The 129,589-nt window shown below is 38.7% G+C and overlaps 8 protein-coding genes across 9 annotated transcripts; 4 read left to right on the forward strand and 4 right to left on the reverse strand.

Moving 5' to 3' along the window:
• The first annotated feature begins 9,894 nt into the window (after nucleotides 1–9,894).
• LOC136674762 (zinc finger protein 703-like) lies at nucleotides 9,895–13,606 on the forward strand. Its single transcript, XM_066650952.1, has 2 exons — nucleotides 9,895–10,617; nucleotides 11,413–13,606. Exons 1-2 carry the CDS (start codon nucleotides 10,351–10,353, stop codon nucleotides 12,925–12,927), a joined length of 1,782 nt encoding a protein of 593 aa, XP_066507049.1. The 5' UTR covers nucleotides 9,895–10,350; the 3' UTR covers nucleotides 12,928–13,606.
• A 14,422-nt stretch (nucleotides 13,607–28,028) lies between these two features.
• Nucleotides 28,029–37,003, forward strand: LOC136674982 (GRAM domain-containing protein 2B-like). Its single transcript, XM_066651343.1, has 14 exons — nucleotides 28,029–28,346; nucleotides 30,073–30,228; nucleotides 32,231–32,318; nucleotides 32,485–32,554; nucleotides 32,767–32,870; nucleotides 32,966–33,061; nucleotides 33,231–33,302; nucleotides 33,401–33,481; nucleotides 34,536–34,647; nucleotides 35,038–35,142; nucleotides 35,233–35,323; nucleotides 35,487–35,591; nucleotides 36,122–36,206; nucleotides 36,635–37,003. Exons 1-14 carry the CDS (start codon nucleotides 28,240–28,242, stop codon nucleotides 36,671–36,673), a joined length of 1,311 nt encoding a protein of 436 aa, XP_066507440.1. The 5' UTR covers nucleotides 28,029–28,239; the 3' UTR covers nucleotides 36,674–37,003.
• A 1,267-nt stretch (nucleotides 37,004–38,270) lies between these two features.
• Nucleotides 38,271–45,719, reverse strand: aldh7a1 (aldehyde dehydrogenase 7 family, member A1). The gene is made up of 18 exons (XM_066650889.1): nucleotides 45,445–45,719; nucleotides 44,707–44,760; nucleotides 44,354–44,419; nucleotides 44,032–44,112; nucleotides 43,792–43,915; nucleotides 43,240–43,372; nucleotides 42,539–42,583; nucleotides 42,331–42,408; nucleotides 41,858–41,955; nucleotides 41,590–41,631; nucleotides 41,113–41,207; nucleotides 40,712–40,796; nucleotides 40,453–40,559; nucleotides 40,180–40,296; nucleotides 39,978–40,075; nucleotides 39,676–39,749; nucleotides 39,435–39,510; nucleotides 38,271–38,670 (listed from the first exon to the last, which is right to left on the reverse strand). The coding sequence occupies exons 1-18, from the start codon at nucleotides 45,646–45,648 to the stop codon at nucleotides 38,616–38,618; spliced, it is 1,632 nt and encodes a 543-aa protein (XP_066506986.1). The 5' UTR covers nucleotides 45,649–45,719; the 3' UTR covers nucleotides 38,271–38,615.
• A 1,060-nt stretch (nucleotides 45,720–46,779) lies between these two features.
• On the forward strand, nucleotides 46,780–51,379 carry phax (phosphorylated adaptor for RNA export). Its single transcript, XM_066651203.1, has 5 exons — nucleotides 46,780–46,908; nucleotides 47,746–48,362; nucleotides 48,747–48,867; nucleotides 49,197–49,280; nucleotides 50,149–51,379. The coding sequence occupies exons 1-5, from the start codon at nucleotides 46,807–46,809 to the stop codon at nucleotides 50,416–50,418; spliced, it is 1,194 nt and encodes a 397-aa protein (XP_066507300.1). The 5' UTR covers nucleotides 46,780–46,806; the 3' UTR covers nucleotides 50,419–51,379.
• Nucleotides 51,380–52,930: 1,551 nt separating this feature from the next.
• Nucleotides 52,931–54,683, reverse strand: LOC136674259 (la-related protein 6-like). Its single transcript, XM_066650164.1, has 3 exons — nucleotides 54,661–54,683; nucleotides 54,362–54,569; nucleotides 52,931–53,935 (listed from the first exon to the last, which is right to left on the reverse strand). Exons 1-3 carry the CDS (start codon nucleotides 54,681–54,683, stop codon nucleotides 52,931–52,933), a joined length of 1,236 nt encoding a protein of 411 aa, XP_066506261.1.
• A 5,848-nt stretch (nucleotides 54,684–60,531) lies between these two features.
• lmnb1 (lamin B1) lies at nucleotides 60,532–76,655 on the forward strand. The gene is made up of 11 exons (XM_066651183.1): nucleotides 60,532–61,196; nucleotides 67,970–68,126; nucleotides 68,233–68,358; nucleotides 70,463–70,633; nucleotides 71,843–71,968; nucleotides 72,936–73,156; nucleotides 73,508–73,733; nucleotides 73,900–74,004; nucleotides 74,175–74,294; nucleotides 74,489–74,593; nucleotides 74,943–76,655. Exons 1-11 carry the CDS (start codon nucleotides 60,850–60,852, stop codon nucleotides 74,982–74,984), a joined length of 1,746 nt encoding a protein of 581 aa, XP_066507280.1. The 5' UTR covers nucleotides 60,532–60,849; the 3' UTR covers nucleotides 74,985–76,655.
• A 1,800-nt stretch (nucleotides 76,656–78,455) lies between these two features.
• Nucleotides 78,456–109,381, reverse strand: LOC136674971 (E3 ubiquitin-protein ligase MARCHF3-like). The gene is made up of 5 exons (XM_066651317.1): nucleotides 109,282–109,381; nucleotides 91,050–91,331; nucleotides 88,218–88,422; nucleotides 85,355–85,564; nucleotides 78,456–80,535 (listed from the first exon to the last, which is right to left on the reverse strand). Exons 2-5 carry the CDS (start codon nucleotides 91,322–91,324, stop codon nucleotides 80,377–80,379), a joined length of 849 nt encoding a protein of 282 aa, XP_066507414.1. The 5' UTR covers nucleotides 91,325–91,331; nucleotides 109,282–109,381; the 3' UTR covers nucleotides 78,456–80,376.
• Nucleotides 109,382–119,226: 9,845 nt separating this feature from the next.
• On the reverse strand, nucleotides 119,227–121,035 carry c18h5orf63 (chromosome 18 C5orf63 homolog). 2 transcript variants are annotated; one of them, XM_066651631.1, is made up of 4 exons: nucleotides 120,657–121,035; nucleotides 120,009–120,115; nucleotides 119,672–119,728; nucleotides 119,227–119,589 (listed from the first exon to the last, which is right to left on the reverse strand). In XM_066651631.1, exons 2-4 carry the CDS (start codon nucleotides 120,111–120,113, stop codon nucleotides 119,425–119,427), a joined length of 327 nt encoding a protein of 108 aa, XP_066507728.1. In that variant the 5' UTR covers nucleotides 120,114–120,115; nucleotides 120,657–121,035; the 3' UTR covers nucleotides 119,227–119,424. The 2 variants fall into 2 exon arrangements, with proteins under 2 accessions (XP_066507728.1, XP_066507729.1); XM_066651632.1 differs by lacking the exon at nucleotides 120,657–121,035 and adding an exon at nucleotides 120,508–120,650.
• Nucleotides 121,036–129,589: the final 8,554 nt, after the last annotated feature.

Here is a 129,589-nt window from a genome sequence, read left to right on the forward strand (position 1 = left end):
TTCAGTTCATTTTGGCATTAATAGTTATATTATTAAATTAAATCCATTTTTAAATAAGTCCAGCAACAATGAGTTTGGCGTAAGTGTGTGAATGGTGATATTTCTTGTTAGAAGTTGGCATAACAGAACCAGGGGAGCACGGTAGTGTCACTGCTACAGCCAGAGGATCCAGGGATTGTGGGTTCAATCCCAGCCTTGTTCAATGTCTGTGAAGAGTTTAGCGTGTTTTCCCTGGGTATGTGTGGGTTTCCTCCCGGTGATCTAATTTCCTCCCACAGTCCAAAAACACATGTTGGTAAGTGGATTAGCTGTGTAATATAAGTGGCCATAAATATGAGTGTGAGAATGATTGTGTGAGTGTGTGGTGCCCTGTGATGGATAGGCACCCTTTCCAGGGTGTGTTCCTGCTTTGCATTCATGGATTCTGAGTAGGCTCTGAATGCACCATAGCCATAAAATGAATAAAGCAGTCACAGAAGATGAATGAATGAATATCAGAATCAGCATTACAGCCAGTATTAGCATATTTTATCATATATTTTATGGATAAAGTGATTAACCATATCCAGTCCTGTAACAAACTTAACATGAATTTATTATCATAAGAATAGGGCGGTACAGTGGCACAACAGGTAGTGTCGTTGTCACAGAGCTCCAGGGTCCTGGGGTGGTGGGTTTGAGCCCTGCTCTGTGTGACTCTCTATGAGGAGTTGGCGTGTTCTCCCTGTATCCGCGTGGGTTTCCTCCAGGTTCTCTCCCACAGTCCAAAAACACGGTAGGTGGATTGGCGACTCAAAAGTGTCCATAGGTGTAAGTGTGTGAGTGAATGTGTGAGTGTGTATCTTCCTACGAAAGACTGGTGATACTCTGGATAAGTGGTTACAGACAATGAATGAATGAATTAATTATAAAAATAGGGCATGGTGTCATGCCTAACTTTTACACATTTCAGTACATTTTGCATGCAAGTCTAACAGCCAGAGCCAAATGTTTCTTTATCAGCAAACAAATATGTCCAGGCAAACACAACTTTAGCCTAACCATGCGCCATCTGTTACTGAGGCAGGGCCTCCTTCACTGACTTTGAGGGATGTGAGTGATCAAAGTGACAGCTATGACAAATGACTGCCATTAAAGTTTTGCTTTCTCGGTTATACTGTGTGCTGTTGGGCTAAAACAAACACAGCACACACGTATCCACATTACTTTGGCGTGTGTGAGTGTCTGCGTAGGTGTGTATGTATGAGTGTGTGCTCGGCTGTTTTCTCTCCGAGCCTCCGCTGCAGGGACGGCCTGTCAGTGAGGAATTCCCTCCAGCTGCTGGCCTGAAATGGATGGCCGTCACCCAAGCACGGTTTTGGTTTTAATAGCAGTAAGCACAAACACTATAAATTTACGGCGGAGAGAGAGAGGGTTTTTTTGAATAGACGCTGGACGTGGCCAGCGCTGTAATTTGTCTCTCTCTCTCGTCTCTATGCCGGGGCAGCTGGTTGTACTCAGTGGCGCAGGCTGACATGCTACTTTGAAACAGCAATCACTGCGTTTATACAGCAGGGAGGACTCATAAATGTGTCTCACGGTGGAATATACAACGCTGTATTTCACCCCTTTTTTTCCCCCGTTTAAGCCTGCTGAGTTATGGCCGGTGAGATGTGGAGCCATTAAAGGTGATATGATGTATGCCCTGCCTTGTTCTGAGGGCCATTCGTCAAGCCAGACAATAACGAAAATGGCTTCTGCTTCTGGCCTTTCACTTTTGCGGCACCAGCTCCTTCCAAGCCATTGCCCGCCATGTCAGGGTTATTAATGACGGCTCGATGCTTTAACCTTCCAAAAGAAAATAACACAGGAAAGGCCCGTGTTCATCCGCTGCATAGCTTATATAACTTCATCCAAATTTAGGCCATGATTAGCTCTGAATAAAAATGCCTACAGTTCTCTTCTAGCTGTCAGGTAAAGTCATTTTCAGAAACTTTTTTTTTTTGTGTGAGAATGTAACGCTAGCTTAGCAGTGACAAGATAGTATATCAAAAGCAAGAGAGTGAGAGAGAGAGAGAGAGAGAGAGAGAGAGAGAAGGGGAGAGAAAATGGAGGAATAATCTAAGGGAGTAATTTACTATTTCCATGAGTCCTCATGCTACGCTAGCTTCTGTACTACAGAGCAGGACACATTCAGTGGGGGAATGATTGTCCTAGTTCAGCAGAATCCGAGGTCAGTAGGGGAAATATTTCATAGGTGTTGGAGCAGTCCAAAGACTTTGAATAATGCTCAACATGACAAAGTAATGCTTGTTCAGGTGAAAAACGACTTCTCCTGGCTTTCTGGGGCAAGCATAATCACATTCTGGGAACCCGCGTCGAAGGCATTTTCTAAAATATGGCACTGGTTCATATTCATATATTCATTGGGAGGAAATAAATTAAGGCCCCGACAGTTCAATCTAACTTTTCAAGTACAGTGGTGCGTCCTTACAAATGAGAGAGAGGATTTAAGAGGAGCTAGAGGAAGTCAGATTATTACAACGAACACTCACGTTCTTCAGTCTATAACACTTACTGTGTGACAGCCTGACATTACCTGTCAGTCCAAAAGACTCTACTGTCAAGATTTGTTTAATATGGACTATATGGTCAATGCAAATAATACACATTATACCTATATTCCTAAACCCTCATAAATTACATTGTGAAAAGGAGTCAATGAGGTTGAACTAAAATCATTGCAATCAATCCAAAAAGAAATTGCATGAATGCAGGCCATATTGAGCTCATGCCATTCCGTGTTGTAAAAACTCCAGCCCAAGCTTTGTGTTGTGCAGTCAGCCAACCTGGAGTTGTCAGATGTCAAGCCTGAGCTGAATCATGTAGGCGGAACCTCATAATAATGATTTGTTTGATGTGACAGGGCTGATAGGCATTGATTTACTTACACAATGATAGGCTTTTAATTGAAAGCCCGCAGCCGTCCTGACTTCAAAGCCCGTCAACTGACACCCGCCCTTTTCACTCATTCGCTAACTGACAGGTCCAGAGTGTCGCAATCTTTTCCCTTACAGTCTTTCCCTTGCAATATCTGTCCTTGGTCATTCTGCACCATAGGGAGAGTATAAACACTACTATATAGTCATAAATCCTTACAACCGACAACTTGTTACACAGGACTAAAACAACACCTGTTGAAAGGCACCCGTTGTAACAGATGGTTTTGCTTTCTGCCCACTTTTAGTGCTAGAATGTACACAGTCGTACACAAAGCGATATATTCCTCTGGCCCTGTTTACCACAGGCTCTTTGTGTGGAGCCCTTAAGGAACTCACCCATGTTCCTTGTCAGCAAAACCCATATGGTGTGCCATGCAGAGGTTAAAATTGTGCTCAGTGCTAACAGACTGATCACAGAATGTGATGGCACCCCTGCTGTGTCACCCTGTTCTCCTTTACAGCATGTTCAGAACAACAAATGTCCATAGCACGTGAATATTATACAACAGACACTAGTCAAAGAAACAGGGAAGAGAAGCATTTTACTATTGCATTCCTTTTAATGAACAACTACTGTTTATTGGCTGAATTTAAAATATCGGGTAAATTTGTTTAAAGGTTATACTTTGTTTTGAATTCTATATCCTATGTCAAATATTTCATATAAAAATGTATTGAATATATTTGCATTAAAATTGGCAGGAAAAGGAAATATTAAAGTTAGTTCCTGGTAGAGGATATTTTAATTATTTTATTTAATTTTTTTTACAAATCATGGCTTTATATCGCTTTAAAACCTACAAGTCAAATGCTTTTGAAATATAAAGTGATTGCCTCTAGAATTACATTCACATTTTAATGATAAAACGCACTCTGCCACAAAATGAGAGCAAATGGAAAAGAATTATGCATTAATAGTGGCCATGATCTCCAGTTCAGGGGCTTTTATTGGATGGAAGGACTCAATTTCACACTTCACTCTCTGGAAAGTAATTCAGCACTAATCAGAATACATAACTGAGGTTATCTAATTGTTTAGATTACATTTCCAGTGAATAATCCATAACACTGCATATTAAAATTAATCTTCCTGCTGCGGGTGCTTATGTGGGTTGTAGCGTAATTTTTACTTTTCCTTTGTTCGTGTGTGTAGGGACAGAACATTGCGTAGTGGTTTTACGTTAGCTTCCCTTAATTACGTATTGATTTCACTATAAAAACAGCTAATTCACTCAGATTGATAAATGACGAGCAGTGATTGAGTTTTAAGGCGCTGTGAAGGTCAAGTGAGATTATTTGGCTTAATGGATCTGTTTGGTATTAACGAGGCTTACAAAACCATAGATAACGTCATTTTCATTTTATTCATGCTTTAAACCTCCAGTGTTTTCATGAGTATTGTTCATACAGTTGTCCACCCTGCACCTACAATAGAGTCAGAAATTATGTTTCATGCTGTGTTCTGCACACAGGAGCTTAATCCAGAAGCTACATAAACTGTTTTGCAAATCATGAAACTTGGCATCTAACCAGCCTCTTAGCTCTGAGCATGATGGTTCAATGTGTTCAGTGGGTGTTCCTTCAGAGAGATTTGGAAAGCACTATTCCACTGCATGTGGCCTTGTTTTCTCCTCACAGTCTCATAAGCATCAATAGTAATAGATTGCTCCAGCACCGCCACCACACTGGCGACTAAGCGAGTCAGAGACATTTGTTTCTGGCCCCAGGGTCCTGCGGTTGCCATCAATTTTCTTGTACCTTAACCGTTCTTAAAGAACTACTATGGATCCCTCAATCACCATAATGGGAGCAGTGCTCCTACACCAGAGCAAGACTGAAAGCGGATATCAATCTGGCTGATGGATGATCATTCAGGTTGATTTCTGCTTGTGGGTCTTGGACCAGCTGAGGCAACCCTGACTTGTAAATGATTTCAATATAAACACAGTTTCCACAACAGTGGACCCAGAGCTAGACAGCTAGCAAAGCAGCATAAGTGTCCAATACCATTAGCCAATATCTTTTTGTGCCAACAGATCTGAATTCCTTTTTTTTTCTTGTAAGTGAAGAGGTGGAGAACTAGTTGCCATTACTGAGTTAGTGTACTTATGTAAACTTAAAAAGGATGTGTGTTGCCCTGAGAATTTTAAATAGAGATATTGGTACTTACACTCAAGTATATTTTTGAGTCAAGTAGGCTAATCAACATTTTACTTAGTTAGCCGTTTTGATTGATTTACATATTCTCTGTGTTTATTTAGTTTTGTTCCAAATGTGACAAAATGTGTTGTGTTACTACTCACACCTCACACTATAATTTACTATTAGCATTTTACGTTACAACAGGGAATCAAAAATAGAAGAAAAGTGGCTAGCAAAATTTCAGTTATCATGCTGTACTCAAAAATTGCAGTGAAGTTCTACATGAAGCTGCTTCTTTGATACTTTTACACTTAGACAAGCTGTTGTTTTGCTAGGCAAATTCTGTACTTCTAAGTTCAGTAACAACAGCTTGACTATGGTTTTAGGCTACATTAGTCATGGTACCTGCTGTCAAATCTGACATTTCCCTGGCTGGCTGTTAGAGTCAATGACACAGATACCTAAGCTCCAGCTATGAAAGAGATAAGATTGAGTGATAACCCCTAAACAGAAAAGCATCACTTGCCCCTGAGACAAAGACTGTGTTTAGTAAGACGTGCAGAAGTGAAGCTAAGCTAAATGTTGTGCGGGACGCCATAGTGGCTCCCTCACAGAGCAGCTACAGGCTGAGTAGATAAACACCTTTGATGTGAGATGAAATTTCACACAACAGTGCTCAGCAATCAGATTTATGCCCTGATGGCTGGCTGGTTCTGACCAAATATGTACCCCACCCTTATTTCGATGATAACTTCTACACGAGGGACACAGTGCTTGCTTTTGTATGTGTATATCTGTATGTGCTTACATATGTGTGAGTGCGCATTTGTTTGTATCCCTTAGCACAAAATGTATCAGAATAAGAAAAGGAAACACTTTTATTGATCCCATTAAGAAAATTCCTTCTCTGTGGTTTTATGATGCATGTTTAATATAGCTGCTTCTCTTCTGACACACTTCTTGTACCCTCAATGTATATATGCAGACTTGAGGTAATGTAAGGTGAACATGTGGATGTATTATTTATTAATTTATTTATTTTGACATTACAAAAATCTAAATTCTGTTAAAGTTTAGTTTCCATAAACAAACAGTATGGACCGAAGGTTGAGCAATATGTAATATTTCCTCAAACTCTTTCTTTATAAACCTACAATACTTTTTCTCATAACATATGTCCTTTAAGTGTCTGGCACCAAGTGTTTTAGACACTGTTTGGGAAATGTGTGTTTACATGTGTTACCTAATCTATTAGTCACTGTAAGCACAAAGTGAGAAGTCAGAGACATCTTGAGCGGCTCTGATTTTAAATATTTAAGTGTGAACGCGATGGCAGAGATGATAGATGAATGTGTGGAGGGAAGGTTGACAGAAGTGGAGACTGAGCTGTGGGACTAAGAGCAGATAAGTCTAATACTCGCCCCAGCTGACTGACACCACAGGAAGATAAAGCTCAGGTAGGTGTGGGAATATGTAAATAATCACGACTTCAAAGGCCATCAACATGCCTGATCTATGTGTGTGTGTGTGTGTGTGTGAGAGAGAGAGAGAGAGAGGGAGAGGGAGAGAGAGAGATGATTCTCTTTACACAAAACGTCATTTGTGTGACTTTGTTTTAAGCTGGGGTGGAGGCTATAAACAAGGTTTGCACATTTAACACAATTATGACAAATGTTATAAAATAAAGTAGGTTTATTAGATTTTATTAAATAAAATAAATGACTGGCTTATTGTATCTACATGTAGTGTTTGAAGATAGTTCCCTGCAATAGTGTCTGGCTTGTATGAATATTATGGGAAATGTTCACATTATAATACTCTGTGAATCTTTTGTTTCTAAATAACACAAGGCTCAAATGTACACAAGCTTTTGGCATTCAGGCAAGATTCTGATATGTTTATGCTCAAATAAAACTGCTTATCTCTGTGTATTATTATAAATTAGTGAAAGATTATCACAGGACCTACATTCATTTTTGAGTGAATCAAATCAAGTCACTTTATTTTCATCTCAGCGTTATTTAATGCAGTGCTTCTGCTTGATATAATGGCCATCATCCCCATTTATCTGTCCAGAAGATTTATTGGCCTCACAAAGGGGGACCTGCTTGCCAACCATCAACAACAGGAAACAGCAATCAGTCATTAACATGGTGACACATCTGTTGACGAACAACTTCAAGGCGACCCACGAAATGTCCCATAGCGATCTCCTATTGTTCACGTCACACCCCCACTCACTCCTTTTCTCTGCCTGGCTATTCTCCTTTCCTCCCTCCTGCTGTCTATTATTCCCTTGCAGTGTCTTCCTCTCACCCCAGAGTCCTCCTCTCTGGTGTTTCTCAAGCTTTTCAAGTTGACTCAGAGGACTAAATTGATCTGAATGGTACAGAAAACCAAAATGATTTTCTACTGACTTTGTAACAAGTTCTAAAATCGATCACATGTTAAAAGAGATAAAGAGAAGTTCTGAAGGTGTGACAGAAAGATGGACACATACAGAAATAGTGGAATCAGCATTCTTTCTGTGTGGCTGATTAAATAGCTCGTCTGGGGTCATGACCCCAAAGAGAGGTCATCTGCTGGTAACATCCATTCATTCTCACTGCTGAGACAGCCAAGGACACAACCAGGTCAATGCAGTCTTGGTTTTGAAAAATGGGAAAGGCCATCTGGACCCATTGGTCAGCACTACAAAAATTGTCAAGGTATTAAGTTGGCAAAGCATTGAGAGAATCAGAATCCATTGGTCAACATATTTTACTTACTTCATATTGGACCATTTTTGTCAGAATTTATTCTTGTCAAAGGCCGTCATGTAGAACATTTCCCAAAATGTGGAAGCTTCTTATTAAACCTGGTTTGGACCCAATCACACTGTGCAATATTTTGTCTATTTAGCCCCTGGTGCACTACAAACAGCATTTTGATTTAGAGCAAAGCTGACATAAAACAGATTATGGAGTATTACACATGCAGATTATAAACATCAAGGCTGAGTAAATATATTTAAGAATACATTATATCCTATGTGTATGTCTAATGATTATACTGTTATTTTTCAAACGCTGACAAAGGTTCTGCAGCACACGGAAATAACCCACAGAGATACACTTGACTTTGTTTATTCAAACTGCATGGAAATTACCAATATGGTGGGAAACCCAGAAAAAAACTGCGCGCAAAACTACAAAAACATCCCACCAGCTACCTTTAACCTCAAGCTAATCATCTGTGTGTGATCTTAAGAAAAGCAGTGACACAGTAAACCCATCACCACACATGCTCTGAACTGCAATTTAACCCTTGACCTTTCTGCTTGATGGACTGTTGCCCAATCTGCTTATCACTGAGATGACCTCAGCTGACCTCAGAAGTATTCCTTGTAATATCTGACAGAAAAAAGGGTGGGAAACAGCAAGTAGCATTCATTCAAAATAATTGGAAAAGTTAAATACTCTGTTTCAACAGTAGAGTCTGAAAACACAAAATGCTGTTAAGATCTGGTGGCAATTTCCCATAATAGCAGGTGCAATCGTGATTTACAGAAACTGCATTAAATATGACCAATATATATATATATATATATAAAGGACTTTATTGTAGGTGAATAAGCTATATGTCCTAAGCTATAACCCAGTGCAGGATCAGAGAGAAAATTCATCCGCTCTTCTTTGTAGAAAAAAAGCCCATAGGTTATAAAGGATAAGGACACATTTCGCAGTCCATTGAGATGGTTAAAGGATTCTCAGCTTCAAAGCCTCTCCGGCTCAGACTATTTCGGTCTGCCACTAATAGCTCTTGTCAGGCATCGTTTTTAAGCACTTTAACCAATTCATTGTATAATTAGGTTAACGAAATTAGCTCATTGCCAAGTCAGTCAGAAGCAGCAATGCAATAAAGTTATTAACATTCCAGATTTATTGACAGGACTGTGGAGTCCTTTTGGTTTTATTGCTCCTCTTTTATCTTTCCTGCATGCAGGCCCAGAGCATTACATTTAATTTAGTTTAACAAAAATGTTGAGTGTTGAAATAAGGGAAGTACCGAAATCAGCTGTTACTGGATTAGATACAAAATAAATAAATAAAACTTGTTAGTAAGAATGCATGAGAATTGTCTCTGTGGTTAAGAGTTCAAGCCAGGATAGGGTGCTCTGTGCCAAGTTGTAAATCTAGAACATAAAAGATTATTAGTATATAGAGTTAGGTTAGATTTATAGACCAATTAAAGAGTGCTCCTCTTTTCCGAGGGGACTTGTGTGGTCATTATTTTCTGAATAAAGCGCCCCCTGTCTGCCACACATCATGAACCGTTGCGCTGTGAATGTGAGACAGCTGAGATCTCTGTTAGCATATACGAGCCGAAACGACAAGAGTCTAACAGGGTTTTGAAGGACTGTTGTTGTTGTCATTCTCATGCCACAATGAGTACAAACGTGACAAAGAATCGTTGGGTGGATCTTATGAAAAAAAAAAAAAACATGCCCCCAAAACAGAGTAGCTCCGCCCTAAACTAATATTAGCCCCGCCCATTTGGGGGCCAACGTTATTTTTTTCCCCAACCGTTTTCCGACAAAGGTCCGCCTCCTTTGGATGGGGGATAAGCCGGCAGTAACTTGCCTTTTGCGCTACAATTGGGTAAGAGCTCGCGAATCCGGCCAATCGGAGGGCAGGGGGTGTGGTTTGGCGGAAAACGGGTTGTAAAAAAAAGGGTATCGACTCATTACTGACGCAGCCAACGGTTATTGGACGGAGACTCGCGTGCATTCGAGGTCCACCTCGCGCTTTTAACGTACGTGAAGTGTAACAAGACCAAACGGAGCAGGAACGCGACAGAAGAGCTTGGTCATTGACGTTGTTTTCTTTATTTTTGGGCGTTTGTCGAAGTTATTGTGGATTTTTTCACTCCCTCATCTCTCCTTACTCGTTTCGATCGCAGACCTTTAGCGTAATCCACAGGAATCTCGCAGAAAAGGCACTTTTTAGGCTATTTCTTTTCGTTGCTGTGCGTCAGTTACAGTCGGAGCCTGAAACGGAGCTATGAGCGGCTTTGGAGTAATTTGTCGACCCTGAACGTGTCGTCTCTGCTCCGTCGGAAGGACACTTGTGTGGAGTGGATTATTTCGGAAATGTGCTACGGACTCAAAGCTTAGTCGCCGACCTGTTTTCTGAGAAAATGTGTCTTTTCTGATCTTTCGGTCCGGACCTCGAGTCTCGTTTCTCAAATGAAAGACACTTTCGGTGGAAATAACGTTTCAGCGTACAGTTTCCTCCGCCCCGAGCAGCAACACGGCGACTTTCCCTTCAGAAAGGTTTCTGGGATTAAAAGCTCGTCCGCTGACTTTAACTTTACCTCGCTGAAACCATCGGACCCCCTCCGTCAAGCGAAAAGGCTCCCCGTTAAAATCCTCACCATGTTAACGGCACATTCAGGACACTTACTGCACCCCGAGTATCTGCAGCCCCTCACTTCAGCTCCCGTCAGCATCGAGGTACAGGCTCAGCTCATAAACACCGTACACTACATTATTCATCATTTACCCACGGACACTAACGCTCGTTCTAGTTTGATCGTGTTATTATCGACATTACCACATATATTCTTTATCGAAATTTTTTATTATGATTAAAAAAATAAACTCATGACGTAATGATATATATATATATATATAAACAAACTAGCTAAATGTCTAACGTGAAGTTACTTATATGGTTTTAACACGCGTTTCTCAGTTTAAAAATGCAGCACACGGAGCGTTTCATTCCAAAGTTTTATTTTTGCACTGATTAAAATGGAAACCACATTTTAATTTCGTTAATAAATGAGCTGATAATTATAATTCTATATAGTATTGATGTTTCCAACAACATAAACATTATAAAAAGTTTTTCATGGTTTTCTAGGTTGCTCCTCCACAGAAGCATGGATAATCTGGACTCTGTTTAGTAAACGATATGTAGCTTATTTTTGCCTGATGTTAACAGTCGTACTGTAAAAGTACACTAGTTAGTTTTGTTTAATGATGGAACAGACAGATATGACTTCGATTCAACTTCTATACTGTTAACGTCCACATTTTTTCTATGTCCTGCGTCCTGGGAGAGGTGATCTAGTTTATAGAATTCTGAGTAAAAATGAATTATTACTGAAAGTGTAGGTCTCAATTTCATTCACTTTTTTTTCAGTGACAATGTGCGTACAGATAATTATTCAACAGTTCAGCACATACAAATGCTCATAGGGAAAATGTGAATAGAAAACTAATCTATTTCTGTTATTCTCACAGCTGGATGCTAAGAAGAGTCCACTGGCCCTTCTGGCTCAGACATGTTCTCAGATAGGTAAGCCAGATCCTCCTTCATCCTCCAAACTGGGCTCAGTCACGTCCAGTGGACTCAGTGAAAAGGACCCCTCGTCTCGTAGCTCCTCCTCAACCCTGAAGCTCGGGGAGCAGCGGTCCACGCTGGATGACAAATCCAGCTTTAAGCCCTATTCCAAAATAGGCACAGACAGCCAGAGGGATGGTACTAACAGCAACAACAGCACTAACAAGCCTGGATTTTGTCTTCCCATGGGTGGCAGCAGTGGCGGCAACAGCACACAGAGCTGTCAGTCCCACCCTCCTCGTACTGTTTCTCCAAACTCCAGAGCGGGATCGCCACCACAGTCACAGACACACAGGCCAAGTGCATCTCCCACTACAACACGCCCAACAAGCCACTCACAGACTGCGAATGGTGAGTTGCAGACCACAGAGTCGGCCAATTCTGACAACAGCAGCAACCTAAAGAAGGAGGCAGAGTTGGGTAAAGCTAGCCTGGACAGTCCGCAGCTTGCCAACACAAGCCATGCCAGAGCGAGTGCCAACTCCAGCAGTGGTAGTTCTGAGAGTAGTCCCACTCATGAGGGCAAGGCAGACACGCAACAAACACAGCCTGGAGGACTGGGGCCTGTTTCTATTTCACCCTTCAAGTCCAGTCATCCAGTTTTTCCTCTTCCGTCTTCCAGTATGGGCTACCATGGGTCTATAGTGGGCACTTATGCAGGATATCCTGGTCAGTTTGTCCCTGGCTTGGACCATACCAAGTCCAGTCTAGGCAGTGCTGGTGTAGGGGTTACAGGAAAACACCCCAGCTCCAGCCCACTGACAGGAGCATCTCCTCCCTCTTTTATGCAAGGCTTGTGCAGGGACCCATACTGTTTAAGCTACCCAAATGCACCTCACCTTGGTGGTAGCAACTGCAGCACATGTGTTCATGACCCTTCTTCACTGAAGAGTGGCTTCCCGCTGGTGTATCCTACTCATCCTCTCCACTCACTCCACCAGAGCTCACTGTCTTCCAGCGTCACCCCCTCACTGTCACACCCTCTCTATACATATGGCTTCATGCTGCAAAATGAACCTCTGCCACATGCCTGCAACTGGGTCTCTGCCAGTGGACCATGCGACAAACGATTTTCCACCTCTGAGGAACTTTTGGCCCACCTGCGCACACACACCTCACTACCAGGTGTAGACGGCAAGCTCTTGTCTGCATACCCCTCTTCTTCATCCTCCGCTGCAGCTGCTGCTGCTGCTGCCTCATGCCACCTTCATTTGCCTCCACAAAGCAGCCCATCGTTTTCCCTAAGAGCACCTCCTAGCCTGGGGCTTGCACGCTACCATCCCTACAGCAAAATGCACCTCCCCACAGCCCCTTCCTTGCCCATGCACTCTTTACCAGCGTCTGCGCCCTACTACTCCCATTACGCCCTCTACAGTCAAAGACTGGGATCTGCCTCAGCTCTCGGCTACCAATGAGGCACCACAAAGAATCTCCAGACCAGAATTCTAAAGAGCCCGAACAAGCGTAGTGCTTGCATGATGACTGCTAATATATCCAGCTGAAACTGGACACTGGTTATTGCCCCTGGCTTCCAGCTCCAAGTGCTGGGCAAGTGAATGGGACAAATGGTGGGACAAAACAGAGTCAGAGATTCCCTAATGGAAGAGTTTATGGATATGCAGGGTGCATGCAAGCTTGAAACAATGTATGAGACTGAAGCGCTGACACAGTTTTCAAAAAGAATTGTATTTATTTTTTAACAAGCGCTTGGCTTTCCAGTTTATAATCTAAGACACAATGTTCAATGTTCTTAATTCTTGTTTACTTTTACAAAATCTGAATAATTCAGTTAATTTCCCTTTTAATTTCACTCACATTCTCCACTGATTATTTGTAAACAGTATGGTGCATACCCCAAGCTTCAGAAATTTCCAACATTCTGTTGCCCTCTTTTCCTGTCTGTGCAGTATGAATGTGCATGTCTGAGTCCTTCTGGACTTTCTTAATACTCCTTTTTTAATTTGAACAGCTTATAAATAAATGGTATAAAGAGCTGTAATATTTTTTTGTAATGTGTCAAGATTACAAGACTGGTTAATTTGCCAGTTCACTGAAAAAAATTGAAAAAAACAGCGATGGCAGTGCTATCCAGCTTTGGAGTTATAATTTTGTTAAATAAATGAAAATGTTATATTTAAACTTTATTCTTTTGTATTTCTTTATTTTGCTCACAAATCTCTACACAAACTCTTAGTCTTAACAATCATATATTTTTATAAACAGTTAATAATCTGGTTACGGCAGCACCACAGGGGGAAATAAACATTGTAATCCTTAGTATTACTCAGAGCCACAGGGAATTCTTATCAGCATCACTTTAGATTGGTCCAGGCCTATCTTTATAATGCAGGTCTCTAGAGATCATGTCAGGAAGTGCAGTATCGATCCACAAGGCCAAACAGTCTTTTCCTTTGCCCCGTGTTGTCTAGCCCTGTCTTGTGTCTTGACACAGTGAGTGAGTGGTGCAGTTAGGGCTTTACTAGGGCCTCAGCCTAGAGCTGGAGAGAAGAGTAGAATAGGGATTTCAGTCATTGCATACACATCATGATGGTCAAGGTCATTAAACACAGTGAAAACAAGTGCTTTACAGATTTAAATTTACTTTATGCTCAGGGATTCTTTAAAATTAGTATGCTGGTAGATTACTTTGCCAAGCTAACCGTCCTACTGCCCATTGTTGAGTCCCTATTTTGTTAATGAAGTTGTTCCTTGTCACTCTGTATATAGCAACATGCTCCACCCACCACTTCAGCTGCAAAGCTATGAAGCTACACTACTGCCAGCAGCAGCCTGGTGCCTTAGTGCAGGCGATGCAGTCTTCAATGCCACTATGCATTTGTTCTTTTCCTTCATGCTGGGAGTGCCACCTCAGCATATCCCGAGGCATGCTGCTGTTGTGAAACCTGCATGTGTGCGTGTAATGATGACCCAGGGGACGCCTTCTCCTCACTACTGTCTTCCTCCCTGCTTCCAAGCGTTTCTCTTTGTGTTCCTTATCCACAGAATGACAGCAGATACCAATTGATACATCAGGATCTGGGTTGTAGTTGTGCAAATATTTGCCTTTAAGGTTATCTTTCCTAGCATGCTCCTATGGATTCCATTCGTATGTGTGTTTTCTCCTGTGCGTATTCTCTCGTGCAACCACTAATGCATCCTCGAGGAATGCCATGCTGTGTACAGTTTAAATAAATTACTTGCACAGAGTTATTTTACTTTTATGTATCTCACTTATGTAATTAAGAGTATAAATCATAAATGGTCCGCAAAAATGCCGCCTAGCTTTCGGGTTCCTGAGGGGAACTAACTCTTTATGCTTGGGCATGTTTGTGTCTTCTAGCATTTTATTGTTCACTGACGCTTTAGCTTTTGACACTTTTGCCTTTAGCTGCCAGTACGGGTCAGGCTTGCTATGTGGCCTATAATGGTGGAGGAATTTGATTTGGAATGCAAACCTAGTCATCAAGGGCAGACAGAAACCAGAGTAGTGTATCTTGTCAGCTTGATTGGCAACAGGTCTTCGTGTCGGGCCTTAGGTCAATGCCAGTGCTCATCACATGATGAAGTAGAGAAAGCTTTGAAATTGTATAGATGACACTGCAACAGCATTTTTAGACTGCAGCACACCACAGGCATAACTCTGCTTGCCAGTTTGATTGGCACCAATAATATCCTATGGCCTTGCAGAGTAGCACAACAGGGACTGACAGCTCCGTATCTGTGTATCATCACTCACACGCTGACAGTTAGCTCGCAAGGTTACAGTGCGCTATCCCTGTTGCTCTGACTCTCATTACACGCTTATCTGGACTGATCTAGGACCACTCTTGAAGGTGCCCCTTCCTTAATGCAATCAACCACAGAGCTTCAAACACCGATCCCGTATCAGGGTGGAAAGGCATTGTGTCTCCATCTCTAGGCAGGTAATCTGAGAGTCCGGCCCCAGCTCGCTTTTCCCAGACATTGTGCGAATCACGCTTTGTGATGCTGAGTGAGGGAACAGATCCACTTGGCTGGATATGAGTGGACGGGTCAAGTTTCCAGAGGCTTTGGTCACCGGGTGAGGCAGGATGCAGCAAGAACACACAGGTCGAGTCTCGTAGTAATCAGCCTGTCAAGGGCACTGACTAACACTCCTCTGTGACTAGGAACAAAAGAAGGTCAAGGCACGTTCACTGTTGCATGTATCACTGCCGTTTTCACCATTAACTTCTTTTTTCTTTTCCTCTAACTACATTTAAATGTGCTTCATGATTGTATGACTGCTTACAAGCTGTCAGTTAAGTAATACAGAGCTAACCAAGCAAATTTGTGCTAAAATGACATTACCAGTGAGGACTGCCTGCCCTTAAATCAATAAAAGGTGCAGTAGATGAAATTTCAAGAGCAGAGGTCCGTTCTCAAGGGAGAGATGAATAGTGGTGCCATTTTCCATTTTGCTGTAACTCGTCCATCACACTGTCATCCGATCCATCTTCCCTTTCTTCCTCCTTCGCTTCTCATCAATCACTCTGTCCGTCTCTCTCTTCCCCCAGCTCCCAGCCATGGCAGGAATCAACACCCACACTCTATTTCTGTCATCCCTGCTGCTCATGCCGAGGAGAGATACATCACCACCGACCCAGTGAAGACAGACAGAATGGACTACTGTGTGCAAAGCAAGAGCTGCCATACTGTTTAATGTGTCTCGTGGACTGCTGTCGTAGACATACTTACATGATCAGAAATGGACATGAGTACTCAGATTTGCACACCGTGTGGATGCATGAACACACAGAATACACACAGACTCATAGGCCATGCACCCTTCCCCCAGTGCTGAGGGTAAAACGGGATGTGCTGGAGGTGGCTGAGGCCAGCACTGGGTGGACAACTGACAAGGGCCAGTGATTAATGATGACAGAGTGTGGACTTACTGCTCTGTCACCATGCAAGCCTTCAGCATCTCTTAGTCTTGCCTGAGATCCTGCCACAGTCTTCGTCACTTACTGCAAAAGGGATCAAACCCACGTTTCACAGTGTCTCCAAAGCCTTAGGGTGCACACCAAAAACCTGTCCTTTTTTCTCACAGGGTTTTGATATTCCCAGACATCGTTACCCTGCATGATGTGTGGCTTCGCCTCCCTCTCATGTCTCTCTTTAAAGTGGCTTGAATGAGAAGTTGCTTACAGATGTCGACTATGTTTTAACTATGTGGTAAATCTATCAAACAGCTCATTACTCCCACTCCGACAGATATAAGGAGAAGCAAAATGCAGAAAATATCACTTACAGACAACCACACTCAAGGCTCCCTGCTGAACTGCATGGAGAAACCTTTTGGTCAAACAAATCCTTTCAGAATGTCCTAGTCTATTACTGTACTACTTTGTGGTGGACTGCCTGGATCCCGCAGTAAATTAACCTGTCTTATATTTCTCTTTCCTTTTTATAAACCTCTCTCCATAGCTCAGACGCCCCCACCCCAACCAACCCACACCCATTCATCCACAGGCTCAGAGAGCAGGCAACTGTTCCAGACCTGCAGTCTCAGTGTATGATGTGGCTTTGTCTTTGTGCCCCCAAACATCTTGTGTGATGTGCATGGTGCAAATAATCTTGACATCTTGAAGACCAGGTCATTTTGTAGAACAAATGCCATAGATGTGAATAATAGCTACATTCATTTCAGATCAGCATTGGTTTTCAAAGGCTTTAGTGTTTTATTTTATGAAAAAAGATTCATAAATTAATAAATCATACTACTTATAAGACTAAACCTAAAACATGTAGCCACTGTAGCTAAGATTACATAACGTATAACATTACATATGGTTTGGCAAGTTCATGTCTTGAACCATCTGTGATTGGTCATCTGTTTCTATCTTTAAAATGGACCTGAAAACACACCTTGGCTGGCTGCCACCCCCTCACCACCTATATATTCTGAGTTAGATTCATATTTTTATGATTATTACTACTACAATCATAAAAGTAATTTACGAAGCTAGCTAGCGTAATCAAATCAGAAATCTAACTGCTACAGTGTTCAAACCTATAACTTTGACATGCCTTGAAAAACATGGGTCTGGAACTGCTGCTACTCTAGGTCCTTAGATAGACATTGTTGATTGGGTGTGGGGATGTGGGGTTGAGGGTGAGTGTAACAGCTCAGGCGGATCAGGGCCCAGCGGTCCATGAGATGGCACTTGGCAATTTTGGCGAACCGCTAATACGCACGGCCCCAGCTGGTTTTGATCTTCCGTTGACTTGTCAGCTCTCATGCATCTTGAACGAGCGACTCAGTGGAAGGACGTGCCTTGGCATCGGGACGGAGAAGCTCTGGCTTGCCGCATGCATTCGCCTTGTGGTCTCCCTCTGAAATTCCTCTGGGTTTCTGCGCCCCTTTTCCGGGTGTAACCGAGCCCAACATGCTCAGCCTGACCTTAAGCAGAGCCACTCCCTCTGAGCACCAGGGAGGTCCGTTTCACAATCAGCCTGGCTGCAGCACGCACGCTTGTGTTTTTGGAAGAAACGTATAGGCCATGTTTTCACTGGGCTTTTTCTTCATCTTTGATGAGGGATTACATTAACCAGTTACACCAGTCCCACCACCACAAACAGTCTTTCTTCTGGGTATTTACATGGTTTAAATGTTACTTCTTCAGTGTATGTTGTTCTACTGTGTACTGCTGGCAGTAAAATAAGAGCTGAAGCCTTATAAAATACAATTACAGTGCTCTGAACTGTGATTGGGTTTATTTTAAAACCATGACTAACCATATAATAACATATAATAACATTTACCTTGCTGTCAACGATTAATTAGAACATGACTTGCCACCCCCCTTTCTCTCGCTTCAGCCTTTTAGTAGGAAAGAGCCCCTTTCAGAGGAAAAAAAGGAGGCGGGAGCAATGCAAAGAGAGGAAGCAGACGTGATTCTCAAAATACAGTCATTAAAGGGGAAATGTGTTTTTCAAACTGTCAAGATGATTAATGACTGAGTGCAAAGCAGCACAAATGCTCTTGTTTAGTCTGACTGGCAGACACGATCCTGTCCATTGATTTATGGCAGGCCCTGTGTGTGTGGCACTGCTGTGGTTTGAACAGCAGGAAGGTGGGGTCTGAGCACACACTGCGGTAAAATAACAGAACAGAACCGAGCTGGACAGTGAGAGGGAGAAAGGGAGCGAAAGAGTGAGAGAACAAATCTAATCGTGTGTGAGTTTGCCCTTGGAGAAATTGCAGCTCATTATGAACAGTCCTGTGCTCCGTTATTCTGTCAGTTCATATGATAAAATGATTTCTAGTTAGGAGAAACAATGCACAAAAGAAGTTTTAGCTAATGTTTAGTAAAGTTTGAACAGTTGCCAACAGTTCATACTGTAGGCTATATAGGATCTTTTGCTAGATTTTTGAATTTTTTGCTTTATCAAGATTTCCCTAATTATCTATTATTTCTTAAATCTGTGTATGCCACAGAATCTTTGTTCATTTCCAAATTCCAATTTTACATTCATAGGCCATTAGACTTTTTCTTTCCACAAGCTAATGTCACACCAAACTGAATGTGAATTCTGTAGATTTTCATCTGCTCAGTTATGTATTTAAACATTCATAAAGAGACTGCAACAATCTCTAATATGTGCAGCAGGGACTACTTTTTATTTGAGCTTGAGCTGCTTCTGACGTACTTAAACAGCAATAGCTGCAAAAGCAAATTTCTCAACAAATTTCATGCCAAGTATTTGCCAAATAATCATGTTACAGCTTCATGATTGAGACAGGCCTGCATATATAGATATGCCTGTATACATGTATAAGCTAAATCTAAATCCCTGCCAATAGTAAAGGAGTGGGTTAATTACTTTGGCACACCGTTGAACCCTCAGTAAAATCTTACATCACCTCCTTTTCCGTTTTTCGCTCAGGTTGCTCCAGCCTTTTGACCTCATAGCCTGTACAAATGAAGGTGTCTGATTCAATCAGGCTGTGGAAAACCTTGCCGTTTGGAGTATAGTATGAAGCGAAAAAAGAAAAAAAAAGCAGCAGGCTCAGAAACTGGAATTACACTCACATTTGTAATAGTTTGTGATCAAAGACTTTTCTCTGAAACCCCTGCATTCTTTCTTGTTATCCAGCTCCATAGGGAATGATATAGAGTGATAATTACTGCCGCTAAGTGTTGAGTCAGTTCTATTCCAAAGAGTAGAACAATTTAGAACAACCACACTGTTGTTTGTCAGATATAAAGTCCTTCCCCTTAGAGAAAGAAGTCATTTTGGTGTCTCCACATACTAATGAAAGCTGGATATGGCTTTTGGATAAAAATAAAGCATATTTTTCTGACAGGAAACAGAGTAACCAAAATTCTCTAAAGCTAAGTTAGAACACCAAACAAGAAGATTTATGATTATTGTGGAGAAGAGCAGCAGCCATAATTCACATGACAATTGAGGATCTGCTACACTGAGAGGGGCTTTTTCAAATCCTCCCAGGACTCACAGCCTATTTTTTATTTCTCGTCCTGTCTCTCCAAAACTCAGCTGAACACAAAGAACTCTTCGAAGCTTCCAGCTCAAAAGCAGTCCCAAGTGCCTGTAAATCTGGAAATGAAGAGGGAAACGGGCAGAGCTCATCTGGAAGAAGTTACATGTGGAAGACAGGCGAGGAAATAAAAGAAAGACAAATGGCAGGAGAACGAAAGAGTGCAAGGCAGAGAACGGCAGTGGTTGCATAGTTTCCCCTGAAGTGTCCCTGAAATTAGGAAACTTGAGAAAAGAAATTTGCAAAAGAATAAAGTTTGTGATGAAGGACACCCTTGAAAATGAAGGTTCCTAAATGGATCCTGGCTTGGACGTGTAGATCTATGGAACATTTCTCTTGTGTTTAGAACACTTATCATGTGGACATTTCTTCAGCTTTAAAAAATAAGCATTTTACAAAATATACTTTAAAGAACCACTCACTGAAATGTTCTTTAGGAAAGATATGGATGGTTCTTCTATGGCATTGCTCCCTTCCTTTGGCACCTTGATTTTTAAGAGTGAAGGACAAAAACATGATTTGAAGCAGATGATGGTCAGCAGATGGGCCTATGGCGGATGGATGGATGGATGGATGGATGGATGGCTAGATGGAAGATGTCATAGACTGGACAGACAGGTGATGGAGATAGATGGATGACTGAATGAAAAAAGGAATGGTCATTAAAAGAATGAGCTAAAAAGAAGGAAAGTGAGGGCAACATAAGCTCGTGGGATATCCATCTCCCATGCCAGCAGTAGAGCCCAGCTGTATGCACAGGGGGCCATGGCCCCTGCCTGCACATGTCAGAGGCCATGATTAATGACCCTGAGGCCCTGCTCTTTCTCCCCCTTAACCTCCTCCCTACAACACTCACCCCCACCCACCCACATCCACTCTTCTCACCAGTCACACTGCACTACTGCCTGTCAACCTAATGGACATAGGCAGACTGACATGACATGAAAGCCCCTAGTGCTCCAAGTGAGACAGTGTGTGTGTGTGCGCGTTCACAATGAATGTAGGCCTGCCCCTCACATGCGTGTACAGCCATTTAGCGAAGCCATTCATCCAATCACGCAATACTATAGACACAATTAGTCTTTTAATATTTTTAATGAGAATTATTGTACAATCAAATCCACAACGTGAATGGTTTCACTGCTGTTGTTCTTTCCATTAACATGTCCTCGTGTTCAAACGAGTTACAGTTCTGTCTTACACTTTAACTTTTAATGTGTTATTTATTTACAGAGGACCATTATCTGGACATTTCATGATTCATTCATTCATTCATTATCTGTAAGCTCTGATCCAATTCAGGGTCGCGGTGGGTCCAGAGCCTACCTGGAATCATTGGGCGCAAGGCGGGAATACAGCATGGAGGGTGCGCCAGTCCTTCACAGGGCAACACACACACACACACACACATTCACTCACACCTACGGACACATTTGAGTCGCCAATCCACCTACCAATGTGTGTTTTTGGACTGTGGGAGGAAACCGGAGCACCCGGAGGAAATCCACACGGACACGGGGAGAACACACCAACTCCTCACAGACAGTCACCCGGAGCGGGAATCAAACCCACAACCTCCAGGCCCCTGGAGCTGTGTGACTGCAACACTACCTGCTGCGCCACCATGCTGCCCACATTTCATGATGAATTACATAAATAATCTTGGAAAATAACTTGGAATTAAATCTCATGGCAGTACATGAAATTCAGTATATATTTTTTTCACTTTATATAGAGATAGAATTTCAGAGAAGCCCTATTTTGTTCCAACACTGAGAATTTACACGAACGCAATCATATCCTGTTTAATGAAACTGGTAAGATGTTAACAAAATTGTTCAGAGTCACCTACAGACACTTTTGAGTCGCCAATCCACGTGTGATTTTAGACCATGGGAGGAAACCCATGCAGCCACTGGGAGAACACATCAAACTCCTCGCAGACAGTCGCCAGGAGCGGGGTGTAGACTTTTTTGTAGACTGCTCTGAATCTGTGCTTCTCTAGATTAGTGGAAGGATATTGAAGGACATATTTAATCACAAACCAAGATACTTTCCTAGGCAACACTCCTCGTAAAATCTACATATAAGTTAGAACTACTAAGATGGACCACATACATCTTGCAGAAAATAAAATCTTTTTAAATGAGCTGAAATGAAATTCTGTTTCATGACATTCATGTATGTGTAGTGTATAATAAATTTGAGTTTACATGGACAAAATGTAGATCCCTTTGCATACTGTCATATGCTGTAAATACACAAGGCCTTAGTTAAGCCTACATGCACTCACATCCTTGAACTCTTAGATCCAAAACCACACAGGGCTAGCTTTCCAGTCGTTCACTCCAAGCATTGTTCCAAAATGAGAGGGCTGAAATCTGAAAGCGAGCCTGGGCTCCAGCTGAAGGGAACTGCTAGATCCTTGATGACTTGTTTTGGGGCAGGCGTGTGCACACACACGTGTGTGTTTGTGTGTGTATGTGTGCATGTGAGTGTGTGTGTACGGATTTGTTCTTGCTTCAGATGTGCTGAGCGAGAGAGAATGGAAAAGGAGCCCGCATGCATGTGCGCTGGTTCCCAGCCTGTCAGAAGGCTGTCGGCCTGTGATTTATGGCCACAAGACTCCAACCTGTCTTCGCTGCCAGTTCAGTATTGTTACAACTGACAGCTAATGAGGCCAGACATGCTTTCAAGCCGAGCACTTAACAGCGCCTCAATCTCCTCCAGTCACGGGTCCATTATGCTCTCTCTCTCTCTCTCTTTCTTTTTCTCTCTCCCTCTCTCTCTGTCTGCTCTCCGTTTTCCTCAGAGGAGGTAAATGCTGAAGCTGAAGCGAGCAGGGAGCCATCTCACAACAGACAAATAGAGATAGACTCAGAGAATATGGCGCTCCCAGAGTGCTCTCAGGTGCTCAGAGTGTCATACCTACGCCCAAGCACTTTATCACTCACAAAATGAGCAAAGCAAGATTGTACCCAGAACATCAAACCAGACTCCACAATCCTTAGAACAAGATTGGATTCACAATGGCTCACAGTCTATTTGGTTTATTTGGCCTTTTGTTCATTTCCCCATTGTTCATGCTTCCTAATGGTTCCTCATTTGGATTCCTGAGTCTGAATGCTTTAAAACCTTAAATGTTCTTCACTCTCACATCTCATGTGGTTCTTTAAAGTAGCTTCCACTGAAAGATTCTTGGTGTGGAAAAGAAATGTTTGCAAAGTGAAATATTATAGTTCTAAAATGTTGTTTAAATGTTACAGAAATTTAGAATTATGAATTATGAATGTCAGCTAGGTTTTTGCTCTTCATGCCCCATGTCTCTTCTATTTGAAGTTACAAAACAGCAGAAGCAAAAGATGTCACATAGTGCAGATCTTTTTGTAATTCTAAGGTTAGGACATGGCCTTATTATGGAAACGTCAGCCTGTAGCCTATGGTATACGAAAGAGTTTTGAGTTGCTAGGAGTGTTTCCATTCTGCTCTCTCTCTCTCTACACTATAATCACTATCAGAGGCACTGGCAGCTCTCCCACCTTTAACCCTGGTTCCTTGTCAGCCATGATTAATGGCAGCTCCGCGCAGTGCAGCTTGCATTGCCACTTTCAGCATTGTTCCCTGGATACATAATGAACTCTGACAGGACTTTTCTTCTCCCTTTACTTTCCTTCTCTTTCACACTTCCACAGCCCCATTTCACAATGTACGCTGGCAACAGCGACACCTCCGCCAGAGGCTGTGTGAGATGAAACAGTAATTAGGATTGAAAAGCTAACGTTGCACAGGAGTTCTACAAATATTCCTCAGATGTTCACGTCTTCCGACACAAGACACAAACTGGCGTATAAGTGTTAGACTGGGAACTGTTAAGCGGATAAATCCTGTTTAGTTTACAGGCTTTGAGCTTTTAAGTGATTCATTTAGATCTTCTCACTCTGACCCTCTCCTAACTACACTAGGTGTGAATTGTTGCATCCAGTTTACACCCAATTTGCACATCAGATTCCTAGGTTTGGTCACCTTTCGCAAGTCTATTTTGATCTTAACTCAGATTGTGTATAACGTCATCTCTAATTCTCTTAAACCTGAACGCCCAGGGTGTATTCAGTCACTCATAAAGAGCTACAACTTAATCTCTAGCGCCCTCTGCTGGATAATAACTGGTGGTACACTGTTTAAGGTTTTTTTTAAACTTGAAGATATGTACACCTCCTATTGAGAGAACACACTTCTGCATATTTTAAAACTGAATTACAGTTTACTTGCTGTATTTAATTGAATTTATCTTAAGAAAATTTAAATAAATACATGTGTGTGGTGCAGAGTTTATGGTACATTCGACAATTTTATTTCCCAACGCATTAGACTCAGCAAATAAAAGGTAATAGGATATAAAATACCACGTCATTTTGTTTCTTGTAGCAGAAGCTTTAACATGTGTAATTTGTCAGTGAATGTCCTAACTTATCCATACAAATCATTGTATCAAACAAACGAACCATAAAACAAGAAAATACTATCTGATCAAATTATAAATCGAAATTAACAACGGGGTGAAATATGAACCAATGTACAATAATGACAACAAATACACTATGTCCAAATTTTTTAATCACATTAATTCATTCATTGTCTTTAAACACTTATCCAATTCAGGGTCTCAGTGGGTCAGGAGCCTACCTAGATTCACTGGGTCCAAGGCAGGAACTTTCCTGTCTTGCTACATTCAAATTTTATTCTAGTCAGTAATTTTTATGCAGCATAGAATGAAACACTATGAGCTAGATACCAGATTGTATTATAAAATAGTTTTTTAACATGCTTTTTTAATATCCCAATTTACAACAGTAACATGAAGACTATATGAAATGAGAAATGTTCTTTATGTTATTCATATAAATTTCAGGTGGCACGGTGGCGCAGCAGGTAGTGTCGCAGTCACACAGCTCCAGGGACCTGGAGGTTGTGGGTTCTATTCTTGCTCCAGGTGACTGTCTGTGAGGAGTTAGCGTGTTCTCCCTGTGTCCGCGTGGGTTTCCTCCGGGTGCTCCGGTTTCCTCCCACAGTCCAAAAACACACATTGGTAGTTGGATTGGCGACGCAAAAGTGTCCGTAGGTGTGAGTGAATGGCTGTGGATAAGCGCTTACAGATAATGAATGAATTTCAGTTTGCCCAGAAATCATTAAATGTAACAAGTGCGATATTAAAGCTGTTGGTATTTGGTATAAAACTACAACCCCCCCCCAGAAAAGTTAATTTTTTTTTCTGTAAAATGCAGTAAAAACCAGAATGTTAAAAGAACACTGTGTAATATTTTTACCTTAAAATTACAGCTTCAGAATCATTGTGATGGTTCACTGTACTAGACCTGTAATAGAGAGAAGAGAGCATCAATTATTGCTAATCTGAGATGGACACTGCAGAAATGGGGACGGGTACGCCATGGGGCATAATGAAAATGAGAATAGGGCTGAATCTTGTATGAAGTATTAATAGGAAAAAACTGCACCTGCAAAGCTTTAACAGTTGTCATCCACAGTTCCCAGACAATTAAACAGTGCAATTAAGCAAGGTGATGTAAAAACATCATACAGTGAAAACATAGGACTTCTTGTTTTTCAGTTAAATAAAGGTTCGAGAGAAGTACCAAGTGAATTTTTTTCTGGAAATGGGGTTTGTATAAAAACCTAAAAAGTGTTGACTGACGAAGGGGAGATGTCTGGGCATATTACCAAGCACGTGTAGGAACTGAGTCAAGATTTTGAAAGCCATTTACAGGTTCATTAACACAGATTTAGAGCAGAGCATTAGGCCTCATCTGGACTGTTAATGTACCTCACCAAATGAAGAAGAATCACAATGGCATCTTCTTAATGTGTCCAGTTTCCCTGAGCCCTAATTTAATTGTTGTTTGGGCTATTAGAGATTCATCAGTCACACTTTTATATTCATACACAGTAATTACAGTAATCAAGGTGCAAAGGAAATATTTTATTCAAAATTATTAAACCACAGGTAAAAAATAGTGTTTGGTTTGTAAAATGTGGGGGTGTGGCATCATCTCATGGGGTGTGGAAAAGCATTAAAAAACGCAGAGGATTCAGACGCCTCAATCAAATTACATTCAAGAAACACTCAAGCCCCAGTTGTGCTGCCTTGAAATACTGAAGCCCTTTACAGATAGGACAGTGCTGGGCTAAACCATGTATACACCAATTAACCCAGCCACACAATGGACTGTATATATATCAACAAAGTGACAAGCAAAATCGTCAGCCATTTCAGCAAATAAATATGTCAAATTGTCATAGTAATGTACAATTATAGACATTATAAGAATAGTGTACATTCCTGAATTGTGGTTGTCTCACTATTCAGTTTTGGCAGTAATTAGTGTGGCTAAGAACTGCTGTGGAAAGAACTTATGTAAGTCTTTGGTTCACTGAGTAGAGATTGTGTGGAGCATGGGGTTGCCAGGAGGATGCTGGGGAACATACGGAACAAGGTGTGGTTTTAGACACGCCCCCTAGAAGGATTATGCATATATATTAGTTATAGATAAAACCATTTGCAATAGGTGCTTGGGGATAAAGGAAATTTAGCCATTGTTCTAACATTGACAGCCAGGATTCTACAGGGTGGGCCATTTATATGGATACACCTTAATAAAATGGGAATGGTTGGTGATATTAACTTCTTGTTTGTGGCACATTAGTATATGGGAGGGGGGAAACTTTTCATGATGGGTGGTGACCATGGTGGCCATTTTGAAGTCGGCCATTTTGGATCCAACTTTTGTTTTTTCAATGGGAAGAGGGTCATGTGACACATCAAAGTTTCTCAAGAAAAACAATGGTGTGTTTGTTTTTAACATAACTTTATTATTTCATGAGTTTTTTACAAGTTTCTGACCACTTATAAAATGTGTTCAAAGTGCTGCCCATTGTGTTGGATTGTCAATGCAACCCTCTTCTCCCACTCTTCACACACTGATAGCAACACCGCAGGAGAAATGCTAGCACAGGCTTCCAGTATCCGTAGTTTCAGGTGCTGCACATTTTGATGGTATGGTGTGGTATATGGGGTACAAAGATAGTGGGGCCATTCTTCATCAATGGAAACCTCGAGGCCATTGGATATGCGAAATTGCTACATGATGATATGTTTCCCTCTTTATGCACTGAAGCTGGCACGTTTTTCCAGCAAGATGGTGCACCACCACATTATGGGTGTCAGGTCCGAGCATTCCTAGATGAACAGTTTCCTGGAAAGTGGATTGGTCATCATGTGCCAGTTGAATGGCCCCCAAGGCCTCCCGATCTGACCCCCTTAGACTGCAATTGTCTATGCTGTGAAGATACGAGATGTGCAGCACCTGAAACTACGGATACTGGAAGCCTGTGCTAGCATAGCATGAAGAGTGGGAGAAGAGGGTTGCATTGACAATCCAACACAATGGGCAGCACTTTGAACACATTTTATAAGAGGTCAGAAACTTGTAAATAACTCATGAAAGAATAAAGATACGTTAAAACCAAGTACATCATTGTTTTTCTTGTGAAATTCCCAATAAGTTTGATGTGTCACATGACCCTCTTCCCATTGAAAAAACAAAAGTTGGATCCGAAATGGCCGATTTCAAAATGTCCACGATGGTCTCCGCCCATCTTGATAAGTTTCCCCCCTCCCATATACGAATGTGCCACAAACAGGAAGTTAATATCACCAACCATTCTCATTTTATTAAGGTGTATCCATATAAATGGCCCACTCTGTAGTACACTAGACATGGCAGCAAGGGTTCTAGGACCGTAAAATGTTGCAGTAAGTGTTCTAAAACGCTTGTATATCGGCGGAAAATATTTTAGAACGCATATTTGGGCTCCAGAATGTATTCTATTTAGACACCAAGTCCGCTTATTGGAGCGCAGCCATTTCCAGCGCCGTTAATTTTCCAGAGACGCTCCTTGAAATTAGGACTTTCCCCTGTTGCGAAGGAAGAGGGCGACATTTCCCAATCTCGCTCCATTCTTTTTCTCTTCATTTACATTTCCCGGACCTCCTTCCCACATTTAACCCGTTGGAAGAATCGGCCGGAGTTTTGCCAGAACTTCCTGGAGGAGTCTGGGGCTCTGCGAAGGAGGCGAGTTATTTTTTTTTTTTTTTTTTTTTTTTTTTTTTGCAGTCCCTCTGAAAATGGTGCTGATGATCGATCAGACAGAAAGATCCCAGATTCTCGTTTCATCACCAGAAGTGGTTAAACCCATCAAGACCGAAAGAAAAGATACGCGAGTGCAAAATAAGTAAGTGTTCTTTCTTACACGTTTGAATCAGCCCGCAGTAAGAGTAACCGGGCCTGTACTAGCGGAGGAGGCTAACCGAACTCACTTCGAGGAATTTATTGTGTCACAGAGACCGTTTTAAGGTCGTGGGTCGTCGTGTAAGGACGCTTTAAACAGTAGAGTTTATAGCACATTAACATAGAAGGAGCGCGAACAGGACACTTAGTCCTGTGTTGTTACTGAAGCAGAGAACTGTATATTTCCAAGCCCACCGACTTGAAGCCTTTTATGGAGTGGAACTTTAAAAGAGCCGTTAGTATCATTAACCCGCTTCCTACGCTGCGGTTATCGCCAGAGCTATCAGTAACTCAACAATGTCCTCATTACTGTCCTTTAAAAATGTAAACACAATTCAGATCCGGACATTTTGCTTGGAGTCTGCTCACAGAGCGTAATTTAATTCACTTTCCGATACTCGTCTCCTCGCTTTCGATGCTGGACGCTGTCGGTTCATATTTGCATTTCTTTTCTTTAACAAATGTGTCGCTTAATTTCAGTGGATCTTTACCAACACCACTGCAGCACCGCCATGTCAGCCTGAGCGAAATCATCAAATTTCAGTTTGTTTTATGCTAGTTTAACAATATTTAAAAATAAATAAACATAACATATGTAACGTGCCTTAATTTTTAAGCAGGGTATATTTTAGGTTTTATTTTTTTCCTCTCCCAAAAGAGCCGCATTCTGTAGATGATATGTGAATTGTCCCTGAGAATATTAAAACCTGTAACCAAGAGTCTCCAAACCTCTAAGAAACTCAAGGTAAAATCACAGGCCTAACTTTACACTAGAGATGCTGGGGACATGACCCCACCACTTTCTGAAATGGCTGCTATCGTTCCCAACGCTCTTTGAAAGTTTACCCTGAAGGTATTTGATACAACAGAAGCTACCAGTTCAGAAAGTGTGAAAAATTAGTTCCCTAAGGAGGTTAAAAAGATATATAAAATAAAAATAAAAAGTCTTTCATCCTTTTGAATGTTACCCATGAAGCTGCACTCTGCTGTGTTTGAAAGGAGAAGTACATTTTAATTTCTGCTTTGAGTCTGGTAAAATGTTGACTTTACAACCCTCATTTATCCTGGAAATAGTTTGATCAATGCCATATGTGTTTTAATGAACACAGACTTGTTTGTTAATGACAGAATCAGAGCAATTTTTGCATATATTTTTCACACACTGCTGAGACACTGCACTGACATTTCATGAAACAATTTCTTCTTTTTTTTTAAATAAAAATCATAAACAGTCACTACAAGTACGATAAATATGTCATAAGCCACAGTGCATTGGTTAATGCCATTAGGCCTCACAAGCTTTAAACCTCTCATGAACCTCTTTCTTTCAAATCAAGTACCTATTTATTTTCAGAGAATGTATGTGACTTAGAAGGGTATGTGAATTTGAGAGCTATTCTAGCTGAACTGAATTTAACCCCCAGCACTTTTCAAAGCAGTGTTACACCCATTGGTGAAATGATATGTATTCAGTGTTTATCACTCTGCAGTGCACTAAACCCAGTTAAACAGAACTAATTACATCTTCTTTATAATGAAACTTGCAGCTATTCAGTGTTACATGAGTACAAATCTTCTGTATGTTCAGAACAGTTTATTGATTGTCTCAATATGTGGTATCATACTGATATAGTTTCTGGTGTATTTTAGTATGTAAATCTTATTTTCAGATTTTCAGTTGTGGAACTGCCACACACCCACATTCCTGAGACTGAGAATGGAGAAGAGAGGCAGAGAAGAGTTGGGAAGTCAGGGTTTGATTCCCAGTTGTCAGGGGACACAGAGTCTGATCTTTCAGAGAGCAGAAAAAAATCTGCCTTCATGAGGTGAGCATCACTGAGTGTGTTTACATGTACTTTGAAATCTTAATTACTGTCTGAGTGTTAAAGTGGTCATGTAAACAGAATTCTCCAATCTATGAAATCAGATTAAGGTCTAGAAATCAGATTAAGCTGGATTTTATGTTGGTAATCTTCTCAGCGCATGTAAACCCTGATTTCTTTCAGATTTCTTGGTCTGTGCATGCACACAAACACAAACAGATAGTGTAGAGCTATCTTCAACACATATTCTTAAGTACTGTAACTATCCTTTATCTGAAAATTCATTAAGTACCTGTCACTCCCATCAGTCCTTACATCGAACACACGTCCAGTAGACGCCCATTTTAAAAAGTGTAGCGAAACCATTGAGAAGAGTGTAATTTTTTTAATCATTATAAAATAAGATCCATATTTGCAAGTCAAATGGCTCAATATGTACAAAAACGCACATCAGCAGGTTTATGTCATAGCTTTCTCTGATAATATTGGCTGTTGCATGGTTTTAAGTGAAATCAGACAGATTGCTAAATTGAGGAAAAGAAGAGGGAGGACAAACATTTTAGGTGATGGGATGATTTAAAAATGAAGTCAAAAGTTACATTACCCCAGACACGTTACCCATACATTAGATCATTATAAGAAATACTTCCTAATGGTTAAATAAATACACAAACCTTTTTCTCCCAACTAATCAGATTATTGCCAGACTCGTGTGAACTCAGAGTGTTCCCATATTCTAGTTTCCCAAGTGCATTTAAACAAAACAGTCATGATAAGAAGACCGACTGAATAACTAAATATACTGTACTTGCTGTTTCAGTTTAAGACAGTCATATAATTTAGATTTTCATTTAAAACAGTTAACCATTAAGCGTGTAGTGAGGTGAGTTATGTGGAGGTGTAAGACTTGACAGTACTTCACTATTAATTTATTTTAAAACATCACAATTGTTCCCCTCATGTTTGTGAACATTAGAATGCCCAAAAATGAAATGAATCAGCTGAAGCAATGTTATCACCTTTGAAGTAGGCTGTGAAAAAAAACTGCTCAGTGATTTATTTTTTGATCCAACATTTGTAAAAGAATAAACGTTATAGGAAGAAACAAGAAGTGAAACAAAAAGCAAGTGCTTTTATGGACTAGTATATTTTCTAGTGTGCTAAAAGCAGTGGAAATACGTGAGATGTAATGAGAAACATTTTGAAGCTGTTTATTATGATAAATCTAACATTGTACTCTTCACATTCGTGTAGAGTAAGGAAATGACGAAGGCTGTCAATGTATAGATGGTGTTCATCTCATTAAACAGAGTTGACAATTATATGCGTCAGCATCATATTTGCAAAGTTGCTGCTGTGTAAACACACGTTTATGTACCAGTGTGCAAACCTTTGTGTGAAGCTTGGAAGTCTTTCAAAACTGTCTCTTTAATGTTTACAATATGGATGGACATTGAAGCTCACTGCTTTGCCTCGTGTGTAGCCTTGACTGAAGTCTTTCCTTCCTTTAATTGAAAATGAAAGTAGCCTTTTATGGTAAGAAGAGTAAACAAAAAGGTTTGATCAAATGAAAACTACAAGCATTGTGTTCTCCTCCTCCTAATGCTCACAATACAATTCTCCTGTGCTGGTTAGAAGACAGGGAAATGCTTGTTGAGAATGATCTATCTTTGCTAATGCGAGTTAAATCTGACTGGACACATCTGGACCAGATTTGTAAGAATTTGACAAAGGTTTCAGGGCTATTGGAAATACTAAACGAAACTCGACATTGAGATTAAAATCAAACTTGACAGGTCTTCAGAGTTCATGAGGGTTGTCTCTGACTTCTTCACAGTAATGTAATGAGTAGAGAAGTGATGATTCTGAGCCACAGGAACTGTTCATAATGAGCTAGCTCTGTTGTTATTACAAGGAATGCTCCACAATACTGCAACTGATTTGTTGCTATTATAAACTATTATTTACAGCTTTGATTTTTTTTAATAAGTTTATTTATTTGAAGGTTTAAACCTGTCGACCAGACCTCAGTCTCACAAAGCCCAGCAGACTGTGAGTCAAAGTTGGAGAGAAAAGCAGCGAGGTACAGCCAGGTATGAACACACTCTGGCTAGTGTCTAGTAAAATCTAGTAAAATCTTGGATGTCAGAGATGATATAGGCTCTGTTTATTAATAAAATATTTTCTTATTTTCTATATCCCTCTGTTTAATACTTACAAGGAAGTAGCTTAATATTGTTTGATTTTTTTTTTTTTTAGTTTTCCAAAGCAAATGCCCAGTATCATAAGCTCTTCAAGGAAATAAGCAAAGATGAGATACTCAAACAAAGTAAGTCAGTGTTTTTTTTTTTAAACTGAGTATGTGTTGGTTAAGCTCATAAGGATGTTTAATTAGGTTTTTCACTCTTTTGTTTACTCTTAAGTCTGAGAGAGAGTGTGAAGGACTGCTCCTATTGAATCATATCAGTGATCTGATATCTGAAATCAAAGGAATTTCTCTTCTTGGCTGTTTCTTAACTAAGAACTTCTGTCTGTCCCCAGGTTACACCTGTGCTTTACAGAAAGACATTCTTTATCAGGGAAGGCTCTTTGTCTCTGATAACTGGATTTGTTTCCATTCCAAAGTGTTTGGCAAAGATACGAAGGTAGAAATCTTGAATTAATTCACCTCTGTTCCAGTTGATTAGGTTTAAACCAGTGGAAAGAGGAATTAACATTCCACTTAATTTTCCTGCCACAGATTGTTATCCCGGTTCTCTCTGTCACTCATATAAAGAAGACAAAAACAGCCATTTTAGTCCCAAATGCACTTGTTATCACAACAACAAACAAGAGGGTAAGTGTACGGTTTGACATCTTGCTTTATGAGGAAGGGGCAAATAAAAATTCCAGAAATGTTTGGGTTTAAACATGTTACATTAACATAGATTAAAGTCAAGAAACTTAATAATGTTTATGTTTTGTTTTGTTATATACATTAAAGATTTTCTTATTTTCATTTTTAGCATGTATTTGTATCGTTTCTGTCTCGGGACACTACATACAAGTTCCTGATAGCAGTCTGCTGTCATTTACACGTAAGTGCATGACATTTCCAAATTGTTCTAATAAAAGAAGTAACTTTATGTTGTGGAAGTTGTAACAAACAAAAGAAACTGTACTTCTACTGTTTCAGAGAGAAAATGCAGGAAGCACTCCAGTCACGTCCTCAGCAGAGAACAGCTTCAGAGGGGAATGTCCGTCATCACTTCCACTGGTCAGTACACTTATACCTGTTGCATGCATGTTTTCTAATCACCATTCCACCAGTAATGTGTCCCAGTGAGGTGTCCCTTTGCAGCTTAACCATGTCATATAAAACTTCAGTTTTAAAGGCATTTGTTGGCCTTTGTAATCGCTTAGTACTGTGTAAACTTAAAGCTCATTGTTTGCTATTTTTGGCATGTTGGACACCAGTGGTTAACAGGCAGAGAACTCTGAAAAAGTTCACAGTGACCTAAAACAAAGTACAGTGGAACCTCTACCTACGAACTTGATCCATTCCGTGACCCGGTTCGTAAGTGGAAAAGTTTGTTTTCTCGAGTCAATTTTTTTTATTTAAAATAATGGAAAAGCAATTAATGCGTTCCAGCCCCCAGAAAGTCACCCTTTTTGCACTGATATATGTTTACAACACTCTCAAATTAGTAAAAAAAATACATTAGCATTTAGCATTACTAAAAATAAAAAAAGAAATACAGTGGGAACAGTAATAAAAAAGAAATAAAGTTTTAAGTGGTTGCGTATCGCTACCTTGAAGACGTGACGACTGGCTGGAGGAGTAACACAGGCACTGGCTGTATGACGGGAGGTGGGGGTGGGTGGAATAACGGAGAGTAGGCGGGTGAATGTGGGGAGACGAAGCGTAGATACGGTTTAACTTATCACGAATTTCGATGTCTGCTATTTACACTAATGCTAAATTGCTAAAACTACAATTTGCTAATCTTAAAAGCTCACTCAAGTCTGGGCGCTGGGAGACTCACCTATTGGAGTCAGTGGCCATTTCCAGCAGCTGGCTCGGCGGAGGCTCGAGTTCGTTTCTAGAGTCATGGTTCGTTGGAGGAGGCAAAAAATATTCAAATGCCCGGTTCATATCTTGGAAAGTTTGTTAGTAGAGGTTCCACTGTATAACAGAATCTGAATTAAACTGAAACATTAATAAAGTACCCTTTGGCTGTTTTCACTGAAAAATAATTTTGATGCAAGTTTCTAACTCAGGGGCAGTACTGCACACTTTTATTTCAAAAGGTTTATGTTTGTGTGCCCAGGACTTTTCAGCTGATTTTTCAGATCTTGATGGAGTAGTGCGTCAGAGGAGACAGGACATGCTGGAAAGCAGCAGCTCAGGCTCCCAAACTCCAGACTACGAGAAGATGACAGGTGTGTCCTACATTTATGGAGACAGTCACAGGCCGCTCAGATCAATGTAACACTGCATTTAACTCTTTTACTCATTCTGTTTATTTGTTAAGTCACATATATTATAAGAATTTTATGTCAAATGTGGTACTAATCATATCATGTGATGGAATGGTGCCCTGTCCAGGGTGTGCTCCTGCCTTGTGCCTTGTATAGACCAATCGCAACTCAGATCAGGATGAAGTGACAAAAGATGAATGAAAACAGGATTTGTTGTATACGTTTGAGTGCACACGCAGAAACCTTTATCTAAAGTGAATGAGTGTGTATTAAAGAAGGAATTCGGGTTTTCAGGATGGAATTTTGAAATGAACAAACAAAACTTTATTTTGCTTCTTCCCACTAAATCAGAGTATACACCCCTCTCTGAGAACTTCCTGGATGTCATGAAGACAGGAGAAATGGCAGTCCACGCTGACATTCACCTGCAATCCTCCAGTACAAAGCATCTAAATGGTATCTGATTCTGTAATAAAATTTCATTCTTTAAAACTTCCGTTATCATGGAACAAGTCATTAATCTTCAGAATATCTTCTCTGGCTCAGGTCCAAGTAAAGCAGTGTCAGGTCCTGATCGGCAAGAGAAGGTGCTTCAGCCTGTATCTCTGAACACTCTGCTACTTATCTACCTGTTCTTGTGAGTAACGTTATTACGTGCCGGAATCTTACGACTGAATTACGCATTAGCTGCACTGCTGCTCTTGCATGTTATAACAAGTTAAAGGCTGTTATTTTCGTTATTCATTTGCTGTTTGAAAGGCATTTTCTGTCGGTTAAATAGACGCATTGTGTCTCTGCAGGGTGTGTATACTTGTCTTGTCCTCATGTTACATGGCCTTCAAGATCCTGGCTCTTGAGCAAAGGCTGAATTCACTGGGCGTAGTAGGAGAATATTCACACAATGAGTGAGTAATATTCATTCATTCAGGATTTTCCCTGCTGTTGTGAGGAAGAGCATTCAATATTTTAGTAATCAAGTTCTCTGTCAGTTATGTGGAGAAATACAGAAGTAATTGTTTACTTAAAATGAGAAGCAATGAAAATGGATAAAACATTTTTGAACAAAATGAACTAGAATCTTTGAAAACAAAAATCACAGTGAGATGAAATTGTACGTAATCAAGTAATCGTAACAGCTTTATAAAGATTATAATATCTATGAGCCATCACACATCATACCATAGTCTGGACATGTGCAAACTATCAGACAATGCACGGAAAAGGCACAGCAAGTTACTTCTAAATATGTATTACTATGCATTATGTTTTGATTCAGAGCGACCTTCCTGATGTGCACAAAACTTTGATCCCAACATTTTCTGTTCTGTACAGCAGTGTTTAGGCCCTGGTCAGAAATGCAGGCTTCCTTCCATTGTTCTTTACAGCTCCAATTCAAAAATGGCATGTTATACATTCAAAATGTTCTCTCTAATAGGAATGCTATTCGTCATCGTCTTCAGGCAGAAATCAATGCAGAGATCTATGGAGAGCTTTCCACAAACTTGTTCAGATTAGAAAAGGTGAGTGACACTCCTAGAACTGGTTATTGGCTTGACCTTAGGGGTTGAGTGTGATGAGCACTCCTTCGAAATGATTTATTCGATTCATCCTTCTGAGTAGTGACTGTAAGATGAACTGGATAGGTTGAATCCACTGTTTATGTTGTAAGTGTAGGGTATGGTGTGTGTGGGCATCTGTTTACACCTGTAATGGAACATCAATACAGCTACTGTAGCATCTTAGGTTCTCAACAGTTCCTTGATCTAGTGCAACAATCCACTTTATGTAATGTATAATATATAGTACAACAGACCACATTTGAATATGGCAGTGCAGTCACAGCTTTCTAACTTTAGTGACTGTTTTCTGAATCTAAATCTAAACATCACCAAACTGTCGTGCAATATATTATAGCTTTGCTTCTCATCATTTTCTACTTTATGTCCAGATTCAGAGGAACCTGCGGAAGCTGCTTGAAGAGACCTGATTGGCCGCAGAGGACTTGCGTCTTAATAAAAAAAAAAAAACATATTTCAAAGCTTTATTCTTGAAGAAAAGGCTTAAATTATGTGCAATACTACCTTCTTTCTCTCTACTCAGGACTACACAGCTGTTTTTAATCTGAATGCAAGGATTTCTCTGAAGTAAGAAAACTAAGCTTTAATCCTTGTACAGTAAAAGTGAGAGTATGGGTGTAAATAAATGGGTCCCAAGGACTCTGGTTTTTCTAAGTTTCTAACATTTCAGAGGTCAGATAACTAAATTCTGCTTTATATGGTCAACTGTTACAACTGTAAAATGTCAATAAAATATTTATAGTGTCATTCAGTGTGTTTATGGATTATGATTGAAAAAGTATGGTCACTAATGCTAATACTGTGTGAAACAATTGTAGCACATTTTACTTAATTCCCAGTTCATGTTGCGCAGACTACATACATACTACACTTCAAGAATATCTTGCCTAATGTTAAACTTAGTAAAGCATTAGATATCCTGCTAGCAGAAAACAAAATCTGAAGCAGATCATGTGTTAATTTCCCATACTATCATCTACACAGAAGATCAGGTTTGACTAAGTGACTAGCACCGTCACAGCTGAACAAATTTAGCTGCTACATCTCCCCCTGCTGGAGGTAAATCAATAATGCATGCGATGCTATTGTGAGCTTTACAGGTAGGCAAATATTATATCCTTGCTAGCATCTAAGGTTCTTTTTCTACTTTAAATTCTAGGTCTGCACTACCTATGTCCACTTGTCTCAACATTTTAACTTTTGTAGTAATGTAAACAAGTATTGGATGATAAGCCTTGCATGATCATTCATCTCATTTAAAGGCTAAGTACCAGCTATATGAAAGTGTCAAACAAATAAATACAGTGGAATTTGAGTTCCTAACTTGTGTTTATTGATAGTCAGAAAACATGTTATTTCTTACTAATTCAAGGAATAAGGTGTTCAAGAGCCTCTGTAACATGGAGGTAAACAGGGTGAGGACACTCACTTCGCCTGTTTTAGTTGGTGTTAGTTAGCGTTAGCTTGACTCGCTAAACTCGGTGGCTCAGATTATACTCGGCTACGTAGCTGCATTACGGAGGTTTATAGTGTCGGATTAATTCGAGTTCGACTTCGATCACGTTTACAAGAATAACGGTACCTCTAAATTTGAGTGTAGCTTATTGCTAGGCTATTGTCATGAATAATGTTGGTTATTTAGCTCGATACTGTCATAACAGTCAGTCATAACGGTGTTTTACCGCGGCGTTGTCCACCAGTGACGTCACGGTTGCGTTCAAGAATTTCCGTAGCGAGCTCGGGTTTTTCCGTCAATTTAATAAAATTGTCAGTTTTAAAGCAAATTAAGCTGCTATTTTCATTTTAATTCACACTTATGTCAGTAACTAAAATAATGTGAAATGTTCATGAAGGTCCATTAAGTGGTGCTTAGCCTTTAATATTCAAGAGATGAGAGCAAGTTATGAGATACAAAATCACTAAAAATGTATGACTTAAATGTAGATGCACATTAAAAACAACAAACATTGTCTAAACAGAAATAATCACTCAGGTTCCATGAGCAAGTTCCTTCAAAAATAAAGGCATGATTTATTTGTACAAAGCACCTAATATTTCAAGGTACCAGTGACATAAGTGCTTATAAAAACATTTTACAATACTAGTTCAGCAAGAATTTTCCTTTCAACCATTTTTATGACTGGGATTTTTCGAAACAAAATAACCATTTAATGCATGAATAATGAAACTGATTTTCTACCAGGTATGACAAGCCTATGCTATACTTTTGAGAGTTCTGGTACACAGTCCGGATTAGTGAAGAACCAAAGCTTCCATTGTTAAGGTTAGTGTTTGTTTGTTTTTCTCTCTACCAAATTCCGGTTCAGGTAATGGATGTCCTTTAGCTCCAGTTCACTCAAACTTGATTCCTTGTGCCAGTGGGAGCTCCTTGCTGTAGTTGATGGTGCTGTGTAGAAAGAATTATTCTATTGAAAAGGGGTTTCTTTTAACTTTAAAGCTTAGTTTCTAATGTAAACTTAATACAAATGTGCTTTTATACACTTGTAAAGTTATGACATATTGACCTTAGGAAACGTCATGTCTGGGTCAAAACAGCTGCTCACTGTGGCCAACTTGGTTAATTTGCTGCTAGATTTAGTGATGTTTTCAGACTTTCTGGTGAGTTATTAAAAAAGAAAGATGACTAGCACTAAATCTAGCCACTATCTGTACAAATCTTAGCTACTTCTTATTGACGATAATCGCCAGTAGCACAACTCGTTAGAACACCAAGACTAACTGTGAGCAGGAGACACGCCTCCTTCTGTGGCCCCTCTGCTCCCAGAGACAGAGCAGCACACTCATTCCAAATGGTATCTCACACATCAGTTGAGATTTGAATGTACAAATTGTGCTGCCAAAGACACGTCTTCTCTTTACGTTTGATTTATAATTTTTTCTGCACTCCTGAACTGAGATCACAATTGATTGAGACAGATATTCAGCTTTATTCTAACAGTAACATCTTATGAATATATGACATGGGACCAAAAGCACAAGTGGACCTGGAAACAGTGAAACATCATGCATGGCGTAACACTTAACAAGCAGATTGGTTTGATGCATTGTCCACTTAATTGTTACACAATGACAGTAAGGGTTTTTAGAGACAATTATAAATTCAAAGCAATCCCCAAGAGGGAAAGGTAAAATGTATTTATTTACACTCACCATGTGGACCTCCTCATGTACTGCTTCCACGAATCACTGCCTGACTCACGCCCACCGCCTGTGTGTTTTTCCCCACCTAAAACACACAAACGAGCTTTTGAAATGTGTATTTTACGACACAGGAAAAACAAACCTATATCAGAAGCCTTTTAAAAAGGACCATGAATCCAGTTTATTTTTGAAAACTACCAATGACAAAAGTTCACAATTGGTTACATCAACAGTTAAGTACTGTACTCACCAAAAGCTCCTCCAATCTCGGCTCCACTGGTAGGAATGTTGACGTTAACTATGCCACAGTCTGAGCCCTTGGGTCTATGAAAGCATCATAAACCTGTGTCAGTCTCCATTTTTAATTGTGACTACAAAAAGACTGCATTTCTACATCCCATGCTACTAAGCTACAGCTTTGTTGTCTCAAGTAAATTGATTATAATTTCAATACACCAACTTCCCAACTGCCAGTACCCAAATAGTACTGAAGATTAATATAAAATTATTGGTGTGCATGTAAATAATAGTCTGCACAAGCTGCAATCTTACCCTAACCAGCGAAACACTCTGCCCATATCCTTTGTGAAGATGCTGCTGGAAAGACCCTGTTTGACTTCATTATTACAGGCAAAGGCTTCCTCCTCTGTCTGAGGATAAAGCAAGAAAGATCATTTTTAAGTAATGACACCTGAAAAGACAAGTTTTTAGGGGCAAGGAGGGGAGAGAGAAAAAAAAAAAATAAATAATCTACCTTGAATTTGATTACATAGAGAATGGGCACAAAAGTCTCAGTTTGGACAATAGGGGCATCATGTGCCAGTCCAGTAAAGATGGTAGGCTCCACATAGTTACCAGGGCGATCCATTACCTGAAAAGGAAATACAGGGGCAGAACAGATGAATCATCTTTTACATACATATACACACAATATATATATTAATATTTATTTTATATATTTAATATATATTTTATAATAATGTAATAGTGATGCAAGTGTGGGACTGTATAAGCTACTGCACTGTACCTTTCCACCACAAACAAGGGTGCCACCCTGCTGTTTGGCTTGCTCTATGGCAGCCAGGTACTGTTGAACAGCTTGCTTGGTGTGAAGTGGCCCATATAGGGTACTAGCTGTAAACAAAAACATATCAGTTGCCATCTGTAATTTTCACTGCCAAATATAATGCATTATAGTTCCTCCATTTTGCTTTCAAAGCTCACCATGTTACCTACGTCCACCATTAACTCACTTTTGTAAGCTGGTCAAAAAAAGTAAAACTTACGATCCCAGGGATCACCAATGCGGACTTGCTTGTAAGCTTTGGCTAATCTCTCCACAACCACATCATGAACACTCTCATGGAGCAGCTAGTGAACACACAACACAGTAAACTGTATTTGTAATAGTATATTAACAGTAGAAAACATTTTATCCTAAAACCACAACATTTAAAAGTTAAAAAAGGGAGGGAGGAGGAAAACTCTAATTTGCTTTCATTTCATTTGATCTTTTGGATCTATGTTCTACCTGGAACGTATTTAAATGGATATTGTACTTCAAGTACTACACAATGACCTTAATTTGCAAGATAAAATTTACATGTGGTTGCATTACACAACTAAAATAATTACTACTTTAGGGTTTTTTGACATCAGTGCTTTTGTTGTCAAGGCCTAAACTCACCAGTCTCCTGGTTGTAGTGCAGCGCTGGCCTGCGGTTCCCACAGAGGCAAATAGAACTGAAGGCACCACCAGGTTCAGGTCGGCATCCTCAAAAACTAAGAGATAAATCACAAGTTATAAACACTGTAAAAACTAAACAAAATTTGGCATGGCAGTATTCCCAAAGGTGGGCAATCATATCAGAGGCATCATCAGTACTTGAAGATTTCTAATCAACTTTTTTGGATCATGAAAATAATAAGACTTGAGTCTGATTACAATAAACAGTTTAAAGTAGCTACATGAATAACATTGCAGCAAGAAGCTGACTGTATGACACTATTGTATACTACGCACTGGCTAGGAAACTGTTCCTGATATTAAAGTTTTAGTTAAAACAATACACATCAAGTGTTGTAAACGCCTTCAGTGTCTAGTTATAAACATTTACTATATCATTCATTCTTAAATATACGTACACACCAATGGTGAACTTACCAATGATGGCGTTGTTCCCTCCTAGCTCTAGCAACTGACGACCTTTTTAAAAAAAAAAAAATAATAATAAATACATATATATAATAAATATATAATATATATAACAGCTAATATATAATAATATATAATATTAATTAATATATAATATTAATATTAATATATATAATATATATAACATAAACATATATAATAAATATAAAAATATAAATATAAAAATAGCACCAGGAAGATATATATAAATAAAACACTTGCTACTAATGATGCTTACCAAATCTCTCCTGTACCATGAGAGCCACCTGTTTTCCCACATGAGTGCTGCCAGTGAAGGACACCAGGTCCACACGCTCATCCTTAGCAAGTGCTGTGCTGCAAATAGGCCACAAGAACCATCAAAGCTAAACCATGAATATAAACCTGGAAGTACACAGTATTAAGCTTTGATGTGTCTCCCAACGGATCAAAGCCTTGCATTTGCATGATAAATGGACAATTCTGGATAATTATTATTACTAAAAAGATTTTTCATGATGATATTTATTAATCTGGTACAACGGAAGGCTTTAAAACTCCCTGGCACATGTTTATTGATGCTTCCCTCATTTGCCTGTGTTTTTAAAATTAGAACAAACAGCAGAGCCTAGAACCTGTACAGACATTGTGTCAATTCCAATGTGTTAAGTCCTTGAGGACAGGGTGAATACAGCACAAAATGTTCAATGTATACAACAATAGTGTACTTACCCAATGTCAGCCCCACCACATGTCATAGAGCAGATAGCACCAGGAAGATTATTCTGCTCCAGCACTTCAGCTACAATCCTTTAGAGGAAATTGAGGGGAACATTTTTTTCTATCAAAAGCTCACCTTGTGTCTTAATAGGAGGATATCCAGAGAAAATAAATGGGTATGGCATATTATTCAACAATAATTATTTTAAGAGATACATACTTTGTAACTGCTACACTGGTAAGAGGTGTGGTCGGAGCCCCTTTCCTACAAATAAAAGAAAAAGCTATTGAAAAAGTACAAAGCAGATTTGCAAACAAAGACTTTGAATTATAAACTGTGGTATCTATGCTAAGGTATTAAAAAGTTAAAGTTAACAACACTCATTTTATTAACGCAATTAACACCCATTGGCGGTTTAACCCTGCCGAAGCCCAAATAAGGTACACTGTTTCTTTAAAAGGGTGTACAATCATTGTGAACATGTGGCTATTTACTGACAGTCTGTGCTATAACATAATTGAGACCGTGGGTCCCTCCTCTTTTATTTATTTGTTTCTTTTAATGCAGCCAGAGCTCCATGGACTGGTTCTAATTCATATATGAGCACCAGTAGCCATAGGACATTTTATATGGTCACTGCCGCTAATAAACATGTCAGAGAGAATACTGTCCACAAGTTGTTTTAATCACTATGTGACATTTAAAACATGTGCTTAATATTTCAGGTAACTGTGGGTCCTTGTTTTACAGGTGATCTGCTACAACAAACATGACACATGAACATATTAATGTTCCTGCATAATGAATATATTCTGATTAAGCTTATTTTCTCCTCGTGTCTGTAACTGAATGCACGTATTGTAAAAAGGTACACCTAGTTATATATAAGCATATTAAATGGGTAAATTTTGTGGTCGTACCAAAGGCAGACATTGCCACAGATAAGAGCAATAGCATTGTTCCAGCCATACACCGCCACAGGGAAGTTAAAAGCAGTAATGATGCCAACCAGACCCACAGGGTTCCACTGCTCAATAAGGGCATGCCCTGGTCCTGAAATTACAGAACAAGAATGATTAATACCTTCTCATGGCTGTTCAGTAGATCTTTCATAATCCTTATTGTGATATTAGGCTTGTTAACATAGCAGAAAATAGCAAGGTGCCCATAAAGCCTCAAAACAAAAACCAGTGTATACATGCAAGTATTTGATTCACTTAGAGGTGGTTTTCCAGACATGGTTTAAGCCGAGTGTTGGACTATTTCCTTTCAATGGAAAAAATATATATTACAGTTTTACGTGCTGTGTAGTCCAGGACTTGGCTTACGCCCTGAGGAAAAGGAAAATACTCATTGGTGCTTTCATGAGTCAAGATTTAATCCATCTAAACAATTTATTTTAATGGCTGCTTTCAGAATAATTAGCAATATAAGTAATAAGTTCTGTCTCAATTCATGTAAAAGTGACATACTTTCAGAGGGCAGAACGGGGCCACCAATCATGCGAGAGAGTCCGACAGCATAGTCGCATACATCGACATATTCCTGCACCTCCCCAACACCCTCCACATAGATCTTGCCCATCTCCAGAGACACCTGCCAATGCAGCAGAATTTATTTATCTATCTATTTTTAAACACCAAGTAGCATAAACGCTTAATTCAGACCTCTAATCTGAATTCACACTTAATTGTTTCAGGAGATTAGTGTACCAAGCTGCCAAGAACTTTGATCTTCTTCCTCAGAGCATCACCTATTTGTCTCACAATCTCACCCCTCTTCGGAGCAGGGATCTGTAAAAAAACAGCAAAAACACAAGGGGTCCACAGTCCAAACTGGGTCTACAAATAAAGATGAAATTTCTCTGCTGTTAATAGATCATCACTGACATCAATGGTCAGTAAACTCTCATATCACATCCATCTAATCAAGTTGAGCAATCATACAATAACACAAGTCCATAAGTCAATTTTTGTAGTACTGGGTTGCTCTTAGGATTTGTGCTTTTTTATGTGTGTGTTATTAAACACTTACATCTGCCCACACTTTCCATGCTTCTTGAGCTTTCTTTACAGTCTCCTCATATTCTGCCAAGGTGGCCTGGTTGAAAGTTAATGGACAAATTAATATTTAACAAAACTCTTAAACAACACGGTACACCAGAGGTTTCTTATTTACTTATTTGTTTATATATTTGTGCATAAAGTTCAACGGTCAAGCATGTGGGTTACTACATTTTCATTATTTAAAATAAATAAATAAATAAAAAACACAATACTGCACTTTACATACCTTTAGATTTAAACATTTGGATTTTGATTCAATAACAGAAAAGTAAAAAGTCCTTCAGCACAATATAAATGGTCATTAGTTACAACAGAAGTTACCTGTCGAACTCTGGCAATGGGCTCATTGTTAGCAGGACAGTATGAAGTAACCACCTATAAAGGAAAATAAGATTTTTTTCTTTATCTTTCATTTACCTCTCCTGTAAAACATATGAAAAAGTTTTATAAACATTGTTTTAGTAAAGTGCCTTCCAGTGACCTGCAATTTGACAGAACAGAAACACTATTTAAGAGTTTACACATACTGTAATTCACATAAAATTGATAACACATTTATAAGAACATGAAAGATAATTTTACATATGAGAGCTTCTGAAGCACGCGGCAACTGTGGCAGCTATAGAAACGATTACAACAGGCGGCCTTTTTGGTAAATCCAACCCAGCCCCCCCATATTATATTATATTTTTAGTGAATATTTAAACTAGAGAAAAAGTCTACAAACGTTTAATGATAATTTAGTCCGGGTCTCTCATCTGTGTTTTCACATTTATGCCACCTCACCGACTGGGCCTTCTCCGTTCCACCTTAAACCATTTAAGGTGGAACAGACAGTTCGAAAAAGAAACTTCTCTGCTACCGCAGAGCCACTGCTAAACAAACACTCCTGCACGCACCTCATAGAGCTCAGTTTAAGATTGACTGGCTCATTCGATGAGACATTAAGCTCAGCATAATGATTAAAACCATGCTTTTCGGTGCCTGTAACGGCGCTGTATTTTTAGCAGCGTCGCCTCACTGTTACGTTAAACCTCTTAACGTCAACGTTATCCTCACCTCTCCGGTTCCCCCCCACGAACCGTTGTAGACCCCGTCGTTGTCTTCGCTGAGACCCAGCTCTTTCAGCCAGGAGTATTTGGGTTGGTTTATGAGCAGCGAGGACATGGCAGCGCTTTGCTGTAAGCAGACTGAACGGACTTTAGCTCGCTTTATTGCACTACGCTGTAGGCGAAGCGCCGAAACCACGAGAAAGCGCTGCATGCTGAGGGTGAAGTGGAGCGGCGCGTGCGCTCGCCCTGCGGTAATAGGAACACGGCCCTAAACGAATTGTTCCCTACTCCCTTGTAAGTGCACTAACTGAATTATAATTTATTGGTTTCTTCATTCAGATAGTGCGCTATCTTTGCAGTAGATAAATGTGCGCATCTGAATAAACCACTGGCCCACTATGTTAGGCATAATCACGGTTCTTGCACATTTTATGACCCACAGAGCGCACTTCGTAGGGACGATAGGGAAGGTGGAGCTATTGGAGACTGAGCCCCAGAGAGACGCTTCTGATTGGCTGAATAACCATACTCCCTCTTTATAAGCTAAATATAAACCAAAATAAAGTGCTTTATATTTAATGTTTTACTGTTAAATAACAGATGTACTGTTTATTCTGGAAAAATGACATAATGGATATGATATAAAAGTATTAAAATATTGTATAATATGTAATATATTAGACTTAAACCGCAACAGCTGTCGGAAGCAGAGTGGCGCAGCGGAAGCGTGCTGGGCCCATAACCCAGAGGTCGATGGATCGAAACCATCCTCTGCTAAGCGTTTTAACTTATTAAATATTTCAGTGTGAGAAATATTATTTTAAATACACGTTGACTATCGCCATCAAAGCAATAATATCTCAGTCGTGTACAAATGCTAAAATTACACATTTTAAACAGGTAAACTGAAAAGGTGCGGTAACTGCAAGGCTCTGTGCGTGGTTTATGACGCTCACATTTGTGTGCAAAAGTTTGGGTACAGGGATCTTATGGCTTTCCAAAGTAAAAATAAGCAACAAATATCTACACATGCGCAGTAAGAGTTGTAGAAGAACGAATAAACAAAAATGCAAGTTGTGCAAAGTTTCTATATTATTTGTTTGAATTTCTTTATGTTAAACTCAACAAATAATGAGAAACTGCACTACAATATTTTTGGAGGAAATGTTTGTTTCTATTTTTGTCATTTTATCTCGTTTTGATTTATCTTTGTTCTTTGTATATTTTGTATATATATCGTTGTTGAAAAAGCTAGTCTCCTGTGTTAAATAATGGAGAAAGAAAAAGAGTAAAAAGAAAAGTTAAAGTTAATTTAATCCAGTGTGTGACGCGTTGATGACGTCGCACGTCTAATTCGCGCGTAAGGGAAATGGCGGGCGACAGAGACACAATGGAGGACTTGGAGGATGGAGAGATCAGCGGCACAGACTCAGAGGCAGAGATACTCTGTGCTTCAGAGAAACCGCAACAGGTCAGGGCTGGCGAGGCACTATTGTCCTCCAGATCGGTGCTTAGTTTCTGTTTAACGCCCTGAAGCAGATAAAGACTTCTCGTTGTTTACTCCCCGTTTTCCTTAGTAGAGTGACGTTAACTTTAATGTAACGTCAAATCTGCAAACCCATAAGCTTTAAAAAAAAAGCAACCCAACCTGTGTGCTCTGAAAGACGTTATTGTGTTTTTTGGAGTGCTGTAAAGATAATGCTGTGGTTGGTTTGATGGAGCTCACGGTGGCCTCTTCCACCTTAAACTGTTCAGTATCTACACTCAGGTCAGAATTAAACTGCTGCACAGTTTAAGGTGGAACGCATAGTTCAGCTAAGTAAATTAAGCCAAATGGAGCTTCATGTTCGGTTGAAACATACATCTGAGTTTTAAGTGCCTTTCTCGTTAAGCTTAGGGCTTCACCCCCCTCTCAATTTCTTAAACATATAATCCCTCTTTTTATGAGTGTTTGTGATATCCACTTACACATCTTGTATGTGGCTCTAGGGTATAATATTGTCATATTTACTACACTACTCCAAAGTAAAAATAACACTGGGCTTCTTACAGGACTCTCATAAGAATTTTAAAGTTCGACTTTGCCTACTGCTTGATGCCTGAATCACATTTCTCTTTTTGTCTGATGCAAATTTTTATTTCCATCTATTCCTGAGTATACTACAGATTACTGCAGGAATGTTATTGTGTACTGTGGTTTTACAGGTAAAATTCTGATTGTTATAAAATGTGTCCCAATACTAAATATTTTACAGTTAAGTTCTGATCATTATTACTTGCAAGTGAAATTTCCCGACTGTTTCTACAGATGCACTCAGGTGGAGCGTATTCAAATCCGTTTTTCCAGAGCAGAAACACAACACAAACAGCTCCATCCATCAGTAACTACCGCAGCTCGATGAGGACAGACTCCAGCGATAGTAACTCAGACTCAGAGGAGGAGGCAGCTCTCTGGAGGCGAAAGCGTCAGAAGTGCTCCAGTGTTCCTCCTCCTGTGCCTCCTGCTCCTTTCAGAGGCCCTAGAGCCATGGCAGGGCCAACAGGCAGAAAAGTGAACAACGTCTGGGGTTCAGTGGTCCAGGAGCAGAATCAGGAGGCTGTTGCAGCTGAGCTTGGCATCCTGGGAATGGAGGGGGGCATCAGCATGGACTGTCGTCAGAGCGAGACCTACAACTACATCTTGGCCCGCAAGCTAATAGAAAAGGAGAAGCAGGAGCAAGAACAGGGCGTGGAGGCCATGTTGGACTCTCAGCTTGAGGAATATATGCAACACGGGACACAAGAAGAGAAAAGTGATGGTCATCTTAAGAGGAAGCGGTCAGCAAAGGAGAGGTTAGGTCCTAGAGCAGAGATGGACGTTAAGGGGCGTTATGAGATAACTCCTGATGACCCTGAAGACAGAGTGATTGATGAAATAGCACATAGGTGAGGAATGAGGCAATGAGCCAACTTTTGAATCTGAGAAATATGATTGTGTTAGATATGCAGTAGCATCATAAGCCAGGCTCCTGTCTGAAATTTCATGGCTTTTCATGCCTTTTTGAGAGAAAATGGCTGCTTCACAGACATGTAAATATCCCAAGAGAAGACTGATGTAACTGAGCCTATGATATGAATATTAAATAGAATTATTGAGCACTGTTTATTTTAAGTCAGTAATGAGTAAGCTTTGGTCCAAAATCTGTTTTGTTGGAACCCTTATTTTACTAATTTTAATATATTTTGTCAGTATTTGTAAATCATGTCTTTGTCACTTTGTATAGTTCATGCGGTTGCACAAGATTTACATGTCTTTTTTCATTTTGAAAGGTTAATGGAGCCAAAGAAAGAACTAATAGAACGTGTGGTAAGGGTGATTGGCATAAAGAAGGCAATAGAGCTTCTCTCAGAAACTGCAACAGTTGAACAAAATGGAGGTCTTTACACTGTGGTAAGGGTTCTGAAATTTAAATGATTTTGATGAAAAACCTTAGCCTGCTTTAGCAGCACAAGTAGATTATTAAAATATTTTGAAGACATCTGTGTTTATAAATTGATTCTTTTATATTTTTGATAGCCTATAGCTTAGTTTGTGATCAGATATATTTAATAACTTTACAGAAATGAAAATAGATATTTGTATTCTCTTTGCTATTCCCCAAAAAATATTTTACCACTAGTTGCCACTGAGGGGCACCAGTGTACATTATAGCATAAATCTACATGCCATTCTGTCTTTGAAGCATATCTTAAACATTAATAGAAGTTTTAATTTTGAAGGATGGCAGCAGAAGACGGACCCCTGGAGGGGTGTATCTCAACCTGCTGAAGAACACGCCTAGTATTACTAATGACCAGGTCAAGGTACGTTCTGATAGAATCCAATTGATTCTGTGCTATCTAAATAACAATTATATTGGGCTTAATCATTACATTTACTAAACAAATGTCAGAGGAGTGTATATAAGTTAATAATTATTTAAATCATAATTAAATTGGGGTGGCACAGTGGTGCAGCAGGTAGTGTCGCAGTCACACAGCTCCAGGGACCTGGAGGTTGTGGGTTCGATTCCCGCTCCGGGTGACTGTCTGTGAGGAGTGTGGTGTGTTCTCTCTGTGTCTGCGTGGGTTTCCTCCCACAGTCCAAAAACGCACGTTGGTAGGCGGTGTGTGTGTGTGTTGCCCTGTGAAGGACAGGCGCCCCCTCCAGGGTGTATTCCTTGCGCCCAATGATTCCAGGTAGGCTCTGGACCCACCGTGACCCTGAAATGGATAAGCGGTTACAGATAATGGATGGATAATTAAATTGCCTCGGCCATTCAAGACTTAAAGGAAACTTTTTTTTTTCTCAAAGTTGAGTAAATTGGTAAATGAGCTAATGCTATGTATTGCTGGATGAGAGACATTGCATTTTGCAAAGTAGTTAAGGTTTGGCAACATATTGACTTTTAAAAGTAGCCTGAGAATAGAGAAATGTCTATTCTATCTTTTCTTACAACTTACAATTTTCAAGTTTTGCAAATGTGCAAAATTTTACCATTTAAAATTCTGTATGTGAGATGCTTAATCTGTAAAAACACATCAGATTTATTACATTGGAATGTTTCTTTTTTATCTAGAATGGTTTAATTTTTTATCTCAGAATATATATACATCTTAAAGCCTTATGGGAAAAATAAAATAATTATACTATATTTTCCTTGATCTTAAAAATGAACGCTTTGTTTTGCAGGAAATATTTCATGAGGAGAACCAAAAGGAATATAACAGCAAAAAAGCAGCCAAGAAGCGGCGGAAACACATCACAGCCAAGAAGATGAAGCAAGCTCTTAATACATTGAACCTGCAGGAGCATGATGATGTTTCTCGGGAAACTTTTGCCAGCGACACCAATGAGGCTCTGGAGTCTTTGGAGGAAGTTCCTGAGGACCAGCCAGAGACTGCCCTAGACACGGAGGATAGTCCAGTAGTTTACAATTCAAATGATTTAGAAGTCTTCTGATGCACTGTGTGAAAAAGACAGTGGGTAAATAAACCTGTTGTATTTTTGTTTTTATTGAAGCCCACAGTCAGTTTTTTCAGTAATATGATTGGGAATGTTTAGCTTGTAATCAAGACATGAGTTTGACCTGCTCCCTGGTTCACGATGCTAAATCTTTTGGGGATATAAATCATTTGCTTTCCCTCTCCTCACTGTGTGAAACCTGCACCATAAGGACATTAAACTAGTGTCTAGTTAGAGGCTTTGGACTTTGCAGTTGTCAAGCTGTTCAGAAAAAAAGTTATTTTTTTCACAACACATTTCCACTGTCATAAATAGCTTTTTGTTTACTAACACATATTCCAAGGATGGACTTGCTCTCTAAATCTATGTCTGCTAGTCTTAAATAGCTCTGCACACTTCCTTACAAATGGTAAGCTTTCACATATTAAAGGAATGCAATCAAATCTAATTTACACAATTTTCCAACAGATATATTCTTCTTATGTAACCTAGCATTAGTATGAGTGATGTGTCCATACAAATGGGGTTCTGCTAGAGGAGAGATAGAGAATTTAGTCCTACAGCACACATTTTTGACAGTTGACTTCTAGCGAAATCCAAATCATGCAGTTTAAGGACTATGCATTTTTGTAGACAACCAAAATTGTAAATAATGCATCTAGGCATTTTGAATTCTGTTTGGCATGTTACTATACAAAGAGAATGTTCATTTGTAAAGTGGTTTCTGGACTTTAGTCTAAGCATCAGAAATAGTCCTAAAAGAATTGTTGATTATTGGAGAATATTGTACTTGTTCAACCTGCCTACCACAGACTAATGTGGTTTACACAATGTGGCTAACACGTGGTTTGCACTGAGTTACACTAAGCACTCAACACTGTTGGGTGAGTGTTTTGATGACGTAAGTGATAGAGTTGCTAATGAACACTTATCCATGGATATCAAATTTTTAAATAAAAACAGTTCTATTAGATATGAATCTAAGCCTCTGATTTCTTTACTGAACTGACTAATCCCACTAAAAAGAATTTTACCAATTCCAGCTTTTAATTCCAGCTATGTTTCCAGTGTCTGTATACTATCTACAGTAATTCAGTCAATAGTTTCCTGTCTTTTGTGATAAAGCTCTGACTCAGTCATCCCCCGACTTTGTCTCAACCAGATCTGTTGAAAGGGCTGTTTATAGCTCACACTGCAGCTTGTGATCCCAACCAGTTTAGTAGGCTTTTGCCCTGATATCAGAGCTACAAAATAAATAAAAAAGGATGTCCTATATTTTCAATGACTACAAAAGCTTAATTATGTATTTTAATATGACCTAACATGCGCTTCCATAAAAAAAAAAAAAAACATTTTTATGTACAGCCAAAAACTTTTCATGCAAGTGCTGTTGTCTGCCTCTCTAATCTATGTTGGATGAGACTGAACCTCTTCACGGGTGGTTCAGGGACTTATCAATGCCAGAGTGCTACACAAGCACAATTCTGAAAAGTTGTCATGGAGATATTTGGTGTTATGTGTCCAAATTAGGGTGCGTTATTGTGTCATTGGTATCCCAAGGCCGGCAGGGCAAAAATAGTCATGAACATGGCTCATGTACAAATAGATGTCTCTCAGAAATGGTATAAAATAAATAATGCTTCTCAGGCTACTGTATAAGTCTTGTGTATAAGTTTTGTGGAGCTGTTTGATCTGTTGCTTTGGTGTTAGACTAGTTTAGTTTCAGTTTGAGTTTAGTGTATGTATATTATCATTCAGCCCTGATAAGTAACAGATGAAATATTACCGTCTGTGGGTGTAGTTTTAGAGCGACGCAGCACAGGCCGTGAGAGCTAGTCTGCACTTCAAAATAATACATATGGATATGAGTCTGAGTCATTGGTAAGAGAGGTGAAGCAAAGGACTGATTTGTGTTGGAAAGTAGTTTCTCCTCTTAGAAGGGAAGAGCTGATTCCAGTTCAGTGATGCAGTGGATTGAGGCTTAAAACATGCCAACCATTTAGTCAACACTGCAAAATAAACTTAAGAAACTACTCTATAGCACATACAGTGACATCAGTAACAAAACAGACATGAATTAAGTGTGAGATGACAGATGAGACAGTAACAAATTTTTTTATCGAGTAGTGATACAGAACTGTGCAAAAGTCAGGGAGAGCTCAGTTTATTTCATTTTAAGTGAAACAGCCATTACAAGTTGTTCATTATTAAGCATCAGAAAAAAGCACAAACCACACATTATTTAACAGACAATTAAACAGATGCCTCAACTAGCTTCATTTTTGTGATCAAGCATGTCTACCCTTGTCTAAACCGCAGCTTTTTTTTACAGTTTTTTTTTGTTTACAGTTTTTCAAAGAAATCAGCTGGAATATTTTTCCATCACTATATGTTAGTTGCACTATGAGATGCAGAAACTGCAACCAACTGAAGACTAAACTGGAAATTTGGAAAAAAAATATATCCCTGCAGATATGAAAAACAACTTGAATTCTTTGACTAACAATGCTTATATTTTGATGGAATGCTGAAGCCTTTTTCTAACAATGATGGTGTGAAACCCTTTGCTCCCATCTGGACCGTATGGCAATCGAATGACACCATATGGGACAGTGTCTCCATTTAATGCCCTCTTACCACTCATCTGACTGTGCTTGGTGCTGGTCTCCAAGGGTTGGCTTTGGATGGTGCCCAGCTTGTGCTTCTGCACCCAAGGGCTTCTGGAGGGGGAGTTGCGGTCTGATAAATGATTCATGTTGCGACGTCCTAGTTCAGGACTTGTGTCTGGACTTCCCCAGACCTCAAAGGCCAAGAGAGGTGACACTCGAGGGGCTGGTGGAAGCACATGGGTAGATCTGGGGCTGGAGCGAGGGCTGTTCCAGGGGCTGTTACACACCTGGCCAGAGGCAAATCGAGGGATATGCAGGGGTGAGGAAGAAGCAAACTCAGATTCGGAAGAGCTGCATGCTGAGGAGTCTTCACCACGGGACTGCAACTGTTCCATGCGTCGATTTAAGACAGAGGTACCCTTACTGTACCTTCTGCCTGCCTCCGTAACTTTCTTCTTGGATGCTTTTCCCACTAAGAGCACCCTCAAGTTGCCTTCAGATTGGGACAGCTGGTGGTAAGCACAGCTAGCACCTTCCAAATCTTCATATTCTACCAGTATGCTCTCCTCTGTGAGTAGTTCAGGGTACCTGTCTTCATACTTCTGAATCTCTGGTGGAAGTTCCCTGCCTGGACGGTTAAGCCGCACTGTTGTGATGCTGCCAAATGGTTCCAGAATTGTGAGGGCAGCCTCCATTGTACTCTTGTGAGGTGTTTCTTGGTTCTTTGACAGAGCAGGATCTGAAAAATTCCAGAGCAGCAGCAGCTTGCTTGGCACCTGTGCGAAGACAGAGTCTGGGACAGGCTCTATTCTACGCACCTTATTCCCTTCTTCATTTACCTCCAGTTTTGAAGAGTGGTGTAGGGCGTAGGCCGTGACCCGCCAGTCTTTTGTCAAGTGCTTCATCTGGTGTCAGGTAAAAACAAGTCATTAGGTTGGATTCATTCATTCATTTTATACTTTTTCGTGCAAAATGCAACTTTATATATTGAATGCAAGTTGATGGTCCCTGGTCAAATTACATATTGTTTCTGAGGCATGTAAGAATATGACATTTTTCTGCCAATTTTAGAAAGGAATTATTTTAACAATAAAATACTTATTTAAATCAGAAAATCAACTTAATATCTATTTTGACCAGGAGTGGCCAAATGTTTGCACTTCTTATGTTCTTGCTTTTAGATTGCTGCCTCATTTAGCATATGTACCTCATTCAAGATGCTAGAAAAAAACACCTAAAAAAACAAAACCTAAAAAAGTCAAGGGAAAGTGAAAATTATAATATTACACTGATACAACCTTGGACAACTGTTCAGAAAGGCATGATCTTACCTTTTTAAAAGATGTAAGCAACTTGATATTGATGTACCCCATTTTATTTTTTCTTACATGTTTTAAAAGGAAAGCATCCTTTGCCAAATTCTCATCAGAGAGATAATATTCAATCTGTGAGACCATTTTATGAATGAGACCAGCATTTGGAGGGACCCACTCATCAGGGTCCATGTCTTCATCATTCTCATTGGAAAATGAAAAACGTCTGTTGAAGGCAGAAACAAATCAGGATATATTGTGATTCATAATTAAAACTTTAGTAAGTATTTAAACAAAGCACTAAAAGCATAGCTTACTTATCGTTGTTAATGTTGTCCATTCCGTCTTCTGATTTAAACAGCTCTTCAAATCAGCTCAGATTTGACACGCTCTTCAATAACTGTTAGTTTGCAAATGCCTGGTTACTGATTATAATCCTAAAGGCTGTGCGCAGCCTCTGCTCTGGCCACCTGGGTTCTCTTTCCCTGTTATAAATCCTGTGGTTACTCCCACACCACTGACACTGTCATGCAGCATCCAGCCAATCAATAGCTTTATGAGAACAATGCAGAACCATGGCATTTCCATTTGAGGATATTTCTACTCACTGACATCACAAGAGGCGAAAAAGTTGCTCATCACTCTCATGGCAAAAATAGCATTGACACAATATGTAAAGTAGGAAAAATATAACTGCAAAAGAATATGGTAAAATTGTCATCCATTATGGTAAAATTATAGTCCAATTGAAAAACATGTCTCCAAAATACCAACTTTATAGGAGAAGGAAAAACCTTTTTAACTTTCAATAGGAGTCAATGTAAAAAAAATGTAAGGGACAAAGGACAGCTGCTGTATTTCAGTGATGTAGTAAATTAAAAAAATATAAAAAATGGAGATATGTTTTTCACTGGACAGCGACATATTGCTTCCTCACTAAATGTACATAGATTAGCACTACTGTGTTCATTGGATATTTTGAAATTGATTTTATTCATATTTATTTATAATAATATAGTAATAATGATATATAATTACATATATATATATATATATATATATATATATATATATATATGATGACAACACTTGCCCTCAGAGAGCGGGGTTTATCAGAGACTTTCTCACGAATTTGTGAGTGTAAAGGATGGAATGGCCTGCCACTGTCCTGACCTCAACCTCATTGAACACTTGTGGGATAAGTTGGGCGTGCTGTTCTTGCCACAGTGACCAACACAACCACACTGGCTGACTTGCGACAAATACTGATGAATGGGATGCCATCCCACAGCAGTGTGTGGCCAGGCTGGTGACCAGCATGAGGAGGAGGTGCCGGGCTGTTGTGGCTCTGTCATCCAGTCCACCAAACACTAAATGAGTCAATGACAAAATAAGCTGTTTGGCTTTGACAGAGAGGATTTGACAAAATTTTCATGGGCGCAAACCCACATACTCAGCTCTACTAATCATCAAATTATTGAAGGTAATAAGGAATGTTAGCTTATTACTATAGTCACCGAGTATTCCTAAATTATGATTCTTGTTGAGATGTTTAGAAATGTTAAATAGATTTCAGACTCTTAATCAAAGTTCATAAGATTTGACTTTCATATTGCCACTTTGCAAAATGGATTTTAGTTAAGCATTATTTCACTGAACTCTGCACTTATAATGAAATACACTGTATTTTTTATATCTCAATTTTTAATTGAAATAGTTAGCTCATGTGTACACTTTTATAAAATAATGAATGGAATTATAGGATCGTTCTAAATGACTTGTTGACTAAAATGGGTTTTTTTTTGTTTAGGGTATTTGTTAGCATGTTGGTTTGTCTTTGCCTCTCAGGTAAAGGTAAAACTTTTTTGGAGATTCCAACAGCAACAAAATGAGAAAAAAAACCAATGAAGGTCTATGTAAGTCACTAGCAATTGTGTTCCAGTTTTTTCCAGGTTCATAAAATCTAAAGTTGATTATATGTATGTTTGCTTGACAGGCGTATGGTTGATAATAATATTGAAGTAGGAAGTCATTGGCATGTTTGCTCTATTTAGTGTAGAAGCCCATGGCCTATTTTAGATTCACAGCTAATACATTCGACATGTTTAATGATTCAGTAAAAAGGCTCAAATTCTTCATCTAAATATCTATATTCATGCATAATACCCATATCAATAAAGGTAGGCGCATTTTGTAAAATGCATTTAAAAATGGAATCAGCGTGGTGTAAATTCTCTTGAAGTATTTAAAAAAAAAAAAAAAAAAATATATATATATATATATATATATATATATATATATATATATATATATATATATATATATATATATAAATCACAAAGAATTTCCAGTGTTTTCACCAAAAAACAGAATTTTATTTTGTAAATATGCACAAATTTAGAATTTGATGCTTTCAGCACACCCCAAAACAACTGAGAGAGAGGCAAAATAAGAGTGAATATTTGTAGAATAAGGGTCGGCATAGTGGCGCAACAAGGAGTGTTGCTGTCAGGGTCCTGGGCTTGTTTGAGCCCTTGGTCAAGTAACTGTCTGTGAGGAGTTGGTGTGCTCTCCCTGTGTCCACATAGGCCTCCCCTGGGCACTATGGTTTCCTCCCACAGCCCAAAATCACACATTGGTAGGTGGATTGGCTACTCAAAATTGTCCATATATGTGAGTTTGCATTGCCCTGGAAGTGACTGGCACCCTGCCTAGCATGTGCGCCTACCCTGTACCCAGTGACTCCAAACTGCATAACCAGTTAAAGACAGTTATTGTGGCTTCATATAAAATGAGCTTCCATGAAAGGCTCACTGTTTGCAAGCAAAGATGGGTTCAAACATTATGACAGGCTTATTAATATTTCAATAACAACATTTGAAATATTCATTGCAAGATTTCAATATATTTCATAATGTACCTACTGTACATAATATTGTAAAATTAAAATGGTGATCCAGAGAAATCTCTGTAAATGCAGGGCAAAAATGTTGAATTCCATAAGACAAATATAGCTAAATGTGTGCTGCAGTCAGAGAAGTCAACGATGAAAAAGATCAGGCAGATTTTTAGCAGAGATGTGCAAAAGCCAACATCTCTCATGGTATGGTGGGGCCACAGCATGGGAGACCAGCATATCTGAGAATGGACACTGGGCTTATAGAGAAATATACACTGACAATGTCTTTTCCTCTGACATCCATTGTCACCTCATTTTGTATGTGCTACGACAACACTTTTGCAAACACAGAGTGCATGTGTTTGACTGACCTGTCTGCAGTCCAGATCTGTCTTCTATGGCACATCATGGAGTGACATGAAAATACAATAAATGTGAAACATTAGAAATATTTTATTTGTACTTGACAATTAAATAAATCTCAAAGATCAAATTACAGATTCGTTTTTAATACATTTTACAGTAAGTCCCAGCTTGTCTGGAAACAGGGTTTATAGTTTAGATTGAACAACAGCAGCAAATTTGAGAATCTACCAGATGCTGGTGACAGTGAGAGTTAGGGTTTCGACATGAGGAATTGGAACATGTGTGCAGCAGGCATGTTAAATGAGAATGGTGAGATCACCATTTCTACTTCACCCTAAAGCAGATGTGTTAGCAGTTTTATCTTTGTTACTCCGGTGCAGAACTCAAAAATACACACAAATCAAAATAACTCTAATAATAATTAGCAAGAGTTTGAATTTTAACAATTCGCTGCATTATTTCTGCAAGTGCATTCACGCAGTCTATATAAATATATATCTCTTTTGTGCAACATAATTTGTATTTTGTGCACAGCATTTGGTTTTTTTTTTTGGATTATCTTTTGCAATAAATATGAGTTGTATCATGTACACAACCATACACATGGTCACTTATAGTTTCCCTTTTATAAGCGAGAAAATTTTTCTCCAAGCCAGCAGAAAATAGAACGTATTTTTGTTTCATGAACAGTAGTTAAGAAGTTTTCATTTACAAAGGCTGTTGTATGACTTCTCTGCAATGCAAAAGTGTTGCATTCCATATTGATCTAAAATCTGGTTGGTGCTCTATTTGTTTGTGGTAATACTGATCCCCTGATGTATCGAGTTTTAAACAATATTTCCTTATCTGACTCAAGAAAAGGATATTGACCAAACAACAGACACCAGCAACTTACTAAAACTGAATGTAAATACAGGGTCCTGTAGTACATACATAGTATTTACTCAGGATTGAATGGCATTTTGGCCTCAGGGAGAAAGAAGGCGGAGAACTAGGAACATAGAGGCACCAAAGGATGAACTCAGCATAACCCAGAGAAAGACAAAATGCTATAAACATTCATTTACAAATCAGAGGTCTTCAGTTACAGTCTTTGAGGGTCAGTGTCAGGAACATTTTGATCATTTAACTACACCTAATTAAACTTATTTATTAATGATCAGGTTCACTAGGTGTATGTAAATCAGTGAAACAATAAATGCTTGTCTCGAGTCCTCCAGTGCTGTAATTGTCCTCCAGTGCTGTAATGGTCACCATAGAATTACCACTAAAAATTAATATGTCTGCGATACTCATCAAGAAGCACTACGTATAATATTAGTATATACTATTATTCAAAATACACATCAGAAGTTAGTCAGAAGATACTGTTTAAGCTGTAGATACTGTTCAATGTTAAACATGTTAAAGTTTTAAAGAGTTATTTTAAAAAATATATAAGTAAACTGACTATTATGACTTGTTATTTACATAAAACAATGTCAAATGTAAAAATGTACATCATCCAACAATAACATCAACCTGCCCAGGGACTGCAGATGAAAATTGGCCATTCAAATTATGATGTTTATTAATGTGTACGGCCCCTGTTATATAAATAAGTAAATAACAAGTAATAAAAAGTCAATATGTCAAAAATGGCTAAACCAATAAATTTGTAATATATTGTTTGGCGCCTATTTCCAAAGATTTACCCTATCTTAATCCTAAAGGTCAAAATATTCATTAAAACTCAGAATTTATACTATATGATGGTCTCAACCATGATGCACTTTGAGTTTTCCTTTACATTATGAGTTATTTATGTGAAACATTTCCTTTTCTACGCTTAAGCCAAATATATACTTCAAAAATGTTTCAATGCCTAAAACAGACTATTAATTGTGTTTTAACAACAGATAATGGCAATGCGATCTGCCACACCTTTCTCCGGATATGAATTTGTAAGCAAGGAAAGACATTCAGTGAGGAGACACCATAAAGTGTGACCATGTTAATTTAGACTAAAAGCTTCATCTGATCGTGGAAAACCAGTCTTGTCAGTTTTGTCACGGTTGGAGTTACAAGGCACAAAGAGCCTATTTTTGAACATTATAGGATTGTTAAAGCTTATTTCCTTACATGCTGCTTTTTTTAAATAAATAAATTTAGAAACATGTACAGCAGCCATAGAAATGGACCAGGGCAGTGAAACAAATGATTTCTTTCCAGTTAACTGTAGACCCAACAAATAATCACAAACATGTGAAATAAAAAGTAACCTATATTGCAACTACCATGTAACTGATGTAACTGGTATCATATATAATTAGTAATTTTTTTATGTAAATGCACATTTTAACTGTCCCCATGTTTCTCTTCAAATAATGTGTTTAAAGTTTAGTTATAATCCTTTTAATTAATTAGTTTTCCAAACAATATTTAAAGTATAATTATGTTAAACGCCTTATGCTGTTAAACAAATTTATGCAGTAATTGAGTTTCTAACAATAGGAAATCTTGGCCTAAACTTAATCACACCCTCAAAGTTGTTTTGGAAGCAAGAAAATCTAGTTTATTTTCTTTCTTTTTTTTTTTACAAGAATTATTACTAACAGTACTCACTCTAATGCAGTGCTGTTTTTACAAGCTGAAGCACACTAAAGGTCAGTATAAACGGTTTTAAATAACGTGTTCATGTGCCTAAGGCTTTTATACAGGTCAGAACAGTGCAGAGCAGTGTGCATACCACTCTGTTTTTCTCGGGAGTCCATCCTCCAGTGTTTGTTGCTTATTTTAAATTTTGTCTCAGTTACTTCGGTTGAAAACGTCTGGTCTCGTCACTGGCGTTGATTGGTCGGCTCCAGTCACGTGACGTTTTCGCGGTGACGAGCGGCCATATTAGTCCAACCCGTTTCTTTCATTCGATCGGAGACAAAGTGGGAGCATTGTGGTGTTTGAATTTTTTTCTTCTCTTTTTTTACTCCCCACCCTGCATCTTTTTTGTTGTTTTGATAGGGAATGACTTCAATTAATTAATTGCACGCTTTCATATAAGTACTTGCAAAATTTCTACACGAAGGCTCTTATTTTGTAGTTAGTTGTGCGGGCTATATTTAACCGTGTTCGTGCTGTGTTAATGGTGATATTCTCTGAGCTTTTACGCGGTTTATTTAATATTCGCACCTTTCAGGGTAGGCCTGGGATATACTTTAGGTTTTGTGTGTAAAATTTAAAAGTATTTTAGTGTAACTTGTGTACAATGGCGAGTGTCCCTTCCACGCCGGCGGCTCAGAGGTTGAGTAGCACGCCGCTGAGTCCCACTCGGATAACGCGGCTCCAGGAGAAAGAGGAGCTCTGCCACTTAAACGACCGCCTGGCCGCCTACATCGACAAAGTCCGAAGCTTGGAGTCCGAGAACAGTGTGCTCCACCTGCAGATCGCTGAGAGGGAGGATGTGAGGAGCCGCGAAGTTACCGGATTAAAGGCGCTGTACGAGACGGAGCTGGCGGACGCTCGCCGGTCTCTGGACGACACCGCCAGGGATAGAGCCCGACTCCAGATCGAGCTGGGAAAGATCCGCTCGGAGCACGAACAGCTGCTCCAGAGGTGAGAACACATTGTACTCCTCCATGCCACCTTAAACACCATGCTGCTTCAGTGTGGCGTTCTGGCGCCCTGCACATACATTTTCATATTATAATCATACGCAGTCTTAAACTGAGTATTAAATTACACCTTCAGTTCGCACTTGTTAATTTCCGATACCACGTTACCTGTTCTTTTTATTTTTTTTAAATTCCACCTTAATTTCCCCATGCGACCAGTTTACCGGCTTTTTGTTCGAATTATCCGTTCCACCTTAAATTGTGCAGCTGTGGCGCCCTTATGGACCTAGTTATCAGATATGATTGTTCAAGTGCTGAATAGACGTAACCTCTTACACTTGCACAGTAAAGTATAAAGTTACACTGCTTGCAAGGCTAAAGGGAGATGTATTTAATAAAACTGACAGAAGAAAAGAGGGAAACCTAGGAGGAGAATGAAAGGAAGCAGTTAAAAAAGAGAGGAATCAGGAAGGCAATAAAGCAAGAAAAAAAAGCACAGGAGTGTTGCATTGTGGCAGGGAGGTTTGGATGAGATTGTAAAGCCAATATGCAGCAAATCACCATTATATTCGAGTCACTGTAACTTGGCGAATCCACATCCGCTGTTACACGTGGTCTCATCAGAGAGAGAGGGTTTATTGTCTCGTGGTTTTGATTCCTGTAGTCCTTCAGAGAAAATGAGGAGAAAAGAAAGAACACACATCAGTTGAACTCGCCCGTGTGTTTATATTTACTCCTGAGAGTAATTCCTAGAATGGGGGAAAAGAAAAGCAGATATGGCGCAGTGTCGCTGATCCTGTTGATTAGATCATCTATATATTGTAATATTATTACCCGTGAAATGCACATGGGAACACTTTTTTTTCTATTAAAAATGCTTCTTAATTGTTTGATTCATTGTGATCAGCCGCTAAGAAAACGTGGTGGGGGACTATTTGGGAATAGGTATAATTTAAGTTACGTTTTTTGGGTCGATCCTCCGGATCAGATCCACATTTTTCTTTACTGTATTTGTTTTTCGAAATGACCCGCCAACTGTAGCCTATCACGAGCGCTCTGCAGAATCAAACAGTGTGAACCCTGAGGTTGTGTGCCACGCTCCTGCTGTGTGGTTAATACATAGACAAGTGTCTTACGTTAAACCTTTAGACGACAGTAATTCGCAGGTCTATGGTCGTTTGACGGAGATAGCTTCTCTTGTATGTATTATTTAGAACAGGTTTAGGAAAACACTTGGCAAACAGTCGAATGTTCATGGGTGAAGTTTTGACTTTTCCAAGTGCCACACCTTTTCGGGCCTTGGGGGAGGGGCGGCTACCTTCCTCCTCTGGCCATTTGAGTGGAAACAGCTCTACTATGAAAACAGCTCAGGCTAATGGTGCATTTTGGTGCATTCCTTCTTATATTTAACCACATGCTTTGGCTTTTATGACCCTTAGGATATTAAGACCGTGTTCAGTTAGATTTTGTTTTCCTCTTGGTTTTAATCAGGACATTTACACAACTTTTATCTTAATCCTTTTGTACAGTAAGAGTAAACAAGTCTGCCCCTGGACCTCTGTTCAGTTTCGTGTTTTGAACAAAGTTTGCATGCTGGTTAAGATCAAATGTGTGTTTGCAGATGCAGGGTTATGGTTGATATTTACTATCTTTTTTTAAAGATTTATAATGTGAATCACATGAAAAGGCAAATCTTGGTATCTGTTTTACTGTTGGATATTTCTCATTCTAGAATAATACATAAAACAGACTAGGGTTGTGCCGTATCGCATCTTTTGCACTAATTTAACATGGTTCATATTAATAAAACATTGATTTTTGTTGTAATAGTCTGTTTTTGAAATTAATATAAGTATTTTTCAGAGTTTTGTCATGGTGCCAAGAATATCGTTATCGCCAAAATACCCTGAAATATCATTATTACTTTAGGGCCATATCCCCCACCTCTAATAGACAAATGTTCGTGTATATACTTTACAGTGGTGCCTTTAAGAAGGAGCACGTCACTGATTTTAACAGGATGTTTCTGAAAGACTGGTTACCTCCAGTGGGTTGTCCTTGTATGTGTTTAGTTACAGGTGTTTATGCATTCATATTTTAAGCTGTAGTCATTGTTTTGTGTAAGATTGCATTTGTGTTTTTGCTTCAGATTTTTATTTATTTTTCCAGTTAACTGATCAATAACGAACAGTAAGCATATCCTCTTCATAAGACAGTGATGCCTCTTTGGCTGATGTCTCAAGATGTTGCCAGTGGCTGAGATTCTCTGCATTCCCTTTCTTACAAATTTTTAAGGATTATTTTGCCACCACTTTTTAATTTAGTGTTTCCTTTAATGCTGAACTTTAGGCTATGAATGTCCTTGGTTTTAAATGTTATGTATGTCTTGGTGAGATGTCACACTTTGATTTTATATATATATATATTTTTTTAATGCATTGATGTGGGTGGCCAAAGTTGATTGCCATTTCCATAACATCTTCTAGTTTGCAGGTCATTTGAATCCTTGCATGTTTGCAAATTTACTTTGTAACTGGACAAAATAGGTTTAAGTATTCATTAATGAAATATAGGGTTTAATCGCCTCTCTTCCACCAAGTTAAGCTTTGCTCTTCTGTTGAGTCATATGGCCATTTCTCATTTTATGCTTTAACTAACCAGAGTTGACAAAAAGGATCAAGCCCAGCCCTGTTCTTGTGAATGGTTCTTGGGTCATGGAGAAAGAATTTAGAGGTGGAGCTTCAGTATCCATGTCAGTGAGGCGCATGCAGACTACTCCACCCATTATCAACTTCCGTTCATGAAGCCATTTCATATGGGATTCAGTATAACAATTTCTGTAGATGAATTTGAGTGAGATGTAGATGTCTTGTGCAAGATGTTTATCTGGGTGATGGTCTCCTGACTTCCCCCTTTAACGTGCATTAGTGACATGTGGCTTTTAATCACTTGGGTGCCATCTGTAGTCAATACGTTTTGTTTTGTAGGTTCCTACACATTTCCTGCACATTTAATGTGTCAGTCTGGTTTAAACTAAAACGTGATACAAGTGAATTATCCTTATCACAGTATGGCAGACATTATTTTCAAGTCCTACCTTCCATATGTCTTTAATAAGAAATAAAGGATGTAGCTCTGGGTTAAAGGAATAATGCTGTGAAGCAGTTGGGCACATATTCATCCTCAAGCTGTTACTCTTGGACTTGGTACAGGAAATTCCTTTTGAAATCTTTCAGTAGTGTCATGGAAAAAGTAATGGAAATGAAAGGATATGTAATGTATGCCATTTCCCAGAACGACCACAGTGATGTGATTTTCTTTTTTGTGTCGTGTCAAAGTGTAGCATGAGTTGTGACACTGAATAAGCAAGTAACTTGATTGACCGAAGCAGAACGTGCCCCCTTACCACCTGTTCCAAAAAAAAGTTGGAACACAGTCCCTCTGTTTGTGACACCTGTCTCAGTGTGTGCTATGTAGGATTGTTGTTTGTGGGTGTTGTTGGTCAGGTCTGTGAACATCTTATCCATTTACAAGTGAATTGTTTACAACCAGAGCATTTTGTGCAAAAAATAAATGTTTTCTGAAGTAGCCAGTGACTTTTGCTATATGACCTATATACTGTACATGTACTATATGACCTGAGCAATATATTTGGAGAATTGTTTATGCATCTCAAAGCAATCAAATCTTGAAGAGAAACTTGTCAAACTGTCCATGCTTCAATGTTTGCATTGCTTTAGATGTTATTTTTGAAGAGTTTTATGGCTTGTTTAGCCAATATGTGGAGCTGTCTCAGAGTTTAGTTTTGAGTGACATGACAGCTGTAAGAGGTTTGTCTAGGTCTTCTCACTTGTCCAGCTGTTAATTTTCTTTCTGAAAAGTGTCCCTTGTCCTTTTACAGTGATGTCTGCTACCATGACTGTCATAGTAAAAGTGTGCGTATGTTTTTAAGAACATTTAAGCCATGATATTTTTGGGGAAGCATAACCCCAACAATGGTTTGGCCAATAATTTACAATAATATAAAGACCTCATTAACTGGTTTGTAAATTGCATACATACTTAAGTGCATTTGTAAGATGTTTTATAAGGGCTCTTTTCTGTCCTGTGTGGGGACCCTGTCCTTGTTTTATTTAGGTAAGCCCCAGTTCAAATTAGCACGAACAATACATCTTAAGTAACATCTATATATGAGTACAACTCTTAAGAGTACTGTTGTACTGATGTAACTGCTCTTTTAAAGCTTTTGTGTACATAAAATGTGTAGTAGAGGCCATTCTACCTTTGGGCAAACCCTTTGTGCCCTGATTGTATTGGGTCTTGGGTAAAATTAAGGGAACTTAACAAATCTTTATAACATTAGCCAATTACAGTGTTATATTCATTACCAATAAAGAATGCACATATTCTCTTCTTATTTACCTTATTTAATCCAGTGTAGTAGACTGGAAAAAGCTGCCATTATTTTTCCTGGTTTTCTTTTCAGTTGAGTGTAGACTGCTTCGCATTCCATACATTTTATTCTCTCCTAGACACCAGTCTTACTCGTCCAGACCCCAAGTCTCATTTTTTTCAGTCTCATGCATGAGCTCTAAAAATTTTGGCCAGTTCAAGTAAGCCATTTTTCCCATAGCATGTGTGTGGAGATGGGCTTTGATCATTTTGACACAAGCATACTATTAAGCTGTGTTAATTAGTGAAGTATTTGAGGCCCCTGTTTGGGGATGTATGTGCAGCCTAAAATTTAATAGTGCACTTGTGGAAGACCTTCCTTATGAAAACCACCTTTAACTCTGATAGTGAAAGCTCAGTAATGTTAATGTCCGCATTCCTCTTGCATTCCACAGACGTTTAGTGTAAATGGGAGAACTTATTTTGCAGAATAAGAAGTATCTTTGTTTCTAATAACCTAAAATCCACTTTTGTATATTAGTTTATGTAGTTGCATGGCTTGTTAGACAGGAATGAGAGGATTTTTTTCTTTGAACCTTTTAAAAGAAGTGTAGTTATTCTTTGAATAGAAGTTACATAGACACTTATGTAATGCATGAAAGCAAGGACTTTGGTTGGTATGGGGTTTTATAATGGACAGCATTGCTGAATATTGAGCTTATGTATTTTCCATGAAATTATATGTGCAAAAAAAAGTTAATTTTTTTAATTCAATGCTTTTGCAGTTATTTATATTTGGCTTAGTTTATTTGTGATAAGTATCATGGTGCCCTCTGGTGGCTGTGCCCAGCCCATTGTGTAATTCCTGTGTTTGCATAGTACGTTGTACTGTGTTTGTGTTTCCAGAAGAGGGAGTAGTTGTTGTCATTCCTAGTCCCCAGCCCATCATATTAGGAAACTCATCTAATAAATGTTTGAGCCAGTGAAAGGAATGGTTTGATTCTTGTTTAATTCCTTATTATTACCATCAGTGTGGAAGTTTTCTTAACGTTTTTGTTTGTGATTATCGTATTTTAGCAAAGCTTTCCAGCTTTCTCTTTTGAGAATGTGTTAATTTTTGAATGCACCGATCCAATATTAAGATCATATATCAGTCCCGATATTAACAAATTTAGCTGGATAGGGCATTGGATCCATTAACTTTAAGTTCAAGTTAATTAAGCTACTTTTTTTTTTTTTCAGCTGCTACTGTTTATGAATCGCACTAAATGTTTACAATGTTTGATTTTATTTGACCAGGTTATTTGTTTATTCTCAGGTCTAGCTGCTAGATTTTATTTTGGACTTCTGTTTACGCTAAATATTTAAAAATAAGATTGATTTCTGTTTCTGTTGGGGACAAAGGGAATCTTTTTATTTTGGATTTGAATTTTGTGCCAAGGTCCTGCACAACAGTTCATTTTAATGACAAATAGCCTTTCAGTAGGTTTATCTGTGTTAATTGTTATATTTTGTTAATAATATTTAAGTTGATCCTTATACACAAGCCTTATACCTCACCAAAGGGGGGGGGGGGGTATATGGTTTATTAATTCAGCAATGGTTATTGCCTCAGTATGGGGTATCGACCGATACGCAGTTTATGTAACCGTCATATCGGTGCATCTCTATTTATTTTCTCTCAATAAATGAATGTCCTTGGACAAAAGCCATTTGTCTTTGTGTTTGCCAGGGTGCCAGACCTGTGATGGGTATTTTGTGCAATCTGCATTCCGTCAACTTTTTTTAATAAACCCTGTAATGAGGAACAGAGCTGATAACATTGTTTAACATGCACTGATTTTATCTACTTTTAGTGGGTCACACCCCCACCATTTCCCATTGATCAAATGTGATTCAGTCTAGCCTCTGCACTGTAACCCAGAACTTTTCCTGATATCACCAGGAGGAGCAGTATTTGTGAACAAATCAATTGTAACAGGCACTATTCTGATTTATCCTGCGTGCCCCTAGTACAAAGCCTGGGTAATGTCTGAGTGAGACCATGTGTGAACAGAGCAGGACTTGCCCAAAGAATTCACAGTGAATTCATGCTGTGCGTCCTGCACGCACTACATAGCGGCCACCCCATGCCCAATCCACACAACTTTTCCTGTAGTGAAAAAGTCTGACATGGTCAATCTCTATGCCAAATGTGGAAGTGCAACTCCAGACAGTCATTGTCATTTTATGTTTCATATATGAAAATAGCTGATGTCAGCTCCCTGGATATGTCCCAGTGCGCATTTATTTCTACAGTCAGGACAATCAAGTGATTATTAATTTTAATACCTATTTATTATTATTATTATTATTTGTCTGAATATCTGTTTATGGTTGCAGTTGCGCAAAGAGAGACGCTGACCTGGCCAGTTCCCAAGCCCGGCTGAAGGATGTGGAGGCACTGCTGAACTCAAAAGAGGCTAGCCTTGCTACTGCACTGTCTGAGAGGAAAGCACTTGAGGGTGCACTGGCTGACCTACAGGCCCAGATCAAAGAGGTTTGTTTATACAGTTAAAAATGGTCATGTTTTTAAGCTTTTTAAATTATGGCTTTATTTGAAAAACACAAATGACTTATCTTCACTCTGCTGTTGTGGTTTTCAGCTTGAGGCAGCTTTAGCTTCCTCTAAGAAACAACTAGGGGATGAGACACTGTTGAGAGTGGACTTGGAGAACCGATGCCAGAGCTTGGTGGAGGAGCTTGAGTTCCGCAAAAACATGTTTGAGGAGGTAAACAACCAGATTTCTGTGGTTAAAGGCAAATCTGTTTTAATATTCTCAGTACTGGTCAGGTTTACGGCAAAAACCCAGATTATCTTCTTAAAGTGACATTAAAAACAATGAATCTTTAGTTGGGTTAAATTTGAAGTAAAGAAATTACAGTGGAACCGCTACCTACGAACTTGATCTGTTCCGTGACCCGGTTCGTAAGTGGAAAAGTTCGTTTCTCGAGTCAATTTTCCTCATTTTAAATAATGGAAAATCAATTAATGCATTCCAGCCCCCACCCTGAAAGTCCCCCTTTTTGCACTGATATATGTTTACAACACTCTCAAATTAGTAAAAAAAAATTATAATAAACATTACTAAAAATAAAAAAGAAATACAGTGGTAGCAGTAATCAAGGTAGCGATGTATAACTACTTATTCCTTTAAGACGTGACGACTGGCTGGAGGAGTAACACAGGCACTGGGTGTATGACAGGAGGTGGCGGGTGGGTGGAATAACGCGGTGAATGTGGGGAGACGAAGCGTAGATACGGCTTAATTTAGCACGAATTTCGATGTCTGCTATTTACACTAATGCTAAATTGCTAAAACTACAATTCGCTAATCTTAAAAGCTCACTCAAGTCTGGGAGCGCTGGGAGACTCGCCTATTGGGGTCAGTGGCCATTTCCAGCCACCGGCTCGGAGGAGGCTCGGGTTCGTTTCTAGAGTCATGGTTCGTTGGTGGAGGCAAAAAATATTAAAATGCCTGGTTGGTATCTTGGAAAGTTCGTTAGTAAAGGTTCCACTGCATAAGGGAATATGTAACTTCTTCTTTGAGCTTTATGTGGGCTGTATGAACATCCTGTTGATGATATCATTAAATATTTATGAGTTATTCAGCTAATTAATATTTGATATTTAGCGCCCTCGTTTTTTTAACATTCTAGGTTAATGTTATTACTTGTTTTCATGTAGTCTGTCAAGTATTCTTTCTTTTGTGTTTTTAACCTGACACTTTAACTTTGTAACAGTTTGTTCTTTATATTAGTATAGCAGACAGTAGTTTGCACAGCTTCCTTTCACATGGGTACAATTTAGTGTAAAACCTACACTACCAGTGTAACACATTTGTTACATATGAAACGTTCACTGGCAGAATGTGCCATTATGATATGGAACTTGATACTATAATGTAGCAACTAATGCAGGCCTGCAAGGAATTTGACTGTAATTTACTGTTTTATTTACAACTCTTAAAATGTGATATACTACAGACAGCATTGACTGAATGTTCCATTGACAGGACTTTACAAATTTTAAATCCTCCTTAGGGCAGTATCCTGCTGTGTTGGGCACTGTCCGATTAAGCTGATGGTGACACTGAATTTGATGACCTGAATTAGCAAAGGGAAATAATAATACTGGACAGTGGGTTAAACTGAAAAATGACCCAAAAAAAGTGAAACAGAGTTACAACCTTGGGTCCTAGTAAAGAAAGACAGAGAAATGAAGGAGGATTGGGGTGTATTTGACGTATTAAGAACTCCCCTCCAGTGAATCTGATGTAGGTTTATTTTTCTTGTATCAAATATCAAGTTCCTTAAATTTTCTGTTTAATCTGATATTCCAGGTTCAGCAGTTTATTATACGAATAATAGTGCAACACACATCCACATGCTCTTAATGACAGTTTCAAGTTGAAACTTGAAACAATCACTTAGTGAGTTTTGACTAGCAGCAACACGAGCTACTGTCCATCTAGATCTTTAATATACTGAGTCACTGGTTTTCAGTAAAGGTAGTTGTACAAGTTTTTGAAATTAACCTGAAATAACCCTGAAAATAAGTATGCAGATGTTCCAACAACGTTTAGAAAGGTGTGGGTGGGTATTTTTTTTTTCTTCTTCTTTCCCTCCTCCTCCTATCACCAGAAAACCTGTCTGCTATCACTCAACTGTTTTTCATAATTTCCTAACCTGACATTTGTTGACTCAGTGTTCCTGCCGCTGTATGTGTGTTTGCCCCTATACATGTGACTCAAGCAGGCCATAGTGTATTCTGTAGCATGTGAGTATACCATGCAAGTATATTGAGTGGTAAATGCCTGTTAACTTGACTTGTAGGAGATCAAGGACACTCGACGCAGACATGAGACCAGGCTGGTGGAGGTGGACTCCGGTCGTCAGATGGAGTATGAGTTCAAGCTAGCCCAAGCCCTGACTGACATGCGACAGCAGCATGATGAACAAGTCAAACTTTACAAGGATGAAATGGAACAGACATACTTGGCTAAGGTGAATAAAGTTGCTTTTTCATAGTTAAACTGTGGTTGTGAGAGTTTAGGTGGGTTTCCTACAAGTGGTTGCAAATCTTCTGTAGTGTATTAATTCCTTAGAAAGTACAGTAGGATTATATCTCAAGGGATTTTGCGATCTCTCAACCTTGCTATGACACTGATGCACCAATGAGTATCAAAAACATGGATTTAGATCTCCAATATAAGGAATCAATTCTGTCAACATGTGGGGGTAGGGCTTTCCAGATAAGTTTGAACTGCAAGCAAATGGCAGGGCAGTAGTTGAAGGGTTCTAGCTGCCTACACATAGATCCATGCATGCTAAGGTGTAGGGCATACTAAGGCAAAGGTGTAGACCTAAATTGAAGTCACTTAAAGCTAGAGAAGACAGTTGGTTTTAGAAGCTTTTTAACCCATAACTATATACATCCTGATAGAAATCAATTAATTAATCATATTCTGTTTAAAAACAAAATGTAGTTATCAATAACCTGTACCAAACAATAACCTGCAGTCTGCCTGTGTACATGTGCTCCTAAACAATCTTTCTCAGCTTACACTTGCTGGTATTTACAAAATAGATTTTAATGAATGGTAGCAGAGGTAACTTTTTAATTTGTTTCTCTTTCTTTCCTGTGGTGCATCCCACACAACTACATACGTTTTTCAAAAGTTTGTCAGGATTTGTTGAAGTTGATATGGGCTCATGTCTATAATCTAATAAATACAGTTTTCTAAACATTGCTGTAAAGAATTTGAGGTGTATACAAGTTAATGTGTTTATAAAGGTGTTATCACGTTTGTCTGTTAAGAGTTTTCAGTAAAAATTGACAGGCTTAATCAAGTGAACATTTTGTCTCCCCATTTTGTTTATTTTTAACGAAGATATAACCTTGCCCTATAATAGAATTATTAAAAAGAGTGATGCCTATGCAGTAGAGTTTCTTAATACATTTGCATTTTCATTAGCTGTATTAAGTTCTTCAAAACAAGCGCTTTCATTTCTAATCTTGTCCCCCCCCCCCCCCCCCCACACACACACACACACACACACACACTTCTCATGCCTCCCCGTTTCTCACCATCTGCAGTTGTTGCACTTCCTTCCAGCAAGCATCACTCTTCAGTTCCTCTCTGGTGCTGGTGCATGTGAAATGTAAGCTTCTTTTACAAGACTGTTATTGAGTTGTTGGCTGTTGTGTTTTAGCTGGAGAACGTGCGTCTGTCATCGGAGATGAACAGCAGTTCAGCTAGCTTGGCGCGAGAGGAGCTAAAGGAGTCTGCTCTAAGGGTTGAGAGCCTGGCAGCTCAGTTGGCTAGCCTGCAGAAGGAGGTAAATATCAACACAGATCTATGTGTAGTACTAAGTAAGGGTGTGTCTGTTTTTGTTTTTTTTTCTTACTTTCCTCCTCCTTCCTGCTTTGATGTCACAACATAGACATTTCAGTAAAATGACCTCAGTGTTAAAGGAGTAAAATGCACACTGGCTGTGTTGGTATTTTTCTGTTTTGTCAGAAAAGCCCTTTCTGTGCTAATTTTAATAAAATACCTAAAACTAGACCAAGCTTCATGTTTGGTGCCCTGCATTCATACTTTTTAAATTCGAAATGACGAAATTGTGTAACATTAGCTTGCCTAAATAATAGAGAAGCGTGAACTTCCTGTCTTGTGCATATATATTTGACCTAAGGCTTGCAGCTGACAGTATTTGACATATTTAGGGGGCAGTTTTTAGCTTCATCCTCTGAATGTACCAAATGCAGGAAATGGCATTTTATGCTTGGTCTCTTTCAAAACTGTGCCCATTACTTATCCAGAAGTATGAAAAAACACAGGACACTAATTTAGACAGCTGATGATATATGTGACTCAGTACAGCATAAAAACATGGCATAGTTGATATTTGCCTCAAAATGTATATAAACAATAACTTTGGTACCCTGCGAATTATAATCATTATTTATAATGATGGCTTCAGTGTGTATCTGCAGGGTAGGGTTCACTGTATTTGACAGGAAGGAGAGTTGTTGAAGAGAGGCTGCAGGGGCACAGGAGGAAGTGAGGGACAAGAGAAGGTAAATGAGAGCAGAAATATAAGAGCAACCGGGCGGAAATCTGTGGATTAGTAAGTTATAGTGAGATGATACAGTTAAGGGAAAACCAGATGCAGAACCTGCTTAGAGGTGAGATGCCTACAGGCAATATACTGTCTTGGTCAAAGAGCTTTGTGTCACCATTAGAAAGCATTTCCGTGCCTTGCTCTGCCCATTGCTCCACATTTTTGCTGCCACTCTGTTTAGGCCCGTGCCTGGCAGGACCGTATCAATGAGCTGGAGGCTGCTTTGATTCAAGAGAAGGACCTGAGTCGTAGGATGCTGGCAGAAAAAGAGCGCGAGATTGCTGAGATCCGAGCCAAGATGCAGCAGCAGCTGGAGGAGTATGAGCAGCTGCTGGATGTCAAACTGGCCCTAGACATGGAGATCAATGCCTACAGGAAGCTGCTTGAAGGAGAGGAGGAAAGGTCAGATTTTAAATGTAACGTTATATATGGTGTGCATTTTCTTTTACTTTCCCTACCCCTTTCCTTTTAAACCATAGTCATGTATGTAGACATTGACTGGCTTTTTGGATGTTACTTTTCCACTTAAAAACAACTTGGTTATATGCTGCTCTGTATATCTTTGTGTTCAAAAATGTGGAAAAAATTGAGAACAGTCTGCTAAAGTAGTTACAAAGGATCAACTTCAGTGTTGATTCATTTAAGTATATTTAAAAGGGTCACGTTTTAGGATATATTAAAGATGCATAATATAGCTTTCTTATTCTGTCCTCCTTGGTTTTTACATTATGCTCTCTCTTTTTTGTTGGTTAGACTGAAGCTCTCACCCAGTCCATCATCTCGTGTAACTGTTTCACGAGCATCGTCCAGCCGCAGCGTACGAACCACACGAGGAAAGAGAAAGCGTGTGGATGTGGAGGAGTCAGAGGCCAGCAGCAGTGTGAGCATTGCCCACTCAGCCTCTGCCACTGGCAACGTCTGCATTGATGAGCTCGACGTGGATGGCAAATTCATCCGCCTGCACAACACATCTGATCAGGTCAGAGCCAATGAAGCGAGTCTCAACTTCGCCAGATTTTCACATAAAGACAGGGTTCTTGTTCCCTACAGACATTTGAACTGCATTCTTGCTTTGTAATTCTAAATCTGTTTTTTTTTTTTTTGTTTGTTTGTTTTTTTTTGTTTTTTTTTCTCCCCTTTTGCAGGATCAACCAATGGTAGGATTTGAGCTGACTAGAACCATTGGAGATAGTTCTGCTACATACAAGTTTACCCCAAAATATGTCCTCAAAGCTGGTCAGAAAGTCACTGTAAGTCTGTCCTGCATTATTTTATTTAAATAATGGAAATCAAACATATTGGTACCTTGCAATAACCAAATTTGTCAATGAACATGCATAATTATTTCTAAGGTTATTCCATGGTCAGAACACCAAACTTTCCTAATTTTCAGCATTAATTAACAAATCATCTTTTGTAGGTTTGGGCATCCAATGCCGGAGTGAGCTCTAGCCCTCCAACTGACCTCATCTGGAAGAACCAGAGCTCCTGGGGAACCGGGGAGAATGTGAAAGTGATCCTGACCAATGGTGATGGAGAGGTAAGTTCCCAAATTTTTCATGTGCAAGTGTCTTATGCACAACACAATTGGGTTTTGTAAAGAGATTATTCTGGCAAAGCTACAAGTGGCACTGATGTGTGAAATGAAGTCTCCAACAGATGGCAGCATGAGTGTTTTAGATATGACTCTTTCGTTTGTCTTTTTTTATTTATTTAAATTTTTTTTTTTCACAGGAAGTGGCTGTAAGAACTACAGTGTTCAAAACTGCCACTGTAGAAGAGGAGGAAGAGGATGATGAGGGCGTTGAGGTTGTTGAGGAACATCTCTTCCACCAGCAGGTTAGATGCAGTGACTTTAATATACAGCTTGCAAAGGGTGTTCTGCCAAAAAAAAAATGTACTGAGTTTGAGTAGCCTATTTGTTTATAATTATTTCAATGAATGGTTGAAGAGCTGCTTATGATCTGAAATCTTGACTCCAACATACCCTGGAACAGGTAAGGCATGTAGTACAAGTTGTCATGGTGACGTAGCTCAGAATAATGACTGGAGTGGTATCAATCTGAACCAAAAACAAACTGAAAATATTTGGTCCCATTGCATGCCTGACCTCGTGTGGTGTCTCTCCCACTTCAGTGTATCAATGGAATGTGACATGAAAATGAATATTTCTCTTGTGGTTTTGCAGGGAGATCCACGCTCTGCCAAGCGAGGTTGCTCAATTATGTGAGCACAACACTACCCTTCCACTACCAGTCTCAGCTGCCAAAACTCTAAACACCTCAGAAATATTTTTGTATCACTAGTATATTTTAAACTGAGTGTTTTGTTTTTTTTTTTTTTTTTTGGTCGATTTTTAGTTTTAAATGATTGTAAACCTCTTTTGGTACACTTGTATCTTTTTTTTTTTTGTATGCGTAAGACCATAGTTATGCATCAAAAATTGCTTTGTATAAACCAAAATTTTGTGATCAATGGGGGACACTTCAGTGAGACTGAGCTCTGTGATAGTTGAGGCAGCTTTTGCAAAATAACCCAGTCCTCCAGGTGCTGTGATACTTTTTTTTTTTTTTTTTTTTTTTTAAACATTTGTTTTCTTTTTTAATAGCATTTTAAAGAACTCTTTATAGAAAAGTGATAATTTTATACTAGCTTTCTAGTTTTTAGCTAGAGAGGTTGTTACAAATATGTCATGTAGATTAGCTCCAAACATGGGAGGTGAAAAGGATTGCTGTCTTTGAAGAGCAACCTGCCATAGCGTTCATTCAGTGTGTACTCAAACTAGGCAATCCATATCGTGCCCAAGTATGTTTGACCCCAAAAGTTCACTTGGTTTGACTAGTGCAATCACTCCACTGGGACTGTTCTCTCGCGCAATGCAAGGATTTTCCTTCACTTCACGAATAAGACTTTTATAGAAGAAGATGGCCACAAATTTGACCAAATATCTTGGATGCATTCCAGCAAAATCTGTGCCTCTGCAGTAGGTCAGAATATTTGTTGCTGTTTTAAATGATTAATAATAGTGGCTACTGCATTGTTAACATCACATTGAAGTTCAGGGTCTACACACAGTTGAGCACTGTATGTGTTAGCGTTATCGCCAAGTCCTGCCTTTTCAAGTCTTCATGGAGTGGAGCAGTCACTAGTCAAACAAACTGGATTTTGGGCCTTGGTACAGATTCCCTAGTGTGAGTACACTATTAGTTACAAGTAATCAAGACTGAGGACTGTTTGTCATGCAAAAGTCTGCAATGTACCACATGGTGTCAGTCTAGAGCTTCTGAAGGCAGGTGGAGGAACAGCAATCAAATCTTGAGATACTTTAGTCTGTTATGATTGTATGCTTTTCAAAAATAATCAGGCTTAAGAGTAACACTTAGGCAGGTTTGTTTGTTTTAAGATTTTAATAAGTGGGTATTTCCCCCCCCCCCTACTCAGTATTCATGCATAGCTATTAGTTACAAGCTTACTGTTTGAGTCACTGAACATGCCAGTATACACTGTGTAACTCCCTACAAATATGTTCAAATAAAAATGCTGAGCCATTATAAAGAAGCTAGCATCATGCTCTTCTTGAGCTACTGTACTTTTCCAGCAGTTATGTATGCACTCAATTCACTGGCTATAAAGTATCTAGTTCACTTAGCTTTGGCTCTCATATACTCGTGCAGCAGTGCCACTCATTATCTTTCAAGAACTGAGATTGGAATTATTGTATCCCCTGTTGTCTGTCTTACCTAACTGACAAGTAGTCTTATGCCTACATTTTGATTTAATATTAACCATTATTAGAATTGTGGGTTGTCTTCCCTTGCATGCCTATTTTGCTGTAATTGTGCTGTTTGGAAAAATTAATAAATTTTGTTGTATTTTCTATTTAATTTGCATAATGAAAGGGTTTTGGTCCAGTGGTGTTTTTCTTTTCACATTTTGCTGAGCACAAACTGCTACTAAGATTTAATGATTGTTGTCTCTGCTCATGGCAGAGCAAAGGCATCAGGAGTTTACACAGTGGCAAGAGCTCCAAATGTTAAGACAAACCGCGATGAGAATATTGTTCTATTCCTGCTCCATAGGTGGGTAATGTCGACTTTGCTGTTTCGAATCACTTAAAGTGTAAATGTCTCAATTTGAGAGATGGCTAACTGCATTGCTACAAAACTAAACCCAAGTTCCAAATGTGTTTCTGTGATAATTCAAACTGAATTAAACTTCAGCCAAATACAAACAAGTCATTAACATAACTTCTAAAAAATAAATAAATAAAATTCAAAAGATTATTCAGACCAGACTTGGCTTGTGAGCTGTATATTTAAAGATTTGGCTTTTTGTCAATTTCAATTGCTGTGCAAAATCTCTAAAAAATTGTCCTGTCAGTGGTGGTCCCCCTGAGGTTGAAAATGCCCAGATGAGGTTTTACATGCCCATTTAGAGCCCTATGAAGTGGCAGTGTAGTTGGCATAAACATGCTGTTTTCCCTTTAATAATAAGCTCATGAGTAATTTTGGCTGTGATCTGATTTTTGTCAATGAAGAAATTGTTAACAATTTTACAAAATTAAATTCTCATTGGCGTGTATATTTGATAGCAAACATAATGTGTACCTAAAATACCAGTGGTGAAAGGCTTAAATAAATCAGGCTGAATATGAATACTCCTTATGGAAAAATCTGCACATTTACTCTTGCCAATCATTGTGATTCATACGGCGGTTTGGACTAACATTGGACTTGTCTGAATACGTAATCCTTCATGATGTGATTTTTAAGTACTACACAAACAAGGCAGTATAAAATTAGCCCCTGGAGTTAAGCTGAGCAAACAAAAACATCTTGCTCAATACACCATAGAAAATACTTCTTGTTCTGTACCACCAAAAAAGCATCACATCATGATACACGTAACATAACACAATGCAAAGTAACCAACAAAAAAAAAGTCAAAACTTTGACTTAAGAATGCTACAAATTCTTTTTCATTTTGTAAAGTGGGTGGTGAAGAGCACTGGGAATGAACTCTTGAGAGGTAAGTACTGTATACAATGAGTCAAGACTTACAACAGTGTTAGTGTTATGAAATTGGTGGGTTGTACTGCCTTTTGTTTTGGGTGCGTGGTGGGGGCGGGATTAGCCTTTAAAGAAGAAAGTAGTGTTTGGGGTGCACAATGTTTCAGTTCCATGAACTTGGAAAATACCTTTCACTGAAGGTATTTTTATGCAAGTGACCACAAGAGTGCATCAAAAACCTGCTGATAGAGATCTGATGTACAGCCTTTTGGGAGTACAGTACTTAAGTGTTACTGCAGTACTCTTCTGCACTTCTCCTAAAACTGTTTTTTGCAAATGTTACTTGAATCAGTTACAGAAAATGAATGACTATTATTACTCTAAATGTAGACCCCAGCCTTTTTCAAGCCTTTTACAGGAATCATGTGAAAAATGTTTGGATCTTTGATTATGGAGTTAATCCATTAGTACCCAAACTTTCTTTGATAGCCAAATCAAGTGGAGTACTGGCTGAAGGCTGAAAACTTAATAACTGCAGTGTTTAAGCCTTTTTTTTCTTCAGTGCCCTTCAGGCAAATTGTCATGGTCATGTGGAAATTGGACAGAAAATAAGTTAATTTACACAAAAAGTCATAAAAACCTTTATTAGGGTAAACACAAATAAAATGAAAAAAACTTAAAGAATTGAGCAAATATAGTCACACCTGCCGTTTGGCAAGCCCTTTGATAAGAAATAATGTGAACTATCTGTGTGTTCTGTCTTTTGAACTATATTGTAGAATTTCTGAGCAGAGCACTTTTTTTTTAAATGATACAGACCCATTTGACTTATTTGATAATATGTCATAGACTCCTTCCCGTGTTTTGTGAGAGTTCCATCCACTGAATACCATGGAAGAATCTTAAGAAAAACAGCCATCGGCACATATGACAACATTAACTAAGAAATAAACACTTGTGGAATTTCAGTGAAACAAAATTCATGAAATGGTTTAATTATTACAATTACCATGTAATGGAAGCCTTACTGGAAACATACTTCACATCGCCATGCAATTGAGAATCTCCAAAGCCTCACGGAAGAAGGGAGTAGGAAGGATTAATAGTTTATTAAGGGGGGAAAAAAACAATGGTTTGGAACTTACTAGTCTTTTATAATAATTGAAATCTTTATATTACATGATAGTATAAGGACTGTTTCAGCCACAAGATCATTAGTAAGGTCAAGTTACAAAGATAGACGTAGCTCTGGAGCACACCCACATCTACATATCAAAACTGAGGTGTTAAAGCTCCATCAGGCCAGAGAACACAGCTACACTTCTCTAACTGTGGCTTGGCTTTCACCTCTAGGGCTTCATATTTTATTGACAATCCTGAATTCACTCAACAGAATCAGCATCTGAATACATTTGGACATAAAGTGTGGAAAGACAGCTGATAAAGACCAGGATATTTTCATATGGAGCATTGTGCAAATGTAAGAGACCACATTCTTTATTTACATTTCAAGTCAAAATGGTCTTCACATAAAAATTATGCATTCTTAATCATCAAGGGGAAACAAACAAAAACACATTTAACTGAAAATTAAACAGAAATTAAATTAAAGGGGTTACTTTTTCTCAATTTCTATTTAAGATTTTTTATTTTAAAAATCAATAAGGATATTTTTCTGTTCCTCAAATGTTTAGTCTTCAGACATGATGTTAAGGTCGGTGTTCTGAAGTCATACATCCATTGTTCTGCATTAGAAGCTTGTTTTCTCAGAAACAGCTGAACATGGTTTCAGATCAATAGCACTGAGTTGTTTTCTTAAACTGGAAGATAGAGCTGAAGATTTCCTTCCAACCCTCAAAGATAAAAGTGTTATTTCTCTGATGTGGACACTCAGTGGTGAACAACATCTTGCATTGTTGTTAGGAGTTCCGTTAGCTTTACACTTTTTTCCATTTCCTTAGCTTTCCATATATTTAATCATTTCCTTTTATTTTACACAAGTATTTAAAACCTCTCAGAAAATGCTTTGCGTAGGAAATAAATACATGAAGGATCATTTTTGAGTTTTGCACCATAATTATATATTTGTCAAAACATTGTCTCTGGACTAAACAATTGGCACTTATCACCTTAGTACACACAGTATACGACTGCAGCTAAAAAAACAAAGATGTCTTCGTGCTGATGATCAAAAAACATTGCTATTCAGATTAAAAGTATTCAGTCTAAAATTCTGAATTAAAAAACTGATTTTTTTAATTGTTTCTGAATGTTTCCATGTACCAACAAATTGTAGAGACTGAAGAGCACTTTATCTGCAACTAATGTTAGCATTAGGCTAACACTGTCAAAGGAAAGATAACAGCCGGCAGCTGCCTTTCCTCAGAGCTCTGAAACAACAGTCCACAGGGTCACTGTTCTTCAGTAGTCTTTTCAGAGTTAAATACGAGGGTCAGCATCATCAGTGTGTCTCAGAATGCCCATTACCATGTCACCTGCTAAATCCTAACTCTTATTTCTGTGGTCCTCAGGCCCAAGGTATTCCTCTGTATCCATTGTCTCAGGGATAAATGTCTGGTCCTTTTTCCTTTGTGCAGTGTCTGGAAAATCCAATCACACTATGGTTTCTTTGGACGGTCGTTTGGCCCGTGGTAGTCCAGGCAGTGAGGGGTTACCCAGTGATTCTCCATGTGTTTTGGGCAGCAGAAGAACCACCCGCTGATTGGTCTGGCGCCATTCATTATATAGACGACAGTGATACCTGAGAGACACCTGGAACACACACATACAGAGGTTAAATTTGCTCAGAGAAACACAGCACTGTTGAAGAGCAATAATAATAATAATAATAATAATAATAATAATAACAATTTTATCTCCTTCCCTGTGTTAGAAAAAAATAGGTTTCCAGCTGTATTACATTCACAAAACACCATGCAAACAAATAATATCACCCAGAGAACAAGTTTAAAACAAGACAGAGAGTCCATACATATATACATCTGGGAAACCATAATTACATTCTCCATTGCTGCTGCAGTTTAACAAAAAGATTGCACCAGGAAAAAAATCTATTGCACCTTTGCACATGTACAGTGAATCTAATAGAAAGACCTTGATTTTCTCATTCATGGAATGGATGCCAGGTAAAAGGGTCACTTCTGCCTTAATTGAATGTGCTGTATAGGATTTCAATCATATACACTTTTTGTAAAATTCTGGGAATGGCTCTTTGGGTTGTGTGCATGCTGGAAGAAAGGCCAGTGTTCATAACTCCTGGCTTTAGTAACGGGAAACAAGGAATGTGGCTTGGCACGAGAAACGTAGCCTTATTCTGACCAATCAGCAACAGGACAGAGGAAGTGGAGGGGCAGGGGAGTGTCAGTGACATTGGCAATATGTGCTCATAAATTTTATGAAGAAGCACAGAAGGGAAGTGTGTGTTTATTTTTCTGTTGGAATGAAATATGAACAGACATTTACCAAAATTGTAAACAGTCCTTTTAAGGAGTGCCTCTGAAATTATTCTAATTTGAATCAGCTTTTTTTTTTACATATGATCTCCTGAAACTATACTGAAAATCAGGTCCATACATTTTCTGGACATGCCTTTTCACACGTGTAGTGTACAATTGTGTCAAATGCATTCGCACGATAGAAAATGTTCTGTGTGTTTGTTTTTTTGGAATGGGGTGGAGTCAGTGTATTGCATGCAAGAGGCACAGCATGAATTCACTGTGAATTCTCTGGAACATTATCAGCTCTATTCACACACTGGCTAATCTGGACATTACCTGGATGTTGTACTAGAGCAGTGTCAGGGTAAAATGTCTGGGTAATGTTTCATACATTCACACATACAGCTAGTCTGGGTCAAGAAATGTTCTAAGTCACGAGAATGTCTGGAAGGGGCTATAGAGATACTTCCTTCTTTTACTGATGCTATTGAAACGTTTCCTTTTCTTGCTCAAGAAACGTGTTGAAATCCACACAAAACTGACACATTGGTTCATGAACTGATATTTTAAAGCAGTTATACACTGAAAAACAATATTTACAGTTTACCCTTTTTTCTTTAGTTTTGCAATTAACGCAATACACCAACAGCAGATTTTATTAACAGATTTATTTAAAAAACATGGTTTAAAGACCCTGGGAACCCATTTTGAAGTTGTTGGGGTTTATATATATATATATATATATATATAAAATGCTAAACTTGGGTGTTATGCGAAACATTCAGCAAAGTTTAAAATAAAAAGCACAAAACAGAAATATGACAAATTTCTCCTCAAAAATGACCAGTACTGCTCTCCTGTCAAGAGTTCAACTGAAAGGAAAGGCGTTTGTGTAAATCAAGAACGCCCACTAATCTTTTATTGGCGGATGTCAAAAAATGGCTTCTCATTGGCGGAGACAATTTATCTTTCATTGGCAGATATGTCGGAAAATGGCTTCCCATTGGCCCTTTAACGGCAGTTTTATAATTAAGTTCAGCCGCTTATTAAAAGCAGGCTCTGATGAAAAGAAATCCACTCCCTAAACCGTGTGAACGGGTGAACCTCCTCAGAACCTTCTTTTCAGGTCGGGGAGGGACTTCAGAGTGAGTTCAGATTCAGAGAGATATATTAATACACATTAATACACAATTGTTCATAGGTGTTTCACAGTGTGGACTTTACCAAACGATAGTCAGTGTTGTTGTTTTTCTTTACTGCTACCACACTAAGTTCTGATGTTGCTTAAAAACAAAACAAAACAAAACAAAACAAACAAACAAAAAAAAAACGTTTTAATTTATTTCATTGTCAGTTATTTCATTAACTGTCAGTGCGTTCCGGATCCTTTACACTCCATGTGCACTTGCTGGATCAGCCCAGTCTCTGTGTGCCCTTACCTCATGATTTACAAATTAAGCACTGCTCACCGCCACTAGTGCATTGATGTGTGTTCACTGCCACAGTTGAGTTACATGCAGAAGACATGTTGCAGAATAATAAATGAATTCAAGTTTGTAATGTTTCATTCATTATCTGTAACCGCTTATCCAGTTCAGGGTCACGGTGGGCCCAGAGCCTACCTGGAATCATTGGGCCCAAGGCGGGAATACACCCTGGAGGGAACGCCAGTCCTTCACAGGGCAACACACACTCTCGCATATTCACTCACACCTACAGACACTTTTTTGAGTCGCCAATCCAACTACCAACGTGTGTTTTTGGACCATGGGAGGGAGGAAACTGGAGCACCCAGAGGAAACCCACACAGACAGAGAACACACCAACTCCTCACAGTCAGTCACTCGGAGCGGGAATTGAACCCACACCCTCCAGGTCCCTGGAGTTGTGTGACTGCGACACTACCTGCTGCGCCACCGTGCCGCCCCTGATTGTAATGTTTTAATGTTCTTAAAACTAATTCCTGATAATCTTACAGGCATCAATATCTGTAACAAAAGCGCTGAAAACACCCAACCTTTCTTCGTTTATTCAGCAAAGTTATTGTATTTTTGGCTTATTAAAGTTAAATCTTCCAGTTTCTTTCCCTATGTTGTATATTTTCTGTAATTTCCCCAGTAAATAAATAAAACTCATGAACATTTCTCATTGATGGAGCATCAGCTGGTGTTATTATGATTAGTTTTGATGTTGTGGGGAAGGGTAGGAGGGAAAACGCAACATGAAACTAATATTTGTAAGCGACTTTACAGACAAATAAGCCCAAAATTGCTTAAAAGGAACACACCTGGCAAGTGTAGCAGCATACGGTGGACTAATGCAGGCAATGACTATAAATCAGATATCTAAAAATGTCTTTTTGACTAGTTAAATTCAAATTTGAGATATCTTTAATAATAATTCAGGATGTATGACTCTTCAGATTACTAATTTGCTGACATTATTAGAGATATCCTAAAATATTTTGGCTAGTCAAAATATTTCATTTTAAAATGGGGATGGAGTGAAAAACATAAACAGAGTAAACACAGAACACAAAACATTACAGAACAAGCCTGAATGGATTAAGTCTGAATAGAGCAGAGATAACAGCAACAGTCTGTCAGCGTGTATAACAGAGTAACATCAGAGATAACAGCTGCACTGGACCAGCGCGTAGAGCAGAGTAGCAGCGGGGAAGCCAGATCCACTCAGTCGGCAGTACAACATATATCTCATAGGCCACATTGCACCAGTGTGTACAGCAAAGTAGCAGCGGGGATAGCAGCCACACTCTGTCAGCAGTACAGCAGAGTAGCAGTGGTGGAAAGCACCAATTTGGAGGCACTCTAGAAGGTATGCCATTCGTACAATTATGTTAAAATAATCATACGATACCTCAGCAAAGACACATAAAAGACAAAAGATGTCTGTAGGTTCGTACATGATTGGCTGTATAATGCCAATTCAAACCCATCTGTGCCATTTTAATGTGTACCTTGTGTTAAATTTCAACCGCAGTTCAGAGTAAAAACCCAGAAAATAAACCTGCGACTACTCTGTTTCGAGGTTGTGTGTTGCCATGGTAACATAAACAGCATTCTGTTCTCCAGTGCTGTCAGTCATACACAGTCATTAGTTTATTGGACTATGCCCACACTCTGAGGAGTGGTTTTTTTTGGTCATTTTTGAGGAGAGATTTATCATATTTCTGTTTGTCACACAAAATTATTTGGTTAAATCACTGCGTATTCATTAATCTACACAAACAGGTGGCATGTTTTGTTATTACTGACAATAACACTGAGATACAAGGCTTGACACTTTAAGGGTGCAAGGTTTCAAACTAAGAGCCACCAACTGAGAACAATCTCAACCCTTTCACAAAAACATCCTAAAAAGGTTTATGTCAGTACTGTCAGCTTAGAGAGGATTATAAAACACTCTAAAGCAGTACAGAGAATTTCATTCTATTCATGAGACATTCATAAAGAAAAAATGCATTTCAGCAAACGTGGCAATCAGACAACATCAGTAAACAGCTCTACTGAGGATGTTTATTTGCCCATAAGTAGGCACAAGTAAACAGCACCTAATTTCAGGGACATTTGGTGTCGCTGGTAGCTCCACTATGGGAATTTCTCTCATGGGCTGATGAGCTGTGAAACATCTGACTGTAGTACAAAAAAAAAAACAGGCACAACTAGCTCTTTAATATTAGAAGCTTTTATAAGTCATTAGCAGCTGTACAATCTTTAGCTTCTCATGCTGATATTTAACTTAGACGTAGATAAAGGTGCTTAGAATCTACATTTTTGTGTTTATCACATGAAGTCCTTTTCTAGGCTTTTACATATTAAATATTCTTTATTTCAACACGATTCATTTCATTATCCTTTATTGATAATGTAAACATGACCTCCCTTCTCTTTGTATGACTTTTTAACCATTAAAACGAGACTCATGCGTTACAAAAAATGTGTTTCAGATATCCGGAACCTTTAGATGGCTTCCATAACACACCTGCTTCCTGAATCCCAGGAACAGCACAACATTTTATAGTACATATTGTACAACTCAGCTACAGTCTATTGTTCAGCTTTAGCCTTACATTAAGTACACTGTGAGTGGTGCTACATGATGAATGTACTAACCAGGGTCCAGAAGAGGTAAATTGTGAAGAGTGCTACAGTGAGAGCGATCAGGCCCACGGCCTCCAATCTGCTTGAGAAGTGAAGGTGATCGACAGCCCCACGCAGACACAGCCAGCCAGAGATGGTCGCTAATGGCGTGATGAGCAGGAAACACACCATGTCTCCAAAGAGCGTGCGTTTCTCCTGACGAAGTCCAGGGTTACGCAGCCACTACAGGAAGAGAAGAGAATGGAAGTTTCTTTAAAACCACATTTAAAAATTTTGGACCATTTTAATTGAAACATTCATTATGAAATTTGGAAACATTGCAAGGGGCACCAACCATTCACAAATGATATCAGAAACCATATATAATATATTGATATTTTATTGATAAGTTGCAAAGGTAAATGTGACAGGTAACAACGGTCAGTGCTCAGATACATTGACATTGACATTATATAAAATGTTTTTTTTAGACTGAGCACATAGAAGAAACGGCACACATTGTGCTGTCAGCAGTGTTTGAATGTGATGTATGGGGAAGCAGGGTGTAATTCCATTACAGGGCGCCGTTTACTTAGTAATGGAGCCAGCCAGGTCTCTGTCTGAATCATATTACCGTAAAATTAGCATATTACTTTCTTCAGGAGCAAGCACCACACAGCCCTAAAGCAAGAAGCTTCTTAACACTCATTAACCCTGAGATACCACAGGCCAAGTACAATAACAATATAAGCAACAATAACCATGTATAAAATAAATAAAATGTAATTTTCTTTGAACAAGAAGGTTGTACTGGCTCAAAGAGGCACTTGTGCTTAGCTTTGACCTAACACTTAGAGAAGCTGAACATTGCCGTGTCATTCAGCATTCCATTCAGCATCCCCTTGACTGGCAGGAACAATGGAAATGGATATATTTATATATATCCATTTTGTGGGTACTATATATTGTTTTTTAAAACATCCCTAGTAAATTCTTTTTAAAATCTTGATTTATATTAATGTTGTATTATTATATTCATATTATGATTTTATTTTTCTAGACACAAGTAATTTTCAGGATTGGCTTTAAAATACAGAAATTGTTTATAACATAACATCCTACCTCTAAGCCAAATCAAATGCAGCATTAGGCTCACTCACTGTGTTTACAAAAACCCTATAGTGAAGGGGAAAATTCCTGATGTTACCAAGGCAATAATTATCATTTGTGCACAGTACTGCAGTGGGTCATTGAGGGTGTTATTAGCACCATGTGAATATTCAGAGATGAGTAGTGGACGCTGAATAAACAGGCTGAGCTTGGCTGTACTGCAATTATACACTCTGGTAACACACACACACACACATACACACATGCACGCACACACACACACAGCAGGGGGACACTATTTGGCCTTACTATTAGCATCAGGATTTCTACCTTCTTGTTTTCCTACCCTGAAAAAAACAGAAATGGGAACTTAATGAGCACATTATATGCTGTAATTAAGAGGCTAAACGTTTTTATCTCTGTGTTTAAGTCACTATCTTTGCAACGCTGATCAGGATGTTTTGGCTAACAGTACTCATTACCCAGGAAATCTGTGGCAGTGTCTCAATCATTTGCAGATTCCAGGAAGGACATTTAACATCAGGCGTGGACAGACATTTAACATCAGAAGTTTCTTCAGATCAGCAGAGATCAATAAATATCATCACTGTCCAAAGAAAAACATCTTCTTTTTTCTTTCAATTATTTATTTTCCTACAGCATTCAAAACATCACTTACTTTTTTACTTTGTGTGAATTAAGTGCTACAAAATGCAAAGTTTTTACATTAACTTGCATTAAAATTTTGTTTAGTTTTTGCTTTCTCCTCCATTTTGGAAGTGCATGTTTTTTGTTGGACATCGACAGTGTGCATAATTGTAAGGGTCAAATTGATTTATGAGTTATTTTTAACTCATTCACTGCTATGCTGCTGTGGCTTGTGGTTTTCATGTGTTTCTGTCTCTCTGCTCACACAGCCATCACATTCCATCTGTGCACAGTGTCACATGCACCCCCACACACACGCACACACACACAAATACAAGTTTGGTTTCATGCACTGTGGGGACATTACAATAAGTTGTAATTATAGTTCATTGCTTGCCTAAATCTATCCCTTACCCTAACCTTAACTAACACACACACACACACACACACACACACACACACACACACGCACACACACACACAAACACACAAAATACAAATATTTTCTCTCTTGTCTTTTGATCTTTTCTTCAAATATCACACACATACATATTCTTTAAAATCAGTGAACTAGTTTAATGCAAACATTTTATACATTGACCTTCAGCAAGATTGGTTATAAATAATTAAAATTTTATTATATTCAAATCTCTTCAATGGCAGTATTTGTGGTTCTTAAAAGAACTTATTAAATAGGTCATAACAGTAATAGAATCTTTCTTTGGTAATACATACAGTATAGTCACAAATAGTTCATTAAATAAACAATATTTGAAGCTATCATTTGCATGACCATTTCGAGTAAACAGGCTCTGAAAAGCTGACTGTTTCCAAACATGTAGAATATAATGTAATCTGAAGTGGAAAAACTCTCTCTCTCTCTCTCTCTCTCTCTCTCTCTCTCTCTCTCTCTCTCTCTCTCTCTCTCTCTCTCTCTCTCTCTTTTTTTATCTCATTCTCTCTCTCTCTCTCTCACTCGCTCTCTTTTTTTTCTCCCCCTCACTTTCCTTCTAATGTCAGCATTACTGTTCTGTGCGTGTGTGTGTATATGTGTGTGCAGTATATTGTGATAAACCACAGGCCACAGGATGATGTGTTCTCTAAGTGAAGTGAGAGGGTTAATACAGAAAGACTGTACCTCCAGAAGGGGCCGGGCTTTCCGCTGGACACTAAACTGGAAGTGGCAGAGCTCACAGAAGCTGGTGCTTGAGGCTGAGAGCCAGCGCTCCAGACAGCTGCGGTGGATAGTGCCCAGTGTCCCTGCGCACTCACAGGGGGACAGAAGCTCCTCCTGACCCCCGCCATCGTGACAGATCCTGCACATGGGGCGCTCCATAAGAGGACTGGACAGGAAACACAGAGTGGTCAGGTGCCTTTGGTCAAAAAGACTAATTTAGAACAAAGACAAAGTATATATACTACTATTCTTGATCCTGCAATTTTTTAAACATTCCTCTTTGTTGTTATGGATTTGGGTGTTGGAACATCTAATAAACATTTGTGAAGATTTGTGTTTTCACGTATTATATTTATGTTCATCTCGGATTAATCAATTCCTTATATGACATTTAATCTTCTTAGACTTGGTTCAGTTTGTCTGGTTTAGTGTTTTGATCAAGAGTATGCATTTCAGACATGTAGCTGAAATGTCATCAACAAAAGCACTGTCTGTGGATGACAACAGAAGCAATTTCTCTGAACCAAAACTATGTCTTAGGACAAAATAAATGGAGTAAAAACAACAACACTGCTTTATATACTCCAGTGCAAAACAAAATAATCCTCCTCTGGACTGAGACGATAAACGAGAGATACACAAATCCTTTAGTATTACATATGAAAGGGATGATGATGTATAGAATGAAACAGAAAACTATTATTGACAACAAAAACATTTGCTTCCAATTGTGTATCAACAAATAGACATTTGCTCTTAATCGTATCTCAGAAAGAACAGAAGTATTTCACAGGTTTAACACAGCACTGTGCTGAAAGAAATGAGGCAAAATAGAGAATATTATGTCCCCATTTCATATGTATAAAGTTGCTATTAATTGACTTTTAGTGGTGAACTGACACCAATTTCTCACCAATTTTTTTAGATTACCATGTGGATAGGAAGAGCTGGTTCATTAAATGTTAGAAATGAGGTTAATGGAGGTTAAGAAACGAGTTAACAGAAAGTTAATTGAGGTTTTCACCACCAAATCAGTCATGGACGAGTGACCTGAACTAGGCTGATACTTTTAATCGTTCATTTCATGTTAAAAATAATCAGTCTTCATTGGACACCTCCCTACACAGAGCCCATAAGTTATATGTAAAAAAAGCAAATACTAGTATATATATACATATATATATATCTCAGTGTTCAAAAATGGCATAAATTTAGATACACATGAGCCAAAGCCCCAAGCCAATAGCTGGGCAGATGGCTATAATCACGGGACACGTTGTCTGGAGCATTCCATCACTTGACGGAGCACTATTCAATACTTTTGCTGTTTAGGATTCAAAAATAATCATCCACGAGTACCTGACCCCTTTGGTTGTGTCTGAATGCAATCAAATCTTTACAGATTCCGAATTCTACTCTAAAACCTTATAAACCTCATAAAGTTTTACTGCAGCAAAGGAAGACAGTCTGTGTTAATATTGTTGACTTCAAAAATGATGTGGAAAAGTGTCCATTTTGTATGTTTTTCTGTAAGGTTTTCATTGGAAGCACAGAAAACGACATACTCTTCTCCTGACTGGGGTGTTGTTGATTAGTATGTCAGTTCTGTAGTGAAGTGTAATGTCTTTGCCTCTGTTCTCACCACAACAGTAGTGTAAATTATACTATACTGCATGAATTTTGGTAATTAAAGTTAATGAATTCGATCAATCAGTCCAAATCACTGTCACATGTACTGTTTATCCCATAACTTATAATTACACAGTTACAGAACAACAATAATCTCAGCCCATCCCACAGCTGCGGACAGACAACAGGGTGTGTCTCTGACACCAAGTGGATCTGGAGGAACGTCCGAGCTTCTGTGGAATTGGGACGCTGCCTCTTTCTCTGCAGCTGTGGCAGCTGTCGCCTGGTTAAAACACTCTTTTGTGAGGAAGACCTTAGTGGGGGTTGGTGTGTGTGTTTGTGGGTGTGGGGGGGTTTGGGGATGGGGGGGGGGGTGTTGAAGTGTGGGGGTGGGGGGTGGGGGGTTGTCCAGCCTGGTCTTTGACACACAGAGCAGCCTCAAAGCTGTCACACACACGCTAAATTTAGAGCTCAGATGGGGGCTTACTTGTTGGGCTTCCACGGTCAACCATTTCAAAGCTTTGAACATTCAAACTGCCTAGAGCTACAGCTACACTAAGACTCCATTTTACCCAGAACACTAAATGATAGAAGGCTATATTTTTCCAAAAATATAGTAATTGGGGAATTTGGTTGGCTTTTATAAACAAGGATTGTTTAGTAGGATTGCATCAGATTTTCCCTCAGGGATTCCTTCAATCTACCTATTCATCCAATCATCCATCTGTCTCTTGTGAGTATATGACAGTGGAAAATACCCACAGGCACACATATATTGTAATTTTCCATGCCAATTAAACTGGTCATGAATTCATATTCACACTTGAATAAAGACATTTCTTTACTAACATTTTGAAAAAGATGTAAATCACAATTTATAAATTTGGTTTGGGCAAAAAACAGGGCTTTGGAAATCTAAAATAGACTTTGAATTGCTTGTTCTCAGCCACTGAATTATGTAAAATTGGAAATACTGGTGGAATTCCCTTTTAAATTCAGTCTATGTACCTAACTTTATTGTACACAGTTAATGAATGATTTTCCACCTATCAAGATTTTTTAGGCTGGGTTTAGGCTTAATCTGTATAAACCATATCACACACTACTTTAGATTAATGTCAACATTTACGTAATTCTGTTTGTTATTTATGTCATACTCCATACCTCTGTTTGGTGAATGCTACATTGTTCAGAAAAGGCCCATCCTTCTGCTTGCAGTATTCTGGTTCCTCCACGGTAGGCCTGGTGTCAGCGTCCATAGCTTTTCCTGGCAGGGCAGGGTCAGAACAGTCCATGACCACCATTTGAGGAAACCCCTGTTCATCAGATCTCCACAGAAGTGTAGGGCCTGTGTGGTCCGTCAACAATTCAGGTAACTGGTTGCAGCAGCTGGTTGTCATGGCAGCAGACAGATGATGCCAGGCGTGCTTATAGGGCATTTCCCATCTGGATTAAAGAGGAGATGTGGGACATGATAGGGGTCATTTACAGCAGGAGGACAGCTTTGAAGGATGGCTTTCTACTGCATTGATGTTCTTAGGATTTACTGCTTAGAGTGCCATAATATATACAGGATACAAGCAGATTGGGTGGTTGATCTCATAGTTTCCTAAAAGAGACAGAATGTCTGGCTTGGGCAAAAATGCTCTTAACTATAAAGTAAAGTAGAATGTCACATAGTCTTGAAGCACATTGTAAACTAAAAGGTCTTGGTTGCTTAGAATACTTTTTTTGGTTTATACTACACATTTGTTTTAATGCCATTGGAAATCTCACAGCCTTTAAAATTTTGAACACCATATCTTTAAGTTTGTAGACTCCCATTATTAGTAAACTCAAACACTTGATGCATCCACTGTGGGCACAGACATGAAATTGTACCCTCACACAATTGCACCTTACAATGTTCACAGAAAAGAATTAAATCAAATCGCACGAGATTGCAGTCACCATGCCCAAATGGATATAAAGCTCTTCTGTGTTGGGCTGTGCAGCAGTGGAACTGTCTTCTCTTGAGTGAAGAAGCACTGATCAATACCTTTAGGACAAGCTGGAGTGGTGTATGTTACCCAGAGCTAATCATCTAACGTCTAACCCTGACCATAGTAATATTCCTGTAGGTGAGAACCATTAAATCCTTACAGAAACCCAAAAGAATATATGTAATTACTGCAGCAGAGGATGACAAAATCCATTTTAACAGCCTTGATTTCAGACAAAATATTGTAAACTTTGTTAGTGTGAATGAACTATTTTTAAACTTTCTTTAAATCTTAATCCCCTCAGAACCTTAACTTCCCATGTCCATTATTGGGTTAAAAAAAACTAAATTCAACCAGTGTGCCCACAATTTGAACAAGTGTTTGCCATCCTGCCTCATCTTCAAGTCTCATAAAGACAAATGAGCTCAGAAAAAAGCCCTTATTTACACACCAAATATAATTTAGCAACAGGTCTCCAAGCATGTCGAAAAAATGAATCAGGGATGATTTCACAATGATTCTGTTGTGGTCAGTCCGCTGACAGTGACTCTATTGTGTCCTCACTTGTTCAGTGAGGGATAAAGACGTCTCCTTTAACTTCCCAAGGCAGTGAGAAAGGGAATGAATGTGTTCAGCAGTGAGTCAGTGCACTGTATTGTAGTATATAGTGAGCTTGCAGTACACAACAGAGGCTCTAAACTCACGCAGTGCTTTGCACCATTTTCCCCTGCCACGCACCCAGACTATACATCACAGAGCCATCTTTCAGTCCAGAGAAGGGCCACTAGTGTCACAACAGAAATACAGACAGAAGAATATTTTAAATTTGTGTAGATTTAAAGGGGGTCTTTCAAGGTTTTGTAATAAGACCGAGGCACAAAAAGAACGTTTTTTTTATTGGATATTGGTTAAAAACTATCAATATCAATTGTTCTATCAATATATTTCTACTTTTTTTATATTATTACATTTATATTATGATATAATGTAGTGGATACACTGCTGTTCTCCAAACAGATGAATATACTTTAATTCCCAGCTCAGACAAGAACCCCACACACTACTTACTACTGGGGATATAATACAATTGTAATACAATTAAAACAGTTAAATCACTTTGGATAAGAGCATCTGTCAAACTACATCAGTGAAAATGTAAAGAAATCAATTGTTTTGAAGGAAACAATTGTGCCCTTTCCTGGTGAAATCCCAACTCCTTTCCAACAATGGAAAAGCAGCATGCTAAGACAATGTCTCTTTCCGAAATTTAGTTTGTGTTTCACAATAACCATGGACTTGTGGGCAGGGGTAAAAATAACATAACTGTAGGGAAGTATGAGTGTCACAAGGACGGGAAAGAACTGTCACCTCTTATACACAGCAGGTGGGGCCTTCCTCACACACCACTATACGATAAATTATAATTCACAGCAACTCACAAACAGAGCAGGAGCCAGGAAACACCACACACAATGCCAAGTATTGACTAAAGGAATATGAAGACCACAAGAAATGGGCTTTAAAACAATGATCCTGCATTATCTGGAGGAATGGAGCACCAATATATTCAAATAATTCTGGGATGAAATTTGTGGCTTAGTGACCCCAAAGCTAATCATTCAACATCAGCAAATGCCTTCACCAATGTTCCAAAACCTGACTGCCATCCAATCAACACCGAAATGTTCCTACGTTTCTACTTCAGTCATCACAGAAGAGCAGGAGCTGTTACTCAATACCCCCCCCCCCAAACTACATTAAGTTGCTCAGTAAAAGCCAAAAAAAAAAAAAAGAAATCAGTTTTAAATTTCAGATATTAGAACATAATGAATGAGAATAGAAAAATTGTTTATCAGAGAGCTGCAGCTGTGAGGGGAAGGTGAACGTGCTTCCTCTAGCCCAACCTGCGTTACTGCTGATAAACCACACTTGGCACATTATCTAAACTAATTGATGAGAAGGTCTGGACATTGTGTTAAAGCTGGACAGTTAAGGCTAGGAGCTGATATAACAGGCATGAACAGAGCAAAACTTCTACTCCACTTCTTAGCTGTGATGTTTTCATACCTAAGTTTAAATCAAAAGCTATCTGCATAGCGTCCAAATAACACATAGTTCTTGAATGACATTTTTAAAAGCAATATTGAAATACTGATCATAGGTCATGAATAATACAGGCCATGTTAATATAACACGGCAAGGAATATAAACATATACACACTCGGGTTAAGACTAAAGCAGTGATAGCTATTGCAAGCTGGAATAGGCCTTAATAAATGTTAATGTATGTTTTTGTCTGTTGTCATAAAAAGCTTATGTAGTTATCATTTAGCTTTATGAAAAATGAGCTACTGTAAAGTTACTGTTAATGTATTTTCATAAACAATGTAAGGTGACATGAAGTTGACCATTGTACTGACATAAGAAGCCTTAAACTAAAGAGACTGACATATGTTCTATTTATAATAACCCTGATATGAAGGTCACTTCCTAGGAAATGTTATAACTAACAGTGCTTTTGCTTTTCATACCATGTTACCATGTACAATTAAAAGCAGCGTATTTACTCTCTATATATAGAAATGGAACTTATCATTAATGTTTGAGGGTGTCCAACTATTACACAGTTACAGAAATGTTCCATGTGGAAATTCAGAAGTAAAAACAAAAATGACCTCATGTATATCCTTGTACAAACCATCTTTTTACATTTCTATCAGTAAAATCACTCTGTTTGGAAAAAGAGCTTATACAACTGCATAGTTCATAGGTAGTAGCACACTGAAGTGACAGTGTGATGAGACAGAAACCGTGATAAGAGTGTCGTCTGTGTCAGATGGGTTTACTTAGTCTCATGTCAACATAATAACATGGACCGCAACCACACATCCACAAAGCCGGAGATTTAGCGCTAAGGCACGGGGAGATGACTGACAGAATGAGTTTGTGTTTCTGACTGGAGGAAGAGCTAAAAAAGAGTATAAATAAGAGAGAGTGAGAGACAGAGAGAGAGGGAGAGAGGGGGGATCAAGAGAGAAAGTGTGACAGAGTGGAAGACTGTCTGCCTCAGATAAGATGCTTAGAGTGCTACGATAAACAGGGAGGGGGTTCAGCTGAAGCCCCATGCCCTTGAACTATTCTGTCATACACACACACACACACACGCACACACACACACAGTGCTCGCTCCACTTTCACACCCACACACGTAAAAGCTGACATTGCAGAATGAGGTCCTTCGGCTCTGTGGAGAGAGCTGACCCTCTCCAATCAAACCCATTTAGTGTCTAATCCAGGCTTCACTAATTGTCTAAGTGTGTGTGTGTGTGTGTGTGTGTGTGTGTGTGTATGTGTGTGTGTGTGTGTCCACTCATTAGAGCAACCAAACTAATGGGCAACAGGAAGATAGAAATAGCTGACATGGGCACCCCTTTTAAACTGAGTAAAACACTCCATACATCACATCCAAGAGACAAAGAAATGTTCTCGAAGTAAAAATCAATGAGAATTATTAATAAATGTTGCTCTTATGACCACCTCCATATTTCTATATTCACTGTTCATTCTCTCAGCTCCGCTAGGCATATAAGAGTACATTGTAGCAGTACAATAATAGACAGTCGCTCATATGTTGCTATACACACTTTTGTTGCCCACTTTCACACTGTTGTTCAATGGTCAGGACCTCCACAAGAGCACCACAGAGCATCATTTGGGTGTTGGATCATCCTCAGAAGTGCAGTGGCACTGTAGTGATCTGTGTTGGAACTGACTGTATTCTGTGGGTATGAGTGGATCAGACACAGCACTGCTGTTGGAGTTTTTAGACCCCCCTAAAAACATCTTGCCAGCAGTGTCCTGTGTCCACCAATGAAGGACTAGAGGATGACTAACATTAAGTGTGCAGCAACAGATGAGCTACTGTTTCTGACTTCACATCTACAAGGTGGACTTACAAAGTAGGTGTGTTTAATAGCATGGGGAGATACTATATATATAAATAATACAGTGGATCTCAGACAGCCAACTGGAACCAAGCTCATCTGCATATGTTTTAAAGCCATTATTTCAGGGTTGTATAAGGGGTCATGCAAAAATTAATTAGGACGACATAAATTTACACCAGCCCACACAACCACCTGTACGGTCATAATAAATACTGCAGGGGTTAAGATCATATTAGTCATGGCAGTACCACAAACAGTAGAGTGTGTGAGGCTGAGTGTGGCAGTGTTCGAGGGGGTCTGCCAGTGCGTGTGCTCTGCTGGGGGAGTGTAAAGCTGTTGAGATGCCAGGGCCGCATGCCTGTCACAGCTGTGAACTCCAGAGAAGCCAGCTGGCTGGCCGTAGCTTGTCTCTCACAGCCTTCTCTCTTTTCATCTTCTCTCTTGCTCAGTGTTTGCCTGTGGGCAGTATCGCACTGCTCATAAAAACAAGAGCAAAGGAGAAAGCTGACAACTTAAAGCATGTCTCAAAGATAATGAAATGAAGTAAAAAAATTGTAAGAATAAAAACGGATGCAATAATAAAACACTCATATCTACTGTACAATTACATATGGTTAACATTATACCAAACTGTCAAATAAATCCATATTCTGAGTACATCACTGACTCATTAAAGGCCCTGATCATCTAAATTGGAATGTAGACCTTAGTCAGCTACCAATTATTAGATTTACATTTATGTCATTGAAATATAGGTAACATAAAACAGCCTGTTTAATTCTATGGGACATAGAGATGAAGGATAATGTAATAAAAATGAATTATGACACAATGGACACCATGTCACAACTTCACAAGAAATGGATGCAAGAGAAAAAGATAATAAACGATTGACGTGAGATATGAGCACTTTAACAGTGAAACTAACATTTAATAACCTTTTAGAAGAATCCACATGTAATACACTAATTTTCATCATAATCATATTCAGTAACTGTTTGATCCAAGTCAGGGTTGCGGTGGGTCTGCATCCTACCTGGGATCACGGTGCACAAGTCAGGAACACACCCTGGACAGATCACCAGTCCATCACAGGGTATCACATATTCAGTCACTCACACACTCAACACCAATGAACAATTTCGCACATCCCAAGTACCAAAAAGTACCCAACCTATCAATGTATGTTCATAATGTGGAAGGAAACTGGAAAACCTGGATGGCAACCACGTAGACATGGGAAGAACACAAAAAACTGCAAAGACATGCCCTTATGTGAAAGTTAATAATAGACTTGAGGTTCTCCAATCTTTCATCATCTTTCAGGTGTGTCTGGTAAACTGAATAAAAGGTTGCACACTGTTTGTTCTTCTCAAATCAATTTAAAAACCTGTTGTACAAGCTCGAGTTAAAAATGTGTGTGATCATATCCACCTCTTCAGATAAATGCCCAACATCAGTCTTGCTTTGACAAAATCCAGTCCCTCCTGCCCTGTCTCTTTATCTTAAAAGCCTGAGTGTACAAGGGACAAAAACCAGCGATCTCAGCTGCGATTGTGCGATTACTGCCACTAATTGACCACTTAAGAGGCAGGACATGCTTTTACAGTGGACATTTTCTTATCTGAACATCAAAATAACAGTATAAGGACAAAACATAGCCTTATCTGATAACTCTTGCCTTGCCGCTATACATTAGCCATGGAATCGCAAGAAGAGAATGTAAACTGACCATGGAAGGAATGATCTTCCGGCTGGCTTAACTCTCAAAGATTACAAAAGCTAATGTCCCAGCACTTTTCATTCATGATACATTTTATGTGTCACAATATTTTATTAAGAGTCATAAACTTCATACTGGAACAGTATTTTCAAACAGTACAGTAGACTGTAAAGTTGATATATTTGGCTGAATTATGAAGCTAAGGATGGTTCCGTCATGCTTTAGTGAAAATGGAAACACTGCAAACCATTCTGTTTTGCCAGAATGTTACTGAAGCAGACATTACAGAGAGATATACGGAAGGAAAGGTTTTGCCTTTAGGTTTTGCCTTTAGCCTGCAAACCAGCCTAGTCACTACACTCCAGTTCCCTCCCTTGATCAGTGAACTAAAAAAATGCTGCAGTATCAAGGCCTGTGGTCAACTGTATGAAACATTTTGAGTGAATTGTAGCCATAAGGATTTCTTTTACCCTAAAGGTGTTGTTCACAATTTTTCTGTTCGTATGATCAGGTCTAATATGTTTATAAGGCATCAGTTTCTGTAACTGCGTGAAAAAAACTAAATGTCTCAGCTCGGTATGCTAGGCTTTCTCTCTTAGATCTTGCTCCATAGGTTTGTCACATTGACATATTTTTGCTGTAGATGGAACTGACTCTAAATTCGGGAGACTGCTAACTGCATGAAAGTAAACACAGACCTACTAAACTACAGTCCTATAAAACTAAACAACTTTAGTTACAAATGAGTTTCTGTGGTAATTCAAACAATGAATAAAACTTACAGACAAGTTAAACCTCAGTCAGGTGTAAACAAAGGTCACTATTTTCCCTTCAAACATATTGTTGCACATTAAAAGATGCTGAGCATCTGAATATAAACAAAACAGAGAACATTTTCGTTCCCCCACAGTTGAAAATGTTTCCTTTAAGTGTGGAATTTAAAATCTCAAAAGAGAATTTTTAAAGAGGAAACTAATAAACCCATGAATAAAATGAATTTTGTATTTCATTTTTGATATTTGCCAATTAACTTTCCTATTACATCTTTATATTTAAATTTAAAATAAATACTGCAGAAGTTTTAGGCAAGCAGGCACTGGTTCTTACAGGAAATTGTGCAAAACCTTTTTCTCTCACATATATATGAGTCACACAATTAACAAAATTCTTAAAGCTGCACAAAGTTTTTGCATTATAACTGAAAGAGGTAGGATTACTGAGTCAGTAGAAAAATTGTGCAAAATACGGTGTCTGCACAATGCTGCAAGTTCCCTGTAAAGCCTAAAATAGTATTTTAAACGTCAGAGGTGTCGGGTTGTTTTTCAAGACTATGTCATACATCTGTACATATCAACATACAGCTCAAAAAGAATTACAGCTCAAAGGTTTGGACTACAGAAGTCTCAGATTTATACTTATCTTTATACTGATAAAGGTATAATTAATTGTAGATCACTCACTTGCACCCATGGAAGGAATGTTCATCATCAAATTTGGACTGATTGTATTAAAATCTTTCAATGCGCTCATAATCATCAAATTCATTTACTCAGTTAAGGGTTAAATGATGTTACAAAATATTCTTCTGTATCCAGTTACACACTGATAGGTCTCCAGAATCCTCAAATGTTTATTTTTTACAGCAAATTAAACAGTCAGTAACAGTAATATGATTACATTTAATGTATACTATTATAGGTTATAGTAATCATTTACAGTAAAAAGCAATTAAATTATAGTAACACATTATGTTGTACTGCACTATCCCTGACATTTTCAGGATAGGTAAGTTATAACCTGGTGATACAACAAAATTTTGCACAGATGTATTGTTTTGCAGTCTCTAATTAACTGGTTTCCAATAAAATTAAAATGCTGATAACAATTTATACATTTACTGTGACATATTAACTGTCATATACAATTATAATTTGGATTTACCCTGTTTTTTGCATTTACAGCAATGAATCTATAGTGAGACTCGTCACATCTCATGGTGCTTGGTTGAGTTCCTTCTACATTCCTGGGTCCTCAGCACTGTGGGAAAAAGACCAGAGGGGCTTAAAAATAGCAGCACCCCCCACCCTGAGACAGGGCCTTTCCACAACCCCCTGACCACATCCAATAACCCCAGTTCAGCTCGCTCAGCTGCTCCCAGGACCCTCCTCTAGCAAATCAACCCTAATGACTGCCCACTCTGCCGTCTGTTTAAAAATGGGGCACAGAGGAAAAGACCAAAATCTAGCAGCAGCTGTATATTTCCAGGGGCAAGTCTTGATCTTAGTATGATCTTATTATGTCTCTGGGCCAAAAATAGGACTGAACACAGAGCTGAATTCTCACTCACTGTACAGTGTGACAATGTCTATATGCTTGTAGCATCATGAATCATGAAATGCTGGGCCAAATGCCTGGTCTCATAATGACTCAAACCCAGTATGACTCTTTAGGGAACATCAAAGTGAAAAAAGTTTGTAAGCATTGTTATAGTTGGTGAGAATTATCCTAAAATTACAGCACACAATCTGATACATTCACTTATTTTCACATCATATTAGGGTGACCAGACGTCCTCTTTTACCCGGACATGTCCTCTTTATTAGACTTAAAAAAGATTAGATTTTGTTTTTCTAGAGCTTACATGGAACTTTCATTCACAAACTAGTCCCGCCCTCCCCTACTCCGATTGGTTCGCTTGAGTGAGAAGGGGGCGTGGTGAAGTAGCCTAAAATCTTCTGATTGGACGGTCTGACTGTAGAGCTACCGTTATTGGTCGATAACCTTCTCTGTAAACATTTAATTGGTCAGTCTGCACGTCAGTAGGTTTTTGTTTACGTCAGGCAAAGCTCATGTACCTACCCTCATCTCGAGCAGCTATGCCGAAACGTACATGTAAGTTCTCAGATGAATTAAAAAAGAAATTCCCATGTGTAGCAAATAAAGGTGTAAAGGACCTAAAAGCACACATAGGTTCAGCTAAGCATACAGCTAGACGCAAGACGTGTCCTCTTTTTCACCATCTCAGATCTGGTCACCCTAACATATATATGTGTGTGTGGGTGGGTAGGTGTCAGTAGTCAGTATTAAGATTTTGACATGTGTGTCAGACCCAAAAAGCACAGTATCAAAATCTTTATCTGTGTAATTTACGGCAGATTGCTGTATGTATCTGTGTGTGTGTGTGTGTGTGTGTATGCACATCCAGCACATCCCATAGATACTTGATCGAATTGAGATCTAGGGAGTTTGGAGGCCAAGTTAACACTTTGAACTCTTGTTCCTCAAACCATTCCTTAACAATATTTGCTGCCATTACAGGATACGGTTGGCATTAAAAGGTGTACTATATCTGCAACAAAGTTCAGATATATTGTAAATGTCAAATTAACATCTACATGAATGCAAAGACAGCAGGTTTTCCAGCCAAACATTCCACAGTGTATCATGCTGCTGGTGATGTCTTGCTCTCTTTTCATGTCGCATTCCCTAAAGGCACCCAGCTATCCACATGATGAAAAAGTAAACAGAATTCATTAGACCAGGCTGCCTTGATGTATTATTCTATCGTCCAGTTCAGATGCTCATATATCTAATGTAGGTGTTTCAGTAGTGAACACTGTTATAGCCAGCATTAATTTTAGCAGCAGTTTGTGCTACAGTAGCTATTAGATCAGACTAGACAGGCATCAGTGGGCCTTAAACACCATGAACCAATGCGTTCACATATTGTACTTACTTGACCAACATCTGGTAGGTACTAACCACTTCATTCCGGCCATTCTGGTGATGCTATGACCATCACAATCTAGCCTGTGTCAAAGTCGATCAGATATTTAAGTGGCTCACTTTACCTGCTTCCAGTATGAACTTCATGTTCAGGTACCAAGAGATTACATATTTAATCAGTTTAATTTAATTAAAGAAAGTTTCAAAATTGATGAAAACTACAGAGAAGGAATGAATACAAATGTAATTGATGTTATTAATAATGTACAATAATTATGTTAAGTTATATATAATAATGATAATCAAAATAACTATTTTAATGACTAATTTATTTCAGCATATTATAAAATCAATCTATCGGAATCACTATATAACTTAACATATAACTTAAATGTTACTGGAAGAAATGGCACCTGTGAGAAATTCTATTAACTCTACATGAGAACTGATTTAAAAAGTAAATGTACTACATCCTGCAAGCGCTGCTGTTGACTGTTTGTAACATTGATATTGTCTTGGAAAAAGTTATCTAACATTCAACTGTTGTGCTTAAGACTAGCAAGTCATATAATTAGCATTTTCCATCAAGTGCCCAAAACATGTGGTATCTGGGTTTTCTGATAAACACTGGCTCATTATGGTGGTAAGGCTGCAGTGTAAAGCACTGTTGATATGATCTAAGCCGTGCCAGCTGTTCTGGTATAGTTCATCTGTAGCAATTATTCAGATATAAATATGTCCTAAATGTAACAGTGAGCAAAAGGGAGTAGGGGTGAAATGTAGACGTGACTAGTAGATGATGAGTATGAGGCCCGTATTGTAGTAATGACTCACTGCCTGCCGGGAAATAATCAGGTCAAAATGGAGGATATCTCTCTTTTGTTTTGGAGCTTGTGTCCCTTCCGAACACCAGTAAACTGCTCTAATCCTCTCCCAATGTTTTAATCCCTGCTTTCCCCATTAACTCACATTCATAACAGAATAATAATAGCAGAATCAAAGACAGAACAAAAACATGCCACTACAGCACTTTGAGGTCCTTCACTACGTCAAATTATCGTTATTGTTACAATCATTTGCAAAATGTTTCACTTTTTTTACCAAAACAACGATAATAATATGCATTATATTTGTTTTGACAGATCTTGGCAATTTGCATTCTCTTCTGGTGTTTTAAGGTATTCAGTTGTGTTGTGTGGCATTATAAAAAAAGCAGCGGACTGGCCTCATATGTCTCTGAGGTAGTACATGCTCACCCAACCCTTGGGGAAAAAAGTAACAAAGAATGCATTAAAACATGCTCTCTATAAATGTGTTTTCTATAAAGAATATGTGCTTATTTAAATAAAAAAAACCCAAAACAAATGTATGTAAGTCTGCGTGTTATATTCCTTGATAAACATCATTAAGCTGGACATTTCAGATAATCTTATTTAAATATCATTAATCTCTCACATGACCCACACCTTGTTGTTTGTCAGGAGATAAAATCACAGTGCATTACTCTTGAGGGTAAGAACATAAACATGTCAGTGCAATAAACTAAAGGCAGTATATTAATTCTACATTCTGATGTGAGATTAGGACCAAAGAGAAGAGTTTAACATAAGAACCCAAACATTACTTTACACATAACCCATTCTACTTCTCTAGGTCAATGTAGCATCAAACCTCCAGGAGATCAGAGAAGCTCCAGATTAATTGTTCAACAATATGCTTGCACCATTAAAACATAAGCAAAGATAAATGAGGTCACACAAAGCACCATATTTATCATAGCATTATAACGTCACTAAAACCCTGTAAGGCATCTGCCTCCTAGGAAAGGACTTTGACTTCAAACAAAGACCCTCTACCACTGAAAAAATCCATCTGTTTACTAAAATAATTTCCAGAACAAAGAGAAAAAAAAATAAACAAGGCAAAACATGATCTGATAAGAATCAAACACTGAAACAGGAGGAAATTCTAACACATTTTCTATTTTAGTCTACACCATATCTCAAATGACACCTAGCACAAGTAGGGAATAAATCCCCCAGTATTTGGTTTTGATGCAGTGGACCTTTGGTTTCTAGAGTCATGGAGCACTACCCAACACTTTTGGGATGAGGAAGAGAGGCTCTTGTGCTCCAGAAGTATTCATCCATGGTGGACAGCATTCAAATAAAACAGGAACGCTTCAAAGTCTGTAGTTCAAATGTTTTTTCTAGACGATTAAAGATTGTTACCTACACATACCCTTGATTTTAGATAGAGTGCAAGATGACCACATGCAACAAACTTTTGGCTATATACTGTTCCTTCTCCATGATGTGACCTGGTCAGCCCTGTCAACACTCAAGTTTAAAGGCTAAGCACCACTTAATGGACCTCCATGAATATTTCCCATTATTTTAGTTACTGACATATATAAGTATTAATTAAAATGAAAATAGCATGCTTAATTAGCTTTAAAACTGACAATTTTATTAAATTGACAGGAAAAACCCGAGCTCGCTACGGTGAACGCAACCATGACATCACTGGTGAACAAAAGCTGAACAACGCCGCGGTAAAACACCGTTATGACTGACTGTTATGACTGTATCTAGCTAGCTAAATAACCAACATTATTCATGACAATAGCCTAGCAATAAGCTAAACTCAAATTTAGAGGCACCGTTATTCTTGTAAATGTGATCGAAGTCGAACTCGAATTCATCCGACACTATAAACCTCCGCAATGCAACTACGTAGCCAAGTATAATTAAGTGCAACTTCTAGAGTTGTCCACCATCTACGTCACAGGCAAGACGCCTATTGGAGTTTCCGAAAAACGTTGTGGGGGGGGGGGGACCAACGGTCTTTTAAACCTTATTCCTTGAATTAGTACGAAATAACATGTTTTCTGACTATCAACAAACACAAGTTAGGAACTCAAATTCCACTGTATTTATTTGTTTGACACGTACTTATAGCTGGTGCTTAGCCTTTAAATGATCTGTGGCAGGTTCTGCCTGCTCTGTGTATTTTAAAGCATCTTAATGGGTTAGAGCCAAACTTAAATTATTACATCTAGATGAATTTTTACTGAAAAATATTGCAGTTCTTGTATCCATTTTTATATTTTTTACACTGAACATAATGGGGTCACACGGGCGGTGCCCAAGCCCTCTGTTATTAGGTAGGATTTGATTAAAAATACAGCAAACATCTAAAAATGACTCAGAATTCATTTGCTAACTTGCCAAATATAGACAGCAAAAGATCCAGGGTTGCTACTTCTTATTCTACTCAAGAAAATTAAACTGGCCGGCCTGTACAGGCCTGCCAGACCTACTTGATTCACTCTATCTGCCCACAGGGATTTGTGAGAGTTATTACTAATGTATAGGGTGCTTTTTACAGGCGTGACCTAGCATGTATACTAGAAGAATCACAACTGGGTTGCAATGACTATGAGCAAGTTTATATTTAAAGAAGCATGTGAAGTCTTGAATTAGGTCTTTACTAAATCACATCCGTTTACTACATCTGGTTACACCACAATTTCTTCAGCCATGTCTAAAGTAGTAACAACAAACTAAAGAACCATGCAATAAACACTATCACTGAAATGCCACAGCTTGTGCTGGCTTTTGGAATTTCACTGAAAACAAGAATATACAAGAATATATTTTACAACTTCACAAATTATTAATCATGAATGAAAACCTGCTTGTTTATTGTCTTAAATTTCTCTCTGACAACCGAAAGTGCAGTTTCAGTCTAAGACTGGTAATTCTCTTTCTAACCTAGAGCTTTGTGTGTTAGCTTCATGTCTGGGATTGAACCTTAGGGTGTTTTTTTCTCTTGATGCAGACAATCAAGTATCGAGTTATAGTGAACAAGACAGTAGCCAAGCTTTTGGCTTTTCTGGATTAGACATTCAGATGTATTTTACATGCAACCATATCACCAGAGTCCGCCAATGTGTCCTCAATCAAAAAAGCTTGCTGCCATTCAGGGCCCTCTCAAAGCAAACCATATATGCTTATCAGTATGACTGGTGTACAGATAATTATTGTGACATGGGGCGGTGTTCTGTCTTCATGGTCCAACAGTTACTACAGAGGCCAGTAGATAAAGGTTATTCTCTATTTATGTTTAAAGCTTTGGTTATTACGAGATTGTATGTGTGGTATCTTCAGGAGCACATTATTTGTTGTTCCTTAACCCCTGAGATACCTTTCTGTTGCAAAAGATTGATTATATAATCACTATATCATCATATTGTTTTGAAATCTAAGTGAGGAAAAATTAAGGCAATTTTCCAATTTCTTGAACAGTACTTTTATTTATGCAATATTATTTATGAAAATAATGATTTCAAAATCAGCTATAATATATGGAAAATCAAGATAAACAAAATTGACTCTATTTTTTCTGTTCTTGAGCATTTTGTTTCTGCTACCTGTGTCTACTAATATGGGTTGGAAAAAATCCAATCAATTTGTGTGAATATGGTTTGCATCCTTGAGACATCACATTGACAGAGTAGTTTCACATCTTTCCTCTTGCGTAAGACTCTGAATGGTGCTCTAGTGCTGGCTGTACTTGTTGCTATTGTGTACTGCCCTTTTTACAACTCTGTGCTCAAACCATCAGTGACACAACATTGCTTACCAACACATCAATTTCACAGCAAGTCTATGATTATATATGAATAGCTGTTTGCCAAGAGGCTTGGGTCTAACCATACACAAAATGCCTCCTCAGAAGAAAACAGCCTGCAATAAATAAATAAATAAATAAATATATCTCATTTCAACAGAGTTTGAGTCTGACATTTGGATGTGCTCATTGAATTGGTTTTGGGCAGGGAGACATGAAGAAAACTTGCCTACAACAATGCAGCGTGTGTGTGAGAGAGAGAGAGAGAGAGAGAGAGAGAGAGAGAGAGAGAGAAACAGACATTGCGCATAATTTTATAATATACAGGGGTTGGACAATGAAAATTAAACACCTGTCATTTTAGTGTGGGAGGTTTCATGGCTAAATTGGAGCAGCCTGGTGGCCAATCTTCATTAATTGCACATTGCACCAGTAAGAGCAGCGTGTGAAGGTTCAATTAGCAGAGGGTAAGAGCACAGTTTTGCTCAAAATATTGCAATGCACACAACATTATGGGTGACATACCAGAGTTCAAAAGAGGACAAATTGTTGGTGCACTTCTTGATGGCGCATCTGTGATCAAGACAGCAAGTCTTTGTGATGTATCAAGAGCCACGGTATCCAGGCTAATGTCAGCATATCACCAAGAAGGACGAAAAACATCCAACAGGATTAACTGTGGACGCAAGAGGACGCTGTCTGAAAGGGATGTTCGGGTGCTAACCCGGATTGTATCCAAAAAACATAAAACCACGGCTGCCCAAATCATGGCAGAATTAAATGTGCACCTCAACTCTCCTGTTTCCACCAGAACTGTCCGTTGGGAGCTCCACAGGGTCAATATACACGGCCGGGCTGCTATAGCCACACCTTTGGTCACTCATGCCAATGCCAAACGTCGCTTTCAATGGTGAAAGGAGCACAAATCTTGGGCTGTGGACAATGTGAAACATGTATTGTTCTCTGATGAGTCCACCTTTACTGTTTTCCCCACATCCGCCCCAAAGAAGCGTACCACCCAGACTGTTGCATGCCCAGAGTGAAGCATGGGGGTGGATCAGTGATGGTTTGGGCTGCCATATCATGGCATTCCCTTGGCCCAATGCTTGTGCTAGATGGGCGCGTCACTGCCAAGGACTACCGAACCATTCTGTGAATCATGTGCATCCAATGGTTCAAACATTGTGTCCTGAAGGCGGTGCCGTGTATCAGGACGACAATGCACCAATACACACAGCAAGACTGGTGAAAGATTGGTTTGATGAACATGAAAGTGAAGTTGAACATCTCCCATGGCCTGCACAGTCACCAGATCTAAATATTATTGAGCCACTTTGGGGTGTTTTGGAGGAGCGAGTCAGGAAACGTTTTCCTCCACAAGCATCACGTAGAGACCTGGCCACTATCCTGCAAGAAGAATGGCTTAAAATCCCTCTGACCACTGTGCAGGACTTGTGTATGTCATTCCCAAGATGAATTGACGCTGTATTGGCCGCAAAAGGAGGCCCTACACCATACTAATATATTATTGTGGTCTAAAACCAGGTGTTTCAGTTTCATTCCAATCCCTGTATGTTTATACAAAACTGTCCTGTAAACCTAAACTATTGTCTATAGTTAAGAATCCAGAGCATTCTGTAACAGTATTTTCTGCATGTATTTAATGATTAATTCAAACTTATTCTGGTTTTAGTGTGACACCGAAATATTACACATGGAAATCAACATAATTTTTCCTGACACATGTACCATCAGAGGAACAAACATTACAGTAACAGAAAGAATTACATTGCAATAATAATATAAATATTAGTTGTCACTTGAGATATTGCACTTTATGCCTTAGCCCAGGATTCCATTCCTGAACCTCACCGGTCTCATATCATTCATGATTTTATACTGTCATTTATGTGTCAACAACAGATACCTTTAATCCAGCAGAATGAATACACTGTAAAAGCACAATGCTACATGCTGTTACATGACTTTGCATTGCAAAAATAAAATGCCCAAAATCATGTGGAAAAACTAGATATATTTCCTTCCATCATAGTTTAGGAATTTTTTTTTTTTTCTCCTGTGCAGTTACCGATTTGGAGATACACGGTTGTATTCCAAAAATGATGGATACTTTTGTATTTACTAAGGTTACCCCACAACAACAGAGCTGCAATTTTGTCATGACTTGATGAAGGAAATTGTAAAACAAGTACAAACAGCCTTCCTCAGAGTTGGGCAAGAATGTGGCAGATGACAAGTGGCAGTGAGAAACCATCCCATTCACCACAGACACCAGTAAAACAGGAAACCATACTAAAGCTGTTAATATCTTACAACGAGTGCTTTATATAAAACACTGCCTGATAGGTGCAATGTATGAAGGTCACATATTCAGCGCAAACCTTTTACTCAACCCTAGCAAAATACTAAGCCAATGAATGCAAAGTGAGACGCTCAGAGAATGTAAACCTGAGTGGAGGTACTTCCCCTTCAGCCAGTTTCGGTTCATTTGTTGTTTATGAGAGGTGTTTGTGGGTTAGGTGCAAAGACAGTGTAAGTTAGATTCTGGGGGCAGCCTTGGTGGTCTTCAGCTGACTGAGAAAAATCAGGAGATGCTGATGGAACTAGAGGAATGCACTGCATTTGTCTTAAAACAAAATGCTCTGAACACTAACTATTGACTTTACACAATGCTTCATAAAGGAGGGGAGAGCTTAGTGCTCTAAAACCAAACATGAATTTGGTTATACAGCTTTATGCAACAGTGTGGATACCCCTGGTCTAATGTTTGGCTGCGTTTCTAAGTGAAAATAAGTATTTCTACTGGGAACAAACCTGAATGTTGCATGTTTAAGCTAATATTTAGTGCACAGTTTCATCACATTGGAAAAAAAGAATACTGCCATTTTTCACTGCCACTTTTCAAAGGCCATATTTCCTGTGTTGTTTAACCCATTATGGCACAGATAAATTGAAATATTGCATTGCTCTGAAAAGTGTATTTTCTTAATGAAAACGTACTTACTGTGACCTAAATAATCAAGAAAATGTCAAACATTTCACAGACACAAATGTGAATGCAGTTTTGGAATGGGGAAAGCTAAACATGATATGGATATTACTTAAAAAACCTATTTACAGTGTAAAGTACAGAGTAGCAGTGTAGTTTTGACGTCTGTAGTTAAAGATGACAGATATATATTTAAGAACGTGACGCAGTGATGTTCACTGATTTACAGCACGAACTGTGCTGTGAAAAATCTGCCTGGTTTTAAGTTACAGAAAAGATAAAATTATTTCCCAGGGCATGCCATCTAAATCCAGCCCTGACAGGTTCATTTAGATAAAAAAGAAAGTGAAGCTCAAATAGGGCGAGAGCCTACCTTATCAGCAGGGTAAACGATCGCTGAACACTCCAGCGATGTGAACGACATTGAGTCCACGCAAATAAAGTGAAGATCCAGCAGCTGTGCTCTGTTGCTCTCAGCTGTTGAGTGCACGCCCGTCTCACTGTGATGTTTCATATGACGGCGCCTTTCAGCCAATCAGAGGCTTCCCACAACAAACCAGCAGCCAATAAACGGTCAAATTAATGTAAGGCACGCGCGCATCCTGCTGGCCGTTTCAACCACTAACTGTTTACATACAATCAGCAGTTTCCACATATCGGTGTAATCGGCGCCTTATAATCCCTATAAGTTATAAAGTTTGTTGACTACTTACAATGAAATCACTAATGCTCTCATAGCTAAATGCAATTCAATCCTCACAATTATGTTCCAGTATCTACTCTACATTTTTACAAGAAGAGAAACCGCACCTGAAACAACAGGGATGACAAACTCCATGCATGAGCAGGTGTCCACAAACCTTTGGCCATATTATTAATACACAAAGTGTTTTTACTAACTACATTTACTCAATCCTGTGTAATTGTTCACATCCCTCACAATTCTTGAATTTTACTTTTCTCACTTATTAAGTGCCAAAACACAGAATTTAATATAACTTGGCTATATCTCCAACTTTCTTTATCTCTTTGAATTCAACAGCCTACTTTTGCTATTTCTGAGCCTTTTAAATTCACATATGTAAATGCAGTGGTTCCACCAGAGATTTTGGGCCCCATAACATGATATCACGATGGTACCTCCGGCCTCCGTTAGTCCTGAGGTTGGGGAGTTTATTTCTTATTGTTTAAGCTTCCTGATTATAAACAGGAAGTGGAAATGTAGGGTGCAAAAGGTTGAGAACCCATGGGCTAGACCTTAAGTTCCTCAAAAGCCTTAAGGCACATCTTAGAATGGCAGAAACAGCTCTGTGTTTAAATGTTGTAGCCCCTAGATGAGATTAATCTGTGGGACTCTTGTTTTAGTGCCCTGTGTTAAACACAGCTGGAACAACTAAAGAAGTAATCGCCAAGCCCGGAGGTGAACTGTGAGGTTTTTTTTAGAAATGGGAGAACATTAAAACTCTAAGGGTAATGCTATACCGAACCAGGATTGAGAGCGTATGTTTCTAGACAGCAGGTAGTGTCTGTCACACAGCTCCAGGGTCCTGGAGGTTGTGGGTTCTAGTCCCACTCCGGGTGACTGTCTGTGAGGTGTGTTCTCCACGTGCCCGCGTGAGTTCCTCCGGGTGCTCCGGTTTCCTTCCACGGTCTAAAAACACACGTTGGTAGGTGGACTGGCGACTCAAAATGTCCATAGGTGTGAGTGTGTCGCTCTGTGAAGGACTGGCGCCCCCTCCAGGGAGCGCGCAGATGAGAGAAGAAATAGAAAATGCAAATATATATATATATATATTTAAACGACTCTGTTTATAAAACGTTTTTATGTTATAATGTTCCAATTCCAAATTCCAAAATTCAATTCAGTGTGTGTGTGTGTAAGAGAGAGAGAGAGAGAGAGAGAGAGAGAGAGGGAGAGAAAGTGTGTGTGTGTGTCAGTATCAGAGTGTCTGAGAGACACAGAAAGTGCCAAGAGGAGCTCAGGAGGGAAACGTGTGAATCCCTTTGTTCTAGACGTTCTGTGGAAAAAGTTAGAATTGTACAAAACCTCTTGTGGACACATTCCAGAGGCTTAAACCAGTTTCAATTCTAATCCACAGTAAGAACGTATACAGGAAATGCTGATGGCTGATTTACTGCAGCTCAACTGCATGAATATTTTCCTTAAATGTGCAGAAGACCTCACTCAATACAGAATAGTTAAATGGTCAATATATATATATATATATATATATATATATATATATATATATACATATTCATACAGTGAAATTTTCAATTATACTTTTCAAACTAGCTGTATTGAAGACTTTATTACATTTACATTTATAGCATTTAGCAGATGCTCTTATCCAGAGCGACTCACAAAATTGCTTATTGTTCAGACAGAATGTGTATCTTAACTAGTACAAACAGGTTAGGGTCCAAATTCCCTTTGAGCTCAGGTGCTTGTCAGAACAAGAACCAGTGGTGATTGGCAGAAAGAACAAAACACAGTACAATACACAATACAATCCAGTCAGTGCTCAAACTTAGAAGGAAAAAATAGTCAGTGCTTGTACCAAGAAAGAAAGACGTTACGTGCAGTATAAGCACAAAAACAATCTGCGATGGGTAGCACTCAGATTAGTGCTCACCTAATTGTGTCACAAAGACATGGGTCTTCATTCTGCATTTGAAGACCACAAGAGAGTTCGCTTTTCTGACAGTCAGTAGAAGTTTGTTCCACCATCTGGGCATCAGGACTGAGAAGAGTTTGACCTCCATGTGACTTTAGGGATGGCAGGTCAAGTCGAGATTTGAAGGGTGCAGTCTGACTCTTAATCATTGCCATAAGGTAGGGAGAGGCTGGTCCATTCTTGGCTTTGTAGGCAATCATGAGAGTTTTTAGCAGTGGAGTGATGTAGGTGAACTAAGTAAGATTGAAGACAAGCTGTGCAGCTGCATTATGGATCAGCTGAAGGGGCCTGATGGCCCACAGAGTAAGACCAGCCCGGAGTTGTAGAGTCAAGCCTTGAAATGACTGGAGACTGGACAAGCACCTGGGCAGCCTCCTGAGAAAGAAAGGGATCAGATTTTTGTGGAACTTTAAATGTAAACACTATTCTCTGTGTGACCACTTAAGCGAGTGTGGGTTGGAGCTAAATGTTAAGTAAGTAATAAAAAAAAATTAACCAAAATAAAATGTAGACAACAATTTTCTATATGCAAACAATTCTGATTAACAATGCTCCAACTGTTACAAAAAAAGAGAGCAGGGTTAAAAAGCTGGGTAGATTCAGAGATTATGACAGCAGGAAAACTGGATTTAATTCTGGACAATGTCATGCCCTCACATGAATCTACTTGAAATATTTCCCTCCAAAGTTTAAATACATACAGCTTCTCTTATCTTAGACCTGCCCAACAGAGCCACTCTCATCACAGAAACAGACAATGTGTCTGTATCTGCGTCAACTATCTAATTTATCTCCTTTCAACAAACAGCTCTGCTGGCCCTAATATAGAGTGGCATATTTAAACAGAAATATTGACAGATCATCACAGATCCTCATTACAGACCCTTATCACAAAGGCTTTCTGAAGAAATACATATGTGAATATATTACTGCATTCTCTGTATTAAACTCTCTATGTCTATGTAAACTCACTTCTTTTCTAATAATTATCTGTCATGCTTTTTTTCAAATATGTGGCATTTTAGGAAGAAATGTGTTAAAGAATCCAAGTTCACACAGTGAAACAGGTGGAGTATGAAAACAGGTGGAGTACAAACACAGGTGAAGTACAATGACAGGTGGAGCAGAATGACAGGTGGAGTACAAACACCGGTGCGACATGAAAATGGGTTTACAACAGAAATGGGGGTGTCTGAAAATGGGAGTGTCATGAAAATGGCTGGAGTTAAAACATGGCTGTGGTACAAAAATGAGTGGGTCACAAAAACGGTTGGGGTATGAAAATGGGTGTAGTACAAATAATGGTAGGGTATGAAAACAATGCAACACAGAAACGAGTGGTGTATGAAAATAGATGTAGGCTGGAAATAGGTGGTGTATAAAATTGGTGGAGCCTGAAAACGGGTGGGTACAAAAATGGGTGGATCCTAAAAAATGGATGGAACCCGAAAATGGGTGGAGCCTGAAACTGAGTGCTGTACGGAAACGTGTGGTGTACAAATATGGGTGGAGCCCAAAAGTGGGAGGTGTACGAAAATGGGTGGAGCCTAAAAACTGGTGGTAGATGAAAACAGTTGATGTCCAAAAATGGGAGATGCCCAAATAAGGGCAGGTAATAGACCTGTTATCATTCATTGTCTGTAAGCGCTTATCCAGCTCAGTTCAGGGTCCAGAGCCTACCTGGAATCATTGGGCGCAAGGCGGGAACACACCCTGGAGGGGGCACCAGTCCTTCACAGGGCAACACACACACACATTCACTCACACCTAGGGACACTTTTGAGTCGCAATCCACCTACCACAGGCCCCTGGAGCTGTGTGACTGCGACACTACCTGCTACGCCACCATGCCGCCCTAATAGACCTGTTATAAAACATTAAATATTCCCAGGGTCAGGATTAACATTCAGTTCATTTTCTTTCATTTTTTTTTTTACGTTTCTACATACCATTATCCAGTTAGTTTAATCCCTGCAGTGTGATTGGCTGAGTGTCATACCAGGAGTGCTATTACTGAATGATAATGAGAAGATAAATTCTACAGGCCAGAGACACCTCCAAAATTCAGGTAATCACTTACGGGAGGTGAGGTCAGTGGACTTTTTCAACCAATGGGGAACTGCTTTGGTTTCCTTACGCACACTGATGCTATGGAGTTATGGTGAAGTGGATCCGTTATCCGCTCTTTAAATTTATATCACAAGGACGTAAAAAACTGGTGTGGTGTTACTGAATGAATGTGTGTTTTTTTGTTCGTCCACAGGGGACGGTAGATGTTTGGGGTTCGATTTAAAAGATTGATTCTGGATATTTTGTTCATTACAAATTTTTCAAAAATAACAAAGTATTACCACCAGAGGGGAGAAGGTGCTGCCGGTCAAGTGTGGCTGTCGTCCCTACACTGCTAAATTCTGCACTCTCTGAGTCTGTTAATACACTAGCCCCTGTGAAATCTAGAATGGTGACTTTTATTTCTTCTTCTCCCTGGTATGCTAATGAATTACGCACCATGAAGCAGACTGGCCATCAGTTGGAGAGACTCTGCAAGAAATCTAAGCTATTGGTTCATGCTGTGGCTCATAAGCAGCACCCAGCTGCCTACAGAGATGCCTTACATGCTGCCAAATCATCTGTCCAGCCTTATTAACAATGCTAATACAAATACTCTGCATCTTTTTTAAACATTCACCAAACTATTTAAACCTCCTGACAGTGCTATACCTGCTTCTCTGGCTCTTTGTGATTCATTTCTACATTTCTTTGAATCTAAAGTTGTGAAAATCAACAGTGATCTTGTGTCTTGTATGACTCTTCACTTTCCACTTCAACCTTTCATTCTCCAGGTGTTAACACATTCTCATTTTCTCTTTCTGCTATTCATACTGTTGACTCTTATCATTGCTAATTTTTAAATTAAATCTAAAGCTATGACTTGTTCACTAGATCCTCTCCCTTCATCTTTAAAGCCTATCACTCTGCACTGGTCCCTCATCTCACAACTCTTATAAATCAATCACTGCGTACTGGTCTTGTTCCATCTATCTACAAAATTGCTGCAGTCACTCCTCTACTCCTCTGGTTCTAATTAACTTCTGGCTCTAATTAACATCAGGCCCATCTCTAACCTTCCTTTTCTGGCCAGAGTTCTTGAACGTACTGTTGCTAGTCAACTTTAAAACTATCTTGAAACTAACAATCTCTTCAAACCATTCCAGTCCGGATTCTGTCCCTTCCACAGCACTGGAACAGCCTTAATTAAAATATTGAATGACCTTCTTTTAGCTGTGGATTCTGGCTCTCTCTGTATCCTATTACTATTAGATCTGAGTGCAGCTGCAGCTTTTGACACAGTAAGCCAACCCATTCCTCTAGCCAGGCTGCGGGAGCTGGGCGTTGATGGTTCCACCCAGGATTGCTTCACATCATATCTAACTGACAGAAAACTGCTCATTACTCTTTCTGGTTACACTTCTTACACTTCTCCTGTTACTCAAGGGGTACCTCAAGGATCAGTCCTTGGGCCCCTTCTTTTCATTGTATACATGCTTCCCCTTGGACATATCTTGCGTAATTTTAATCTCAACTTTCACTGCTATGCGGATGACATCCAGATTTATTTTAGTACTAAATCCATTAGTAACCCACCTCTTGACCAGTTAGAAACCTGTCTATCAGAAATAATGAAATGGATGAATCACAACTTTCTCATGTTAAATAGTGACAAGACTGAACTCTTGCTAATCGGTTCCAAATCAATTCTCAAAAAAGTAGGTTCCCTTTCTCTCTCCATTGATAATTCAAGTGTATCTCCTGCTTCCCTGGTTCGTAATCTGGGTGTCATCCTCAACTCAACTCTTTCCCTTAGTGCTCACATCAGCTCTATAATCAAAACATCATGTTTTCATCTGCGTTATATTGCCCAAATCAGGCCATCTCTTTCTCAATCTGCTGCTGAAATCCTTATTCATGCCTTCACCTCCACCCGTTTACACTACTGCAACTCTCTTCTCTTTGGCATTGGCTCTTCCTCTGTCCACAGACTTCAGATTGTTCAGAACTCTGCTGCCCACCTTCTCACTCGCACTCGCACTCAACACATCACACCTGTCCTCACTGGCTTCCCATAAAGTACAGGATTCATTTCAAAATACTTCTTCTCACGTACAAAGCTCTAAATAACTTTGCTCCATTTCTGTCTGCTCTTCAGACTCTTAGGCTTCCTCTCAGGTGATCGCGCTTTCTCTAGATCTGCTCCGCGGCTCTGGAACTCTCTTCCTTCTCTGGTTCAACATTATACAACTTTCCCTATATTCAAAGCAAACCTCAAAAAATATATTTTCTCTCTTGCTTATAATACTCCTCTAACGTTTCATGCTTGTTCTGTTTGTTAATGTTTTGTATTCTGTATTGGTTCTGTTTTGTGTGTCTTTGAATGAGTTCTATGTATTAAGTATTGTAAGCGTCTTTGATTTCTTGAAAAGGCCTATATAAATATAATCTATAATAATAATAATAATAATAATTATTATTATTATTATTATTATTATTATTAGCCACCATGAATGAGGAGAATAGAGCTCTGTGGTTCTATTTAAGACACAGAATCCAGTTAGACACCAGAGGTTGCCCTCTGGCATGGAGTGGCTGGTAGAATCATGGGTGTGTCTGAATGAGTCGTGTGATATTGCTGAGGTGATTTTTTTGTTTTTTAAGTCACTGTGAATGAGGACAATAGACCTCTGTGGTTCTATTTAAAACACAGAATCCTTATGGCCACCAGAGGTCGCCCTCTTGCCTGGAGTGGATGGTAGAATTATGGGTGTGTCTGAACGAGTCATGTAATCCTGCTGAGGTGTTTTGTTTGTTTGTTTTTAGTTGTTTATTGTTAGTCACCATGAATGAGGAGACTAGAGGTGTGAGCTAAGCTTCGATTTGAGATATTGTTTCTGGATATTTTGTTCATTCTAAATTTTTTAATGGTAACAAATTATTTCCACCAGGTGAGTTTGTGGGTTCGATTCCCGCTTTTGAGTCGCCAATCCACCTACCAACATGTGTTTTTGGACTGTGGGAGGAAACTGGAGCACCCGGAGGAAACCCACGCGGACACAGAGAGAACACACCAACTCCTCACAGACAGTCACCTTGAGTGGGACTCGAACCCACAAAATCCAGGTCCCTGGAGCTGCAACACTACCTGCTGCTCCACCGTGCCACCATGCAAAGCACCATGCAAAGTTAAAATGAAAATAACATTTACCTTACTTTTCCTTAAGTCACAAGTCCTGATATCTGCAGAGTTATTTAGACTGAGTTACCTAATAAAATGTTTTTCTTTTTATTTATTTGGAGCCTTGAAATGTCAATACGTTAACATGTGTTAACACGTTAAGTTTGTGTATATGGATTCGCTGTGGGGAATTATTATGCTCGTGAATCATGATGCTTTACTGCCACTGGTGTATGGCGTTATTTCTGAAACAACATAAAGCCTTACCTTTTCAAAATAACAGAAAAATTCCAGTGTTTAATGTTCTGAAGAATGTCTTTTATGGGATTTTGTATAAACATCATACATATATAAATATAATACATTATATTGTTGAATGTTTAAAAACATAAAGCATAGCGTACACACACACTCACTTCAAAGATGACCACAGAATTCACTGCTGAAAAAAGCTATTTTTAATTCAGATATTTTGTTCAATTCCATTTTGAAGGCGATTTAATCTCTCACGTTTTTAATGTATATATAGAAGTAGCTACACAATTAAATAAAACATGAGTAAATGAATGTATCTTTTAACACATTCTACATGTTTAAAGAAAGAGCAGGATCAGGAAAGTTAATTTCACTATGGGTTTTTATTGACACTGTATTGTTTAGCATTATGCCATTAAAAGAATGTACATAATTTATCAATGTGAACGAATTACACCCTATTATGTGTCACACACATAATGTGAGAGAATAGTGATGCTTGTTTAATATAAAATTATGAAAAGCTTTAGAGCATTTTGTGAAGTTATATAATAATAAGCATGTTTACCAATTTTAAGGTATTAAACACCAGAGTCTTTTATTGTGAACAATGGGGATCAGCTCACATACAGCTCAGTGTAGCCATAGGTCAGCACTTAGCTCACTATGTTATGAATAATTCAGATGAAATGTAGGGACTACGTTCATAGAGGATTTATGTTTCTACAGTGTGTGATGTAAGTCCTATTATGAATATGTTAGTACGCCGGGATTTGAGGCCTTCCATTGACGAAAACCTTAAGAAGCGTGTAGATGTGTCATTTTTGGTCGCGTTATCACAACAAAATTTTACGTGATAACATGCAAATTTTAAATAACGTGTTAGTGTGCATGTGTTCACATGTTTAGAGCCCCACGGCGTTCCATACCTCCTAAACATGCTTTTCATTGGTCGTGACCTTTATTTATCCAGTCAGCAGCCAGAGTTATTTGTCCATCATTCAGTTCTGCAGCCAATGGAGTCACAGTCCCTGCTATAGGGGGTTGTTTTGCATCTGCGCTGAGAGCAGTGTAAGTGCTCAAAAACTGAGAACTACAGCTCTACTTTTAGGACTAAAGTTAGCACCGTGTCCTGGAGAAACTACATTTCATTCTCCCTCAACACATCACAGATACATTTTGGAATCACAGTAATTCTTTATACGTAAAAATCAGATGAGAGATTTTCATATAGATTAACATTAAATAGAGTGTAAGACAAATATGGGCCCTAAATAAACAATTAATTCAATAACATTTTGAGTGGACATCTGATAATGTAACGAGGACCAGACTCTCTTTTAGACTCTTAGATCAATAAGATTCTTTCAATTCATATCTTAAAAAACATTGACGGACAGACAAGTTCACCAGTCTTCCCCATGATTGTGTAGCCTACAGAACTAGACTGAGAGACCATTCCAAGGCCTTTGCAGGTGTTTTGAGTTAAATAGCTGCTTAGAGTGTGCCACCAGGTGTCTTCAATATTGAACCTTATCACAATATTCTAATTTTCTGAGATACTGAATTTGGGGTTTTTATTAGTTGTCAGTTATAATCATCAAATTAAAAGAAATAAACACTTGAAATATATCAGTCTGTGTGTAATGAATGAGTATAATATACAAGTTTCACTTTAACAGAATTACAGAAATAAATCAGTTTTCAGCCTGCTTCAGTGAAATTGCACCTGTGCAGCTATGTTTTTCCTTGCTCCTCATTTCCGTCTGGAATTGAGCATGCTCAGTAGAAGCCAGTGAATGAAATTATTGTAACCCTTTATATCATTTTAGTTGTACCAAACTAAACACATTTAATTCACCCAAAAGCTCCTATATTTATGTAAATCAGACATGAATGAATTAATCAAAATGTAAATAACTTATATAAGGCCAATATATTTTAATTTTGTAAGGCAAATAACCCCCTTGGTTCAATTTTTTTTGAGTGTAGCAGATAGCAGATCTTATTTATTCATGTCCTGTTTTTAAAATCAGTCATATTTTCTGTTTATAAAAGGAGAAAATACAAAGCTATATTAACTATCAAAGTAAATTAACCACACTGACTCGTGATTGCAATAAAAAAATCTTTCATTTGTAATAAAACATTACTTCACTCAACATTAAATATAAATATAAAAAATGTTCCTTTTGAGCAAAACAAACAGCAGTGAGTGGCACCTCAGGGAGGACTGAGGGAGTGCTGCCCAATGTTTTACAGAGGAAACACAAAATTTGAAAACAAATATTGTGCCATGGGAAAATCTGAGCTTTGTTACACAATTTACATTTGAGTTTTATTAAAATATATGTCAGTGATTCTCTTCTTTTGCAAGACGCTTTTCCAAGATTTTTGTGTTTACTCGATGCATCATCAGAAACTGTCCATTAAAATGAAACACAGGGATGTCAAACTTGTATCTGTTGTGCCACACACTGTTCTCAGGAAGAGTGATATCAACTTCCTGCAAAACAAACTAAACAAAAGCAAACAACATCATGATATTAAAATTCACTAAACATGATAAAATAATCAGAGAAAGCTAGAGTTAGACTCACTCTGTGTTTATAAGGTTCAAGCATTTCCTTTGCTTCATCACACAGGGGACATGGGTCCTGCAAAAAGATTAATACAAAACATTTACAGTTTTGGGCAGACACCCTTTTCCAGGGCAACTTACAATTCTATACAAGCGTATTAGCAGGGCACTGAGACCTAGTTTCTGCATAGCAGTGCTTTGCCTGGACAGGACTTTATGCTACAGTAAGTAGAGTCCTGGGGCTAGACTCCTAACGCTGATTTAACCTACACTTCTTACCTCACTACAGATACAGAAAATATTTTTATGGTAAATCAAACATAAAAAACATATTATCATTGCAGATCCAGTATTACCTTAGTGAAAAGGGTCAAAACAGGTAAAGGCCTTTGTGAACAGCAGCTCCTGATAAACTGATGATTCTTTGCATGATGCAGAAGTCTTGAGCGTAGGGTGAGCATGCCTGGAGGTGCAGAAAATGCTTAACATAAATAATGTACACAATCTGATTCATACACCTTTTGGATTTATTACAGCAAGTTACACATGATTTTTTCAGCAGCCAAATGTTCTGCATATGTGAGTGTAAACACCACCTACATTACATCAGAGATACATCATCCCAAAACATACTAAAGCAGCAGTAAGTGCATTTTCTGAATTAACAATGGCTGCTCACTCTAGCTACAATTTGGGTTCATCTGCTTGTTCTAAAAATCAGTGTTAATGTTTATAAAAAGGGAGTCGTCATGTGCAGTTGTACATTTTTGTAATTGTTGTAGAGATTATATAATCAATGTTCACAACTGGTCATATGGACATATAGCTGAATTCACACAATATAGCTGAATTGACCTTTAAATCCTCACAGCAAGGTTCCACTATCTAGAAAATATCATCGGGGCAGAGGAAAAGCACACTACCAGTTATTAAATACATTTAAATTCAGCAGCAGTTCACTCAAATGAACCAAACAAAATCTCTACGTGTGTGTCCTGTTTCACCTGAACTCTGTAATCGTGCTGCTCCACGTGCCGCTGTAAAACAGACTGGAATCCGAGTGACGTCAGCAGACACAGCGTCAGCCGAACGTAAAGCAACGACCGCAATTCACTTTAATATCTAACACACTGGGTTAATCTGGGTGGAATTAGATCAAGTTTATAAATGGTGGTGCCTTTTGCGTAGGCTGCAGTCCGCATACGCAACACTCGGCTGAGGATTATTTTTAGCGCTGAATTACGTCCAGAGGGACGAGATAAATATAGAACATAAACATCCACACAAGCTTAAATTTGCGCTTTCCAAGACAAACCTACTACCCGCTACTTCCTAAACATCCAAACACAAGAGTAGGACATTTAAACTGTTTTAGTTCCTCTATTTCGTCTAAAGAAGCGCGGAAACAAGGGGGACGTCCTGAGCCTTAGGGGGCGTCTCAATTTACAGCTTAAACCCTATTTAGTGCAGGTAGCAGGTCACGAAACTACACTTTAAACATACACATGTCAACACATCTAGTCGTTTAGATTATTGCTGCATTTGAATGTCTTTTTTGTAGATATGTAAATCTTTTTTTGGTGTAGAAGCTGTTCATAATCTAAAGTGTGCACTACTGAGGGAGTAGGGAGCAGTTTGGGATTGAGTCAGAGACACGGCTTCCTCTGAAGGACAGGTTTTCTATTTGACCACAGAGCCGTCAGCCGCAGTGCGCTAAAATCAAATCGATCTTTTACGTAAAGATCTTTTTTCGACTAGTTTCGCCTAAAGAAGTGTTTTAAGAGCATAATTTAGCTAAAAAATATACATGAAAAGGCTGAGTATAATATATATTTTACACACATGAGGTTTGGTTTGTAGACAGAAAGACTACATTAGCTGTATGCTAATTTACCTCAGAATTCTCAGAGAATAAACTTTGTACATCCGTTAGCAGTTTTGGTTTATAGTATCTGGTTAAACTAAATATATTCGTTGTGTTGAAGACACCCTCCAGTGAAACACTGAACATTGTTAATATGCATGTTTGCTGTATTTTCTCTGTTAAAATATGTATTATGTGTACAATAAGCAGTCAGCGCCATGGCTGATCATTTCTGCTTTGAAACTACAGTGTCCCAAATCTGTCTCAAATATTTTTAATTAAAATAATAATAAATATAATTCTTCTAATGTCGTTCCCTAAGGAAAAATAACATAAAATTGTGAGATGGGTCTTTTAAAGTGCAGGCCAGTGGAGGGATGGGAAAGTGGATTTAGAGTTGGGATTAATTGCATGTTCATAGATCTGCATGTGGGCTGCTGAATGAAGGCAATAGATACATCTAAGCAACAGATAAGACATTATGGCAGTGATTTTTGTCAGTTCATTTCTGGGCCTGTAATCAGTGACCAAAGGGTGAAATTAAATATCTCACGTAACCTTCAACAATGAAAAAAATTATGTTAATTTATGTCAAAGACCTTTACAAACATTATTTTTAATTAAATAAAGGAATAGGCATGATTTATGCAGTGATTATTTCTATTACTATGTGCTTATTTGTGAAAATGTATGCTTGTCTGTTCTGATTTTGTACTGCTTTTTGTAGGTCTGGTGTTCATTTATGCTGGTTTACAGTGGTCTTTGGTGGTATATAGGCCAGTCCATCACAGGTCATGATAAAATCACTCAGTTACTTATACACTCACACCTGTGGACACTTTCATGTGTTGCTTTGGATTAAAAATGAACACCCGGAGGAAACCCATGATATGGGGAGGACACGTCAAACGAATGTGAACAACATTTAGGATTGTAACCAGGACCATGTGTGTAGCCCCACTTTGACTCCAAAATCAAATCTATTCAGCACATACATTTTTTTGTGTTACTGTGGTGAATTAGCAAATCATAAACAATCAGGACAGAAGATTCAAAGAGAATAAACGTGGGTTTTGAACACTGTTTAGGCCTCCACAGCATAATCAGCTGATATATTAGCAGAAATATTCAGTCAATCAAGCAGTCTATTTTTATCTTGGACTACGTTGAGGATATCCACCATTTACAGTGTAGACTGAGATATGTGCAACAATGTATATACAATAAACAATTAAAATATAGAGCAAATAATAAATAATAATAGTGAAACCCAAGAGTAAAACTCTAAACAAGCCATAAATCAGAACAGATTAAAGTAAAAGCATAAAAATAGCAGAAACTTTAAAAAGTTTTAAAAGAATGGTAAAACAAATGTAAACAGAAAGGTAAAAAATACAGCACTGTTAATGCTAATATTTACGTATTTAAAAGCAAGCAAGATCAGCGTTTAGAGCCGGCTGGGTGCTGTAGTGCAGTGAAATCTGTCTAACGTTGTCATGAGCCTTGTTTATTTAATGTTTATTGTGTTTATGGGACATTGCAGCATTATCAGTTCAAAACAGTGTTATATAAGCTCGGTAGTCGGTAGGGGCTCGGTTATTTTGGTCCTGTAACCGATGCATATGGAAGAGAGAGAGAGAGAGGAGTGGAGTGTTACTACAGAATAAATAGGACTTAATAACGGCGATGTGACGCACATGCGCGATTCGAGGCCGTGTGTTTGGGTTCTGAGCGCCACGTGGAGTGCAGCACTTCAGCAGCGTTCACAGACACAGGTGAGTTCAGCACTGTTTACTACTGCTCGGTCTTTATCGTAATGCTGTATACATGCAGTCATTTATCAGTTTACAGAGGCAAAACCTAAGCACTGCTTTCTACTGCTAGGTCTTTATCGTATTAATTTACTTATACATTCATTTGTTTGGGTATTTTTGTAGGAATCGCCGGCTTGTCTGCTGTGTAATGTGTCCAAACTTCAGAAATGTGCAACTCTCCAGATGATTATCACATCACAGTCCCACCTCTGTATGAAGATCTGGAGGATGAGAAATACCAGGCTTTTCCTCCTCCACTGTCTCCTGTTTGTTTTCAGCTAATTGAATATCCAGGGACTTCAGAATCCCTGGGGAAGGGTAGGTTTTTATTTTATATTTTTTTCCTTGTACTAATGTTACCTGTTCAGAGTTTCTACAATAAACCCTGTGGTAAGCTTTGGTATTATATACACTGGTATGCAAAATGGTGCTTAAATTATAGGCTGATTCACAATTTCGTCCAGGTTTAAATGTTGGGAGCTTAATTTTAAGTTTGCCATAAAGTCTGACAGGTTACATACTATACGTTTGGGGTCGCAGGGTACTCAAATGCAGCCTGTGCGTGAGAAATGGTTTTATAACTATTATAAATTATAATTAACACAATTATAACAACACAAAAAATTAATATAGCAAAAACTCTTATTACCATCTTGTGTATAATTTTACAAACTGTATTTATTATTCTCACATATCCAGAGCAAAAGATTGGTGGTTTACTCTTGTCTCAGATGGAAGAGGAACCAGTAATGCAGAGGGATGTGCCTCATGCTGCTCTAGATGTGGAAAGGCAAGTAAAGGATGATTAATATATTTATTTTTTTATGCAGCACAGTAGTCACAGTAAAATCACCAAAGCACTTGATGCAAATTTCAGATACATTTCCAAATGTGTGACTGCTATTTTTAATTAATTAATTATTATGAAAAGTAAGTTAATATGTTGTTTGAAGTGGTTACAGAAAATGAATGAATGTATGAACATGGGTTCATGGATGTTTAGTGGAGGAATATTACAACATTGCACTATATTTTGTACAACGCTGCTCTCTACAGGTCATCTTTGTACTGACAGAAAATTATTGCCTATGAAATAAGTTGCAATGTTGTGATCAATCCATAGGCTTGTGTCTGATAAGGGGATTCCTGCACTCTGGAATGCTCTCTGTAACACACCATTTAAAAGACAAGGACATGAGGTGAGTCCCTACTGACTACCTGTAACAGATATGAGATGAAGTCATAAAACACTGCATAAATATTTGGATATAAATTTGTTATTTGTGGGCATTCAGTTTTAGTTAATTTTGGTCATGTGTGTTGTATCACAATTGTATTTATAGTTGTAAATTCAAAGTTTTGTACCACTGAAGCCCATTTGATACTCACATGTTAGAGATGTATGTGTGGCAAAAGTAAAGTTCTTGTTACTCGATAATTATTTGTAGTTATTCCATAACAGCACTTAATATTTATGACAGAATGAAAGTAAGAGTGTTAAAGGGGTTAATGCATGATGCATTTGTTTGATGAATGAAAGTATGTTAAGCTCTTCCAGAAAGTAATGACTAATCTGTGAGTATTATGTTGCTGAAATATATGCAATCCATCCGCTTGCCGGATGCAGAGCATATGGTGCGTTTGTAACTGTGCCATACCATATTACATGATACCATACAGTACAGTACCTATAATTCCATACACTATGTTTTTTTGTGAATTAGAATCAGATTACTCTTGAGTGTTAAACAATCACGTAAATACCCTGCATCATTTTAACCATTCAATATTGGTTAAGATATCTTTTAAAACTGAAAGGACTATAGGACTTTATTGACTGTAGTTGAGTTTTTGGGGAAAAAATGGGCAATGCAAGATATTTCTTGTCTATGTTAGGTTCTACATATTGTATTTATTGCAGCCGATTTAAACATTTAGTCTCACAGCATTTGAATCCAGGCAGCATCTTCAGCAGTGCTGTAGTAGCAGTGGAATTTTGTGCACAATATGTGTGATTAAGTGACATTGAAGGTAGAGTTCAGTGGATTAGAGCTGTGTTACATTCTGGCTGCTTGTATCAGTTTTAACCTTGCTCTAATTCCTCAATGGCGTAAGCAGTAGTGCCAGGTGAGTGGTACAGATTTAAGTCTGTGTCTCTGGTCTACTGGGCTGGAAGAGTAAGTGTCCTAATCCCACTACGTCCTTACAGCTGTCACTTGCACTCAGGAAAGGGAAAGCAATCTTAAACTGACCCCAAACATTTGAGAAGGATTATTTACGTTCAGAGTGTAGTCTGGTTTTAAATAGACCCAGTTTTTGTGTCAGTCATCCAGCTCCAGGTGACACTATAGGCTTAGATTTAAATCCTTCCATCTGAATGGTGGGCCAGTGGGTCTTTGTACATTTTGAGACTACCTTATTGATGTCTCATACAGTTAAGAATGTACCTGTGTAATACAGGAGAATAATATTGTCAAATATGATTCCATAACAATATCACAAGATCCCCTACCAAAACACTTCTAGAAGGTTGGCCACATAAATTCACATTACTTTTCTTTAGTAAGTGACATGAATTAAATTTATACTGAAAAATATATTCAATGTTGAATAAACAATGCTGATGTCAGTGTAGGACAGCTTTCATAAATGAATGAATGAAAACAGCAGCAGGTAGTGTCCAGTCACACAGCTCCAGGGACCTGGAGATTGTGGGTTCGATTCCCACTCTGGGTGACCGTCTTTGAGGAGTTGGTGTGTTCTCCCTGTGTCTGAGTGGGTTTTCTCCGGGTGCTCCAATTTCCTCCCACAGTCCAAAAACACACATTGGTAGGTGGATTGGCGACTCAAAAAGTGTCCATGAGTGAATGTGTGAGTGTGTGTGTTGCCCTGTGAAGGACTGGCGCCCCCTCCAGGGTGTATTCCCGCCTTGCGCCCAATGATTCCAGGTAGGCTCTGGACCCACCGCGACCCTGAACTGGATAAGCGCTTACAGATAATTAATGAATGAATGAAACCATTCATTAGCATAAAGCTACAATACACCTACATAAGCCTTTCATGAAAACAGACACAATCTTTATGAAACCTTGTTCCAACAATCATCCGTTTTTGATGTGAATTTATAAAATTTCTATTTATTTAGAAAAGCTGCTGTTTGGAATAAGCTTTTATATATGTGCATGTTTGTTCATGTCAGGTCTATGTAGGTGAACATAGCTTCATAAATACTCTGCATGCATATATCAATCTCTTAAAATATCATGCATCACATGTAGTTTAATTGGACTTAGCATTTAAAACCAATGATTGTTACGTACAGGAGGAAAATCTTCAGATTCTGTTGAGAGAAATAGAGGGGTGGGGTCAGGAAATGTATCCAGAAGAGCCATTTGTCTCCCTGATTAGCCAGCTTGAAGATGTAGGCGATCATCCAGCAGTACAGGTACTGTTTTGATTGTCCAGTTTTTTTTTATAAGGATATGTATTCGGATTATATTTTACAGTTGAAAACAGTGCTTCTTTTTCTTTTTCTTGTTGTCAAACAATACCATCAGATGTGTGTCCAGAATTTATATCAGAATCCAACATCCACGTGTGCTCTGTCTGGATCAAGTGGCTTTGAAGAACCATGTGAGTTAAACCCAAACTGTGGATATTTATTTAATGCTGCCCTAATTCTGTTTTAAACACGAACTCCTTTTCTGCTAAATCCATATCAGGGTTCAAATGGGGGAGATTTTAGTGAATAGATTTTTATTCATTCATTCATTCATTCATTATCTGTAACCGCTTATCCAGTTCAGGGTCACTGTAATCGATTTTTAGTTTTGCTCATATTTATTTTTATTTACGGACTGACACTGCCTGACAGTTTTATTAAATTTTAGCACACTTGGGTTAAGGAAGGCATGGTGGCGCAGCAGGTAGTGTCCCAGTCACACAGCTCCAGGGACTTGGAGGTTGCAGGTACGTTTCCCGCTCCGTGTGACTGTCTGTGAGGAGTTGATGTGTTCTCCCTGTGTCCGCATGGGTTTCCTCCGGGTGCTCTGGTTTCCTCCCACAGTCCAAAAACACGCGTTGGTAGGTGGATTGGCGACTCAAAAGTGTCCGTATGTGTGAGTGTGCAAAAGTGTCTGTAGGTGTGAGTGTGTGTGTGTTGCCCTGTGAAGGACTGGCTTCCCCTCCAGGGTGTATTCCTGCCTTGTGCCCAATGATTCCAGATAGGCTCAGGACCCCCGGTGACCCTGAAATGGATAAGCGGTTACAGATGATGGATGGATAATTGGGTTATTTTTTAGTTCAGTCAGATTATATTTTAAAATTATTTATTATGAAAGTCTTTTTTGTAATTTCAGGTTGCACTATGGGAAAGGTTGTCAAATTTGAGTCCACAGGAGAAGATGACTTTCCTGTAAGCTAATACACAAGGTTCTCCATCTCAAGCTTGTACATTTCATGTTATGTTAAATTAACCGATTAGGTTAATTACTAAGATGCTCTGATTTTTTTGAGACATCTGAAAAACCCTGTTCCAATGTGAAAGGTATAGGACCTGTTCCACTGAAGATTAATTCATTTCCATGATCAGAGTGCGCTTTCAGGAAGATCAGACGTCTCTGAATATGCTTTTATTGTCACATAGACCAGAGAAATGACCATGGTATCAACAAACTCTCTCACAAACACTGATCGACTACAGAAAAGATTTGCCGTTCTTACTGGTGTTTTCATTCAACACCTTCATACACTGTAGTTATTTTTTTTCTCTCTGGCATTTGTAAAAGTGTCCAAAGTACAAAAATATCAACATCCTTTCTCAAATCAACAGATTTCAAGCATTAACCATTCTACTTCCTGAAGTAGTGTTTACCTGAGATACATCTTTATTCAAGATGCAAGCACAAAAGAAGAAATTAGAGGACAAAATGAACATGAAAATGGAGTAATTTAAAAAAATACAATAAAAAAAAAAGAAGACTATTTTATTTAAGATGGTTATAAACCTTTAAAACAGCTTAATTATTGGTGAATATAAGTAAATACATAGTGGTAAATAATCATTTATTTGTGCCATTTGTAAATTTCAGAAAATACAGTTTTATAAGTACATTTTTAAATATTTTAACATTTTTAAATATAATCAAATTGAAGTCCAGAAGCTCATTAGGAGATTCCTAATAAAATTATTACTAAAGGGTGATTTTACATTATTATTATATATTAAATATTCTATTCCACAATGTATTTAGATTAAAAAATGTCTGACTAGTCAAACAGATCAGACAAATCAGACTTCTGCTAATTTTTAGAGTTTGGTGACTTTTGTAACATATATATTTGAGTTAACAGAGATGAAAATATGAGTCTAATTTATTTCTAAAGCCTGTGATAATCAATCCTAGTTGGTTAACAATGTCTAGCTGGTTCTCATCATCATTAAGTAATGTTTAAAGTTTGGATTTGAGGCAGCACGGTGGTGCAGTAGGTAGTGTCGCAGTCACACAGCTCTGGGTGACTGTGACCGCTCCGGGTGACTGTCTGTGAGGAGCTGGTGTGTTCTCCACGTGTCCGCGTGGGTTTGCTCCAGTTTCCTCCCACACATTGGTAGGTGGATTGGTGACTCAAAAGAGTCCGTGAGTGTGTGTTGCCCTGTAAAGGACCCCTCCAGGGTGTGTTCCCCACCGCGGCCCTGAACTGGATAAGCGGTTACAGATAATGAATGAATGTTTGAATTTGTATGTGGGGGAAATCACACCACACATTTCATTAAAGATCAGCTTTCCAAATTACTGCAGCACAGAAAATCAGTGGTGAGTAAATGTATATTAACTAGGGCACAGTTTGTCAGTTTTTACTGTGGTTCAGTTTGAAAAAAAGTCTGTGTAAATTGCAAATGTATATAAGGTAAATAACATTTGAATTCAACTTATTTGTAATTGCACATGTAATATGTAAATGTTTTTATGTTCAAATTTGATGATTGTACTCTTTAAGTGTCTGAATGTATGTCAATGATAATTCAGGACTTCTTCAGTAATGGAAAATGAAGTTGTGGACTTTTGATTGAATTCATATACATTACACTGCCCTCTTACACGTTACATTTTTTATGTTTTATTTTCTGTGTTTGTTCCACATATGCCAGAAAACACCCTTTCAGCGTTCAATTGTATTTTGGTTATTTGAACACTAGGTGGCGACATTTCACTTGCTTTTGCCTGTCCGTGCAAGCATCTAATCCAGTCTGAGTCTAGTC

This window comes from Hoplias malabaricus, chromosome 18, assembly GCF_029633855.1.
Source record: "Hoplias malabaricus isolate fHopMal1 chromosome 18, fHopMal1.hap1, whole genome shotgun sequence".
In the NCBI taxonomy this organism is placed as follows: domain Eukaryota; kingdom Metazoa; phylum Chordata; class Actinopteri; order Characiformes; family Erythrinidae; genus Hoplias; species Hoplias malabaricus.

What these genes read in the sequence shown, in the direction of transcription:
- LOC136674762 (XM_066650952.1), top strand. Translation starts at nt 10,351, where the DNA reads ATGAAAGACACTTTCGGTGGAAATAACGTTTCAGCGTACAGTTTCCTC. An exon ending in CAGCTCCCGTCAGCATCGAG is followed by an intron (nt 10,618 to 11,412) that starts GTACAGGCTCAG and finishes TTATTCTCACAG; the next exon opens with CTGGATGCTAAGAAGAGTCC.
- c18h5orf63 (XM_066651631.1), bottom strand. Translation starts at nt 120,113, where the DNA reads ATGCTCACCCTACGCTCAAGACTTCTGCATCATGCAAAGAATCATCAG. An exon ending in TTTTGACCCTTTTCACTAAG is followed by an intron (nt 119,729 to 120,008) that starts GTAATACTGGAT and finishes ATCTTTTTGCAG; the next exon opens with GACCCATGTCCCCTGTGTGA. An exon ending in TTGAACCTTATAAACACAGA is followed by an intron (nt 119,590 to 119,671) that starts GTGAGTCTAACT and finishes GCTTTTGTTTAG; the next exon opens with TTTGTTTTGCAGGAAGTTGA.
- LOC136674971 (XM_066651317.1), bottom strand. Translation starts at nt 91,324, where the DNA reads ATGCCCTATAAGCACGCCTGGCATCATCTGTCTGCTGCCATGACAACC. An exon ending in AAGCCCGGCCCCTTCTGGAG is followed by an intron (nt 85,565 to 88,217) that starts GTACAGTCTTTC and finishes CTCTTCCTGTAG; the next exon opens with TGGCTGCGTAACCCTGGACT. An exon ending in TTTACCTCTTCTGGACCCTG is followed by an intron (nt 80,536 to 85,354) that starts GTTAGTACATTC and finishes TGTGTGTTCCAG; the next exon opens with GTGTCTCTCAGGTATCACTG.
- phax (XM_066651203.1), top strand. Translation starts at nt 46,807, where the DNA reads ATGGCGGGCGACAGAGACACAATGGAGGACTTGGAGGATGGAGAGATC. An exon ending in ATGGAGGTCTTTACACTGTG is followed by an intron (nt 48,868 to 49,196) that starts GTAAGGGTTCTG and finishes TTAATTTTGAAG; the next exon opens with GATGGCAGCAGAAGACGGAC. An exon ending in TTACTAATGACCAGGTCAAG is followed by an intron (nt 49,281 to 50,148) that starts GTACGTTCTGAT and finishes TTTGTTTTGCAG; the next exon opens with GAAATATTTCATGAGGAGAA.
- lmnb1 (XM_066651183.1), top strand. Translation starts at nt 60,850, where the DNA reads ATGGCGAGTGTCCCTTCCACGCCGGCGGCTCAGAGGTTGAGTAGCACG. An exon ending in TACAGGCCCAGATCAAAGAG is followed by an intron (nt 68,127 to 68,232) that starts GTTTGTTTATAC and finishes TGTGGTTTTCAG; the next exon opens with CTTGAGGCAGCTTTAGCTTC. An exon ending in GCAAAAACATGTTTGAGGAG is followed by an intron (nt 68,359 to 70,462) that starts GTAAACAACCAG and finishes CTTGACTTGTAG; the next exon opens with GAGATCAAGGACACTCGACG.
- LOC136674259 (XM_066650164.1), bottom strand. Translation starts at nt 54,683, where the DNA reads ATGGACAACATTAACAACGATAA. An exon ending in GACAACATTAACAACGATAA is followed by an intron (nt 54,570 to 54,660) that starts GTAAGCTATGCT and finishes TGCCTTCAACAG; the next exon opens with ACGTTTTTCATTTTCCAATG. An exon ending in TGCTTACATCTTTTAAAAAG is followed by an intron (nt 53,936 to 54,361) that starts GTAAGATCATGC and finishes ACCTGACACCAG; the next exon opens with ATGAAGCACTTGACAAAAGA.
- LOC136674982 (XM_066651343.1), top strand. Translation starts at nt 28,240, where the DNA reads ATGGTGCTGATGATCGATCAGACAGAAAGATCCCAGATTCTCGTTTCA. An exon ending in AAGCAGCGAGGTACAGCCAG is followed by an intron (nt 32,319 to 32,484) that starts GTATGAACACAC and finishes TTTTTTTTTTAG; the next exon opens with TTTTCCAAAGCAAATGCCCA. An exon ending in CAGTCTGCTGTCATTTACAC is followed by an intron (nt 33,303 to 33,400) that starts GTAAGTGCATGA and finishes CTACTGTTTCAG; the next exon opens with AGAGAAAATGCAGGAAGCAC.
- aldh7a1 (XM_066650889.1), bottom strand. Translation starts at nt 45,648, where the DNA reads ATGCAGCGCTTTCTCGTGGTTTCGGCGCTTCGCCTACAGCGTAGTGCA. An exon ending in CCATTGCCAGAGTTCGACAG is followed by an intron (nt 44,420 to 44,706) that starts GTAACTTCTGTT and finishes ACTTTCAACCAG; the next exon opens with GCCACCTTGGCAGAATATGA. An exon ending in TACATGAGGAGGTCCACATG is followed by an intron (nt 38,671 to 39,434) that starts GTGAGTGTAAAT and finishes CTTTCTACACAG; the next exon opens with CACCATCAACTACAGCAAGG.